The 144179-nt window shown below is 42.6% G+C and overlaps 1 protein-coding gene across 1 annotated transcript; it reads left to right on the forward strand.

The window, feature by feature from the left end:
* Positions 1-8626: 8626 nt before the first annotated feature.
* Positions 8627-100973, forward strand: ST8SIA4 (ST8 alpha-N-acetyl-neuraminide alpha-2,8-sialyltransferase 4). Its single transcript, XM_081212433.1, has 5 exons — positions 8627-9016; positions 20099-20230; positions 38073-38330; positions 50505-50798; positions 99531-100973. Exons 1-5 carry the CDS (start codon positions 8904-8906, stop codon positions 99808-99810), a joined length of 1077 nt encoding a protein of 358 aa, XP_081068559.1. The 5' UTR covers positions 8627-8903; the 3' UTR covers positions 99811-100973.
* The last annotated feature ends 43206 nt before the right edge of the window (positions 100974-144179 follow it).

Raw genomic sequence — 144179 nt, forward strand, 5'->3', positions numbered from 1 at the left:
TTTTCCAGTCATGGGATACGTTGGTGATTAATTCACTTTTGTTGGAAACTTCTGGCAGCCAAAAGATAATATTCAGTACAACTAACCCTGGTTGTGTGCATTAAAACTCTGAATGCAACCCTATGTGTTTGAGACCTAGAACTGGGTTTTTCACTCTTTGGGGATCTGGCTCATTAACTGCACATCTTCAAGGCCTAGTTCTAGTATAACCAACAAAAAAAAATAGCTGTATCTCTTTGTTGTTGTTATTATTTTGCTAAAGTTAAGCTGACACAATTCCTGCCATTGCTTCTCCTCATTTTTAGAAGCCACCAAATCCTTTCTTCTTCTTCTTCTTCTTCTTCTTCTTCTTCTTCTTCTTCTTCTTCTTCTTCTTCTTCTTCTTCTTCTTCTTCTATTCTTTAATCAGGATTGTCAGGGCTGCCGCCCAGTCCCAGCTCACATAGGACCAAGTCAGCCAGTGCTTAGTTTCAAAGAGTCTTTATTGGATTACAGGTTCCATTTCCAAACTGCAATGTGCAGCCCTACTTCTTCTAGGTCAGAACGACGAAGACCCGTCTGAGTCTCCGCCTCTCGCGCACCAGCTTAATACCCTAGCCTTGCTCCACCTCCTGCGCCTTTCCTTCCTTCTCTGGGTCCTTCTGCCCTCCAGGGTCTCTCCCTTCCTACTCTCTTCAGATGCGGACCCCCCTGACCCTTCCGCCTCCTTGCGGCGGGCTTTGGGACCCGGCTCACTCTCGGGGCTGCTGACTGCGCCAGTTTCCGCTACATTTGAACTTGGCGCGCGCGCCCAACTCTCCACTTTCCTCTGGATCGTTTCATCGCTCCCCGAGGTGGGCGTGACTACTCCTGACTCATGCCCTCCCTCTTTCTGAAAGTCTCCGGAACCCGATATCTGGTCCCCTTTCTCCCCGCTGCTCCCGGCTGGGCACGTGGGTCCCGATCTCCAACTGCTGCTTTCTGATCCCTCTCTGGACCCTTCTTCCTGGGGTGTCCCCCTGCTCTCCCCCCTTGCTCTGGCTGCTGGCGCTCCCTTCTGGGAATCCTCGGACTCACTTGACAGGCTCAGTGATCTTGGGTCGTCATCCCCGCTCATCCTTCCTTCGTATTCCTCCCCCTCGCTCTCTGTCTCCTCCCTTCTCTGCGTCTCTGCTCCTGAACCCCTGACAAGGATTGTGTGTTTTAAATGTGGCAATTCATAGCCTCCTACAGCACCTCTGTTGCTTCATCTTCCTCTCACCCCTTTTTCCCACCTTAAAGTATTATACTGAAGTATTGTACCTAGGGTGGGGAAACTCCAGCTCAGGCTCCAAATGCAACCCTCCATGTCTTTTTATCTTGTCCTGGGAACATATCTCAGACAACAGCTCTCCTCAGACTACACCTATCCATGTCCACAGCAAAACACTGAAAGGAGACAATAGTGTGTGAGAGAAATAAGAACATTGCCCTATATCTCAGGTTCCACAAGTGCTAGAAACCTGTCTCTTTTCAATGAAAGGTAGGAATCTGGGAATTTACCCCATGTGGATATCTATGGTCACCACCACCCTACTTCTCCTGTTCCATGTCCTCCTATAATACTGGTTGGAATATGTCCTTGAGCTGTGGTAATACCTTCTGCTTGCCTAGATGGATTGTGGATTATTATTTTGTGTAGGGAGCAGGAAGAAGGATGCAGAAACTTCTAACCTTTCTATGGCTGGTATGTGCCCTACTGTACATGGGCAAATTATGTATCTGCTGCTCATCTCAGTATTTGCCTCTGGCCATGTCCATGACGCACATGGCCACTGGAAGGCTGTTCATGAGGGAGTATGTCCCTCAGATTGAATAAGGCTCCCCACAGTTGTGCTGATGATCGTGTTGTGTTGCTGATCATGGAACCTCAGACCCTCCAAGTGTCCCTATTTTCCAGGGACAGTCCTGGATTTACAGAAGCCATCCCGGTTTCTGATTTGATCCCAGAATGTCCCGCTTTTCCTTAGGACGTCCCTATTTTTAATCAGAGAAATGTTGGAGGGTATGGAGTTATGCAACTCCCGAGCCAAGGAGGTAAGATACAACCTTTAGAAGAAATCTGAAGACAGCCCTGTGTAGGGAAGCTTTTTATGTTTAATGTTTTCTATGTGTTGGAAGCCACCAAAGTGGCTGAGGCAACTCAATCAGATGGGCAGGGTATATGTTATGTAGTGAAGTTCTCACCCTGGGCCAGCAGGGGGATACTGTAGATAGTTATGCAAATGAAGGATCGAAAGTGACGTTCAGTGATTGGATAGTTTTAGAAAGTTGCAACAGTTACAATTGTTCTGGAGCTCTATATAAGCAGGCTGACTGAGCTCCTCAGTTCAGTTCAGTTCCAGCTTACAAATAAAGAGCTGCTTTGGAAGAATCGCTGTGTCGTCTGATATGTTTGCCCACATCTTAACAGTGTAAATAATGTTATTATTTATAAATATATTGTTTGTTTGTTTGTTTTGGAATAGGACGTCCCTATTTTCATCGGAGAAATGTTGGAAGGTATGGGACATTCCTGATACCTTTACAAAAATTACTGTAAGTCCTCTGTCAGACATATGGGGCTGTTTTGCACTCTCCTGAGAAAACATACAAAAGGAAAGCCGAGCTTGCTCACAGCAGCACTTACTTGGGCATCTTGTGTGCAGCCAGCAAGCACTTGAAGCCTGGAGAGAGTATTATCCTGTCAGGATTATGGATGTTTCCACTGCCCCAGAGACCAAAGGAGACTGCCTGGCTGACCCACAAAAGACAGACTCAGTCCCTTTCCAATGCTTTATTATTACACACATAAGTATAGGTTTCCCTAGCACACAAATCTTAACACTAATAATCTAGCAGCCGATAATATATATTTACTCGATCAGTCTGAAAACACTCTGGCTGGTTGCTCAGACCAACCAGAGGGCAGACATCTTACCAAACACTGCAGTGAAATGGGTGCCAGGAGAAATCTGAAGAGCTGTTTCATTGTAAAACACAGGGGGCTTTTAAAGGGTTAGAGCTTGATGTCCCCAATAAGTTGGTCAGATGATGAAGTTCAGTATAAATTGTCTTGGGCTTAATGGAAAAGGAGATTCCTAAATTAATCTATTAATTATTATTAGTAGTAGTAGTAATAATAATAATTTAGTAGTAGCAGTTTAGTTGGAGTAGTAGTAATAAATGGCTGAGTTGCTCTTCAGTAAAGCCCTCTTTAAAATACTGGTATATATAACAGACAAAAGCCCAAACATGGACTGCTGTAACACAGAGGAGGTGTTTATTGTGCAACCTATAATCATTTGTCTGTTGCATCAGCAAAGACTGGTTCCAAGGGTGGCTGAATTATTTATTCAAGAGTCAGAAACTGCATTGTAAGCCACAGAGGGGGAGAAACGGTCTTGAACAGTAGCCACCTGGAGAAAGCACTGTTATTGCATGCATACTCAGGAGAGCTTCATTTGCAAATTGGGAGGGTTTACAAAAGCATCATGGGAGTTGAGTTCAGGTGCTGTAAGCTGCCTGTCTTAGAGTTAGCTGATGTTTTGGGAAATTAATTTGGAGGATGTTTGGAACGTGGCTCCGCTCCCCCCCCCCCTTTAAAAGGAGGAATCTGCCTAAGAAAGCACACAGGCTTTCTTAAAAAGCACAATAATGCTTCTTTACGAAACAAAAAGCCACTATTCCAAACCGAAAAAAGAGGGTGAGGTTGGGGGCTCTCTTATCTGACAACAATTGAAAATTGACTATGGTTGTCACAAATTCGAATGCAAAGCTTCCTTCTCTGAAACCTAATCCACGGTATCAAGTTGGGCTTCCCACAGAGGATTGCTAGCAAAATGACAAGAGAGAATCCATGCTTATTAAAAACGCAGAACAACCTTGCTAAGCTGTACACCTTATGATTCACCAGACGAAAGCGCTCTCTAATTCTTAGCAAATATTGTACTGTACAGCTAAAAAATCTAGAAAGGTGTTCCATTTCCAACATGCCCTCTTTATTGTGGTGTCCCTCTCTTTATTCAAAAGTTCAAACACTCTCAAACTTGGGGTGTTTTAACCCACTTGAGCATGTGACACTTGGCTTAAAGCTGTGAGAATCCAGAAGGAGCCACACCCGGTTTTTGGAAGATCACCCCTTCTACTGAGGTGGGCATGCCTCCCAGATTTATTACGTTCTTATTCCAGCTTGTCTCTAAGAAGCTCAGAGCAATGAGCCATGTTATCTTCACAATCATCCAGTAAAGTAGGGGAGGCTAAAATTCTTCTTTTTTGCTCTGGCAAGCCTACTCAGATGTGTACATCTGACATTTTAATATCTAATTTTATTTTATAGTGTATGCGTTTTTAAAACAGCTGATTTCATTAATATTTTGTCATTTTTTTAGATCAACTTGTGTTTAAAATCTTCTTTTATTTGTATTTTTAATGTATATTCTATGTAAACTGCTGAGGGGTTTTGATTATTAAGCGGTGTTTAAATCCTGTTAAATAAAATAAAGATACTGGAGTAGATAGGTAGCCGTGTTGGTCTGCCATAGTCAAAATAAAAAAATTTCTTCCAGTAGCACCTTAAAGACCAACTAAGTTAGTTCTTGGTATGAGCTTTCGTGTGCTGGAGTCACATTTGCACATTATGCTGAGCTATAGTGAAGACACAACAAGCTTTGTAAGCTAAACAAACCGTGGCTTATGTTAAGCTGCAGAGCTAGGCTTGGATGATCAAACAAACCATGTGTATTTACTATGTAAAATGTTAGTAAACATGGCTTAGTGTTATGTGCAAACCAGTCCAATGACTGTCCAAAGGTCACTCAGAATAAAAAAAATCCTTCCAGTAGCACCTTAGAGACCAACTACCGTAAGTTTGTTATTGGTAGGAGCTTTCGTGTGCATGCACACTTCTTCAAATACACTGAAATAGAAGTCACCAGGCCCTTATATATACCATAGTGAGAAGGTGGAGAGGGGTAATAGGTGTGGTAAACCTGTTGACGACTGTTAACGACTGCAATTGGTCTTACAGGAAAAAGCAAGGAGTGAGATGGCTAAAAATAGCTTTATCGTGTATAATGAGATAAGAATCCAATGTCTCTATTCAGACCAGGTCTCTCCATGGTTTTAAGTTTGGTAATAAGTTGCAATTCAGCAACTTCTCTTTCCAGTCTTTTTCTGAAATTCTTTTGTAATATGATAGCTACTTTGAGATCTTGCATAGAATGTCCTGGGAGATTGAAGTGTTCTCCTACTGGTTTCTCTGTCTTGTGATTCCTGATGTCAGATTTATGTCCATTTATCCTTTGACATAGGGTTTGACCTGTTTGTCCAATACAGAGAGTTGAAGGGCACTGTTGGCATTTGATAGCATGCACAATGTTAGAAGATGAGCAATTAAATAGTCCTGAGATGGTATGTTTGATGTTGTTGGGGCCAGTAATGGTGTTGTCTGGGAATATGTGGCAGCAAAGTTGGCATCTGGGTTTATTGCAGGCTCTGGTACCGGTGTCCATGTTAAGTCTGGTTGTTGTATTATTGTGGGTGAGGAGTTGTTTAAGATTGGGTGACTGTCTGTAGGCAATGAAAGGTCTTCCTCCCAGAGCTTGAGAAAGAGAACTGTCATTGTCTAGGAGAGGTTGTAGATCTCTGACAATGCGTTGAACTGTTTTAATTTGGGAGCTGTATGTGATTATTAGTGGTGTACCCCTCCCCACCCTCTCACTATATATAAGGGTCTGTTGACTTCTGTTTCAGTGTATCTGAAGAAGTCTGCGTGCACACGAAAGCTCATACCAATAAAAAACTTAGTTGGTCTCTAAGGCGCTACTGGAAGGAATTTTTTTATTTTGTTTCGATTACGGCAGACCAACACGGCTACCTACCTGTAACAAAGGTCACTCAGTGAGATTTATGATCAATGAGGATTTGAACCTGGCTCTCTCTACTCTTAGTCCAACACTCTAACCGTTATGCAATAACTGCCTCTATTTGTGTTCAATAAAATGTGGTAATAGAAGTGCAGTTAAGGCTTTTGCATGATAATGCTTTTTTTTAAACGAGATATGTAGTGCATTCCCTAAAACGCACACTGGCTGTGCTAATTAGCACATTGTAATTTGAATAGCTTAAATGTACAATTATTTCTATTATTCACATTTGCTCTTTCAGGACCACTTCATGAAGCAAACTGTGTCATCTTTAACGGCCATGAAACTGGATTTTTCTCAGCTGGTGTCTTCATTCCTTTAATTGAACTATTTAGCATTCATACATAGAAATGATTCGTTTGACACAAGCCACATAATTTATATTTCAATAGCTTTGCTATCAAATAACTGGCGTTGTTTGGAAACAGGGCTTCCATTTCTTGTCACTTTTGTACCTTCCCACCACTGGAACATAACTTAAAAATCAGAGTCACACATCTATTGGGATACTCCACTTCACAAGTAACACCCACCCACCCACGCAAGCAAACATATCTCACAGCTTTTGGAGAACTATTATTGATTTTATTATATGCTGAGTTTGGAGATGGCTTGTGCAGTAGATTATTCTGCCTGGATTTTTTTTCCTTCAGTAGATGTGTTTTGAATTGAAATAAACATTATCTTTGAAAATTAACCATATATCTTGTGTATGAATGCAATGGGACTCTTATAAGTGCATATACAAAATTGCTCCAGAAACATGTCACTGGTTAGATTAGCTATATAATTTGACATGGAATTTTATTTTGAATTAAAGTTGAAAATACAGGCAACAAATACTCAAAATACATGTGTTTACTACTCAACTATGCCATGGTTCAGAAGTAATGCTAAATTAGGGATAGCCAACATGGGGTTCTGAAGATGTATTGGGCTACAACTCCCATCATCCCCGACCAATGAATATGCTGACTGAAGCTGTGAGAGCTGGAATCAAAAAGGTCTGGAGGGTACCACATTGACCATCCCTGTGCTAAACCATAGTTTCGTGTTACCTGCAAGAGCATGGCCATGAGGAGGAGACGGGACACTTTTGCTTCTGTTTTCAGTTGACTGGTTTCTTACTGTTTAAATTGGGAACTATGGTTTATTGAAAGAAGCCGCAATTATCATTTATGGTTCAACGTTGGCTTATTTCAATCAATAGCTATTAATTATCTCAGTTTGTCCAGATTTGGATGGAACAAGAAACTGTGGTTAGTTGAAAATAGAATCAAAGTTTCCCATCTCCTCCCTCTTGCAGCTGCAGTAGAGAAGGGGAGAGGAGTGTGTGTCAGTCCAAGGCTAGTGTGTGCAATGCTAAACTCTGGTTGGGTTTTATGTTGAATCTAAGACACAGATGCACCCATCACAGACTCTACTAATTGTCCTCACAGTATAGGAGCCAATTTACAGGGGCTGTGGGGGCCCCTAGAAATAAAATATTTGAGCAGGGCAGGCCCCCGCAAAGTTGATGGGCATTCTCATTCAAACGGTGTATGTGCACTGTGTCATGTGATCAGTGCTTTTCTTCTGGAGGTACACAGGGGTACGCATACCCCTAAACATTTTGTGAAACTAGGTTTGGCCTCATTGAGGGGCAGCATTTCAATATGAGTAGGAAAATGAGAGTACCCCTAAACATTTTTTTATCAGAAAAAAGCACTGCATGTGATGAATTATGTGGGGTGGGGCTTACCTGGGTCCCCACAATATTTTATTCAAGTTGGCACCCCTGCCTCACGGTTGTCCAGTTAACATCCCCAGCTCTCTCATGCAAGAAGAATTGGGGTAGGTATTTCTAGAATGGCCCAGCCTTTGAGCCTGAACTATTTGCTCGCTTGTCTTTGAATGTTTTTCTATACCACTGAGTCCCAGCTATAAGTAGCCTGGAAGTTTGGAATGCAGCTTAATCCAACCTAAAATGCCCTTGAAACCCGTCCTGGGTTGTCTGTTGAAGCTTGACATTCAAAGTCCACGCACGGATACGTTTATTGAACACCGTTATATACAACTCCAAGGAAGGCTTTCTTCTAGTGGGATGGGAGAGAGAGAATTGAGGCTGGGCTGTACTTACAGTGCACCATTACTTACTGCACCTCAATATAACACAGACCCAGCCGTGAGTCTGCTCCAGGCTGCGTTGACAGCACAAGCTTTCGGCACGAGACACTTAACCTCAGGGTCGTGGGTTCGAATCCCACTTGGGGCGAAAGATTCTTGCATTACAGGAGTCGGATTTCAGATGCGTCCTCTCCAACCATCAGTTGTCGTTCACATCTTTCGGGTCTCTAGGAAGAAAACCGGGCAGCGGGCTGCAAAGTAAGGATCATTCCTCCCGAGTGCAAGGCAGCAATCCTGCGCACGCTCCCTAAGCCCCGTTGCATTGATTTAGAACTTATTTCCGAGCAAAACTGCGCCCCGGGACTGAATTGCAACCCCTTAGATGGAAGAGGTGCCGCTTGCGTTCTAGACATCCTTTTTCCTCTCCGCTTTGCCGAGCAGCTCTGAGCCGGGAGCTGTTTTAAAGTTCGGGCAGGCGCCGTCTCCGCCTCCTCTGGCCCCCTATTGGCCGGGCTCGGCTCATCATTTCACCGCCAGGAGGAGGGCGGCGCTAAGTGACGCCCCGGAGACTGGCGGCTGCCGCCTCTGCTGTTACCTAAACTGGAAGGCAGCGTGAGAGGAGCGCGGAGAGGCTGGAGCGAGGAGCTCGCGGGAGCGCGTGGGCAAGAGGACTTTGCCCAGGGGAAACAGCCGCCGCCGTCGCCTTTGATCCCTCCAGCATCCCGCCGGCTTTTGATTTTTTGCTGCTGGTCCTTAATTTGATCCCTTGCTCTTTTTCTCCTCTCCTTTTTCAAAACCCATCCTGCCAAACAAAGGAAACAGAAGGAACATACACACAAACGCGCGCACGCCTATTTGCCGGAGGAAGGAGACATGCGTTCGATTCGGAAGAGGTGGACTATCTGCACGATAAGTATCCTCCTGATTTTTTACAAGACAAAAGAGATTGCGAGAACGGAGGAGCACCAGGAGACACAAGCCAACGGGTAAATGCAAAGGGTCTGGATGTCTGTCTGTGCACACCTTTTATTTTATTTTTCTTGACCAAGGGGGAAAGGGCCAGTAAGATGCAAGCGCCGCGTTCGGCTTGCCCCCCTGGACCTCGCCGCTTCCCATTCATCAGACCTGCCTCCTTTTGATGATGTTCGCGTGCTTTGATCTGTAGCCTGAGAACACTCCCCACCCCCGCCTAATTAAGCGTTCCGATGCGATCCAGGAGGAGATGCCTTGCAAAGGCAGAAATAAAAAAACCAGGTCTCAAATGATTAATGCCGGTTGGGTTAATTTGCAATTGATGAGCTGAACAAAGCGAAGGGATGGGGTGCGGTTTTTTGCTTTTTAGAAAATAAATAAATTTCTAGCTTTTGGTACGAAAGTAGCGGGAGGTTTGCAATGCAGAAAGCGGTGTCACGCCGGCTCTGTTATGTTTCTGTGTTGATAAAGGGGGAGTGGCATTTCTCCGAAGTTTGGCTGGCACCGATCTTTTTCCCGGAACTCCTAGCCGGATCCTTGCCTGCTGTGCACTGGGAGTTACTCCCAAGTAAGTGCGCACAGGATGGTGGGCTTTGCCATCTCTCTCTGCTGTCCCAGAGCAGCGTTCCTCATAAGTCCCCCTTGTACCCCGTCCACAGTAGGGGAGTGAGCCTTCCAAGAGCTGTTGCGCAGCACGATCCTAAGCGTGCTAACTTCGAAGTAGTTACCCTTCGCTAGTTACCCTCAGAATGAAGTGAATGGGTCCACTAGGAGGATAATAAGGCCGGAAAGGCGATTTATCTCCAGGTCCCACTGACGGGACTTAGCAAGCGTGTTTGAGATTTCGGCTTCTCTTGATCCCCTTGAAGTTTTATTCTTAGCAAGTTCAATGGCACGTAGGGTAAGTTCCCTGGGACTCTAAATACTATTCCCTTTCCGTGTTTGTCAGCGACTCGCTATAGAAACACGCGCCTCCTCTCTGACAAAGATCCCCGTCTGTTTCTTTCTTGTCGCTCTTTTTTATTGCCCTAAAACAAAACAAAAAACCCAAAGTCTCGTGCGGCTTCCCACTTAGGGCTTTGTTGTCCTTTCTCGTCTGTCAAGCGTGGTGAGTTGTTTTGTTGGTTTTTTTGTTTCGTTTTTAAAAGCTTTAAAACCTCCTGTGGAAAGTTGCTTTGGAATCATAGAATCGTATCGTTGCAGAGTTGTCTGAGTCTTGGAACAAAACCCCCACTTTTTAAATTTATTATTTGATTTTCGCAGGCTTGCCGAACTAGCTACACCAAGGAGAGAGAGGGAGTGGTGGGGATGGTGGAATCTGGAGGTTGTTCTATTTATGTCGGCGGCGGCAGCAACAAACCGGAGAGCTTTGATAGCTCCGCGGAGGGTATTTGTTGCTGCATTATTTCATTGACGCCTGCAAGCATTTCCAAGCGTGGCAATAATGGCTAATGCTCAAGCAGGCTGGTTTGGCGTGGGGCGAGCTGGGATGTGTGTGCTTGTGTGCTTGCCTTGCACAGATGCTGTGGAGAGGGTATATGAGGCGCCTAGGAAATCCAGCATGGATCACTGTGCAGGAAAAGAAAAGCAAGCCTTTAGGAGTAACTGCAACCCTCTGCCCATCCAATGTGCGATTTTTTATCCTTCCTGCGCGTTGTCCATGCAGCCGGTCACTCTGCCTGTCTCTCCCTCCCTCTCCCTCGCCTTTCCATGCGTGGCTAGGCGAAGTGGTAGCGCCTCGTTCCGAGAAGGGAGGGATTGGAGGCTGCCTGAGGCAAGCGTGTGCAAGAGGGCATCGCCTTCTCTGTATGGGCAGCCTCATCCCCGCAGCATCTTTCCTCGAGTCTAATGGGACATGCTTCCAAGAAGGCTGCAACACCCCTCACTTACCCGGGAGTAAGTAAGCCCCGTGAGATTCAGTTGGATTTGCGCCTGTATAGGCGCCTTGAAGTTTATGCGCAGTGCGTTTAGGATCGCGCGCGGCGCTGCCCCTCCCACGCGGCATCATTGCGCACCTGAGCCCAGTTCCAAAATTTGCCGGCGAGCTACGGATCGTGTAGTCTGTGCTGGCGCTCTCTCTCTCTCTCTCTCTCTCTCTCTCTCTCTCTCTCTCTCTCTCGGCTTCACGGCTTTCTAGGCTTTCTTGGCAGGGGGTTGGACTCGATGGCCCTTGTGGTCTCTTCCAATTCTATGATTCTAGGCAGCCGTGCCAAAAAGGGGAGGCGCGTACGTTTGACTGCCCACCGCTGGGGTTCCTCCGCTGCCTCCATCTCTTCTGCCTGCCGCTTGCATCCCGGGGCTACGCCAGGCCAGATGCGTACAACTGGTTCCCAGCGGAGAGCACGCAAGCAGCAGAAGCCAGCCCTCGGCAGTGCTTTTCCGCGAGCAAAAAGAAGAAAAATAGGCGGGGGAGGGGGCCTTTGCACTTCCTCTGCCTAAAAATCCGCGCGGCGGTTTTGCGAGGTTTGCACAAACAGGAAAAGGCTCTCCGCTTGGCTTTAGTTCGGCGCTGGCTTCCCGTGTACGAAAGACAAAAGACGAGACTCTTTGTTCCACTGTCAGCTAGATAGGAAACCTCCTGCTCCTCGTCTCCCGCGAAGAGTTTGCGCAACCCATAGAGCACGAGGCCTCTTCCTCTATTAGTCCACTCATTACAACTCTGGAGGGGGTAACACATTGTGCAGAGAACCCTTCTTTCATTTTTCACCCATCCTTCCTGTTTTGAGTTCGTTTGCAAAATCAAAAACTCCCAGATAAGACTTCTGGAGGCTATTTACTCATTCCAACCCAGAAATGAGGAACTTGTGGTTCAATTACTTGAATTAGTTCCCATTATTTGTGGCCATTGATAATGCTGGCTGGGACTGATGAGAGTTGGGGTTCATGAGTATCACAAGTTCTCATCCCTGTTGGCTTTCCTGTCCAAACTTTGCTTGCTTCCAGGTGATCTGTTTATTTGGCATTCAACCTGGTGTTTCTGTCCAGCATTTGCAGGCGGTTTAGATGACCTATGTGATCTATTGATTCATTCCAATTTTGTTTGCAGGGAGGTTATATGACTGTGCAAAAAACCAAAAACATTATCCCACACTGCAGTACATTCCCCCCCCCCCTGTTGTTTCTGACTTTGCGGAGTGCCAAATTGGCTTTAGTTGTAACACCTGAATTTTCCACTATATGATTGAATCCCACCTGATAATAGCGACAGTTTGAAAGTGCCCTTGATGCATTAAAAGCATAGGTTGAGTGCATATCAGGGGTTGGGTTTTTTTTGGGGGGGAGGTCCGCCAAAGCTTTTAAAACGACCTTCTGTGCGCAAGATCTCTTTAACACCCTTTTACTATTAGACTCGTAAAGGCCATGTGCTTTCCCCATCCTTTGACTGCAAGGTTTCAGGAGAAGGGAAAATACAGGCAGAGATGTAGAATCAAAAGTTGGTTGCTCTTTGCTGGCTTCTTGCGATGCTACTTAACTTTACAAGACGTAATTGGCAGGGCAAGGACTTGCATAAGGTGATGGGACCTTTCAGTGGAGCTGCAGCTAATCTTGTTTCCATCTGTGACAAAAAAACCACAACCACATTGTGAAACACGTGTGCCCTAAATCACAGCAAAACCGGAGTCTGTATTCCCTGTCTCCTTGTTGCTTGTAAATGGAGCAATCAATACTCTTGTTTTTTTGGAAAGCCTTTTGCTCCCCTGCTAGCTTTCTCCTGGATCATGTATGCTGATGTCACTTTTCTGTGGGCAGAGGAAAACAACAATCCACCTGCCTCTTGTTTACTAACCAGAATAGTGGATCTTGTTACTAGCTCTCCAGTCTGAAGCCCTTGGCTTGAAAGTTCCATGAACACCAGGAAACTTCCTTCCAAGTCCTTTAAATATTTGTTTAAATGATTGGCTTATTAGAGAGCTGCAGCTAAATAATATTGCAAATAGGAGCATCGGCATATATTCATCCTTCGTTTACATTTTCTCATTTTATATCTGCTGCAGTAATTCTTTAAATGCTTATTTAGTATCTGCTTGAAAGATTTTTTGGAATTCATGGAAAATAAGCCTATTTTTATAACATGAAATAAAAACGCATTGAAGTAAAATAAATGTATTTCGTCTGTAGACAGCTTTAGCATCTTCTGAGTGAAATAACCACTATTTCCTCTTGCATAGTTTTAGTCATAGCTTGCCTCCAAACTTCTGTTTGCCTTTGATATATTTTGTAGTGCAACTTGGTGTAAGAAACTAAGACTTCCCTTTTTACTAAGATACCTAATCTCAGTAAAGGCTGTCTGCTAGATATAAAACCTACATTGGTTTTTTTTTGCATGTGGTGCAGATGTTGAACCTGATACTGTTTTTGGCATGATGACACCTGCCTATCTCAGGAGACAATGGAGGATGTGACTTTGGAGGTCAAGTCAAACTGTTGGACCTGCTATTTGAGAAGTAATGTTACATGGTATCCCTCACTCTAGACTTCTGGTTAAGTAATGTGCAAGAGCCTTTTGAAACAAACATCCATAGCAATTAGTTTTAACGGTGTGCTTCTATGATTTGTCTTTTAAAAGTTAATATCCTTTATGTTGTAGAATGTACATATGATGTTGTAGAAGCAATGGTCAGGGCATTGGTCCTAATCCTGCAGCCATAGCTTGTCAGCTTGCATTCCAGGGTTGTGTTCTGTTCATTTAGTTGTTGACCTCAGTGACACCTATTTCCGAGTAAACTCGCTTAGAATCAGGCTGTAAAAGTCAAGTTCAGGGATGAGTGGACCATAGGGTAGCTCGATGCAGACGAAGCAAGGACTCCTGCCCCTTTAATAGTTGTATAGGAGAGGGAATTTCAAGCAAGTGTAGATTGCGTGAGAATCTACATGGGTTAAAATCCCTTCTTTTATGCAGCTGTTATATATAGCCCTATGGACCATCGAAGTAGCACTTGAGTTACTTTTTGGACAACTTCCTTACAAATCTGGAAAGACATTCTTGTTCTGTGTATGCTCTGCCTACTTGCCACAAACAGCAAAGCATGCTTTCTTGTGTTAAGAGTGTTGTGTTATGCTGACTGCTGATAATATGGATGATGCGTCTAGATGAATTGTCTTACTAGATTTGCCTTGGGTTTAAAGCTAAGCCTGGCTTGCCCTTTTGTAGGATAAGAGAAGCTTGCTTTTAAACTAGGGTAAGGCTTTGCTGTGGTGAATAAAAGAAGAAGAAGAAGAAGAAGAAGAAGAAGAAGAAGAAGAAGAGAAGAAGAGTTTGGATTTGATATCCCGCTTTATCACTACCCGAAGGAGTCTCAAAGTGGCTAACATTCTCCTTTCCCTTCCTCCTCCACAACAAACACTCTGTGAGGTGAGTGGGGCTGAGAGACTTCAGAGAAGTGTGACTAGCCCAAAGTCACCCAGCAGCCGCATGTGGAGGAGCAGAGACGCGAACCCGGTTCCCCAGATTACGAGTCTACTGCTCTTAACCACTACACCACACTGGCTCTCTAAGCAATACATAAAGAGAGATTCTGCTTAAAAAACATTGGTGGGGTCATAAAAATTATGCTCAGTAGCTCAAGTAAGAGAGGCATGATCCAGCTAACATTAAGCACACTGAAGTTCCAGTGGGATTTAAAAGCAATCAGATATTGCTGAGATCCCAAGGACAGTGTCACAGTTTTGCTGGTTGAAATAATGTCTTTTAAATGACAAAGTGAAAGTAAACATGAACCAAATGCATCAAGAGCATCTCCTTGAGTGGGGATTTGGAGAAATGTCTTAATGATAAACAGTTGGGACCTGGAGTGCCCACAACAGATTTAAGGTTGCTTTAATGTACTTTAAATCTGTTGGTGGGCATGCCAAGTAAATTGTGAGCTCCTGGGTCTGCTGTATTTCAAGCATTAGCACTTTTAGGGACAAAAATGTTGCGAAAAGCCAACCTCTCTCTCTCTCTCTCTCTCTCTCTCTCTCTCTCTCTCTCTCTCTCTCTCTCTCACTGTATATTGCAATGCGGCAGAGGATAAAGAGGGAAAATCAGTGATGGTTGTTTTGCGAGGGCTTTTTGGAATATATTGCGCATTGAATTAGAAGACAGAAAAACATCTTGTAATGAATCTCGATGTTGCTCTTTCCCTCTGGATTCATATAAGTAGTGTTCAGTGAAGATCATATAATTATTCTTCATGGCATGACACTTTAAAGACCATGGTTTTTAATTTGAAAACCTTCCCCATCCCACAAAAATAATTGTGTCTGAAGTGAGGAGGAAAGCGCGTTTGGTTTTTCAGTAGGTGGCACTCTTAGCTGTAAATCAATACTGCATATCGGATGAGGTACAAATCCAGTATATATTAATGTATGATCATTGATCCTATAATTTCTTCACATAGTCAGGTTCCTGGATGCTTTTGAGCAAACTAAAGCCTCTATGCATACCAATGTATTGGGAAAGATTTCTACCTGTAGCGCACAGAATTCCACTGACTTTTAAAGTGACTTGCGATCTGCTGATGAGAGGCTGCTTGCGGATGTTCAGACCCGGGTTTGGTGTTCTCCTTCACTTGCCAGCACAGGAGCTGCTGGGCTAGTGGAAAGGCAATAAAAGTGGTTGAGCAGTATGAACTCCAGTGCCACAGCTGGACTAGCAGAAGCTGGTTGTGCAACAGGAAGTATTAGGGCTAAAGCAATCTGTTGAGCAACCAGCCACATGAACTGTGATGGCTTCTTGCACTTTCTTTTGCAGAAGTCATTCCACAAGCACAGCTGGTATACTGCTAAAGGACATTAACTCGAATCCCAGTGTGGTGTAGTGGTTAAGAACAGTGGACTCGTAATCTGGTGAACCAGGTTCACATCCCCACTCCTCCACATAAAGCTGCTGGGTGACCTTGGGCTAGTCACACTTCTCTGAAGTCTCTCAGCCCCACTCACCTCACAGAGTGTTTGTTGTGGGGGAAGAAGGGAAAGGAGATTGTTAGCCACTTTGAGACTCCTTAGGGTAGTGATAAAATGGGATATCAAATCCAAACTCCTCTTCTTCTTCTTCCCTCCCTAAGTACAGACACACACACACACACACACACACACACACACACACACACACAGTGAATGTTTGGAGAAGGCACCACAGTTCATGTTCCAGGTTGAATAACCAGTGTCTATAGTTAAAAGGATCAGGTTGTAGGTAACAGGGAAGACTCTTTTGGGAGCTGCTGGCAGTCACAGTGAACAATACTAGACTAGATGGACCATGTAGTTAGACCTGGCATATGCCTCCCTAGAAGTGGCTGGACTTTCTCAATTGGCAAAGAAATATTCTGCATATATATTTGATAAGAAAGAGGAGGTCTTTTTGGTAGGAAGAGCTTTCCATAGGTAGGAAGAGCTAGTCTTACCTGTTCTTGCTCATTCTACTAGTTTTAAACATTCTGAATTTAAGAACTGCTCAGGTTAGAATGCAGAGAAAGAGAGAGAGAGAGAGAGCGCTATGTTGCCTAATGCATGAGACTCTTGCCTCCTGTGGTTAATAAAGGAAAATAAGAAAATAAGAAGTTTGTACGTTGTTAGGAAGCAAGCCAAACAGGACTCCTACTCATACAGCCCAGCCCAATGATTTCATACAGAATAATTTCAGAAAGCGAGGCCATGTTAGTCTCTTGTGGCAAAAGACAGCCTGTTAGCATGCTATAGGCTTCTGCTGCAATACTATGCAGGCTTGGGAGTAAGTTCTACTATTGTCAGTTTGGCTGGTGAGGGCATGAATATAGAGTGGAGACTTAGCTAGCTTATTGTGACGTGAATTTCCAAGGGAAGAAGTCAGCCAGATTTCAAAAACAGTTTGGCATCAAGGTGGGAACTGGGAAGTTGCTGTTTGTGTTGTCAAAATGTAAGTTCAAGTTTGGGGCCATTGATTTAGAAATAGATAACAAGATTGCAGAATAGCTGTATGAATTTTTTGCATCTGTTTTCACTGTGGAAGTTGTGTCAGTTTCTCAACCAACTTCACATATGGAGTGTCTTGGTTCACACATAACACTAGCTACAAGTTGTTTCTTGGGTGATAAAACAAATCATGGCTTGTTTTCCCCTCAGAATTTTATTGTTTCCCAGCTGCCGTTGTCTCATGTCATTATAATTTGGCAAGCACCTATGATGTGATGGTGAAATAAACCATGGTTTGGGAAGAGTGCTGGGTTTACACGTAACACCAAGCCATAGATAAAACAAATCAAAGTTTGTCAGCCAGCAACATACTGGCTTCAGAACACATTTTGTTGGCAGGAAACAGACAATGGAGTCAGTCATGCTGCTGGGCAAGATTCACAATAAAATGCAAGCAGAAATGAATTTCTCTCCCATCCCTTAATAATGGTATTGTTGCTAGAATAGTGGTTGGCGGCTCTTTGTTTTTGTGGCAGATGAATGGGCTGGAGTATCCTTTTCCTTTGCTTCTGCATTCCCAAGAAAACTGACTGTTGGAGCCAAGGATTCTTCCTGGCAGTGAAAAGGAAAGCAAGTCTCTTGCATTGCAGCTGCTTCTTCTCTGGCTGATGGATGGAACCATGTTGGTTTCTCCTGTTCCATTCCATGATATTCTTCCTGGGAGTTCAATCATCCAGTGGTCTTTGGTCCCCTTGGCCAATGTCCGAAGTCAGAGTGTGCTTCCTTTCTGCTCTGCAATCCCAGAGCAACGTTGGCTGCATTCAGACGTCACATCATTCTGCTTTTCCTGATATTTCCTCACTTTGTGTGTTATGTAATCTTTCACACAATGTAGAAGCTACCTACAGAAATCTATCATAATCTAGAAGAACAGCCTTGTTCTTCTACCGCAGCAGGTAAACAGCCAACTTTCCTATAGCACTTGAAGAAAATAAAAGAAAACCAGTTTATTGTAGCAATAGCTTTTTGTGGGCAAAAAACTAATTTTTTTTTAGGATGCAGTGATGCTAGAGCGCTTGAGGGGCAACACCCTAGCAGGAAACTTATGTCTCATGGGAAGGTGGGGGCAAATGTTTCTGAGGGTTGTTTCAGCTAAATAGAAAACAGTTTGTTTCTTTGAAGGAAGAGAGAGGATTTTTGGTAAATTCTGTCTCTGCAGGACAAGGAGCATAGGAAGCTGCCTTATTCTGAATTCAGTACTGGCCACACTGACTGGTGGTGCCCTTTCAAAGTTTCACACAGGGTACATTCCCAGCCTTACCTGATGATTCTGGGGATTGAGTCTGGCAGAAGCTCTACCACTAACCTACAGCCCTTAGCCTGAGTAAATTTCACAATGAGTAGGGCTGGGCGATATCAGCTTTTCTGCATCGCAGTGTAACACCAGCCAAACATCACAATATAGTGATACATTACAATGTTGAAAAGTGGACGGAGGAACAAGCTGCATCATCCCCGGCCCCACGGGGTGAAACTGCCTCAGCTCCCCTCATGGGGCCAATGCAACTTGTTCTTCTCTCTGGGTGCTGGCGCTAGAAGGAGTCAGGCGCAGGCAAGCCCTACCTGTGATATACTGTGGAGTGAAGGTGGCATTGCACTCCGGCCCTCAAACTAGTCCTGGGCAATGTATCAATACGTTGCCCAGGCCCAACAATGAGTACAGAAGGATTTATTCATTGACTATATCCGCCACAAACATATTTATTCATTGTGTTTATATGCTGACTTTCTGCCAAGGCACCCAAGGTGGCTTACACATTTTCAAAGTCCTAAGATAACATACACCCGGACAACACCATTACTGGCCCCAACAACATCACACATACCATCTCGGGACTATTCAATTGCTCATTGTCTAACATTGTGTATGCCATCAAATGCCAACAGTGTCCTTCAGCTCTCTATATTGGACAAACAGGCCAAACCTTACACCAAAGAATAAACGGACATAAATCTGACATCAAGAATCACAAAACAGAGAAACCAGTAGGAGAACACTTCAATCTCCCAGGACATTCTATACAAGATCTCAAAGTAGTTGTTTTACTACAAAGGAATTTCAGAAATAGACTGGAAAGAGAAGCTGCTGAATTGCAACTCATTACCAAACTTAAAACCATGGAGAGACCTGGTTTGAACAAAGACATTGGATTCTTATCCCATTATACATGACTAAGCCATTTCTCACCTTCTCACCCCTTGCCTTTTCCTGTAAGACCTATTACAGTCATTAAGAGTCGTCAACAGGCTCATCTCAGCTATCTGCCAATCTCCCATTCCCACCACCCTTCTGAGTAATACCCCTCCCCACCTTCTCACTATATAGAAGGGTCTGGCAACTTCTGTTTCAGTGTATCTGAAGAAGTGTGCATGCACACGAAAGCTCATACCAAGAACTAACTTAGTTGGTCTTTAAGGTGCTACTGGAAGGAATTTTTTTATTTTGACTAAGATAACATGCAAACTTGGGAGGGGCCGGGGAAAGAAATAGACAGTTTGGCCAGAGCACAGCTTGATGTTGTCTGTGCCTGCCTCCCTGACATGTTTCTTCTTCATCACAGGGCAGGTGGTTACCGTTGGCCTTCAACATATAAATAGGTCTGGTATCAACAGTTAGCGTTCCAGACCTGGTGCTCTGGTTGGGACTACAGTGGTACCTCGGGTTACAGACGCTTCAGGTCGCAGGCTCTGGTAACCCAGAAATAGTACCTCGGGTTAAGAACTTTGCTTCAGGATGAGAACAGAAATGGTGCTCCAGCGGCGTGGAGACAGTGGGAGGCCCCATTAGCTAAAGTGGTGCTTCAGGTTAAGAACAGTTTCAGCTTAAGAACGGACCTCCAGAACAAATTAAGTTCTTAACCTGAGGTACCATTGTAGTTGTGATGTTGACACCTGCCCTGTTCTTCCCATGTGCTCTCCTCAATACCTTGAAATGACACCAGGTAAGGTGCCCCAGGGCATTGTGAGAAATGGAAAGGGTGGTTCTCAGTTACCCTTGGAGTCGGAAGTGATCCAGTGGGTGCTTGGTGCACAGCCATGATCCTACATGGATATAAATAAAACACCACTGTTGTTTGTGATGTAGATAGGGCAGGAAAAAATGGTTTCTGGATGGCTAGTGCCAAGCTAATTTTTAACGCTCTCTTTTTGTATTGTGTTTTCAGAGACGGTGAGCTAAGTTTAAGTAGATCAATGGTCAATAGCTCTGATAAAATAAACCAAAAGAGTGGCTCTTCAATGTTCCAGCATTCCGTAGAAAGATGGAAAATCAATTCTTCCTTGGTACTGGAAATAAGGTGAGTACCTTAAATAACGCACAGAACTCATTTATACATTGTGGTAGCTTGTAACTGGGTATATGCAAGTGAGGGCCGGCAAATCTGTCTTTCTTTACAGCTGTTGGTCTTTACCAATGTGGAAGACAAAAGTTTGGGGATTCCAGTGTAAAAGGTGTCTCTTTAATTTTGAACATTCCTTCAGTAAAAACTGAATCCTTTACTAAACTAAATTCTTCATGCAGAATAGGGTCTGTATAGTGGCATCCAGTAAGTTTGACTGGATTGGTCGCAGCATTTCAATGTGCTGTATAATAAAGCACAAAAAAAGATATTAATGGCATACAGCTAATTAATATGTGCAGAGTTGCATTAAAAGAAATCTGCAGGAGGCCTCTAGTTTGATAGCTCTTGGAAGGCTTCGCCTGTGAATGATCCCACTGTTTCATCACTGTAAAAGCAAATGGCCAACAGTGATTCTGACAACTTGTATTTCAGTACACTTGACTGACTGATCTTTTCTTTTATGATCTTACTAATATCATTGTACACACTTGGTTAAGAAAAAAGTATCAGCAAATCACTTCTGTTAAAATAAAGTGTAGTTGCTTGCTTTTGAAGAGTTTGTGTCTCTGAGTCATATCTGTTGTTTTCCGTTGCATCGGTCTAAAACCACAATGGCAGAACGGGGCTGGGGAGGGGGGTTTCCATTTTCTTCTGTGAGAAGGAAAAGGGACATCTTTTAAAGTGAGAAGTGTTGGGGCTCACATCTGGCTGCAAGTCTCTCCCTGGATACATCCACACAGCAGTTTATTCCTTTCTCCTAATTTAATTTCCATGCTATATGTGAGCTTTCGCATGGAAACCATTTCTGGAAATCTAATGAAATATAGTGGGAGTTTTGTTCTCATTTCCATGTTAATTTCTTCCAGAAAACAATTCCCTTGCAACCCCATTATTTGCAGGAAGAAAGTGACAAAATCTGGGGTGGTATATTGGCATATGCTTCTTTCCTGCTTAAAGCACTATCATAGCACTTTAAATGTATGGTGTGAAGGTGGCTTTGGTTACTCCTACAGTAAACATGATCAGTTCTTAGTGGTGCAGATTATACCCTGGACAGGACTCAGGCCACCAGGCATTGTGCAGTCTGATGTTTTACTATGATCTTTCCTATTACTGGTTATTTTTAAGGGCAGTTAAGGACTGTTTTCTGCTGTGCTGGGAGACTTCAATCCCTTTGCTCTGGGAAGGCTAGTGCGAGTATCTTTTAAAGGTGGTTCAGAGTCGGATTTCAAGCGTGTTTTGGTTATATCTTCATCTGGGATTGATAGTTCATGCAATACTAAAGACTAAGACTGTTGTTTTATTATGCTTTTGTATTTGTTGGAAGCCACCTAGAGTGGCTGGGGAACGCAGTCAGTTGAGGGGGTACGAGAAGAAGAAGAAGAAGAAGAAGAAGAAGAAGAAGAAGAAGAAGAAGAAGAAGAAGAAAGTTCAGTTTTCTGGATGTAGATCTTTGTGTAGGCAAGACTGGACCATCCCCACCCAAGAGGGAAGTACTGGCTGACTTGGAGAAACCTCAAAGTTTGCAAAAGTCCAAAAATACTTTACTCTTCCCTTACATTTCCTTATAGCATCCACCAAACAGATGAATAAGCAGAACTGAGCATGCTTATTGGTCATGGAATGTGGGGGCAGCAGGGTGGGATGGAGTGTCCTACAAGAGGACATAGCTGTGTGTATGGAACCCCAAACTGTATCACTGCACACAGCAACCTTTTGTTTGTGGGTCCCACTTATCATTTTAGTTTCAAAGCCAGTTTGAGTCAGTCATAGGATGGCTGTATCCCAGGAGGAGTTGCACATTTAAAGGCAGTAGGGGGCTGGCAATTCAAAGGACACAAGCCATGATTGCTGTCAGCAGATGTCTTTTAAATTCCTGCCATTATGGATTCATTTACCTCCTTTCAGCCTCCTTCATGCTCCTTCACACAAGAAGCAGTTTGCAAAAGTCAAAGTTCTGGAAAAGAAACCAGCCTGGGCTGAAAATGAAAATCCGTTATAACAATCTGTTCATTTGGCATAATTTAACTTAATTGTAGAATTGAGATTCGATCATTGCTGGGTATTGATAGGTGTGAAATATCTTGACTAAAGCTGCATGTCAGGCGTTCTCCTTTGTAGACATTGTGAACAGATGGCGTATCAGTAACCAGGCAGTCCAGATCAGTAGTGGCGGAAGAAACATTGCCTCACGTTGTTGCACGGCACCTATCACAGCATCTTGGACCTGGCAAGTGACAGTTCACCTGGATGTTACAGCATAGTCACTACTCCTGCCACACTTAACAGTGATGGTGTGAGCACATCACGGTAAACCAAACTTAATGGTTTACTATGCATGGCCTGATTGTGCCCGCTCCATTCCTCGCTGCTAGCGCTGGTTTAGGATTTTGTCTGAACAAGGGGTTGTGATCAACATGGTAAAGGTCCAGCCATTAGGTCCAGTCGTGGCCGACTCTGGGGTTGCGGCGCTCAACTCGCTTTATTGGCGAACCAGAGCAACACACGGAAACACCGTTTACCTTCCTGCCGGAGCAGTACCTATTTATCTACTTGCAGGTTGCAAGGAGCAGGGACCGAGCAACAGGAGCTCACCCCATCGCGGAGATTCGAACCGCCAACCTTCAGATTGGCAAATCCTAGGCTCTGTGGTTTGACCCACAGCGCCACCCACGTCCCTGGGTGATCAACCCGGGTTGTGATCAAAATGGTAGATGAGCCAAAATCAACTCCCAGCTTTTCATTATGCACCATAGTTTGAAAGTAATGATAAGCCATGTACTGTGCTTTGTTTCCTCAGTGTGATGTTGGGGAAGAGCAAGAGTCCAAATTCATTACCATTAAAAATAAAAAAAAAATTTTTCTTCCAGTAGCACCTTAAAGACCAACTAAGTTAGTTCTTGGTATGAGCTTTCGTGTGCATGGTCTTTAAGGTGCTACTGGAAGAAAAAAAAAATTTTTATTTTGACTATGGCAGACCAACACGGCTACCTATCTACTACTCATTACCATTAAGTATGCTTTACTGTGATGTGTGAACTGCATGGCTCTGCAGCACCGTGTAATGGCTTGGGGTATGTGCAGACAGTCTGTCGGCTGAGACTATGGGCTGATGCACTTTCCCCTAATGGGTGCTATTACAATGGGGGCTGATTTCCATTGATTGGGGTTATAGGATTATGCCACTATGAGTCTCTGTCATGTGTTGGGCTGGAGTGAAGTTTTGCCTTCCATCTATAGAAGGTTTATCATCCAGTGGAGGGATCTTACTGGCTGGGAATGGGTGACTTTTGTTTATCTTTATTCCCCTGTCCCCATTAAAGGTTTCATGGAGATGAGGGAATCAGAAGCATTAGCCATCACTGGGACTAAAGTCTTCATACAACCTAAATGTATATTGTAAGCAGTTCTGTGGAGTGAACTCATACAGACAAAAAATAAAATAAATAAAAAGTAAACCATTAAGACCAGCTAACTGCCCAGGCTGCAAAGGTTGGGTTCAAGTAAAAAAAAAAAGAAAATAATTCACACATTTATTATTTGGGACCTATTCGTTCAGAGGAGGTGATTTCAATTGTTAGAAAAATGATCAATGAAGTAAAGGCTTTGTTTACAAAGGTGCCTCATAGGATAGATAAAATAATGTGGAGTTAGTTATAATAGTGGCCATTTGTCTTTTGGTAATCAATAACTCCTAGGAGAATCTAAACATAAATCTTTCATTTTCAATCCTCACAATAAATTAACTGCAACTCCAAAATACGGGAGCTTTCCTAAATGCATCCTCCGTAAAGCAGTTGTTGGGTCGTTTGTCTTCTTGGCAGTGTTATAGGGGTACGTACTAAACTTCTGGTCTGCATAGCATACGCCTTTAAAAAAGGAAATAATATGTTAAAACAAAAAACCGATCAAGTTAAATGGTGCATTTTTCATTTAATGAAAAGCATTACCTTAAATTGTTAAAAGTCACAAATTTCTTTCATTTGGATGCTGAAGACAGGACAGTTGGAATGCATTTCCCCTTAAAGATTTTCTTAATGTAGCCTCTTCATATAAACAGTCAAACTGAAATTGTAAGATCAAGAGCAACAACAAAAGGTTACTTTCTGCACAACTTCCTTTTTCATTATAGTATGCAGGAGCTGTATCTCTCTGTGTTTCAGAACATAATGTTATCCCCCATTCATGTTTGCATAGCAATGTGCAATTAGAATCAAAGGTAATTTAGGCTGCAATGTTGTGCACACTTTTTCTTGAACTTAATGGGGCTTGCTTCTGAGTAGTTACGCATCAGATTGCATTGTTAAGATGTCTGCAGTTTTGAGAAACGAACGTTTAATGGACTACTTAGCTGTTTTACCCAAGACTGGCTGCACACAAACCGGTTAATCTGCAGCATTTCAGTACAGAATGAAGGTCTTGTGTATGCATGTTTGTTGTATCTGAAGTTGAACAACAGCATGGTTGTTCTTGTTGAAATACTTTTAGAGGCTTTAGAACCAGCTTGGAGCTTTCCCCCCAGGCAGAAACTTAGTGAGTTTCGGAGACTTCCGGTCGGTGCCAGCGCTTAATGGCGGTCCTAGCTCCGAGCTCCGGAGAAGGACTGCTTCGCAAGTTCGGGTCTTACCCGCTACGGCAAGCGGGGGACCCCTAAAATCCCAGGCGCTGAAGCCTGAGAACAAGGAGACTCGGTGGGCACCTTCGCGCCCCCCGGTACCGTGAAAGAGCCTTTTTAAAGGCTACGGATCGACATCGGGAGTGAGCGCGGTGCTGAGAGTCGCTACCCAGCCTGCGAAGTGAAGCCGCGTCGCCATAAGCGGAGAGCGCCGATTCCTTCCTGAAAAGAAAATTCGGACTGATTCCCCGTGAGTAAGAACTGAAAAATAACCGGGACTCTTTCAATTTTAAAAATTGGGCTAAAAACGGGGGAGATTTAAACAAAGGAAGTCTGCCTCCCCCCGACTGCATGAAAGCGAAAGCAACGGAGCTCTAAACCTGCATCCGTTTAAATCCGTCCTTTGATCAGCTAAACCGGACATTTAAACCTTTGATCTCCCCTCTAGCAAGCAGGGCAGAGGGGAGGTGAATCTGACCATTAACTGCATGATTTATTTGGAGGAAAAAAACCTCTGCTGTCTCATCTGTTTGAAAGTACGAAACGGTCTGCCTTCTTAGTACACTGAACTGACTTTTCCCTGTGAAGTGATACTTTGATACAAAGTTTCCACACTGCCTGACTATTGCATATTATAAGAAGAAACAGTATAAATTGGGCAATCTGTGGCAATTTGAAGTTATAAGTATTTAGTAACATTGACTTTGACTGTGTTAAGCTCCCTTTTTCTTACTTTTTGGACTGTCTCCTTTGTTTTGGTATTTGGAAATTTCGCTCTATGGCCATTTTGATTTGCTCCCTCTAGAGGATAAAGTAAAGTTCGGCACGGCTTAAGACAGTGGAATTTTCCAAGGGAGAACAAATCCCGTGGGAATTGACCTTGACATGAGTGGCCCACAAGAAGAGATAGTCACAAGAGCCAAGATCAAGCAACAACAACAACAACAACAACAGTTGCAGCTGCAACAGGCAAAGAAAAGAGGCTCAATCTCAGGCGCAACAGCCGGATCAGCAGGAACAACAGGTCAAGACAAAGGAGCAGCCGTTTCTATGGAAGCTGTGACAGAGGCCCTGCTCAAGATAAACCAAACCCTGGAGTCTTTGACAAAACAGACTTCAGAGAACACACAAAAATTAACAGAAATATCAGCAAGATTAAACCAGAATACAGAATCTATAAATAAATTGGTAGAGGAGAACGCCACCACGCGCCAAATTGCCGAGGAGGCCAAAGCCACTGCCGGAGAGACACAGGAGAAGTTAGAGCCGCTTGCCAAGAAGGTCTATGAGCATGATGCAACTTTGGCCTTGTGGGAGTTACAGAGGAAAGAGAGAAATTTAAAATTAAGACTGATTCCGGAGAATGAAAGAGACAGCCTTGTGGAATACTTGACATGGGAGTTTGCGGATTGCTGGGACCTTGAGGAAGACGAATTCAAAATTACGACTGCCTTCAGATTGGGTAAAAAGCAAGATAGAAAGACACCGAGAGACTGTCTGATTACACTCAGATCCAAGGAGGAAAGAGACAAAATATTAGGATTACACTTTGAAAAGGCCCTGCAAATTGGAAATTCAGCTGTACAGATCTTCAAAGACATCCCAAAATACATTTTGGATTTAAGAAACTTTTACAAGGACTTGGTTCTCTTGCTAAAGAAGAACACTATTCGCTTTAGGTGGGAGTTTCCACAAGGACTGTCATTTGACTACAAGGCAAAGAAAGTGAAAATAAAGACAATTCAAGATAAAGATAAATTTTTGGCAAGATACCAGGAGGATTTACAGAAGGGGACTGTGGACGTACTTGCAGAACAGAGGAGAGCACTGGACATCCTGAATCTCTCGTTTGGACAAAAACCACCACCATCAGAAGAAGAGCAACAACTTGGAGCTGTTGGAGGAGCCTTAAGAAAATAACAAGATGGTTCTGCAATTCCTTAGTTGGAATTGTAATGGGCTCAATGGGCCTTTGAAGAGAAGACAAGTATTTCATATATTGAATAAAGAACAATTGGACTTGATATGCTTACAAGAAACTCACATAACCAGAGCCCACAGGAGATTACTTTCAAATAAAAGGCTAGGACAAGAATTTATTTCATCAGACAAAGTTAAGAAGAGAGGAGTTGTAATATATGTGAAGGAGAAATGGGCTCCAAAAATGATATTCAAAGATGAACAAGGGAGATATCTGGCTGTGGAGATACAAGTACAAGGAGAAAAATTCTTAGTTGTTGGAATTTATGCACCAAATGAAGGCAAATCCGACTTCTTTAAGAGACTGCATGAAACTTTGATGGACTATTTGGATTACAATATGATAATTATGGGAGACATGAATGGCGTGGTCTCCACTAATATGGACAAGGCACAAAGACTTACAGTCACCAAAGAAGGGAGACTCCCTAAGACTTTCTTTGAAATGACTGAAAATATGGACTTGATAGATATTTGGAGAACAAGGAACCCTCTGGAGAGAGAGGGAACCTTTTTCTCCCAAGCAATGATGACCTGGACCAGAATTGACCAAATCTGGGTTACTAGTGGAATGGCCCCAAAGATTAAGAAAGTGGAAATCTGCCCAAAAACTTGCTCCGACCATAACGCCGTGAAGATGGAGATGAAACTCACAACAACTGGTCAATTTAGATGGAGAATGAATGACACCCTCTTTCGAGATAAGGAGATTCTCACGAAGGCCCAAAAGACTCTAAAAGACTATTTTGAAATAAATTTGAGGACCGACGTGGAGAAAAGAGTGATCTGGGACGCAAGTAAAGCGGTGATGAGAGGATTTTTGATTCAACAAAACTCAATAAAGAGGAGAAAACAAAATGAGAAAAAAGAGGAGATTCTGGAAATGATAAAAGAAGGAGAGAGGAAATTAAGAACAAAACCAAAGTCTCAGGACATCTTAAGAGAGATCAAATTATATCAAACACAATATATGGAATTGATGAACCAAGAGATTGAATGGAAGATAAGGCAAATGAAGCAAAAGACTTTTGAATCAGCAAATAAATGTGGCAAACTTTTGGCATGGCAACTGAAGAAAAGGCAGAAACTAAATACAGTTACAAGCCTGGAGGTGGATGGAAAGAATATATCTAAACCCAATGAAATTAGAAATTGCTTTTTAAGTTACTTTAAAAAACTCTACACTCAAGGCCCGCAAAATGAAGAAGATATAGACAAATTCCTTGGAAAATATGGACTACAAAATATCTCTCATCAAAGTAAGATGGACTTGAACCAGAGAATCTCAGAACAAGAGATAGAGGCTGCCATTCAGAATATGCAACTGGGCAAATCTCCGGGACCAGATGGACTGACTTCCAGATACTACAAATCGTTGAAGGAATGGTTGACTCAACCATTAAGAGAAGTTTGTAATGAGATCCTTGAAGGAAAAAGGGCACCTGAATCGTGGAAAGAGGCATATATTTCACTCATACCAAAGTCAGAGACTGAAAAGACCCAACTCAAGAACTACCGCCCAATATCATTGCTCAATGTGGATTACAAAATTTTTGCAGACATTTTGGCAAAAAGACTCAAAAGAGTTTTGATGGAGATGATTCATAAGGACCAAGCAGGCTTTCTCCCTAAAAGACACCTGGCAGACAATGTAAGGAATGTAATAGACATTCTGGAAAAGCTAGAGGTGAATATAAACACCAAAGCAGTATTGATCTTTGTGGACGCGGAGAAAGCCTTCGACAATATTTCTTGGAGTTTTATGAAGAAGAATCTTCATAGGATGGGGGTAGGCCGGGGTTTTGAGAATGGTATGGCTGCAATATACTCTGAACAAAAAGCCAAACTGATTGTAAATAATGTTGTGACTGAGGAGCTTAAGATAGAAAAAGGAACACGACAGGGGTGCCCGATTTCCCCATTACTTTTTATTTCAGTTCTGGAGGTGTTGCTGAATATGATAAGAAATGACCAGCAGGTTAAAGGTGTGCAGGTCGGAGCTAAACATTACAAGTTAAGAGCGTTCGCAGATGACCTAGTATTGACTCTGCAAGAGCCAAACACTAGTACGAAAAAGGTATTAGAAATAATACAACAGTTTGGCCAGGTAGCTGGATTTAAGTTGAACAAGCAAAAAACCAAAGTTTTAGGGAAAAACCTAACAGATATGGAAAAGGAGAAATTTCAAGAGGAAACAGGTTTGACTGTGGTCAAGAAGGTCAAATATCTAGGGGTTTATCTAACATCCAAGAATCAGAATTTGTATAAGGACAATTATGAAAAATGTTGGTCAGAAATTAAAAAAGATTTAGAAATATGGTCAAATTTGAAACTGTCAATGTTAGGCCGAATTGCAGTAATTAAAATGAATGTATTGCCTAGAATGTTATTTTTGTTTCAGACCTTGCAGATTATTGATAAGATGGAATGTTTTAAGAGGTGGCACAAAGATATCTCGAAATTTGTCTGGCAGGGCAAAAAGCCCCGAATTAAATTTAAAATATTGACAGATGCTAAAGAAAGAGGGGGTTTTGCCCTGCCGGACCTAAAATTGTATTATGAGGCAGCAGCTTTTTGCTGGCTCAAAGAATGGATGCTCCTCGAGAATACAGACATCTTGGATCTGGAAGGTTTCAATAACGCTTTTGGTTGGCATGCATATCTTTGGTATGATAAAGTTAACAGTGCCTTCAAAAATCACATTGTCAGAAAAGCATTGTTTAATGTTTGGATAAGATATAAAGATCTATTGGAAAACAAAACCCCTAGATGGGTGTCACCAGTGGAGGCTAAAGCAGTGAAAAAACTCAATATGGAGGTCGGATGGCCGAAGTATTGGGAAATTTTAGAACAGGATGGAGATAAGTTCAAATTACAAAGTCAGGAGAAATTGAAGCATAAAGTGGAAAATTGGTTCCAATATCGTCAAATAATGGAATTTTTTAAACAGGACAGGAAAGTCGGCTTCCAGGTGGAAAAATCAAAATTAGAAACCGAATTGTTAGAACCCAATACTAAGAACTTATCTAGAATGTACAACTTGTTGTTGAAATGGAACACACAGGATGAAACAGTTAAATCGGCTATGATTAAGTGGGCCCAGGATGTTGGACATAACATTATGTCAGCTGACTGGGAATGGTTATGGAACACCGGTATAAAATTTACGGCATGTAATGCCTTAAAGGAAAACATCATGAAAATGGTATACAGGTGGTACATGACCCCAGTCAAGCTGGCAAAAATCTATCATTTGCCCGATAACAAATGTTGGAAGTGTAAAGAGACTGAAGGTACCTTTTATCACCTTTGGTGGACATGCCCGAAGATTAAGGCCTTCTGGGAAATGATCTATAATGAAATGAAAAAGGTACTTAAATGTACTTTTTCTAAAAAACCAGAGGCCTTCCTCTTGGGCATTGTCGGCCAATTGGTGACAAAGAAAGATAGAGCTTTTTTCATGTATGCCACAACAGCAGCAAGAATACTCATCGCAAAGTATTGGAAGACACAAGACCTACCCACTTTGGAAGAATGGCAGATGAAAGTGATGGACTACATGACATTGGCCGAGATGACAGGCAGAATCCGTGACCAACGAAAAGAGACGGTAGAAGAAGAATGGAGAAAATTTAAAAGCTATCTTAAGGACTACTATAAACTTAATGAATGTTAAAATGTCGTAGTTTCCAGAAACAAAGGGGTACAGGGACATAAGGTCAGAGTGTAAGAGAGGACTAAGATGATAGAGATTGGAAAGTAATAATTGGGAGTTGCTAGTTGAACTATGGACATTGGGATGCAGAGAGGGGGGGTATGGGGAAGTCCTAGAAAGGAGGTTTATGAAAATATGTTTGAAACTATACGTGTATGTTCGTCATTTTTAATGTTTGTCTGTTTTTCTCAAAAATGTTGTAAAACCAATAAAAATTTTATAAAAAAAAAAAAAGAAACTTAGTGAGTTTCTTTTGACTTCTGGCTCTAGAAGCTACTTTTTAAAAAACCAGGTAGAGGCAAGACAGAAAACTTCTAAAATATCTGCATACAGTCCATTTAGAAACTTTGTCAGCCCAGTTGAGCTTTCTTTAGGCGGTAGGCGAAAACATTCCTCTTCAGCCAGGCCTTTGGCTGATTAATATTCTACAGCCTTTTAAACGTGTCTGTGGGAAGGGGTGGCTATTGTTTTGCTGTTTTGCTTTACTTATTTTCATGTTTTTACCCTGTATTTTACTCTGTGAATAGTCCTCAGTAGACCCGCTGCATGTTGTTCCCTTTTACAGTGCAGGCATTTGCAGAGAGGGGGCTTTTGCATGTCTCTGCGTAGCTGAATCCATAAAGGCTTCCATGTGATCTGGGACCATATGTGAGTGAGTGAGTGCAGATGCACGTGCAACCCCTCCCTTTCCCCACAGTTGTTTGCATTTCATTTGCAAATGCCAGGGGAAGGCCCTACAGTCGTACCTTGGAAGTCGAAAGGAATCCGTTCTGGAAGTCCGTTCAACTTCCAAAACATTTGGGCAGCTTCTGATTGGCTGCAGGAAGCTCCTGTAGCCAATCAGAAGCTGTGGAAGCCCCATCAGATGTTCGGCTTCCAAAAATAGTTTGCAAACCGTAACAGTCACTTCAGGGTTTGCAGCGTTTGGGAACCAAAACGTTCAAGAGCTAAGCTGTTTGAAAACCAAGGTACAAATGTACTTAGCAGTGTGGGGATACTCAGCACCTTCTGGTCATACCAGTATAACTTCTATATGGGTGTCAAGGCCCAAATGCTACCCAGACAAGGGAATTAAACTTTACATCCCACGAGAGGTCTGGGTTGCAAGTCAATCAGGGTGTAAGGCTGCCTGCACTGTGGGTCCGGCTGATTAGCTGCAGCCAGTGGTGTAGCGTGGGTTGTCAGCACTCGGGGCAAGGCAAGTAATTTGCGCCCCCTGACCCGTGGAGCCAGGTAGGGGCAGAGAGCTGCAAGTGTGAGCGCCCCCCCAAATGTTGCGCCCGGTGCGGCCGGCCCCCCCTGCACCCCCCACGCTACGCCACTGGCTGCAGCCACTTGGTACTTCTGTTGAACATTTCAAATGCATGACCTTGGAAATCTTTAAAGCATCCCCATAAGACAGGGCAGCATGCTTATCACCATCACCATCTTGCAGACGGTAGGCTGAAGGAACTGTGCCTTGCCCAAAACCACAAGCAAGCTTGAATCTGAGGTGAACTGTGGGGATTTCCTAGCTCCCACTCATATCCACCATGCTGCAGCAGCTCTCAAGATTAAAAGATCAAAAAGTCATTGCCTTCTGTGAGCCTTTTGAGAAGCTGTGCTGTGTGCTTCAGCTTGCAGAGCAAAAAGGCCTGTGCTCTGTTCATAACTTGATCTAGAGATAAGGTTTTCTCTGAAACTTATCTTTGATGCTGCGCAGGTGTTCTGCTGTATCAATAGGCCTCATTTCCTCCTTCAAAAAGCCACAGATCTAAGGCTTCTGTGTAACTATGAATCAGGGGTGTTCAACAGTGTTTCAGTGTCAGAAGAAGCCCGGGAGCTCCCTTAGAGTTGGGGAGAAGCCATGGATTGGTGTTAAAACTTGTGTGTTGTGGTCCTGGGTTCAGTCCTAGGCATCTCCAGATAGGGTTGTGAGATTGGTGGTCTTTACTTAGTTTAAAGCAGCTTCCTATGATCTTCTTCTCTAAGAAAATATGGGTTATTTTGTTAGATGAGATCAATGGTCCATCTTACTGATAGGACTGATATCTGATTTTCAACACTGTGATACATCACCAGCTAAGCATCGGGATATACCAGTAGATATATCACAATGTCTAAAATAAGGATGGAGCTATGTAGAGGCATTAGGGACATGGGTAGCGCTGTGGGTTAAACCACAGAGCCTAGGACTTGCCGATCAGAAGGTTGGCGGTTCGAATCCCCGCGACAGAGTGAGCTCCCACTGCTTGGTCCCTGCTTCTGCCAACCTAGCAGTTCGAAAGCACGAAGTGCAAGTAGATAAATAGGTACTGCCCCGGCAGGAAGGTAAACGGTGTTTCCGTGTGCTGCTCTGGTTCGCCAAAAGCGGCTTAGTCATGCTGGCCACATGACCCGGAAGCTGTACGCTGGCTCCCTTGGCCAATAAAGTGAGATGAGCGCCACAACGCCAGAGTTGTCCGTGACTGGACCTAATGGTCAGGGGTCCCTTTACCTTTATGTAGAGGCATTGGTGATTTTTGCCAGTGCCTGCTCTTGTGATTTGCTGCCCCTTGCATGAAGCAGGGGAGAATTCACCCGGCAGAGTTAACAGGAGCTGCAGAAATTGAAAGAAGCATTGACTGGCTTTGTAGTTTTTTGCATCACATGCACACACACACACCATGATTCGCGATATATTGCCAGATCAAAAATTATGAAACCAATGTCACGATATGGACTTCAAACCTCTTTGGGACAGTCTATCAATATATCACCCAGCCCTGCCAACTGGCAAGGCAGACTGTTGGCCCATCATTCCCACAAGGATTGCTTAGGGCAATACTGTGCTTGGCCTGACTCAGTTTAGAGCAACTCAGTTTAGTATGCCTGACCCTTTATAGCATGGACTCCTACTCTCATGCGCTCTGACTGGGGCTGACAGCAGTTGGAGTTGAACAGTATCTGGAGAGCCATAGGTTCCCAAGCCTTGCTTTATAAGGAAGTTTATAAGTCAGGAGTTGGCAATCCTACACAGTTCTCTTGCTATCTCATGTATTGTCCTATTTCAGGTCTTTAGTGCATTTAGATCAGTTCATTTCCTTCTTAATGTGTTTTCTCCAATATTTGATGTTCTTGGCATATTAGGCATGAGCAGCTTTTAAACCCATCTGTGTACAAGATTAAAAATATGATAAAAAAATATAGTCTTTAGGTTTCAGAAAAGCAAAAATCAAGGAAAGGGAACCTTTGCCTTGACTTATCATTTATCTGATGTTCTAGGCACTTTGCATCTTAATATATCCCATTCTGCTTCATTACTATGTTGTCACACAAGCTCAGTTGTGAGATATTCTCTTCTCCAGCACGGCTTCAAATCTACACCAATATCCTAAAGAATGTTTTTCCTCTTCTATTTTACTGAAATGTAAGTTCCAAAAATCATGGCTCAGTTCCCTTAGGCTTAAAAAGTAAGTGTAGCATCCTCATTGTTGTAAAACCAAGTATCAGAAATCTCTTTGTGACTTGAAGCTTTGACTGTGGCTTGTATGATATTACGATGCCATTTCCCTCTTTCCCAGAATGAACAAACACACTTAGGAAGTTTGTAGAGCCACTGGAATAGTTAGGAGAGTTGTTAGGAGACACCAATTGCCCTGACAGAACCACAGTTCCCAGAGTGGTTTAACAGTCAACCCCTCTTCCCAGGGAACTGTGGAAAGTGTAACTTTCTGAGGGGAATGGGGGTCTCCTAACAACTCTCAGCACTCTTAACAAGCAACAGCTCCTAGAATTCTTGGGGGGATCTGTTTAAAGTAGCATCACGGTGTGAATGTGGCCTGATTCTTCATGACAGCAAAGGAACTGTTACTATGGGAGGTGAACACTGCTGTCATGTTTCTAAAGACATCATTCACCAACCTATCTGCCTCTCTCAGCTTCTCCTATTCAGCTACCCTGACTTCAAGGGAACAAACTTGTTGTCTGAGAACCAGGCGCTCTTTATTAGGGTTGCCATATGTCTGGGTTCCCCCAGACATGTCCTGGTTTTGGGGGGGCCAGCATGCCCACCTGGGCAGATGTTTATTTTTTAAATGAAATGTCTGGGTTATTGGGGGGGGCAGACACATGCCACCGAAGGATGGGAGAGGGCAGGCACTCTTCAGAGCCAGCCACTCTCCACCGCCTTTCTGCACCACGGCTGTGCCCTGGAAGCAGAAGCACTGCAGCGGGATTTGGAGCTCCACCGCTGCCACCACCCCTTTCCAGTGCCCGCTCCTGGCTGCGCTGTTTGCCGGACCCTGTTTGTGCGAGGCTACCACTTACTGGTGCCAGGGGTAACTCTGGGCCGCTGAGTGGCTCCGCGGTGGAGCTGCCTCTTCCTTTCCGCTGTGGAGCTGCCTGGGGAAGGCCCAGGCAGGACTGGAGAGACCGTGGAGATGACACAGCTACCGCAGCCGCCATTGCAGCTGCCAGTGCAGCTGCTGGCCGTGACCCCTCTGACGTGGCTTGAGCAGCCTTTGGGGGCCGCCGGTGGGCCTACTCCTGGATACGACTTGCTGGCGGCTATTTGGAGGGAGGCCGGAGGCCTGAAAGGGAGAGGTGGAGCCCATAGTAGAGCCTGCTCAGCGAGGCACCAGCAAGCAGAAGCCTCTGCGCGAAGGATAAGTCTGTCAATATGGCAACCCTAAGAGAGGGGAAGGGAAGGAGGAGGAGAGCAGGTGGGTGAGGAAGGGGTAGTAGGGAGGGGGCGAGCAACAGAGATGCAGGATGGTGTGGGGGGGGTGTCCCGATGGTGGGAAATACCCACATCTTCTGTCCAGCTGGCAGAGAGGCTACATATAGCTAGTTCTGCAATACATTGGAAGCCACACACCCCTCCATGTCTACATAACTGTTTATTGGCCTCATTTATTTGGAAAGTTGAGCTATGAAAAACTCAATGTTACTTTCAGTGTCGTTCTGCGGGAAATGTCCCACTACTATGTCATATCATAGAAATGCTTCCATTTCAAAAACCTTTGTGAAAGTAAAATTCATTAGTAATAATTGATAATCTTTAGTCTCTTGTCATGAGTTCATAGGTCCCATCCTTTTTACCGAATGAGTGGTTTTTCACCCCCTTCATGGGATAAGCACCTCTTTTTCAAAAGGATGTTTTAGAGTGCGGAATTTTCTGTTCGGTCTGTAGGCCAATCTGGAGTTATGGGGACAAACTTAAAGGTAAAGGATAAGCCACTGCTGAAGTTAGCTGTGAAGCTGTCTTCTAAGTAGGATGTTAATTACTAAGGTGCCAAAGGAGAAGAAAGGAATAACAGTGCTAAGACATAGATGTTCCTTAAGTATCTCTACTTGATGGGACATTTATCAGGTGGGCAGGATGTGTACTTTGTTTGAAGAGATAATGTGTGTGAGAGACAGTCTCCTGGGGCACTCTGTCTGTTTCCTAAAAAGGGACTCACCAGCCCGTTCTCACAGAAATCTCAGGCTGGTCTTTAATTTATAGATGTCTGGAATATCAAAAGGTATTCAAAAAGGCATTTCTCTTTCAGAGACCCTGGTTGCTCTGAGCAGTGGCATACTGTGGGTTGCCACGTTCCGGGGCCGCACAGAAAGGGGGGAGGGAGGGAAACGGATGGAGCACACCTGCGCACACCTTCGCATTGTGTCTGCGTCACCCAGGAGATCTCAGCTGCAGAGATAAGAAGAGCCATTCCATTGTCTTGAGAGGTCACTTCCTGGTTCACATGGAGAAACCGTTTCTCAACGGAGCCCAGCAATGGAAGCACACAGCTGTATTACTGAGGCATCACTGGGTGTGTCTGACAATTTTGCACCGGGGGTAACCTCCCCTGTGCCCCCACCAATGCTGCACCACTGTTGTGGATAGTTTGTGTGTATTGTAGCAGAAGAAATTGTGCAGTTAGCTCGGGGCAGAAGGGAAGAATCTTTCTCATCTTCCCAGAGCGGCTGAATATTTAATACAATGGCTGTACCATCTCCTGTCTTCAACCCCAAATCCACAGAAATGTCACGGCCACCTCAGTGGGACTCAGGGACCTCTGGTGGTCCAGGGCCCACAGTTTGGGAACTGCTGGTTTAGGGGTCAGTGCTAATGTGCAGAATTAGCTTAAATGCGACCAGCATGTATCCATGCCTTGTGTCCATAAACAGTGCACTCGTTGCAAATTGCTATGCAATATGAACTAATCTGCACCTCTGGAACTAATGCACATATTGAGATTTCGTTTTCCCTGGGATTTTGTGTTTCTCAAAATGTTGCAATGTATCATAATATCAGACACATTTTGAGAGAGAACTTGAGAGAGCATGAACATTTTATATGTACTTTGAGAGGACTTTTTAAAAATTGCAGATTGATTAGGAAATGGGTAGAAATGTGGAAGTGGCCAGACCAGAATTAAATTCACCTATCTCTTTCTTTGCACAATTACTTAATAAGATGAGAATTTCATACGAGCCTATAATTTAGAATATTATAACCCTGCTAAAATCAATGACCATGTTGCTGCTGACTTTTTTATTGTGCCTTATGTGATTAGAAACCATAAACATGCTGGTTTTGAGCCTGGGTTCTACGAGTTACATTTATTTTCTCATCAATATTATTGAACCTGATTCTTGCTCTAGAACTGTTGATTGCTGTTTTGATTTTAAAAATAATAATAAATATTTTTTGTATAAAAAATCAGTAAAGATGGATCAATGGAAACTGAGCTTTGACATTTTAAAATCAAGTCGTGGCTTTTAAATCATAGGTTTACAAATGCAGTCTCATCACAGTTTAATGAAACCCACAGTTTTCATGCTTTGTTTTGTTTTTAAGATGTGCCAGGTGAAAAGGGAAAAGGGAAAGTGCTGTTGCACATTGAAGGCTAACTTTGAGGAGGCCAGAATTAGTGTGATCAGATGGATGAAGTGTACCTATGAAAGGGAGGTTGGAATGCCAAATCATGGATTGGTTTCATTTCATATGAATCAACAATCAAGGATTCTCATTGCTGCCCCTACCTCCTGATTTCCGTATGGTGATTCCTTCCTGGTTTTAGCAAAACATTTCATTTCTTTCAAATTGGAAATCTTCGATTGTGGCACTCGCCTTGGATATCAGTACCAAGCCATGGTTCAATGTTGCATGTAAACCTTTCTAAAAGTCCATGCAAGATTATGCTGCAATTTTGCTCCAAGCAACAGGCTACTCTTTTGGAATACAGTGGTACCTTGGTTTTCGAATGTAATCCATTCTGGAATACTGTTCGACTTCCAAAACGTTCGAAAACCAAGGCACAATGGGTGGTCTGCAATTTCAGTGGAGAAAATTGGGGGGGGGGAGGAACTCAGCAGAAGCTGTTTGACTTCTGAAAAGCGTTCAAAAACAGAACCAATTAGTTCCAGGTTTTTGGTGTTCAAAGCTGAAACATTGGCTTCCAAGATGCTCGGAAACTGAGGTACCACTGTATATTTTGCAGAGGTATCATAAATTTGCATTCTTCTTTTCAATACAGGAAGAACATTCTTCGTTTCTTGGATGCAGAAAGAGATGTCTCAGTAGTCAAAAGCAGCTTCAAGCCAGGAGATGTAATCCATTACGTGCTAGACAGACGCCGCACACTAAATATTTCTCAGGATTTACACAGTCTTCTTCCTGAAGTTTCACCGATGAAGAACCGCCGATTTAAGTCATGTGCTGTTGTAGGAAATTCTGGTATTCTCCTTGATAGTGGCTGTGGAAAAGAGATTGACAACCACGAGTTTGTTATAAGGTGAGCATTCATCTCTCACTTGACAGGTTGTCTTTTACTTCAGCAGTAATGAACACAAATGTTTTAACTTGGAACAATTATTTGGAATTGCTAAATGATAACTTTCACTGTGTGGTGCCCAGAGTTAAATATATTTCACAATAAAAAGAACAGGTCCGTCTTTTATATTGCAAATGAGAATTTGCACTGTTGGAGACCGCAGTGAGATTTGTAATATTGTTTTGTAGGTTCTGGTTTTGCTCTTTATGCAGGCAAAAATCACTATTCCAATAGCAAGCTGGCTCTGCAAAATGAAAATGTTTTCATTTTCTCCTTCCTGCCAATAGTCATAGCAGAAAATCACCACCTTTACTTATTATATATGCACTGTATGGGGTACAATTTATGTGAAATGCATTGAGGATTAGCCAGATAGCTCCCATTAAGGGAATTGGAAGTCACACATCTAAACCCTTGTATGCTGCACCGAAAATATATTCTGGCTGCATCTGCAAATGTATTCACATATTTTAGTTTAAATAATTAGTTTGTTTGTCCAAAACAAAGTGTTCTACTTTGTCAAAGGTCAGCGAGAAATTGAAAGGAGTTGTGGGCACTGTTTAATAGACTGTCACGTACGAATGTAAAACAAGTTTTAGTTGAAAATACGAGGCATTGGGTGCCATCCAGAACCATTAAAAATCAATCTGAGTCTTGCTGTTGGCTTGAGTGGAATATGGTTTATGCCCACTATGCTTTTAGCAAGTCACAGTTTTCCATGCCTAATAGAACGGACATGATCCTGCCACTTCCATCTGTCAGAATAACATTTTCTCAGCTCTTGTATTGAAATCAGTGGGCCTAAGTCTGCAGTCCTAAGCAAGTTCAGTATTGTGAAGGCTCGAGTTCAGTGGGACTTACTTCCGAGTTTGTATACCTAAGTCATAGCTGTCAACATTTCCCTTTTTTTAAGGGAAATTCCCTTATTCCAAATAGGATTTCTCACAGGAAAAGGGAAAAGTTGACAGCTATGACCTAAGTACTTACCATGTAAGTAAGTAAACACTATTGAAATCAGTGTGAATTATTGCTGTGCCTCATTTTTGTGAGGTTTGGTTTTTGATGTGAATGTTGTTGCTTTAGACTATAGAATGAAGATGTCTGTGAAAAATTCAAAACTTGCTCTTTGCACATTTTTGACACCTATTTACTGTTATTGTTGCCCTAATATACTGCTGGTTCATCGCCCTGTACATTCTGCCCCAGTTAGTCATCTACATGTGACTTGGCTGGGGCAAGGGGAGAACAGCCAGATTGCCTTGGCCATGGTGACACATGCCATATTGGATGTCTTGTCCCCTCTGCCCGGAACAGTACCCGTGCTTTCACAAAAGGCTGTATGTTTCATAGGAAGTAAACATTTTCTTGAAATATGCCCCATGCTATTTTAGCTTGGCGTTACTGAAATAATGCATAGGATTTCACTGTTGAAAGTGCTGATGGATTGAACCTCTGCCCCCTCTCATCACTGATAAGTACATCCAGGACTAAGTGCAGTGAGAGATGGAATGATATCTCAAAATATTACTGCATCTTTCTTTTCATAATTGCGGAATGCTGTCCTTGATTAAGGGACTTTAAAAAGATCAAGAATGCACACCCAGAACCCTACAAGACACTCCTTAGTCTACAATCATTTGTTAAGACGGGTGCACCTGATACCTTTTAAGAGTTTTAGACCTTAAAGCATGTAAGATAAAAAGAAGTTAAAAGGTACTTGCTTTTTCTGTGTATACATTAAAAGAAACAGTAAGTGAAACAAACATTAAATAACTCCAAGACATGTGCTATTCATCCATCAACTCCATCTAGGGTGTTTCACAAGCATATACAGTAGATTTTTTGAGCTTATATTAGAATAGCACAGGGGTCAGCAAACTTATTCAGTAGGGGGCCAGTCCACTGTCCCTTAGACCTTGTGGGGGCCAGACTATGGGGTTTTTTTTGGGGGGGATGAGCGAATTCGTATGCCCCACAAATAACCCAGAGATGCATTTTAAATAAAAGGACACATTCTACTCATGTAAAAACACGCTGATTCCCGGATCGTTCCATAGGCTGGATTTAGAAGGCGATTGGGCCAGATCCAGCCCCTGGGCCTTAGTTTGCCTATCCATGGAAAAGCATGTTTGAGGCCTGGGTCTTTTATTAGTGCCACCACCTGTTCTCCTAACTTAGGTTCTCATATTGCTCTATTTGGACACGGAATGCCCTGTGATTTACTCTTCTTTCATTTGTGACCAATGCAGACCCATTCCTGCTAGCCAGAATCTGGGAATGCTCTTCTTATTTGCATGTGTTCAGAAAGGGGACAGACTCACAGGAGTCATTGCTTGTCTGAAAAGTATAATGCAGGCAGCTGTCTTGGGATTCAATTTTGAAAATAATATCACATTCAATACACTGGATACAAGTCTCTCAGTGTGTTAGTCAAGTTAACTGCTATAGCTGGCATGTTGGAATCCAGGGATGTATAAACTTTTAATATCTGCAGAGTAATTCCAATTTATCCAGCAGTGAATCTGCTAAAGCAAGATGAATGCATAGTATAGGATATTCAAGGATGCTGTGTGCGAAGTATTTGAAATCAGCAATGTATGCATTCATTATATTCTATTAAATGAATCTGGATTTCTATTTTTAAAGGGGCTAGACTTGATAGATCTTGCTCTTCTGTAAGATAGCATAAAAATACTCCTGTACTGTTCCTAGGGCAATTCTCTGGAAGCAGTCTGTATTACAAAAGATAAGAAAATTTATTGCTAAGTCTCTGTGCATCTGTAAATGGCATGGTTCTAGTTCATGCTTTCCCTACATGCTCTATTGCAAGAGATTCAGTCAAGAACTGGCTAGATAGTTAAGCTGAAATACCTACCATTAAATTGATCAGATAGGTCACAACTGACTTTATTGATGAATTATATGAATAAAATGATAAGAATGTTGCACTCCCCCACCAGAAATGGCAATCAAACATTTGTTCAATTGATTAGAGCATCCTTGCTAGTGTGAGCAAAAATCAGCTACTGACTTTCTGTTGTTCTTCTGGCTCCAATGTAAGAATTGAATCAGGCATATGTGAAAAGCTGTAAGGGAGGACAAATAAACCTGTATGTAAGTAGACAGGAATGTAGAATAAGAATGTGAAATAACACAGAGATGAAGTCAGAGATGTAGATTCCGTTTGGATATACTTTCTTTCTCCCTCTCTTTCTCCACTCCATCAAATTTCCTGCCCACTATTACACAGGCAGAGTTTAATAAACCTGATTCCTTAAGTGGCCTGTGTACCTCAGAAGAAGCCATATTTTTTCATTCTCTAGAGTGATGTGTGGTCAGTGTTTTTTATTTTTTATGGAGTGGCATTGTTGTGCTAGCTAATGATGCCATTGCATTCTACATGGTGGGAGAAACTTGCTAGTATTATTCGAGATAGTCTTGGTGTCTGCTACATGGCCAAGTATAATGTCTAGATGGGCTTAAGCTTTCTTGACTCAGGAGGAAGGCCCATAAAATAGCCATACTTAGCCAAGATTCAGGAAGTAGCAGATAACTTCTGAATAAAGGAAATTGGTCTTCAGCATATTTGGTTGCAACCAACGCTGGTGCTCTGCCTGCACAACAGATTTTCACTCGTACAGAGGAATTTCCTTTTCCTCTTGATTGCAGACACCACCACACCTCAGATCCTCAATATCTGTGAGGGAGCAGATTAAGGGGGATGCAAGGAGAAGGAGGAAAGTTCTGTTGTGTGCTCACGCAGTGTTGAATATAGCCCATTATGTCCGTGTCTAAATATCACTCAAGAACAAGCATGCATGCAAAAAGATGGTAACTTGTTGGTTATGTAATTCCAAGCAAGTAGTTTATCCCTGCTTCACAAAATACTATTGAACTAGTAAAAGGTAAAGGTACCCCTGACCATTAGGTCCAGTCGTGGATGACTCAGAGTTGCGGTGCTCATCTCACTCTATAGGCCGAGGAAGCCAGCGTTTGTCCGCAGACAGCTTCCGGGTCATGTGGCCAGCATGACTAAGCCGCTTCTGGTGAACCAGAGCAGCACACGGAAACGCCGTTTACCTTCCCGCTGGAAGGTACTTGCACTTCGATGTGATTTCGAACTGCTAGGCGGGTAGGAGCTGGGACCGAGCAACGGGAGCTCACCCCATCGCGGGGATTTGAACCACCAATCTTCCAATTGGCAAGCCCTAGGCTCAATGGTTTAGACCACAGCGCCATCCATGTCCTGCCACTGTTGAACTAGGTCATATTTAATAAGTATGCTTACATTTTTACTTTCACTAAACATACCTAGAATTCAATGTAACACCAAGGAGACAAAGCGACAATCCCCTGTACTGATTGTAAGCGGCTGGTCAGAAATGTCATAGCAGCTGCTGCCCATGGTTCTGAAGTTTCATGGCTCTTCAATGGAGGAGAATGTACTATTGGGGGAGAATGGGGTGGCATGGCAGGCAGAATTTGGCCCGCAGGCCTTAAGTTCCCCTCTGCTGTACTAAATCATGCACTATTCTGATTCCCAGTACCTCTGCAATTTCCACAATACCTGTTGCAGATTATACCCCAACATCTTACATTTATATTTTGTGGGTGTATATTTTCCATGCAGCAGATCTTTAGCTCTCCAGCTGGTGGTCTCATGGGCATATAAGTGTTATCTGTATAATCTTTACATAGCAAAGCAGATCGAAAGATAATGTGTATGTAGATTTGAAGAACTGGATTGTAGAGTTAAAAAACAACAACCAGGAATAAAGTGTCTAGGCCACATCTGCTTGTTGAAGCAAACACTCCAGTCTCTCCTACAGAAAGCATTAGAGTAATTTCAGAAGGTAGATGTATAGATCAAGGATGACAATCATTATTTTATGCCGTGTTATTCTTGCTACCTGTTATTCACATGGAAAAACTGGCCTTTGAAGCTGTCACACGAAAGGCCATGCAGGTCCCCAAAGACTCTTTTATATCCAAAACTGAAAAAGTCACTATAAAAAATAAGAATGAGTGAACGTGTTTTTGGCCCTCCAAAAGCGATGAGATTTTGCAGATCAACAATGAGAGACTGAAACGAGTGACAACTATTTTAAAAATGTTCATTTTCGTTAAAAAAAGAAAACAGTCGTTCAGCCTGTTCTTCATATAGTCTGAAAATTTCTTGTTTACCAGGCAGGTTTTTAATCTTGCCTAAAGACCAGATGGCAGGACTGGAGAGGCTTTTACTCTCAAGAGACTTGGGTGAAACACGGGTGAAACTGGCTACCTTATATTCTCTTTCCCCCTGACATTTAAATATATCCCTTTTGCTTATTTTTTTCATGCCCTTACAAACTACTGGCTTCAACAGATGAAACAATCTGAGAACTATGTTTAGCATCCTTCATGCAACTCAAAACTGAGAATGTGAGTTCTTTCCCCCGCTTTGTTCTTTCTTCCTCAAACTAATCAATTGCAGCATGCTGAAACCACTGCCACTGTTTTTAGCAAAGCAACACACTGTCCATAAATAGGTACTGTAAAAAGATAAAATTCACTTTCCTAAATTTGTTTCTGCACAGAATGAGTGGCCTCATGCCTGTAGATTTACATACTGCATGCTTGCGAAAGTGGGGACTCTCAAGTGACATTAATGAAACCTCAAAATATAAATGCAAAATAAAATTTTGATGGATTTTAGTAGCTTACTTTTTATATTGCAGAAGACCCTACTGCAGTTGGCTCATGGTATCAGGGTCCCAGATACCACTGGCTATTGTGTGTCAGTGGGAAAGAAATATATTTCCTCTTTTTCAAAATCCAGATTAACAACAAGATATATACCAGGCTTCCTCAACCTTGGCCCTCCAGATGTTTTTGGCCTACAACTCCCATGATCCCTAGCTAGCAGGACCAGTGGTCAGGGATGCTGGGAATTGCCGTCTCAAAACATCTGGAGGGCCAAGGTTGAGGAAGCCTGATCTATACATTAGGCAAGCAGCATGCACTTAAAGTCCTAGTAAGGTTAGCTCAGAGATGTAGAACCTGTGGCCCTCCAGATGTTGTTGGAGCCCATCAGCCTCATATAGCATAGCTTAATAGTCAGCAGTCATGGGAGTTGTAGTCCAACAATGAATGGAGAGTCCTGGGTTCCTTATCTGTAGGGTAATAATAATAATTTGTTATTTATACCCCGCTCATCTGGCTGGGTTTCCCCAGCCACTCTGGGCAGCTTCCAACAGAACACTAAAATACAATAACCTATTAAACATTAAAAGCATCCCTAAAAACAGGGCTGCCTTCAGATGTCTTCTAAAAGTTTGGTAGTTATTTTTCTCTTTGACATCTGGTGGGAGGGCGTTCCACAGGGCAGTTGCCACTACCGAGAAGGCCCTCTGCCTGGTTCCCTGTAACTTGGCTTCTCGTAGCGAGGGAACCGCCAGAAGGCCCTTGGCGCTGGACCTCAGTGTCCGGGCAGAATGATGGAGGTGAAAACGCTCCTTCAGGTATACCGGACCAAGGCTGTTTAGGGCTTTAAAGGTCAGCAGCAACACTCTGAATTGTGCTTGGAAACGTACTGGGAGCCAGTGTAGGTCTTTCAAGACCGGTGTTATATGGTCTCGGCGGCCGCTCCCTGTCACCAGTCGAGCTGTCGCATTCTGGATTAGTTGTAGTTTCCGGGTTACCTTCAAAGGTAGCCCCACATAGAGCGCATTGCAGTAGTCCAAGCGGGAGATAACCAGAGCATGCACCACTATGGCGAGACAGTCTGTAGGGTCTCAGCCTGCATACCAGATGGAGCTGATAAACAACTGCCCTGGACACAGCTGAATTCATATCTTTTTTGCAGCCATTTCTTGATCTCTCATGATAACTGTTGTTTTTTTCATGGCCTGCTTCAAAACTTAAGAGATGACACATTTTATGATTTGCTGCATGCATGAACTGTGAAATAAAGTGTCCGTTTGTATCCTAAGGGTCAGTGCCTGGACACTTGAAACTTTGAAGTTTAAGTTCTGTATTGGTCTGGCCCATAAGTATTCCTTGGTAAGGCTAAGACCAGTAAAATAGCAAATGGGTTTAGTGTCTGTTTTTAGTTAACCTCATCACTTTTAACACAGCAATACGCGCATATATACCACAGGCTTTGTATGGAAGAACAAAACCCGGGAGGGTATGCTGGAAAAGTGTAACTCATGAAATAGCTGGACACAGAAAACCTTGAAAAGAGCTCTCTGCTTCTGAAGAATGGTATAGAGGCAAATTTGTGCAATTATATATATATATTCAGAATATTTTTTTCCTTGTTTTCCTCCTCCAAAAACCAGGTGCGTCTTATGGTCTGGTGCGTCTTTTAAGCCACAGCTCATAGAACCACTTTCCACCCTCCAACACTTTCCCTGCTTTTCTTCACACACACACACACACACACACACACACACACACACACACACACACACATATATATATATATATATATATATATATATATATATATATGAAGAAAAGCAGGGAAAGTGTTGGAGGGTGGAAAGTGGTTCTATGAGCTGTGGCTTAAAAGACGCACCAGACCATAAGACGCACCTGGTTTTTGGAGGAGGAAAACAAGGAAAAAAATATTCTGAATCTCAGAAGCCAGAACAACAAGAGGGATCGCTGCGCAGCAAAAGCAGCGATCCCCCTTGCTGTTCTGGCTTCTGGGATAGCTGTGCAGCCTGCATTCGCTCCATAAGACGCACGCACATTTCCCCATACTTTTTAGGAGGGAAAAAGTGAGTCTTATAGAGCAAAAAGTACAGTATGTTACATTGGCCAGACAGATGCTTCCAAAAAGCGCATCTCTGTATAATGTTCTCTGATACAGATCTATGCACAAGTTACAACATTGTACAAGTACTTATACTTTTTTTAGGGGAGAGGGCTCTATCATAATGGGAAAGTCTTCTTCTCTGACCGTGGGTAACTTATAAATACCCACTTACCTGATACCTACAAAGTAACTCGTGTGTTTTGCCTAACATTGGAGATAGGTCAAGAGAATGGTATATAAGTATACAGAGATGGGGAATCAGCCATTGTGTATTTCTCCCCCACCCCCTAAAGGCTGTGGTGCAACCTGCAATCTCCATAGCACCCACAGTTTATGTAGTTTGAATGTCTGCCACCTTCTTCATATTCCACCTTAACACTCTTTCAAGATGACTTCACATCATCCAGCTTTTCTTCTCCATCCCTTTGCTTTGCTTATTTCGCCTGATTAGGAGTTCTTGCAGAAGTGCACTTAAAATATATATATGCCTCCAACCCTCCAATATCTAAAATGTACTGAAATTTTCTGCTCTGGAGAGAAGCAGCAACATAGAACCCTTATCCTTTTTCTAACTACAGTGGTGCCTCGCAAGACGAAATTAATTCGTTCCGCAAGTCTCTTCGTCTTGCGATTTTTTCGTCTTGCGATGCACGGTTTCCCATAGGAATGCATTGAAAATCAATTAATGCGTTCCTAGGGAAACCGCCTTCAGACCAGGTCCGGGGACAGTCTGTCCCCGGACCTCTTCTGAAGGCTGGGGGGGGGACAAGGGCTTTTCTTCCCACCCCCAGCATTTTAAAAAACCCTGGGACAGCGGAGGACTTCTCCGCTGTCCGGTGCGATCTTAAAATGCTGTCGGGCGGCATTTTAAAATCGCCCCGGACAGCGGAGGACTTCTCCGCTGTCCGGGGCGATTTAAAAGCCCCTGGGAAGGCAGGCAGGGGGGACAAAGACTTTCGCCCCCTGCCCGCCTTCAGAAGGTGTTCCCGCCCCCCCCGCCCCACTTTGGAACAGCTTTCCGAAGTGAGGCGGCTGGGGCAGGTGTCCCCGCCCCCCCGCCCAACTTCGGAACAGCTTTCCGAAGTGGGGCGGCTGGGGCAGGTGTCCCCGCCCCCCCTTCGGAACAGCGTTTTAAAATGCTGGGGGTCGGGAGCGAAGCGCTGCCGACCCCCAGCATTTTAAAACCTTCCCGGGACACGGGGAGATTTTAAAATGCTGGGGTTCGGCAGCGCTTCGCTCCCGACCCCCAGCATTTTAAAACCTCCCCGGGACACGGGGAGATTTTAAAATGCTGGGGGTCGGCAGCTAACGCTTCGCTCCTGACCCCCAGCATTTTAAAACCTTCCCGGGACAGGGGGAGATTTTAAAATGCTGGGGGTCGGCAGCTAATGCTTCGCTCCCGACCCCCAGCATTTTAAAATCTCCCCGGGACAGAGACTTCTCTGCTGTCCCTTGGAGATTTTAAAATGCTGGGGGTCGGCAGCGAACGCTTCGCTCCCGCCCGCCAGCATTTTAAGATCGCCCGGGGCAGGCGGGGGGGGGGAAGGCAGGCGGGGGGAGCAAAGACTTTTGCCCCCCGCCGGCCTTCAGAAGAGGTCCTCTTCTGAAGGCCGGCTGTGGGCGAAAGTCTTTGCTCCCGACCTCCAGCATTTCCCTATGGGCTTTCGTCTTGCGATGCAAGCCCATAGGGAAATTCGTCTTGCGAAGCGCCTCCAAAACAGAAAACCCTTTCGTCTTGCGGGTTTTCCGTCTTGCGAGGCATTCGTCTTGCGGGGTACCACTGTATGTTTGATAGTAGCTACAGGAACTCCTAGTTTTTGTTTCTGTTTCATTTAGTTGCAATGCATTTTTTTTAAAAAAAGCATCACTAATTTCTCCATTGTTAAACACTGATGTTAGCTAAAATAGTGAAATCTTTCTAAAGTTCTTTTGCTGCCATTGTTTCCTGGTTGCTCACAGATTGCATTTTAAATCCTTCCATAAACATATTAATGGAAGGTTCTGCAACAAAGGTATCAGTAGCATTGCAGTCTTTCACAGGAAGTGATGAATCACTGATACTCTTGCTGTTCATATTTATAGTCATGCACCTGCTTCCTTGAGTCAATATGCAGTCTGAAGAATGGTACTTATTTCAGATATGTGCTCATAGTGGAATGGACCATGCTGCAAATGGCTGAAATATTTACAGGAGTGTTTTGTAAGATGAAGTGCTTTTTGAAATAGAAGGAGAGGTGGCTAGATTATCACAACAACTGAGATTTTAAATAACAAAGCTGCCCAGAGATTATTTTGAGCAGATGCAAAGGAAAGCTTTTCTTCCTTCTACCTTCTGAGTAAAAGAGACATTAATTTAGATGGGAAAAGTAAAGATTAGGGTGTAATCTTATTTACAGTAGGTGGTTGGGTGTGATGATCTAATGCTTCCAGTATTCTTCAGCTTATACTTGGCATTTAGGTAACTGCGGCCTGGTAGTCATTTATGACTGGTGGACATGTATTTTTTATTATAATTACTGAAAACCTATGAGGAGATTGGCGGGCTGTACTTTAGTTGTACTAAAGTAGCAATGGTGGGTCCAGGATGCCAGGGGGATTGCCTCCTCTTGTACCAACCTACCTACTACCCTAATATGAGATGGAGAGGCCCTTATCTGTGTCCCATCTAGGATGAAAGTGTGGTTGGTGGTGGCATGGGATAGAGCCCTTTTAGTGGCTCCCACCATCATTGTAGAACTGTCAGGGTTCAGCCCTTCCCAGGCCTCAAACCTGAGGTCTCCTCAGAAGAGGAGCAGAGGATACGGTGAACCAGGTAGGAACTTCAGAGCTGCATCAAGCATGGATGGACTAGCAGGATGCAAGGCTACTTGAGAAACTGAGGAAGCACCTGCTCAGATCAGGGCTGGCTGAGAGCTGGGAAGGGGCAGAGCTTCCATATCCTGTAGAAGCTCCCAGTCTGAGATGATTCATTGTGGAGGCAATAGTTCTTACTCAAACTCCATCCTGCCTGACATGGGGAATATGGGCAGGACACATTGCCCTGAGAAGACTAGATGTACCCCAGTTACCTATGGCTTTTTAAAATGGCAATGGTTTTTCTAAACCTGAATCCAATCCTTAGCAGGAGACTTGCAGGACAGACAGCCAAATCATATGGAGAGGCTATTGTCCCTACTTCCTATAGGAAGCAATAAGGTCAGTCCCTCAGTAGCCTTCTCCATTGATGTCAGCCTGCGTCCCCTGTTCCTATGTAGTGATGCCTAGAGTTATACAAGGTGACCAGTATAAGTTTGCTATGCCCTCACGCCTGCCTTTGCTTACAAATGGCAACACATTTGGGATTTTAAAATAGAAAGCTGCCTCTTATACAATGGTATTTGAGGTTTTATGGAACATTTGACAGCATTTTACAATGTTCAAATAATAAGCAGTCAGTTTATGTCAACTAAGTAGCATGGCAACCATTTTATAAAAATATACATGTTTTTACAGATAAATATGTGAGCAGGGCTGCATTACAGTTTGAAATACCAGCCGCAGAATGATTAATTTGATGGTTCTTATGACAGCATTCTTATCAGTGCATCCTGATGGCAACTGTCGAAAGGGTGTAAGTGTGAGTGAGTGAGTGAGTGAGTGAGAGTGTGTTAGGGATGAATCCTTCTATTCCAATCTGTGTCAGATCTGCCAGTGCTCATCCATAAACCCATTCTGTCCATTTCTGAATTAATATATGGAATCTGCAGGGGAATGTGGGTTTTAAACGCGTTTTGACACTTTTTGAAGCCGAGAACTGTGTTGCAAAACTCGGAGAAGTGCAAAACCCCTAGGATAATTGTGTGATGATTTACACATTAGACTGGGAGGTGTTGATCAGGTTAGTCTGCATTGGAATTCAGAGAAATCAAATTCCTCTAGTGTGGTACCTTTAGAGTAAATGAACACTCTGTTAATTTCAAGAGCACTGGCTAGTTCCTTACTATAAAACATTCTTCAGAAGTTCGTTGCATTCATTGAAATGGTGCTTATCTTCTAGGGAATGTACTTTAAATCAGTGGCCCATTCATTCAGCAGGTACGCTGTTCTTCATCTTGCTTAAGTGCATCATAAAGTAAGAGGTCCTTGTTGATTTCAGTGGGATTTAAGATGCTTCTGGATTTCACCCAATATTTTTTAGATGACTAGATGCCACACGGTGCTTTGTGAAAGCATGTGGGATGCCACAGCCTTGCACGTTCATTTTCAGCCTTTATTTCACACACACCTTTTTATCTGAGTTAATGTTTCATATTTATTATTTTATTTTTTTCCATTAATCTCTTCCTCTTCAGGTGCAATCTAGCTCCCGTGGTGGAGTATGCTGCCGATGTGGGGACTAAATCAGATTTTATTACCATGAACCCATCAGTTGTACAAAGAGCATTTGGAGGCTTTCGGAATGAGAGTGACAGAGAGAAATTTGTGCATAGGCTATCCATGCTGAATGACAGTGTCCTTTGGATCCCTGCTTTCATGGTCAAAGGCGGAGAGAAGCATGTGGAGTGGGTTAATGCATTAATCCTTAAGAATAAATTGAAAGTGCGAACTGCCTATCCATCACTGAGACTTATTCATGCTGTCAGAGGGTAAGTGTCTGGAAAAGACTGGCCTGTCCTTGGCACAATAGAACTCATAACTAAAATTTTCACTAGAGTGAAAGAATAGCACTGGAAAGGTTTATGATAATTCTGTTCTTACCACAATGGAGTATGCTTTCGATAAAGTCATGCTTGTTTGCCTGAAAACATTTCCCACTCATTTAGTCCAGGCAGAGGCAAACATTGGCAATGATTTGATTTGGTGACCTCCCTTTCCTCTTTTTATGGGCCAGAGCCACTTTATGAGGAATTATTTGAAATCTTCTAATTTATAACAGAACCAGCTAATCCCAGTATTAAACACTCTTATTTGAAAGTTGTGTTTCTGTCCTCCAGCTGTATGCGTTAAATTTCTTCATCTGAAACAGGCCTTTAGTAGCCATAATTCTCCTGTACAATCAAGAAAATGGATAGTCTTAACAGGCCAGACATGGAGTACCTCTTCGTGATTTGTTTTTCTCTCAATCCTTCTTGTACCTCTTTTTAAATTCTCCCCAAAAGTTTCTGTGTCAATTTAGAAAATATAGACAAAGTTGCTATTCTAATTTCAGCTTACTTGGTTGTGTAAAAATCATGTCTAGCTCCTATTGCCCTAGTTCCTCTGTTTATGCATTAAGAATTGCATTAGTCATTTTGTCACAAAAGTCGAATTCTTGTCTGTCGTGATGTATTAAGTCTTCCTTAGAGACACTTCTTTCTAGGATTTATTTCTTCATTGTTCTGCATTGCTGTGCTGTGTGTTTTCCTGTTTCGCTTTTTCCTCTTTTCTTTTTAAAAAAATGGTATCATAGCATATTTGTGGCTAGAATTAGTAGGTTTTTCAGTCCATTAAGCATTGCTTGCTTATTAAATGGGAGATACCCTGTGGATTGAAGATGCTTTATGAAATGATAGGATTTTCATACTGAACTTGCTGTCAGTATTTGTGCCCTGTGCAAATTTAACTGTCAAGTATGTAGTGGGTTGGATGCAGAGAAATGCATGCATAAGGAACTGGAAGAAGCAGACTTTAATACCACTGCTCCCTGGCAGAAAACCTCCCCCATGAGCTGTGGCACAGGGGTCTGAGAGAGCAGGGAATACCTGAAAACAGAGGTTGCCTTCAGCCATTTTTTTCATAGCCGCTCTTTTTCCTCTCAGCCCACTGCTTTATCCCATCCAGCAATGTCCCCCGATCCCCTGGGAAGCCGCCTCCAAGAGCTTCTGGTGGAGGAAGTCCTATTAAGCACACATTTCTCTGGATCCAACAGAATATTTTCTTCATTGATAGAACGTTTGAATGATATTAATCTAATACAGGTGGTGACCATATTGTTCAGGGGGTTCCATTTCCAGTCCCTGTGCATGTCGGGTGTGTTCATAAGCCTGCCCCATTCCACCCCGTTCTGCCCTCTTCCGAGTCCAAAATAACTCATGTGTCGGCAATCACATGTCAATTGGACGCACCTGAAATGTTCGGTGCTTGTATAAAAAGGTAAAGGGACCCCTGACCATTAGGTCCAGTCGTGACCGACTCTGGGGTTGCGGCACTCATCTCGCTTTATTGGCTGAGGGAGCCGGCGTACAGCTTCCGGGTCATGTGGCCAGCATGACTAAGCTGCTTCTGGCGAACCAGAGCAGCACACGGAAACGCTGTTTACCTTCCCGCCGGAGCGGTACCTATTTATCTACTTGTACTTTGACATGCTTTCGAACTGCTAGGTTGGCAGGAGCAGGTACGGAGCAACGGGAACGCACCCCGTCACGGGGATTCGAACCGCCAACCTTCTGATCGAACTGCTAGGTTGGCAGGAGAAGGGACTGAGCAACAGGAGCTCACCCCACTGCGGGGATTTAAACCGCCGACCTTCTGATCAGCAAGTCCTAGGCTCTGTAGTTCAACCCACAGCGCCACCCGCATCCCATCGCCGTTTGTATAGATCAGCTTTTAAATCTCATTCAAAACATTGCATCGATTTGGAGATTGACTTGGCTCTGCCACCACAGTTAGAAGCTTCCACATGCCCATTGCTGGAAACGGCAGGACAGGAGACTGTTCTTGGGCTGGAGTCTGGCTTGTAGGTTTCCCATAGGAATCTGGGTGGCTGCTATAAGAACAGGATGCTGGACTAGAATGGCCATTGGCGGGCTCTTCATTGACGGGCCCTTCTATGTACCCCATGAAAAACATTTTAAATATGTACCAGAAGGTTTTGTCCATTTTGCAAGTGTCCCTGATATTGTTATGATGGGGCTCTTTCTTATATCCGCATATGTTCACAAGTCATTTCAAAATTTTAAGTATATTACACAAGCACAGCTATCAATCAAATGAACAATCTTTTTTAAAAAAATAGCCCTAATGCAGTAAATGGCTTTTTTTAAAAAAAAAATGAAACAAATCAAGCATACATTAACTTCCATAGAGAACACTCCTTTCAGCTTTTCCGTCATCTCCCCCAGTCTATAGTTACCCACAAGCAAACAAACAAAACCCTTCATATTTTCCCTGTGAGAGTATCGATAGAAGTTCAACTTCTTTCCGCTCGGATAGGGATTGAGCGTGGGAGAAGGATTTGATTCAGTTTTCATTTAAAGGTAAACCTGCTTAATTTCCAAAACATTGCATGAACTGAAATACAGTCATCCTTTGAAATGGTTGTGCAGTGTGTACAAAAATGCCTATGTGAGGGTAAAGTGTGCAAAAAAACACATATAGTCATGAAAATGACATACAAGAATGCATTCTATCTGGAGAAGTAGCTTTGCAAAAATATGTGTATTTGGAGAAATTTGCACTAATTAATTTTCACGGCAGCTGACATGGAAATGGGGAGAACTGAACAAAAGATTAGAAAAATGAGCAACTTAGAGAAACCACAATTGACAGATTCTCTCACCCCTGTTCTTGATAACACATGCTGACAATATTTGCATTATACTTAACATCCAAGGAAAGACTGCTCTCAGAAGCAGAGAGTAGAGCCAAACATCTGAATGCCTTTTCCAGTTGTTCTCTGTGTGACTTTTCTCACAAGTAGTTGAAAGGATTCAAATGCAGGCCTTGTTTTAAAAGGCTGGGGTTTTTACTCAGCTGTAATGTTTAAGCCAGTCTTTTAAATCCAACTTTCCCCATCTTCAGATCTTCCCAAGAAGAAAAAGTGTGACATTCCTCGCAGCAACATGAATGATCTTTTCACTCTAGCATCTGAACATTTTTCAGCAGCACTTTTCTGGGGCCCTTGCTCCCCATAGCTTTGTTGATTACTCTGTTATATAAGCTCATATCACCTGTTAGTTACAGAGGTAGAGAGTTGCCACCATTATACCTGGTAGGACTCCTGTAGAGCTGCACAAAAATCAAGGAGACAAAAAAACCAGAAATGAAACAGTTGCAGGGTTTGGGGTTTTTAAAAGTCTGGTTCAAAGATGCAGTGATGGAAGAAAGCTATACATGAAATTCTCTATGTCATGCAGTTATTTTGTTTGCTGTTGGATTGTTTGGGGAGAATTTAAGACCATCAGAGCCATTTATGGGGGGAGGAATACATCAAACAACAAAGCAGACAGGCTTTCAGAATTAAAATTCAGGATTAAAAACTAAAAAGCAAAAATCTTTGCCTCCTTCTGAAAGGAAAGGAACTCTACAGTTCTATGATTCTATAATTCTTGGGAGAGTCATGGTGTTCCAATGGAACAGGTCCTGTACTTGCTTCAATTTCAGTTGTGAAGGGACCATAGGGGGCCATTTGAGGATGGTCTTAATCAGAGACGCTTGCAAAGTTTTCCTGAGCCAGGTTTAGGGAAGTCTTTTAGGAACTCATAAAAAGCATGCTCCAAAGGCAAGGCTGACATTATTCTGTTTGGATGAAAATCCATGGCAGAAAAGATGTGCCAGCTTCCCTGGCTGACGAAAGCTTTCCATGGCCAGAAGAGAATTGTCTCCTGGCTGAGCAAAGCTTTATCAGCCAGGCATAATGGCAGCAAAAGATCCAGTTGAAAATAGTTTGGGCATGCTGAATATTCGGCTGCCAGAACCTCTACCAGCCACTTACTTCATTACTGTTTAATGTGATGGAACAAGGCTGCTCCATCCCATTAAATATTACCAGAATCAAGAAGTACAGGGGCATTAGAGAGAGTAGGGAAGCCAAACCTTCATGAAGAAGCTGCATATGTTGGTGTTACTCTCCCATTTTTGGACTTGGGTCCCTGCCCCTCTTTTTCCCAGCCTTCTCTGAGTTCACTAATTAAGTGTTTATGCCACCAGATGAACCCACAAAGACCTATATTTTCCTAGCTAAGCAGAGGGAAAGTGTCTCTTTAACTTGCTTAAAAGCAGTGATGGGGCACACCAGCAGAGCTCATCTGGCAGGCCTCCTTGGGCATCTGTTAAACCCTGTCCTTGTCATCTCCCTGCCCCAGTTCTGTCCATGTAAGTTGTAGCAATGCCTGTGTGAGGAGTGCAGTCCCACATCTTTGCCCCATCACACCAGCTGCTACTGAAAAGTAGGCCTTTTCTGAGATGGTGCTATAGGAAAAGAATGCAGTGACTAGAAAAACTGGGAAAGCTGCTGCCTCTGATTGGGAACAATTCATGGAGTTGATACTAGAGTTGGGCATAAATGATGCTGGGTCAACATGGCTTTGGTTGAGGCAGTTCCCTTTTCCTAATTGGACATATTTAGTATTTTTAGTGTCATATTTAGCAGAGTGTACAACAGGACTTTTCAGAAATAATGTTGCCAAGAAGAAAATATATGAGTATTATGTGGTTGTTAAAATTTAGAAAAATGTAATATTTTAAATGAAATTGTACATTTTGTGTGTGTGTGTGTGTGTGTATCCTCTTCTCTTGTTACGGAAACCTTTAACAACAACAACAACCTTCATAATTGATCTGCACTCATCCGTAAGAGCTTAGAAGTGCAAAACATACCGGTATTAAGCTATGCTGACTTTAAAGAATATTTAAATCAAATGATATTATATGAGTCTTGGGTTCTTGGGTACCACACTTCCTTTCTGTGGGCAGAACAGTAAGAACAAACTGGAAAGTACTACATACATATTGCCCTGACCACAAAAATAATGGAACTTAAAAATTGCATGGCCTAGGGGAAACTGTTTCAGAAAATGTTGCACATCCCTATTCATTTGTTAAGCCTTTCCTCTCCCCATTGGAAGAAAGTAGGTATGTGTGTGAGAGAGAAAAAGAGGCAGAGGGTGTGTGTGTGTGCGCGCGGTTCATGCTGGGTTGAGAATTTCCTCTGGGATGCAATGCCTGAACAGGCACAGTGTTGTGTTGTATTCTATTACGAATCAAGCCTCGTATGCACTTAATATGATCTGTGCACGTCAAAGCAATCTTGCTCTTCCAACAAAAGGGAGTGATATTGTTGTCGGCTTCAGCTGCTATTGAGCACAGCAAGATCTTGAAAACATGAGCCATTAAGTTACTATCTAATAAGCAAATTATGGCAAATTAAGGAATGCAAATTTAGCAGAGGCATAAGAAAAGAGTACAATGGGGAACTGAAGATTGCTGCTAGGCAGGGTGTGTGTGTGTAAGAGTCAGGAAATAGCAACATACTCACTGAGGCCTTGCCTTTTAATTGAAGAAGGGAGGAAGCTGTGAAAAAGCTTCTTATGATGTTCCCATTAGATAATACCAGTTATCACTGGCTGCACGGCAACACCAAGAGGAGATAATGTGGGTGCTACTGTTGAAACACAGATGAATCTGTTTTGTGGGAAATACGAACCTATGGAAGTTAGTCTAATGTATATACTCTTAGACCACCCATCACCACTCCCAGTTAGTAGATGGCTCTGCGTACTATGGGAGGAAGGAGGTGCAGATAAGACTAGAAGAGCCACATCATTCCCAGACAGCATAGCCAGTAGTAAGAATTACTGCTGCTTTTCCAAAGCCATCACTTCACCATTGGAGGCAGTGTTAGAAACTGAGATATGAAAGCTAGGAGCTAAATGGCACCTTAAACCTAGGATGTGCATAAAGGCCACAATCCAGCCCACCCCCCCCCCCGTGAAATGAATACACATGATTTAAGTTTAAACATTAATGGGCAAAATTTGGCCACAACTTTATTGATTACAGAATGTGAGCGGTATTGGCTTAGGCACTGGCATCCAAACTATAACTGACTCCTGCCCGCCTTGCAGGGAGACTGGTAAGGGTAACCACCCAAAGAGGGAGCTTGGTCGATGGCAATCCATTCAAGCTCTACCCCGGGGCTCCCGGTGGGACATGGCATGGACCTCACCCCTCCGCGGGCTTCGGATGAAATCCAGACCCCCAGATTCCTTTAACGGAATACCCTTGTTTATGAAGGGGCAGGTGATGGCCGCACCTCCCCTCCCCCCCCCACATCACTAATCCAGTGCCTAACTGCCACATGAGTCGCTCGCCACCGATACCCTCACACCTGCTAGATATGAAAGCTAGGAGCTAAATGGCACCTTAAACCTAGGTTATGGGCGCAACAACAGAATGTCTAGACACGCTTTTTAAATAACAATAATACAAAGCTGAAAATGAATGAACTGCAGCCAAAATATTATGTTCATTTTTCACATGGTCTAATCCTTCCCTTGCCCACTCCCCTAATATTCTTAAGAGGGTCTCTCCTCCCGTCTTCAGAAAGTAGCTGGAAGTGGGCAAGGGAAGGATTAATCTTAGGTGCAGTACTGCGCCCAGAGCTCAGAAACTGCTCACGCTAATGAAATTTCCTGTTGCAAAATGCGCCTAGAACAATGGCAGTTTCGAAGACTGGTTGGAGGTGCTCAGTCCATAAACCATGGGAGCTGTCCCATAGCAAAGGTACTAGCATATTTATAGACAGTATTGCATATTTATAGACAGCATTGGGGAGAAGTTGTTGGTGATGCTGGAACACCTTGGGCCTGTTCTTCCTACAAATCAAAAACACTCTAGTCTTACCTCATCGATCACTGAAGGGATAACGTTAGCCCTTGGGAAAACAAATCCCCTCAAGTCCACACATGCCTGCCCTGGGCATGGACACAGCTGCCACTACCTCTTCCAGCCCAGGCTTTGTGGAAGAGGGTTCCCGAGTGAATGACTGGCAATGTCACTTGCCTGTTCAAGCTTAAGAAAACCCTGAGCTAGATAATAGTTGCAGTAGTGGTAGCAGTGCCTGCTGGATCTCTGTCTTTGTGGCACAGTGGAAAAGGAACACAGGGCTACTCTGGAAATGACTAAGTAGTAGAGCAAACAAAGGGAGCAAAAAGATTGGTGATTAACAAAGCAGAGAGTCTGTGCCAGCCGGAAAATGGGTGAAGCCCCTCGTTAAGCTCAGAGTTGGGTAAAAGAACAAAGGCCTGTGGTAGAGTTCCAGGACTGCAGTTTGTCCTTGGAAAATTTTTAAGACACCAGTCAGTTTGGAGTAAGCTCAGCAGTTTATAGTTTTATGGAGGGAAATAAAGATGTAAGATTGCTGCAGTTTGAACAGCAAGTGGCCAATGATGCAAGTGGCATCCCTCCGCACTCCAGCAGGGTCACTAGCTGGTCCCGGATGCTCTCCCACAACACCGCACCCCAGGGAAGGGGACATGTAAGATTGATTTGGTTAAACTAGAATATGTAGCCATAATCGAAGGAATCCATGGAAGGATGGATGGGAAGTCAATTAATTGTATTTCCCCCCTTCTTTTTGTACTTATTTCTTTCTTTGTTTTTTCTTTCTGTATTTACCAATCAATAAATTAACGTTATAGCATTAAAGAAAGCATTGCAGTTTTCCCTGGTGTGCTAGAGGAAGGGTTAGAAGTTAACCTATGAGCAGGAGAGCAGGGCAGTCTGCAAGGCAACAGACAGGACTGTGCCTATGGGAAAAGCGAGACCTTCTTGGAGTGTAAAGATGGCAGCCCTTCCATCCTAGGTTCAGGCTGTATACAGTGGTACCTCAGGTTAAGAACTTAATTTGTTCTGGAGGTCCGTTCTTAACCTGAAACTGTTCTTAACCTGAGGTACCACTTTAGCTAATGGGGCCTTGTGCCGCCGCCACCACACGATTTCTGTTCTCATCCTGAGGTAAAGTTTTTAACCCAAGGTAATATTTCTGGGTTAGTGGAGTCTGTAACCTGAAGCATCTGTAACCTGAAGCGTCTGTAACCCGAGGTACCACTGTATATGTGTAAATAAACCATATATCATAAAGATACCACATTTGTGTGCCATTTCCAAAGGAAACATGAACCCTTGGGCAAACGCCTGGAACTCTCTGGAATCTCACACTGCAGTGGAGATTGTGGGTGGCATGTAACAATATATAATAGACTGTGCAGTACTTAGATTAAAAAAAAATTAAGCAGTATATAAATGCTTTTGAATGCATACATATATACATCCACTCCTGGTGCTGTAGATCACATCACCAAGTGTAGGCAGGCTAGCAGTATTATCACCTACGGCCCAAAGATCAGGAAAGTCCTCAAATGTTGAAGGAACTTGTCTCCAATACCAGGTGGGTAATCATATCATCTCTAATGACATCCTGATGATACAGCAATTGCCACTTTAGTAGCAATGTTGTGCTAACATGTAAGACATACCCTCATAAATTAATATATTTTATCTGGAAAGTAAAGGAAAGCTTCCCTTTTTAACATTTGCAAACAGTTTATTTCATTCTGATCCATATTAGCAGCCAAGCACTGCCTTGTGTTTTATTTAAAACAGGAACATTTGCATAGAACATCCATTTACAAAGAGTGTTGTTGTTTTTTAATTAGATTTTAATGATGAGGCTGTTAGTCAGCAAAGTCACAGAGGCTGTTATGGCACTTTTTAATACATAGAAATGAATCCAGTGTCATATTTTTTTTTTTTTTTGAATAAATAAATACAGGAATCTTTCTTTTTAAGCTCTACCAGAGGCACATCATTAGGAACATCTCCTCAAGTAGCAACCTGAACTCAAATCGATATAATCTGAGTAGGGAACACATAAACAGGACAGTATTATATTTAATAGCCTAAGTGAGTCCATTAAACTGTTTTGGAGTAAAGGAATATTTATCTCCAATAGTAACATGTCCCTTTGTGCCTGTCTAACAGGCTCTGTTTTACCTTCTGAAAAACACAACTGCTCAGTAGATACTGTGGAAAAGAATAGAATTCTTTTTTCACCCGCTCTTTATATAACATTTTATTATGAGTTCTATCTCTAAAAACTGCCTGAACACACACAGTTGAGTTGTTTATTATTTATATCACAGTAATGTCAAAGTTTCCAGCTGAGCATATGGCCCCATTGTTCTACTTTTTGTAGAAAATACAGCTCAGGATATTAGTGGCATGCAGTCAAAGCCTGAAAATTTCAATGTCAGCAACCTTTTATATTCAGATTATTTTGCATCCGCTTCTATATCTAGAGCTCTTTGGTGTGACCTTGAGGTGACTTACTGTAGCTTGAAGTTTGGAGGCCTTTTTTGGCTGAAAAGTGATATACAAATAAATTAGAAAAATAATTTATTTGATTTGATTTGATTTGGTTTCATCAATTCTTGATACCAGCACATGCTGGAGCATACAGTATCATTAAAACAACCAGACAAATCTGTTCAAACAAATAACAAATCAGATAAAACATGTGAAATTGGTATAGATATATAACATTTAAAATTAAAAAATACATAATGAAACACCAATTTACAGCTTAAACATCAGGTGCCCTCCATAAAAGCTGTTACCAAAAGGCAAGTCGGGCTGACTCCAGCCTTTCTGCAATGAGGAGGGAATTCTGCAACCAAGGGGCCCCCATGGAAAAGAACCTGTTTTATGTTGCTGCACCATGATATACAGTGGTACCTCGGGTTACATACGCTTCAGGTTACATACGCTTCAGGTTACATACGCTTCAGGTTACAGACTCTGCTAACCCAGAAATAGTGCTTCAGGTTAAGAACTTTGCTTCAGGATGAGAACAGAAATCATGCTCCGGCGGCGCGGCAGCAGCAGGAGGCCCCATTAACTAAAGTGGTGTATCAGGTTAAGTACAGTTTCAGGTTAAGTACGGACCTCTGGAATGAATTAAGTACTTAACTCGAGGTACCACTGTATTTTAATAGTAAATGTTTATCTGAAACAATCTCTTTGTTTAACTTTAAGTTATGTACCTCTCTTGATTAGAAAGATCAATAGTTTATGTCCAGTAAACTATTTTGCAGACAAATAAACACAGTTTCTTGTAACTATTGTATTGCAATAAATGCTGTGTGTTTATTCCCTTTCTTTTTCTTTTTTTAGAGATCAGAGCTGTGCTCTGGATAACTGCGCAACGTATTTGTGCATTGTTTCTAAATAGTTTTTGCAAAATTTTGTTACATAATTGTGGGTACATTGTTGAAAACATAATTGGGATAATCAGTGCACTGCAGTGTTCATTAACAGTTGAAAGCAGTTGCTGAAAGGTGACATTAAAATTATTACTTTCTGCATCTAGACTTCAGTGTCAGGTTAATTGCAAAGTCATTCCAGTTTCCAGGATAGAAATGTAACAGTGAAACATAAGAGGAATTTGATGGATGTTTTTAGGGACATGAAATGCTTTGCAGCCAGTCTTCCTTGAATGTAGATCTCCTAGCTGAATTCAATGGAAAGAACATAGCATATATGTATAGTAGTATCCCTTAATACTCCACAGCTTTCCATAATGAGACTGCTTGCCTTGAGCCAGGGATCTCAGACACAGTGGTGTAGTATGGATTGCTGGCAGCCGGAGCAGGGCAAGTGTTGCTCCCCTTGGTGGACTGGGCAGCTGTGCATGCCGGGGTGGTGGTGTGTGGAGCCCGCGCAGAGGGTGAATGGAGCTCACCTCCAACAGGCTCCTCACCCGCTGCCTCCACCCACCCACCCACTAGACCAACCTGTCTCCCACTGCGCTTCAGCTGCCAGGGCTCTGTGCCTGTTGTGGGAGCACTCAATTTTGCCCCCTCAAAAATGTGTGCCCAGGGCCTTGGCTTGCCCATTCCACACCTCTGTTCACACAGCCACAGGTCACCGAGGCTTCAGAGTCTCAGTACCACTAATGTGCCCTGTATAGTCCTGCTATTTGGCAAGACACAAGATAATTCTGTAAGGGCAAACATGTATCCTTTTGTTACATGAGAATATTTTGTGTCCTTTTGTCTGCCACCTATGCTTTTCCAGGGGTGAGGGACTTCCTTGCATGCCTTATTTTAAATGGAGGAACCCATGATGTTTGTTTGTTTTTATAATTTTGCCTTCAGCAATCTAGGAGGACCCTTTGGCACTTTCCTACTCATTCCTTTATACAAGGAACTGCACAAAGAGTATCCTGTTCTCTCCCCCCCCCCTACATTTCCAACTCTAGTTTGTGAAAAACAATAGCATTATGCCTCTGTACTTCCTACCAAATGCTGGCAATAATTTAATTGAGTATGTGCTCAGGAAGACGATGGCTATTTATGATTACTTTTCCAGGGAAATTTCTTTTTTTGGCAAAACGTCAGTTAACAGTTGTGCTACAAATCATCCATCGGAGGAAGTTTAGCTGCCCCGTTTTTACATAGGTCTTTGTAAGTTCTAACTAAAAAAGAATCCCGTTCTTTGACTGTGTATAAGAGGTACGTCATTGCCATCAACTCTCTGTTTTGCTTTATTTGTTTATTTGGTTGGTTCATTTATGTCCCATCTTTTCCAGAAGGAGCTCAAGGTGGTGTAGATGGTTCTCCCCCTCCTCATTTAATCCTTCATTTAATCCACAGCAACGCTGTGAGGTTGGCTAGGCTGAGAGGCAGTGAATGGTCCAAAGTGGCCCAGTGAGCTTCATGGTTGACCAGGGATTTGAACCGTGGGCTCCCAGATCCTACCCTGACACTCTAACCACTGTACCACACTGGCTCCCAGTCCATTCCATTGTGTTTTTTCTTCCAAGGCAGAGGGTGTCTTTAGGAATATGGCTGTGGGGAGATATTTAAAGACTGGTCTCTAATCCACCCTCTTATTTTTTGTGTGCTGGGCTTTCCAGTCTCCTGGTACCCACTCTTAGCCAGATCTGTGTGCTGGTCCCAGGGGGTTACTGTGCGGAGTGGTCCGAGTCCAGTTCGAGGTCGAGGGTATGGTATGGAGACTGTCCGTCAAGGCTGAAGTGGGGTCCAAGGCAAGGAGTCCGGTGTGGTCAGGAACTCTGGCAGAAGAGCAGGACAGGGTGTGGGCAGGAACAGGTTACCAACAATGTTGCTCCCACAACCTAGGACTGGGCTGGCTGGCTTTTATCTGCCCCGAGGCATAGGGTGGTCCCGGTCCACAGGTGACCCGCCTCTCCTGGCCTGGAGGTGAGCACTCCTCCTGCGAGAACTTAGTTCCCTCCGCCTCTCTGCCCTGAGCCTCTGCAGCTCAGGAGAGGCTGGAGGGTTACTGGACCCAGAGGCAACCTCACCTTCCCCTGATGGGGCTGAGAGTGGAGCACCTGCAGGCAATGGGTCCCCGATCACCTCCGGAGCCAGAGCAGATTCAGCTGGTGTCTGCTCCTGAGGATCCGGCACAGGTGAGGGTCCTTCAGGTTCAAGCCCCAGCCCCAGCTCAGCTGGTCCTGGAGGCGGGGACTCCCATGCAGGCTGGGATTCCTCAAGTTCAGCCTCTGAATCCAATTCCCAGGCCATCACAATCTGTCACTTTGCAGACATCTGGGAACACAGGATTATTCTTGTGCTGCAGTTTAACGCCAGACTTAGAGCAGTTAAACCACCCTTCTTCTCCTTTCCCCCCTTCAGTAATGTACATATTTGGAGGCATCAAGCAAAATAGACAATTCAGAAAGGAAGAGGTACAATTCCTTTTCTCTTATCTAACTGCCTTGGTGGAAAGGTGGGATACATACATATATGCATACATGCCTATCTATCTGATAGTTCCTTGAGAAGCTGGTCCTAAGATTAAATTGAAAGTTAAGATGCAGACACATATTGGTGAAGGACCACCTTCTCGAGCTGTTTCCACACCATCCTCAGAAGCGAAACCCTCTCTTTTTCCGAAAGACAATCTCCTGTGGCCATGTAGCCCACAAAACAAGTCAGGTATGAGGTTGATGACTGAGCATCATGTAAATTTTGGCCAGCTGTTTTTTGAAGTTGTGGTCTGGAGAGTGTGTGTTAATTGCTGTAGGATAATGAGATCAGGAAAGGACACCCAATAGAGGCTGCTACAGAATTTCTGATACATATTGAGCTTTTAAGCTGTTTATCACTTAGGGGGGAAATACACAGGAGATGGAGGTAGAATAGGGGTGAGACCTTGAGACAACTCTGCTATTTCCTGGAATATGAGGTCAGTGTGAGCAGATGAAAGATGACTTAACAGCTGTTTCTTTGTTAGTCCTACGCACATGTAGAATACATATGAAGGGAGGAGTGGGACCACACTCTTTGGCTCTGAATTTGGCTCCAGCACATTCAGTGGAATCAGTTACAGATAGGTAGCCGTGTTGGTCTGCCATAGTCAAAATAAAAAATTCCTTCCAGTAGCACCTTAAAGACCAACTAAGTTAGTTCTTGGTATGAGCTTTCGTGTGCATGCACACTTCTTCAGATACACTGAAACAGAAGTTGCCAGACCCTTCTATATAGTGAGAAGGTGGGGAGGGGTATTACTCAGAAGGGTGGTGGGAATGGGAGATTGGCAGATAGCTGAGATGAGCCTGTTGACGACTCTTAACAACTGTAATAGGTCTTACAGGAAAAGCTCATACCAAGAACTAACTTAGTTGGTCTTTAAGGTGCTACTGGAAGGAATTTTTTATTCAGTGGAATGTTAGACATGAGAGCCTAGCCTGTGTGCATAAGGTCTCCTTTCTGGCATTCTTCTTGCAGACATCAGCAGTAAGAAGACTGCACACGAATGCACAAGTGGAAACAACATCCTGTCCCTCCTCCTTATAGAACTTAAAACATGGCTGCCATCTCTTTCACACTGAGCTCCATAGAACAGCATTTCACCCAGTCCAGGCACAAGATTAGGCACATGGTCAGTTCTCTCACTGAAATATTTCAATTGAATATATTGATTAAAAAACCAGGTTTCAAAAGCAAAAACTATCAATGACAAACCACCCCCATCTCCAAGCAGTGAGACATTTCAGGGATTTCGGTTTCCATGGAATGAAGGCCACTGGAGAGTGTGGTGTCTTTTCGATATGCGATTTTTATTTACACTGATATACAACCAGAGCATAAAATGGAAGAGCTTACAGCATTATCACTTTAACATATCTTGCTCATTGGGTCTCTAGGAAGGCCCCTTCCCCTGAAAGCTATAGCAAGTTAGACATTGTGTATTCCCAGCTCCTGTCGTTCTCCTGGTAGACAGATGTGGCATCCAGCCAGGTCAGTGCTGTGGGGAGGTCTACCTGCTCCTTCTGAAGGTCTCTCTAGCTAGTTGTTTCTATGGCAACACATCTGCACCTGACCAACTGTTTAAAAGGCTATCAGCAAATAGAATGGTTTGACTACTTGAGGAGTTCCTTCTACTATAACCTATGATATTGCAGATGCAAAACTTATTGTCATGTTCTTATGTAGAAGAAAACAACTTCTTTCCATTGTACCTTTCTATCTGCATTAGAACAAAGATACATTAATTAAAAGAAGAATTAAGACTTTCCAAAGGGTAAGACAAATTAGTGTATACTGGTAAATGTATTAATAGCTACCTTAAGCATTATGTGCTCACTTACCAAAATAGAAATGGATAACCAAGTACTGCCTTCTGCTTTGAGTTTTGGGTTAAGATGCTTTCATTCCTCCTCCTTGAATTTTCAGCAAGCCGTAAAATAATTTTTGTTCTGCTTGTGCAGAGTTGTTGTGCTCATGTGTAAGTTGAAGATGGCATAGCATGTAAGGTAGAGATTCACACCAACAAAGCTTGTGGGCATACAGATGATGCTGGACCATAACTGCTACCACCTCAGGTCTTGCAAACTGGGGCTGATTGGGAGCAGGAGCCCACAACATCTAGAGGAAACCAACTTGGCAATAGTTGGAATACAGCATCAATTGCGGTGGCTATGAGGGACAAGAATTGCGGGGGGGGGGGCAGGGAGGATAGAGGCAGGACATACTTTTTGATGACAGCTGCAGAAAACTGATAATCCAGCTTCTTACATTTTCCTTTCACCTTTGAAAATTTCATATCGGGCTCCGAAAGTGTAGTGTTGGTTACTAAATAAATATCCTTCAATATTTCCTCTCTGTCTCCTGTTGTGCAGTGTTTCGCCATTGATTTTGTTGAAGATCAGGCTGTGAGTCTGATTAAGTAGAAGGGTAGTGCTTGACATCCTGTAGTGAATTTGGCACCTTACTATTAGTTTTCTTTTTTTTAAAAAAAAATATGACCTCAAAGTTTGCTTTCTAAATACTTGAGAGAAGTTCAGTAACAAAGCTCTCTTCTTCCAGGCAGTTGCTAAGAGGAGCATGTGACACACCTCAGGTGACGGCCCATCCTGTATTTAGCCGTTTAAGAGAGAAACGAAGTGTGCAAGCCGAAAGCCATTTTGGTGCTCCTTAGTGAACTGTAGGGTTCTGAGTGATACCTTGGCGCCTGATGGGGAAAAACACCAGTTCCTCCTGGCCTTGCAAGCATGCTTGACTTCCTGACTGAGATAGTAACCAGGTAACCAAGGCCTTAGCTCAGAATATGGGGTGGGCGGGGGACAGAGAGAAAAGGTTTTAAGGTCTCAGACTAGAAGAGGAAACATATATGTGTACTCTGTCTGCCTGCAATCTAGTTGTCAGATTTTATCAGAAAACGGAAATTAATTATATTTGCAGGGAGGATGACAATGAGCCACATTGAGAATAAAAATGGTACAGGGCTTAGTACGCTGAAAAGCATAATGGAAAAATGGATAACAATACCATATACAGTGCCATCCAGATTCAGCTAGGGGTCGTAAATGTACACACCTGTAAGGCAAAGGACCCCTGGACGGTTAAGTCCAGTCAAAGGTGACTATGGGGTGCGGCGCTCATCTTGCTTCAGGCTGAGGGAGCTTGTGTTTGTCCACAGACAGCTTTCCGGGTCATGTGGCCAGCAGGACTAAACTGCTTCTTGCGCGACAGGGCAATGGGGCAATGGGACACAGTGACGGAAACCAGAACGCATGGTAATGCCATTTACCTTCCCACCGGAGTGGTACCTATTTATCTACTTGCACTGGTGTGCTTTTGAACTGCTACTTTGGCAGGAGCTGGGACAGAGCAACGGCAGCTCACCCCATCGTGTGGATTTGAACCACCATTCTTCCGACTGACCATCCCAAGAGGCTCAGTGGTTTACACACCTGTATCCCAAGCTGGATAGGAGATCAAGCGCTACTTCCACAATTGCCCACCTTTATCCTCAGCTGGAACAGAATTTTTGTGACCGTGTAAAAGTTGGAATCACCCAAAGAATTTTTCATCACTGCTTGGATACATTGTTTATTGTGTAGTATATAAGCCTTTAAAATAAATAAATGTAGAAATAAATAAATAAATTGCCAGAAATAAATTGCCGTTGACACTGGACTATACACATACTATCCTGGCAGCGTTGCCTGTGACGGATTCCCAAGTTTAAGTTCTATGCTTTCATGATAATTGATACTTCCTTTGTTTGCTTAAAGGGTTATCTTTTATATTAATGCACTGTGGTTCTTCTGGCTGGCAATTGTGCCCAGGCACCAGTGGGATACACAACGGTAAAATCAATAGCTTTTATATCTGATTAATCTAACCTGTTTAAAACCTAAGCATCTGTAAATGGATATTTGATACGATAGGGCTTTGTAAAGGATGTTTTGCATTACATTGATTGAAGGGGAAAGAGGTCAGAGTTTAGCGGCATGATAAATTAATATTAAATATGTGATTTTATCAGGAATACAAACCACAGTTGATTCATAGCAGTGTGCCTGAAGAAGAGAATCCTGGGTAGAATTTAAGCCCCAGAGTTCTATCATTGCATTGCAATTATATTGAAGCAGTGTGCATTTCTCAGGTCTCATGTTGTCTATAATTCAGAACCCTAAATGTTTACAGGCCTCCCATTGCTGACAGAGATTATGACTACCCTTTCCTGCAATGAAAAGTCTGACTTGCAGATGCAGGACTAAATTGGTGGGTTGCAATTTCTGTCATTGGTGTGCCCAGTGTGTTTTTTTCATACAGTCATACCTCATGTTACATTTGCTTCATGTTACGTCTTTTCGGGTTGCGTCCCGCGGTGACCCGGAAGTACCGGAAAGGGTTACTTGTGGGTTTTGCCGCTCGCGCATGCGCAGACACGCAAAATGACATCACGTGCCTGTGCAGAAGCGGTGAATTGTAACCTGCGTGTGCACAGATGCGCCGCTGCGGGTTGCATTCCTTTCACGAGGTACCACTATATATATGTTGTTATTTAGTGGTTTAGTTGTGTCCGACTCTTCGTGACCCCATGGACCAGAGCACGCCAGGCACTCCTATCTTCCACTGCCTCCCGCAGTTTGGTCAAACTCATGCTGGTAGCTTCAAGAACACTGTCCAGCCATCTCGTCCTCTGCCGTCCCCTTCTCCTTGTGCCCTCCATCTTTCCCAACATCAGGGTCTTTTCCAGGGAGTCTTCTCTTCTCATGAGGTGGCCAAAGTACTGGAGCCTCAGCTTCACGATCTGTCCTTCCAGTGAGCACTCAGGGCTGATTTCCTTAAGAGTGGATAGGCTTGATCTTCTTGCAGTCCATGGGACTCTCAAGAGTCTCCTGCAGCACCATAATTCAAAAGCATCAATTCTTTGGTGATCAGCCTTCTTTATGGTCCAGCTCTTTCTTCCATACATCACTACTGGGAAAACCATAGCTTTAACTATACAGACCTTTGTTGGCAAGGTGATGTCTCTGCTTTTTAATGACAAACCTAGTCAGCATGTGTGTGTGTGTGTTTAGAGGTACTCTCATTTTTCTACTCATATTGAAATACTGCCCCTCAATGAGGCCAAACTTAGATTCACCCCTGCATCCCCTCAGAAAAAAGCACTGGGTGTGCCTGTATTCTATGTTTGCCTTAACTGATGAAGCTGGTGGAAAATAGAATGGGGACCAACCTCAGAAAAGAAAGACTTGATTTAGTGCTTTTGTGCCTGTTCACTTCAGGAGGCAGGTGGGAAATTGCACATTAGAGTGTTTCTTTCGTGTCAAAACCTTCCGGGCTGAATCGTTGGCACGCCTGGAAGAAGAGCATTAGCTTAACTTTTCCTCTGAAATGCTAGTTTTCTAAACAGCGGTTCATTCATTGGTAACCTCAAGCATTGATTACTTTAACACATTTTATGCGGAGCGGCCCTTGTATCCGATCCGGAAGCTGCAACTGGTACAAAATGCAGCAACCAGGTTGCTCACAGGAGCAGATGGCCAGCACAATGTTATTCCACTGCTGGGAGAGCAGCACTGGACCAGGATCAAGGCACATGTGTGAATTCACAAAGCCCTAAACAACTCAGGCCCAAAAATACTTTAAAGAACAAGGAACACCTGATCCCTTATGTTCCACCTTGATTACGGAGATCCTCTGATGGGACACTTCTGGTGGTTCCCCATACCCCTGAGGTTTGGTTGGTCTCTGTTAAGGACCATACCATTAGGTTCCCCATTAGGCTGGCCCTGCCCTATGAAACTCCCAAACCCTAAACATTTTTCCGATGAAAATAAAGCAGTCCTATTCAATAATAATAATAATACCCCACCCATCTGACTGACCCACTCTGGGCAGCTTTCAACATATATAAAAACATAATACATCATTAAACATTAAAAAAGAAACACTTTCATTTACAGGGCTGCTTTCAGATGTTTTCTAAAGGCTGTACAGTGGACGCTCGTGTTGCGAACGTGATCAGTGTGGGATGCACATTCACAACCCGCAGCAGCACGTCTGCGCATGCGCAGGTTGCAATTTGGTGCTTCTGCACATGCTCAAAGCGTGATTTAGCACTTCTGCGCATGTGCGACCGCCGAAACCCAGAAGTAGCCCGTTCCAGTACTTCTGGGTTTCGGCAGTCTGTACCCGAAAAAATGCAACCTGAAGCATCTGTAACCCAAGGTATGACTGTATAGTTACTTACCTCCTTAACTCAGGGTTCGCATAACTCCATACCCTCCAAAAGTTATCCGATCAAAATAGGGATGTTCTAAGGAAAAGCTGAAAATATGAAAGGAACATTTCGTACAAAGATTACCATAATAAAGGACAAAAGTGGTAAAGACCTAACTGAAGCAGAAGACATCAAGAAGAGGTGGCAAGAATACACAGAGGAATTATACCAGAAAGATATGGATGTCTCGTACACCCCAGGTAGTGTGGTTGCTGACCTTGAGCCAGACATCCTGGAGAGTGAAGTCAAATGGGCCTTAGAAAGCACTGCAAATAACAAGGCCAGTGGAAGTGATGGTATTCCAGCTGAACTGTTTAAAATTTTAAAAGATGATGCTGTTAAGGTGCTACACTCAATATGCCAGCAAGTTTGGAAAACTCAGCAGTGGCCAGAGGATTGGAGAAGATCAGTCTACATCCTAATCCCAAAGAAAGGCAGTGCCAAAGAATGCTCCAACTACCGCACAATTGCACTCATTTCACACGCTAGCAAGGTTATGCTTAAAATTCTACAAGGAAGGCTCAAGCAGTATGTGGACCGAGAACTCCCAGAAGTGCAAGCTGGATTTAGAAGAGGCAGAGGAACCAGAGACCAAATTGCAAACATGCGCTGGATTATGGAGAAAGCTAGAGAGTTCCAGAAAGACATCTACTTCTGCTTCATTGACTATGCAAAAGCCTTTGACTGTGTTGACCACAGCAAACTATGGCAAGTTCTTAAAGAAATGGGAGTGCCTGATCACCTCATCTGTCTCCTGAGAAATCTCTATGTGGGACAAGAAGCTACAGTTAGAACTGGATATGGAACAACTGATTGGTTCCAAATTGGGAAAGGAGTACGGCAAGGCTGTATATTGTCTCCCTGCTTATTTAACTTATATGCAGAATTCATCATGCGAAAGGCTGGGCTGGATGAATCCCAAGCCGGAATTAAGATTGCCGGAAGAAATATCAACAACCTCAGATATGCAGATGACACAACCTTGATGGCAGAAAGTGAAGAGGAATTAAAGAACCTTTTAATGAGGGTGAAAGAGGAGAGCGCAAAATATGGTCTGAAGCTCAACATCAAAAAAACGAAGATCATGGCCACTGGGCCCATCACCTCCTGGCAAATAGAAGGGGAAGAAATGGAGGCAGTGAGAGATTTTACCTTCTTGGGCTCCATGATCAGTGCAGATGGTGACAGCAGTCACGAAATTAAAAGACGCCTGCTCCTTGGGAGAAAGGCGATGGCAAACCTAGACAACATCTTAAAAAGCAGAGACATCACCTTGCCAACAAAGGTCAGTATAGTAAAAGCCATGGTTTTCCCAGTAGTGATGTATGGAAGTGAAAGCTGGACCATAAAGAAGGCTGATCGCCGAAGAATTGATGCTTTTGAATTATGGTGCTGGAGGAGACTCTTGAGAGTCCCATGGACTGCAAGAAGATCAAACCTCTCCATTCTGAAGGAAATCAGCCCTGAGCGCTCACTGGAAGGACAGATCGTGAAGCTGAGGCTCCAATACTTTGGCCACCTCATGAGAAGAGAAGACTCCCTGGAAAAGACCCTGATGTTGGGAAAGATGGAGGGCACAAGGAGAAGGGGACGACAGAGAATGAGATGGTTGGATGGTGTTCTTGAAGCTACCAGCATGAGTCTGATCAAACTGCAGGAGGCAGTGGAGGACAGAAATGCCTGGCGTGCTCTGGTCCATGGGGTCACGAAGAGTCGGATACAACTAAACGACTAAACAACAACAACAAGGAAAAGCTGGACATTCCAGGATCAAATCAGAAACTGGAACAGCTTCTGTAAATCTGGGACTATTCCTGAAAATAGGGACACTTGGAGGGTCTGAACTCCCTACCTGTAAAAGTTCTTCGGGAACTGTCCCTGCCTTCTTTTGAAAACTCTATTGTGTAGATAGACAGGTATTTGGAATATTTCTTTTTCTTTTTAATTGACCATTATTTACTGATGTTTTATCGATGCTTGTATGTATGTTTTTACTCTTGCTTTTACTGGTTTTATTACCTGCATCTTGCGTACTGCCTTCTTGTACTGGTAATGAAAGCGCAGATTATCAATACTTCAATGAACAAGTCAATTCAGGGAACTTTTCATGAGGGGAAGTATTCAGAAATGTGATTCCCGTATATGCATATCCCCCTCAAATAACATAACCCCAAGAAAGTTCTTTTGCACTTTATATATGTGTAGGTTATACCATTTATAGAGCAACACTGGTAGTTGTGTGTGAGACCTACACTTTTTTAAAAATTTGGATAAGTTCCTTTATTGTTTTTAAGGCCCTTAACATCTTGGGTCCAGAACACCACTCCAAACCTGTTTTTTTTCCTTTCCAGAGGGAGTGCAGCCCCATCCAGAACATCTTTTTATTATTTTTATTTTTATATTTTTATTAGTTTTTATATATATTTTCTAAACAAAACATAACATCTCTCATCTTATACAACATTTTGGCTATAAGCCTAGGACTTCCATCAACCACGTCTAATGATTTTCAGTCTTTATCACTTAGACTTACATTTCATTATTTTCACTATTACTTTTAATAATCCATGTCAGGGAACTGCCATCGGAGCTAGAGGCGGAGGGAAGGCTCCAGAGGGATGCCGGAGAGGGTCCCAGTAGGGAGAGAGGCAGCCCATCTGCTGGGGAAGGAAATCAGTGTAACACCAGTGGAGAAGGGGGGCAGATGGGGGAATCGGAGAGGAGGCTCCAAGACTCCTCGCCGGAGACCAGCGGAGAGAGTACGGGTACTCCGCTGCCCACACCCTCCCTGCGCAGAAGACTTCCGTGCAGGGAGAGTAGGAGGAGACTTGGCGTCAAAGAACTTCTTTGCTGGAAGAAGTTCAAGAAACGCCCACTGACGGATTCTGCCAGCGACTGAGACAGCCACGAAGCTAGAGGCTGTCCAGACAGAAAGGGTTCAACCAGGTAACCTAGCCAGGAGTGGCGGCAACTTACGCACGAGCAACCCCTAGAACCATTACAGTCCATAACTTAAAATCCATTCTCCTAATTTCCCCCCTGCAAGATTTCATATAGTTCTCCTTACAAAACTTCTTGTAATCCTACAAGCGTAGTCAATTAATTACAATTGTTTTTCAAATAGTTCACATATTTGCTCCAATCTTTCAAGAATTTCTGGTCCTGCCGGTTTCGAATTCTCCCTGTCATCTTATCCAGTTCTGCATAGTCCTTTAATTTCACCTGCCACTCCTCTTTCATCGGTAGTTCTTCTTGCTTCCATTTCTGTGCCAATAATACTCTTGCTGCCATTGTCGCATATAAAAACAGTTTGTTATCGTGTCTATTAATATCCTTGCCTACAAGTAGAAATGCTTCTGGGTTTTTTTTTTAAATTAATAAATGTCTATTTCAACATCTTTTTCATCGCATTATATATCATTTCCCAGAAGCTTTTCACCTTCTTACATTCCCACCACAAATGATAGAAACTACCTTCTTTTTCCAACATTTATTTCCAATATTTATTACTTGTTTTGTACATTTTAGCTAATTTCACTGGTGTGATACACCATCTGTACATCATTTTCATCACATTTTCTTTCAAAGCATTGCATGCTGTAAATTTGATTCCTTCTTTTCACAATTTCTCCCAGTCTTTTAACTGTATATTATAACCAAAATCTTTGGCCCAATGTATCATGACCGACTTTACCTCTTCATCTTTCAAGTTCCATCTTTTCAAATGCCATTTGTATTAGGCAGCAAATATTTAGGGGCTACTTTTTCCTCTTTTCTGTCATCGTTCCAGTGCACAATGTGAACGTTCCTGTAACGTGTTTGTGCATGCCTGTGTGTGTAAAACATTCTTTGATGGAGAACTGAATGAGACAAGCTTTGTGTTTCTTAGGAACATTGGATACCCACATCGTACTTGTGAGTGCCTCGTGTTTTCAGAGCGAATGCTCAGTTGAAATAGGCTTGAGAGATATTTGTGTAATACTTGCCTTTCATTTAGCGTTTATGCTTCCAAAAAGATTGGCCTCATGCTTGTTAGTTCCACAACTCTTAACTCAGCTGAATTACAGCACTGACACCCTGAAATCGAGACAGAGCCCTAGTCTTTTAACATCTGGCAATTGTGATTTAGATTGGTAGTTCAAACAAGCCTGGAGGCCCCTGATGTGTGTTTATCTACTTCAAAATCACAAGTCTGTGCCGTTTACAGGCTCTGACCTCAGATCTGCAACCTAGCAGTATGGATTGATTGAGGTGTTGCAGTCGAGCAAAGGTGTGTGGTTCTGTTCTGTTATACTTTGCAATAATGTGTTCAGTCAGCAGGGTACATATATATGCAAGAATCTTAAACTCCCACCGTACATATGGCATGGTGTCACTCTGCAGCTTTTCCTTTCCTCGAAAGGCAAATTTGTCCACAGCAGTTCCAGCATTCATTTAATCCTTTGGGTAATTGTACCCAGCAATTGTACCCAATTGTTGTATTCTTAGCAACAGAGGGTGTCCATGTTAGCAAATCACTCTTCCGTTGCTAACATTGTGGCTAACATGTCTGTGTTCCCTGAGCTGGGAAAGTTCTGAGGATGGAAGTTACATCTTATCTCTTCTGTCATGTTGTGCTGTTGCACTCTTTCTTTCTCTCGCTCTCTCTGTTGCTGAAGAAGAGAACAGACGCCATTATGATTTGTCCTGTAAATACCGTAGAATAAATCCTTAGGATGCTCACATTCACACTTCTGGTCATTACTGCTATCTCTGCTGATGAATAGCGTGCACAGGATCAGCCGATCTGTGTTGCTGGGTGCACCGGGGATGAAGATTGATGGCCATCCTGGGGGAGCGCAACACCGGAGGACACCCGGAGAGGTTTGTCTCATACCGGGGGCTGCAGGTGCCCCCCAGCTCCTCCAGACAGTCCATGAGGGGCAAGTGGGAGTGGTCCCTATGGAATTTCCTCCCACAAAAGGCAGTGATGGTCACCTACTTAAGATGGCGCAGGAGGGTTTTGACACCCCGCTTTCCCAGAACCGCACCATTCCACAATTGCCACCGCTACCAAGAATGGCAAGCAGTCCCCCCCCCCCATTTTGAAAAACCAGGCTGTTGATAGAGCAATTATCATCTATTTCATAAGAAATCTGCCAGTATATGTTGCCAAAGGGATGTTTCTGTATTCAAGTATGCGATGATGATTTATTTATCTATATAAAATTGTCTGGAAATAGGATGAAAGGTTAATTTATGACATCGACCTTTGCAGAAACAAGTTTCTGAATAGTTGATCAACCCACCTCCTTTCCTAATGCTTTGGTGATAGAATGGCACCACTTTATTTAAGCTGTACTTAAGTAATTTAAATTTCATTTTAACACTCCTGCCAGCTGTACTACAAGAATCTAGAGAGCATACAGTATATATGCTGTTTGGCATTGGTACACATTGGCAAATCATATGGCAGGAGGCTGATTGAACTATCTCTTGCCTGCAGATGTTCTTAAAGGAGCCGATATGCTTTAAAGAAATATGAAACTCCCCCCCCCAAAAAAAAAAATTCTTAGAAGGCAGCTTTGTTCTGAAATACTTCAAAGGGCCTCCTTAAAACCCACTGTGATGGTCTCACAAACTAATGGAAGTTCTTTATGAAAGTAAAGTTTTACCTTCTTTGTTTTGTTTTGTTACACAAGCATCAGTTCTTGGCAAGAGCAGAGTATATTTTGGTATAGAGAGCGAGTCCATTGTGCATAAAGAAATGCATACAGTGTACTGGTAAGAACTGTGCTCTCATTTTTTATTATTTTTGTATGGAGAACTGCAAAGCAAAGATAAGTGGGTTTGGCACTCATGCCACCCAGAAGTCGCAATACATTTAGCCTAACAACAATGGTACTGACTTGCTATGCATGAAGTTATACTAAATTGATGGGTAGCTTAATTTTTGTGTGTGCGCACACATACAGTTGTGTGTTTGTGTTATATTCTCCAATATAATATTGGCATGAACCAGTTTCTAGCCTACTCTCAAAATTTATTCCCGTGCCTACTGTCATCAAAGTCTCTTCCCTAACTTAACAATAATCCTAGTATTCTCAGAGGGACCGTCACAATACATTTATCAAAGCAGGAGAACTTCAGAAAAGCAGTGACTACTGAAGGCTTGGGCGAGTGTGCAGATAATGAGGAGTGACAAAATTCCAGGCACAGAGAGCATTCTGGTATGGCTTGAGGCACTGAGCCACGCTTGAAGCTCCAAAGGCATTTCTGAAAAGCTGTGTTCTGCAAACATAACTGCTCTGAGAGAGCAACAAGGACTCAGAGTGGCCTTGGACATTAATGATATTATCTATTGAAAGCATGTTATAAACTTCTGAAGTGGGGACCCACATCTGTAGCCGCCTCCTAAGCACTTGCCTCCCTTTAAATGTTAATATTTGAAAATACACAAAGTGTGGCTTGGTCATTAATGTCTGAAGCCACTGAAACCAGATGAGTTTCACAGCGTTTTCAGGGGAATTCACTTGTTGAAGCACTTGCAAAGATAGGCAGTACAGCTTCAAAGGAATCCATCGTTCTCAAGGCATTCAAAGGCCTATTTGAGTACTAGCACTTCACACAGTTACCGTTGTGTGAAGGAGAGAGCAGGGCTTCGCTTGCTGCCTCCTCCCTTGTCATAAAAGTCCTCACCAATATGCCCACCACATTCCACATGTTGCGGGGGAATCTACATTTTTGGGCTTTCAAACCTTTTGGGAAACCTACATACAGAGAACACGCTCCCCTATTCAGGCCTAGCCCAACCCAAGTGGGTCGGGAGAGTGATGTAGTTATGGCTTGGAAAAGGCAGTCTTGCTCTCTGCATGACGTAATAGTGTTTGCATATTGCTTTACACGTGAACATGAGACTTCACACAAGTCCAAGTGAATTTTGCAAATGACTGTACCCATGTTGTTGTTTTAAATCAACACTGCTACTTGAGCCCTCAAACTGAGGGCACTTCTGTACTCACATTGTATGTGCTTGGATTTGGTCATCTGCAATGTTTGTGTGTGAAGCAATAATGTCTGAAATCGAAAGTATGACTGTTATTAAAATGCTTTATTAGTTCTAGTAAGAAGAATGTGCAGTGCATGGGATGAAGCTTGAGAGTAATGAAATATTATGTGTAATCACATTCAAAGCAGTGTCATTGTAACCACACACTGATCCATCTCCCATAAGATGGAAACAAATATGTATATGTGTAATAATATTCTCTACCATTGGCTCCCCCTTTTGGGATAACTTGGCTGCCATACTTGCCCAAAGCAAACCTGTTTCTCTTCCAGTCATCTCAATTTAAAACCAAAAAATGTAGGAAACAAAAAAGTGTCGGGAAAATCTGCAAAATATTTATTGAAATTGGGCTGAGGGCCACATGCCCTCAGTATTGTGTATTTGTTAAGAGTGTCAGACCAGAGTTAAAATCCTTACCCAGCCCTGAAGGTCACTGAGTGACCTTGATCCAGTCATAATATCTTAGGCTGACCTATCTCAGAGAGGTAGGACCATGTATGCTACCTGGAGTTCCCTGCAGGAAAGGTGGGATATAAATTTAATAATGAGGATGCTGTTGTTGCTGAGAGTGCCCTATAAAAATGCTTGATAATGTGCTTCTTTCTGAAATATATGATGAAAAATAATTCTGTTGCAGCATTGTAATTAATGCATTCTGTAGGGAAAGGGGAGGGAAACAAATTCTGTTGCTAAGGCACCATAGTTACAGATGAACAGCCAATGTAAGGAGTTCCACTTTTGTTGGGGGGGGGGAGTGTTTCCACACTCTTATTATTTACAATGCTATTCCTGAGTCCTTAATCCTAATTGCCATATTCTCCAAAGAAAAATGTTTGTGTGTGCGTGTGGAGAAATAATTTTAGAGCTGCTCCTTGCTAATTATTTTCAGCTTGTGTCATTTAATTTCATAGGTCTTTACAAGGCTTGAAATATTTATTTTTAATAGGAATAGGCAGGTTTCAGGTAAATACGGAAAGCAAAGGTGTTGGAGGAATTAATAACAACCAGGTTTTTGGTTTTTTTAATCGAGAAAAAAATACTACTTTTTTAAGGCTGCCAAATTCTATGCCCCCATCTTGACAGAAGGTTATCTTTTTAAAGAGGGCACATGCCTTTGCAATGACGGATGTTGCAAAGGCACTGATAGCAAGTGAAAGCAATGAAATTTCCATGGAGAGAGTAGCTCTCTGCCAAATGAAAGGCATTAGGTTTCCCCAAAGGTCTGATCTTTCTCTACCTCTCAGCTTCCAAATGGTATCTCTGCTGCCCATTCTGTCAAAAGGGTTCAGGGGCAAAGGGTGGACAGATGTCTCCTCTGTGAGTCAGTCTCTCCACCACCTTCTTCTGAGATGTGCTTACATGAACCAGTATTTTGAGTGATGAGACTGAGATACAGTGTAATTACATTGTTGAAGTCATCCATTTATTTTTAGGGAATTATATCCCTTGCTGTCCATCCATTTGTGGACAGCTCATTGATCCAGTTGAGAATTCCCAAAATTGGAAGGGGGAGGGATACAATTTTTGCTGATTCCCTTACACACACCCCCATAAAAACCCTGGTCTAGAGAGTTGGGGTGCCCTCTAGAATGTCATGAGAGGTGGCATAGAGGACTGCAGGAGAAAGGTGAAATGTGGAAAAGTCCTTATGAGGATGACAGGACAGTGTTGGATGCAACCCATTGTTGTTGTTTTTAAAATGTCCGAATAAATGAAACCATCCTTGTACCAGGGATTTATTTAGGGAACAGTCCATTGCAAAGCAGCTAAAATAATGAGAGATGTGCAAAAATGCAGTTGTGCTCTTATGCATATCCCATTTATTTCACATTTCAACCTCTTTCTTTCTTGAAAAATAAGAACACTTTATTTTTGTCCTGGGGTTGCAAGTCAGAGTGATTTATCGTGGCCTTGAGGTCTGTCGGATGTTGCTCATTCAGTCAGATGCTTCAGTAGTGCTGCTGACACAACTAAGGAGAGGGAAATACCTACGACAGTGGGGGAAAACATTCGTCTGCCTCCCCCCCCCATATAGATCAGAAAAGTGGTCATATGAATTTAAAATTTTACCTATTAAAATGTATTTAATTTTGGCCTGCTACCATGCTGAAGCAAACATTTATGTAGAAACATCTTTCTCAGACACGTGGAACCCACCAGTTAATAACTTTGTCGTAATGATCGCGAATGTATTTATTGTCTCTCGGTTTTATGTGTCCAGATATTTAGTTCCTTTTGGGTGCTCACAATGTAAGATTTTTAAATTTATTTTTAAATAGTTGTTGTTGTTTAGTCGTTTAGTCGTGTCCGACTCTTCGTGACCCCATGGACCAGAGCACGCCAGGCACTTCTGTCTTCCACTGCCTCCCGCAGTTTAGTCAAACTCATAGTACATTGTAACATAAAGGTTGTAATCCAACAGCCAAGTAACACAGATGCCTCTGGTACTTCCCTGTCATCAGCTATGAAACAACTTGTAGCAGTGTCTCCATTGCTATTGACGCTTTTGGTCTCACACATCCTGAAGTGTACAAAGTGTACATAAATGCTTTGTCTTGCCATATGACAGTTACTTGACATGACACATGAACTTACACACTTTGTCATGCAGTTTTCATACCGTGTTTGGGGAAACCCTGAGGTTCCTTGGAATAAGCATTGGCTGAGTTCTTGAGAACATTTTTGGTCTTTGCAAGCTGGGAAAGAAGCTCTTGTCTGTGCATTCCATGAGCTCACTGTATGCCTTAGAATGTGCTCATGCAACTTGACAATCTGTATTTCCATGGGCTGCTAAGCAGACAAGTTTATGTAGAACTGGATCCCTGAACATACTGTTGCAATGTTCTTTTTGCAAGCAAATTCTCACACTCTCAAGTATTTCGTGCAGAATTAACAATAAAGTACAGCTGTGCTAATACAAATCAAATCACTTGAGAGAAGGGACTTTATAGAAGCGTAAGGTAGAGGTAAAGGTAAAGGTACCCCTGCCCGTACGGGCCAGTCGTGTCCGACTCTAGGGTTGTGTGCCCATTTCACTTAAGAGGCCGGGGGCCAGCGCTGTCCAGAGACACTTCCGGGTCACATGGCCAGCGTGACGAAGCTGCTCTGGTGAGCCAGCACCAGAGCACCACACAGAAACGCCATTTACCTTCCCACTATAAAGCGGTACCTATTTATCTACTTGCACTTTGACGTGTTTTCAAACTGCTAGGTGGGCAGGAGCTGGGACCGAACGACGGGAGCTCACCCCGCCGCGGGGATTCGAACCGCCGACCATGCGATCAACAAGCCCTAGGCGCTGAGGTTTTACCCACAGCGCCACTTGCATCCCAAAGCGTAGTTTGCTTTAAAAAATTGGACCATATTTACAGGGTAACAAGATATGAAATGAGAGCATAGAACATATATTTAAAAAAATGCATTAGTGGTAGGTGTAATAGCGGAAACACATTTCAACAGCTTTTTAAGCATTCTTAAAGAGTAAGGTAAAGGTAAAGGTACCCCTGACCATTAGGTCCAGTCGTGAACGACTCTGGGGTTGCGGCGCTCATCTCACTCTGTAGGCCGAGGGAGCCAGCGTTTGTCCGCAGACAGTTTTTCCGGGTCATGTGGCCAGCATGACTAAGCCGCTCCTGGTGAACCAGAGCAGCGCACGGAAACGCCGTTGACCTTCCCGCCGGAGTGGTAACTATTTATCTACTTGCACTTTAACATGCTTTCGAACTGCTAGGTGGGCAGGAGCAGGGACCGAGCAACGGGAGCTCACCCCACCGCAGGGATTCGCACTGCCAACCTTCTGATCAGCGAGCCCTAGGCTCTGTGGTTTAGACCACAGCACCACCCACGTCCCATTCTTAAAGAGTAAGCCTTTCTTTAAAAAGTCTTTCCCAGATTACCTCAGAGATTGCCCCAAAGGAAGGGAAGAGAAGAAGCCAAGGTAGTATGAGGGGGCAAGGTGTCAAAACCATCCTGATATATATTGTATTAACTGGCTCGAATATGAGCTTTGCTCGTTTTATGTCTGACCCAAAAGGGTCTCCTGTAAGCATTCTTTAACACTAGATTATTTAAGTTACAGGATATGACCTATAGTCCTATAACCTAATATTTCCTGATTATATTATTAAGCAATGTGAACCCTCCTGATGATCCACAACAATTCACCTGCCAGGAAGGTAGCACTGCAGCTCTACTCCACCTGAGAGCCAGTGTGGTGTAGTGGTTAAGAGGGATGGACTCTTAATCTGGTGAACCGAGTTCGCTTCCCCGCTCCTCCACATGCAGCTGCTGGGTGACCTTGGGCCAGTCACACTTCTCTTAAGTCCCTCAGCCTCACTTACCTCACATAGTGTTTGTTGTGGGGGAGGAAGGGAAAGGAGATTGTTAGCCGCTTTGAGACTCCTTAGGGCAGTGATAAAATGGGATAAAAAATCCAAACTCTTCTTCTTCTTCTTCTGGTAAGCTTCTGCTTACATTTCAGCCTTTTGGAAACAAAGAGCTTCCACAAACAGAACATTTAACCAGCAATATCAACATTACCAGCTTAACCAAGCTCCTTCTGCTTGAAGCCTTTCTTGAGTTTTTCTGGAAATAAGACTAGAGCAGACAACATTCAGATGAATAGAAATCTAATCATATTTTAAACTGTTGGGCTGAGAGTTCAGCAGTAAAAAGTACAGTAGGTTTCTAGGTCAGAGGTTGCAGCCTGAGTCGACCAGAGTGAATGAGTCAGCTTGAATCAAAATTATTTCAACTCCTATTCTCACTTTCCCCTCTTAATATCTCTGCAAGATCTTTGACAACACTCCAGTCAATAATAATAATAATAATAATAATAATAATAATAATAATAATAATAATAATAATAATTTATTTATTTATACCCCACCCATCTGGCTGAGTTTCCCCAACTGAGTGTTAAAAACAATACAGCATTGTTTTGTTTGTTGAAGCAAAGATTACCAGGCAAGCTCCTAAGTCAGCAAGAGTTTACAAAAGTAGTTTTAAACTAAGTGAAACAATATGCTGGAGAAGAAATTTCTGGGATAGGAATAAGTCTATTTTTGTCTCCTGTCCATTACGCTAGAAAGTGTGAAAATGATTGGTGTAGATCATTGCTGAACTGTTTCACAACTCATCTCTTAATTGCTATTAGATTGCTGTCTAAAAGGCATAACTGATGACTCTTAGTGCTTGGCAGAGAAATAGAGGCACATCTAATCTAACCATTGTGAAAGGACATGTTCATGCATACTAGAAGGCAACCTTAAGGTACATGTATCTAAAAATAATTTCAGAAGGAACCATGAAAATTGAAATCTTGTCCTAACAGTGAATTAAGTGGAGTTAGTATTGTGCTATGTCACTAGAATAAAAAGGAACATTCACGTGCTAGTGGAGAACTTAGAATTGTCCATACATATGATTGTCTTACAACACAGCTTATTTATTTTGGTATTTATTTATTTTGAATTATTGCTAACATGCTCTTCCTCACAAAGAACCCAGTAAACAAAACTAAAATCCAGTATATGACAGCACAGCAGTATAAATAAATACAGAGCAGAAAGTATCTAGCTGACTTTATGCGACTTGCTTACATTACACCACCACAAGGAGGAATAAGGGTGAAATTCAAATCAGTGTGCATTTATAGATAAATCTGCCTAATTTACATTTTCTGAAGCACAGCCTTCTTTTGAAATGTACTCTTCTCTGAATATTGCAATGCGGTATTCTTCAGCTATGTAATGTGTACAAAAATGCATATATTAAAGTGTGCACATGAATGCATATATTAGTTAAAATGACCTATATAAAATTTGTGGGTTTTTTAAAAAAACGGAAATAACATATAAAATGCAATATATAAGGGGAAATTATTTTGCACATATGTGCATATTAGCCAAAACTGCATACAAAAATGAGTATATTAGGAGAAATCTGCATTAAATGCTGCCACGTTTTCATTAGGACTTCGGGGGGGGGGGGAATCCCTCCAAAAAAGATTGCAAACTGAAGTGGAAATGTGGAAATCTGAATTTAAGAGTGGGAAACTGAGAAACTGAAATTGATTGGCCCATACCTAACCGCCAATGTTCAGTTAAGTTTCAGATGCCAGTCCAGTTGCCTTAGTCATGTGGAACAGAGGGGGCTGCCATATTGACTTGCAGCAAAATACCTTGGCCCAGCTCTGCTTAGGCCACAGTTCTGATGAGCACGCTTATTCAAAAATAAACCCATTGATTCCAAAGGGGTTTACTTTCTAGTAAGCATTGCCTAATAGGCAGTAAGCCTCATGAAAACAGTGGACAGACTGACTTCCTGCTAAGCAGACATAGGATTGTGCTACGTGTTCTAATTGGCTGTAAAGCTGTAGTAGCTGAAGCTTCTTGTTCTGTAGGAGAACAGGGGACATAAAATTAAAGGCCATACTAATGGCCTTTTCATTCAATATCTGCTTTACAAACAGGAATCTTGTTGTTCCTGCAATATTTAGCAGAAACACTTAGCATTGACTGAGGTCAAAGTGGGAAGGAGGAGGAGGAGGTAGTATTGATTCACTGAGTGGAACTTGTCATTAAAGGAAGATTGAATGTTTGACTCTTATCTCCCTTTATTACAGTGTGTTTTTACCTTGCATAAAACAGCTGTTTGTCTTATTTTATGTTACCTACTTGAGAATGCTCTTTAGCTAATGCTCATATGTTGACATTATACTGACACATTTATATGGTGCAGTTTGGTACACAACGGCTGCTGAAACCGTCACTTGGGTGACACGTTATCTGGACCTGAACCAAAGACCCTGATAGTGAGCTGCATATATGGAGTGTGTGGTGGTGGGCTTTTTGGAACTGGGTCCACCAGGCCAGTAACTCCAGATACAGTGGTACCTCAGGTTAAGAACCTAATTCGTTCCAGAGGTCCGTTCTTAACCTGAAACAGTTCTTAATCTGAGGTACCACTTTAGCTAATGGGGCCTCCTGCTGCCGCTGCGCCGCCAGAGTTCTCATCATGAAGCAAAGTTCTTAACCCGAGGTACTATTTCTGGGTTAGCGGAGTCTGTAACCTGAAGCGTCTGTAACCCGAGGTACCACTGTACTGAGAAGCTGGTTAAAAAAAAAAGGGGGGAGCAAATTCCAGGCACACAGAGCTCTTCCGCATGTCTAAATGCAATCAAATTGCAGATGTATAGACAGTTTCATTGTGTGGATAGTTATTTGTATATCTAGCTAAACTGCTTCTGCTACTCACAAATTGCTACTTTCAACAAAAAATCACTTTGGGGTCATTTTGTAAACAGCAAGTATGGTTATGTTGATTATTCTCCTTCCTTTTTATTTGTGTTTATCAAACTTGGGTTTCCAGCTGCTTCTGGACTACACTTCCCATCATCCCTGGCCACTGGTCTTGCTAGCTAGGGCTGATGGGAGTTGTAGTCCAAAAACAGCTGGAGACCCGTGTTTAGGAAACACTGCTTTATATTGTACCATGACTGTGCATTGTTGTTTTGCAAGAATGGAACCTAACAATCTTGAAACCAGGGGGACCCCAGGCCCGTGGCCAGATCTAAACCTTCAGGCATCTCTGTCTGGCCACACTCCCTCCCTGAACACACTGTCTTTCTCCTGGCCACACCTTTCACTTTGCTTCACGTCTTCCTTGAGCATCATTGGCTGGCTGGAATGTTTCCTTGAACTCTGACCATTATCCTTGCTTGCTTAGATAAAGGGTGGGGAGGGGTCTGTGTTTGTGTGCAAAAACCTGTCTACTGTACAAAGGTAAAAGTTATATTCATGGCTCTGCACACTGTTGCCTCTGGCACCACTGACAAGTGCCCAGAAAGTTGCCTGGGGGGCGGGGGAATGTGGCTCATGTGCTGAAAAGGGTTTCCCGCCCCTGCTATAATTTAAGAAAGAGAAAACAAAAGAAGCAGGAATAAACAAGAAAGGGAGGCACGGATAAACAGCAGAAAGCAGATGTGTTTATTTCAACTGCATGTGCTTAGGCTTAGTTATAGTAGGGCATGGGAACTGGGGAGGGAGGGGTTATGCCAACGGATTCACAACAAAAGTGGGATTTGGGGAAGGATTTGAGGAAAGGATGAATCAGCTTTTAAGGAATGCACTGGTTTATAAAACCTGCAATATTTGAAATATACTTAGGCTGGGATCCAAAAGCTGCTTTAGGCATTGATTTTTTTTCCTGTTGAAGAAGAGATCTGCATGGCACATCACAAATAACTTTTTAAAGTCACCTTTGGCTCAAAAGTGGTTCGCCATGTGACATAAGTGCTGCTGTTAAGAGAAATGCAAGCCCATAGTGCCATTGATCACACAGGACTAGTATCACAGTTCTTTGGACCCCATATTGATTGATTGATTGATTGATTGATTGATTGATCAACATTTCTCATCAAACATAATCCTCTGAAGAGGACCAGGGTGACATGGGTTGGGGATTGCTAGAAAGTCCATGGTAGACCTTCTACATTTTGACACTCCTTAAATACGGTTTTGCTGAGCTGATTTCTTATGACTGTGAATATTTGCTTTTACAAGCATCTCCCCCACAGTTCCTTAAATTTATTTACCCTTCTAATACACAGCTGACCAATCTACATGTTCCTCATCTACAACTGCCAATAACATCTAATCTGTCTCTTACATGTCAGTTGTTAAATAGGAAGTAATAATGCAAGCATGGTACTTCAGTGTAATAGGGTGAAAAGTTATGTTTCAGGAATGTCTACTTCTTGAAATCAGAAATGGTGTGGCATGATGCATTGTCTCTCTGGATTATGTTGCATAAATGTACATTCTGGGCATTTAATATTTAACCAGCATTTCTCTAAAATTGGCTGCTTCCCCAAACCTGCTCATAGATGCCTGTTATGTGTAGATGGTGACGATTTTGGCTACACAAATGACTGTACTTACTCTTAAATTTCAGGATTCCTTACCTCCTGTTTTAAACTTAAACAAATATATTTGCATTGCTACCAAAGGAAGCTTTTCCACTTGTCCACAGATCCTCTTGTTAGGATTGCGTTCCAGAAAGTATGAGCTTCTGGTGCGTCTGCAGAGCCAGATATAACACACACACACACACACACACACACACACACACACAAACACACACAAATTCACCCATCTCGCCCAACTTAAAACATTAAAAAAGGTAAATGCAATTTGAAGAATTTGTAACAAATTTATATTCCCCTCTTTTTAGCGTGATGTATGTTTAGGACTTCCCCATGCAAATTGCTAGGAGGAAAAAATCGGTCAAAATCTCAGCACAGTTCAAAATTTTATTTTGTCTCATGTGCCATGCCAGAATTTGCAGTATCTGAATAGTCCTTAAGGTGAATCATATTGCAAAGCATTGCTCTAGATTAGTCAGAACAAATCTAGTCAATAATGGCAGTGTGAGCAATATCTATTTTACTTCACCAGCACCCATCTAACATAATTCAAATTCACATCAGTCATTCGGTGTTTTGCATATGAAATCTCACCAACAGAGCTTGGACTCAGGATATTTTTTCTTTAAGGGGAAGAAAAGTGTCTAAACTTTCTCCTTAGTATTTGTTTGCATTTTCCTTGCTTCCCTGTTAACTGCTGCAGGCTGTATTGATAATGCATTCTTTCCCATTAATCTTTTCTGTCCAGAGGAATATTATGGGTTCATTTGTCATTTTAGGGAGGAACTAGGCATTACGCTTGAAACATGAGTGCTCAAACTGAGTTATCTGCCTTCCTCTTCAAAATATTTAGGCACTCTGTGGTGTGATTTTAGGTGCTTTTCCATACCCCCAGGCAAAAGCAGGCAGTGAAGTAGAACAAGTGGTAATGTCACAGCATGCATTACAAAGAGAGGTAAAAGGTAAAGGTACCCCTGACTGTTAGGTCAAGTCGCGGACGACTCTGGGGTTGCGGCGCTCATCTCGCTTTACTGGCAGAGGGAGCCGGCGTTTGTCCACAGATAGCTTCCGGGTCATATGGCCAGCATGACTAAGCCGCTTCTGGCAAACCAGAGTAGCACACGGAAATGCCATTTTCCTTCCCGCTGGAGCAGTACTTATTTATCTACTTGTACTTTGACACGCTTTCGAACTGCTAGGTTGGCAGGAGCAGGTACGGAGCAACGGGAGCGCACCCCGTCACGGAGATTCGAACCGCCAACCTTCTGATCGGCAAGCCCTAGGCTTAGTGGTTTAGACCACAGTGCCACCGCATCAACCAGGTTCAGTTCTTCCCTTAGATAATGAATGATCGGCTTGCTTATATTTCTGAAGATTTGATGAAGACCGATACAAAATTCTAGAGTCAACCATAGTCAAGTCTGAGATGGAGTACCTAATTTTTTTCATAAAACAAACTGTTTGCATATAAAATGGGGCATCTATTACACATCAGTTCTAGGTTGTGGCTGGTGGGTGGCATGTGGTCTAAACCACAGAGCCTAGGGCTTGCCGATCAGAAGGTCAGCAGTTTGAATCCCCGCAACGGGGTGAGCTCCCGTTGCTCGGTCCTAGCTCCTGCCCACCTAACAGTTCGAAAGCATGTCAAACTACAAGTAGATAAATAGGTACTGCTCCAGCAGGAAGGTAAAAGGCGTTTCCATGCGCTGCTCTGGTTTGCCAGAAGCAGCTTAGTCATGCTGGCCACGTGACCTGGAAGCTGTCTGCAGACAAACACGGGCTCCCTCGGCCTATAGAGTGAGATGAGAGCAACAGCCCCTTTACTAAGTTGTATATAATTATTACTTGATCATATACGGATTATATGGTTGTATACAAAGATTTGTATATATTGAAGGCACAGCATCAGTTCAATTTACATGAATTTGGCATCCTTTTGAGATGCTGGAACTAGACAGTTTTGAAAACTAGTAGAGGACTGTTGGTATCTTTCTCATCTTCTTTTAAATATCATATGGCAGTTGTTTGACACACGGAGACATTTGTGTATCCCAGAAATAACATCAACATTTGGCGCATTCAGCCACCCTGTGGCATTCGAGCCTGATATTTTCAATCTTCTGTGCTCTGGATAAATCGGTGCTATCAGTTCCTAAGAATAAGACTTCAGATGATAAATAGTCCAGGCTGCATATTTAACCTTGTCTTCCTTACAGTCCTATTCTGGGAAATAGATCCCACTCCGTTTGGTGGGGCTGCTCCAGAGTCATTATAAGTTAGGTTTTTACCTTATTCTTGCATATAGTGTTGGGCACATCAGTGGTGGATCACAGCTTATTCATTCCCTTCTTCTGATTGCGGATATTCTGTATGGCACAGTGGAGCCTGTTTCTTTGTATTGTTCACGTGTTATTTATATGCAAAAATACACAAGTTGCATTCAGTGAAGGCTTGTGCAACATTGAGAAGTTTCCTTAATTGGGATCTCAAGCCAGCATTTTGGGACAATTAAAGCCAGATGAGACTTTCTGCACTTACCATAAGTGCTCAGAGGACGGAGTAGAGGCAGGTACTTAGCATCCCTGGAAGAAGTCCTTTACTTTCCTTGACATCAGCAAGGACACCTACCAAGTGAGCATCTATGCACCTGCATGGTGCTGAGTGATTTGCTTCCCAGTGCTTAAACACAGGGCAGAGAATCTTTCTGGCCACCCACCCTTGGCCCTGCGGTGGTGTGTAGCAGTTTGGCAAACTATCTCACCTTTCAAAGAATCACCTTAGACTCATGTCAGTATATAAGTGAAGTTGACAATGGGAATGTGAATTCCTCCTGGAAGAGAAGTACGTATTTTCATTGTGTATTGTTGGTTTGTGTCAGTTATTTTCATAAACTTCTGATTGCTCAAACAGGCTTTAAAATTGGAGGCACATAAGGAAGCCTTAAGGCCTCAAAAGTGTTATTAAAAGGAGGCAGGCTCAGAGTAGTGACTCAAATAGTGCTGCAACAGGCATCTTCAGAGGTGAGATAATTCTGCCGTGTCTTTGGATCAGCAGCAGGAACCCCAACTTTCCCAGTGTTTATTGTTGGCGGGGGGATAAGGTGATGCAAATCTCCACTAGGCCTGAGCAGCAGTAAGCTGTGGTTGGCAGTCCTCCATTGTTAGCCAGCAGAATAGTCCTGACGTGGAAGGAATGGCTGCTTTGACATGCCTGCAACACTACAAATTCCTTCAGTGCAATCCTGAGCACACTTACTTGAAGTTAAGGGGACAAGGGGTTGTATTCAACTAAAGCCAGTGCTTCTTCAACTTGGGTCTCCAGTTGTTGTTGGACTACAACTCCCATCAACCATGACCACTGGTACTGCTAAAGATGGATAATGAGAGTTTTAGTTCAACAGCTGATGACCCGAGTTTGAGAAACACTGAACTAAACTTTACCTAGAATTGTTATTGTTTAGTCGTTTAGTCGTGTCTGACTCTTGGTGACCCCATGGACCAGAGCACACCAGGCACTCCTGTCTTCCACTGCCTCCCGCACTTTCAAACCCATGTTAGTAGCTTACCTAGAATACACCCACTGAAATAAATGAACATGACTAAGTTAGGTCCATTAATTTCAGTGGGTCTGCTCTGAGTAAAACTTTGTTGGATATCACTCTTAATCTTGAGTAAGCAAGCTTTGGATAACATAAAGAAAACTCTTCCAAAAATGTCTTCTCTCCCTGAGGAAAATGACATCAAAGACAAAATGAGGCTTGTACAGTGACAGATGTCAATTATATTACTTAATGCACTACTTGAGGTCCATTGAATAGATTAACAAATTATGACAAAATGACAAGTACATTCTGTGGTGATTGATGAATTGATGTGTTATCAGGGTCTTCAAACTGCCAGACCCAGAAAAACAGTAATGGTGTGACATCAGTGTGAAATCATTGTTGAGCAAATGCTGTTACTTATTTTGTATGAATAGGCTGGATTGTTTTATCTTTTCCTGATGGTTTTCTTTTTTATTTACTATGTTTATATTCTTCCTTTTGTTCCTTGATGGTCTTGTGTTTAGGGCAGGGACCAGACCCAGTGCCTTCCAATAATGCCCTGACATTCCCCAGCTTGTACAGTAATCCAAGGATGTATGAGGTGGGCTATGTTTGTGGTGGTTGACAACCAACATGGAAAGCTCTTTGTGTACAAGTGGCTATGTTTCCCCTAAATTTCGCAGATAGAAGACAGCTCACAGTGGCTTCAGCCACACCAACCTGATCTTTCATCATATCAGCCATATGGGCAGTAACAACTGGCAAAAAATGGCAGGCCTAAAGTAGATCTGATTGAGGTGGGCCTGCAAGTTCTTGCAAGTGAGGTGGCCCCACTTCCTTCTTCACACCACTGCATTTACACAGATGGATTCAATGTGGTGTCCATGTTTAAGACTTGGAAAACTTAGTTTTGTTACTAATCATAGTTTTCACAGATGACACCATTTCCATCATTTTTCTCAAAGGATCTGCTCCAAAAATACTGCTTTCATTATGAGACAATAACACATGTGTAATGAACAGCTGTGGAGCCATTTAAAGGCATGCATAATGTGCGCCCTTTACTTCCCTCCCCAACACAATCCAGATTGTTCTCATCCAGATATACGCTCATGGATCTTGTTAACAGATGGTGAGCAAGGATTGGGAACTGCATGGTGGACAGCCTCTTGTGTGTGTGCATGTCAGTAGCTAATGTTCAGATAAAACAATTGCTGGATCACATGCACAGGAGATTTTAAATGGGACATTTTATCAGATAATTCTGAAGTGCTTGCTCCATGCCTGTTAAAATTTATGTCCACTGAGACCTCAAACTGCTTCTTTCCCCCTCCCAACCCCCAATTCCTGTTGGGTCATTGTCTTGGTAATTGTGGGGGAAAGGAATTCTGTAAGTAGAATCTGTGTCTTCAAAGAAACACTGCCATGTCAGGATTTCTTAATGGCCAATAATTACCTGAATTTACTCACCCATAGGACAGAAACAGTGCAAGCAGACTATTAATCAAACAATTACTTTTCTGGTTAAGCAATTTTCCAATAATCAGATTTGACTGATCTCTTAGGCAGCAATACTGTTCACTAACCGGTTCAGTTGCATAATCTAGGAACAAATCATAGAAGCCAAATAAACCCACAGGTCAGTTTTAAAATCATTTAAGCAGAAACTGGAAGACAGGGATTTACTGGGATGAGATGTGTTATTGACTGATTAATTACAAATTCAGCCTCTGGAAAGGGATTTAAGTTCTAAAATGCAGGTTAAATGCCTCAAGTCATTTTTGTTACTTGGATGCACTTGGATTCTCTCTGAGATGGTTAGAAGCTGCAAAATTTCACTGTGAATTTCAAGGTGTCCTAGATTTATAGAAATTGAGATTGAGCTTGAGCTCCTTTCTCATTTATAAAGTAAGGTAAAGGTAAAGGTACCCCTGCCCGAACGGGCCAGTCTTGACAGACTCTGGGGTTTGTGCGCCCATCTCACATCTATTGGCCGGGGGCCAGCGCTGTCCGGAGACACTTCCGGGTCACGTGGCCAGCGTGACAAAGCTGCATCTGGCGAGCCAGCGCAGCACACGGAACACCGTTTACCTTCCCGCTAGTAAGCGGTACCTATTTATCTACTTGCACCCGGGGGTGCTTTCGAACTGCTAGGTTGGCAGGCGCTGGGACCGAGCAGCGGGAGCGCACCCCGCCGCGGGGATTCGAACCGCCGACCTTTCGATCGGCAAGCCCTAGGCGCTGAGGCTTTAGCCCACAGCGCCACCCGCGTCCCTCCATTTATAAAGTACCCAGCCGTTATTTTTGGTTCTGCCTTTTGGCTTAATATCACCACATCAAGACTTGTGCAGAATGTGGGAAATGTGTCTTTTGTTTGTTCATTTCCCCTCTTATTTTCTAAGGGTCAACCAAAACTACTGAATTTCTTCACGCAGTTGTGTATACAGTGGTACCTCACAAGACAAATGCCTCGCAAGACAAAAGAGTTTTTCATTTTTTGAGTTGCTTCGCAAGACGAATTTCCCTATGGGCTTGCTTCGCAAGACGAAAACGAAAACATTAATTGATTTTCAATGCATTCCTATGGGAAACCGTGCTTCGCAAGATGAAAAATTCGCAAGATGAAAAAACTCGCAGAATGAATTAATTTCGTCTTGCGAGGCACCACTGTACAGGTACATAACCAAGTGGAGAAAAGGGTAGCGTGAACCAAGCAGGCAGCAGATGCGATGAGCCAGCATGCACCTGCATTCATTTCAAGAAAATGCAAATTTCGTTCATCATGTGTGCCACCCACTCATATATTTTAATGAGTGGGTGTGATTACATTAGACCCATCAATTTCAGTGGGTCTGTTCTAAGTCTGTTTTAGTTGAATACCATTCCATTTGTGGAACACATTTCCATTCTCTCCTTCCCATGCAGCCACAAATCTGCCCTGGAGGGTTGGGGCACCTTCCAGAGCACCTTTGAGGAGGCATGAAGGACTACAAAGAGTAGGAGAAGAAAGGAAGGTCCCCTTGCACAAGCCCTAAAAGTCTCACTCCCTTTTTATAAGGAAATTGTGTTCATGGAAGCTCACAATATACAAGATAAATGATCAGTTACACCAGTAAATAAACATGAACAATGCACATTTCAATGGCAACACATTTCTGATCTCATAAGGGCATTTCAAGGATGTCCCAAATAACAATTCATAATTTTTTTATTTAAAAAATAATCAAACCGATATTTCTTCAGTTATTAAAAATCACCCACAATCAGGAGTTGTAGAAAAGAGTGAAAACAGAGGGGGGAAGTCTCCCCTCTGGTCCGCTTCCCAGGCCACACCCCCTTGGCCCACCCACAATTGGCTCAAGCCATGGGTGGGCTCTGACAGCCCCCGCAGCCAAGGAGGAAATGACATCATCTGCCAGCTGTGCAGGGCCCAGAAGGCTGCTTCGGCCCAGGGGCAGGCTGCCCTGAGCCGCAACCCCCACTCCCTGGCAAGAACAAGGTGACTGGTGTTTTTAGAAGCAGCTGCCTCTTGGAAAATCCTGAAGCTGAGCCAAAAGGCTGATAGTAGCCAAAGATAGAGACTTTCTCTGCCTCACTTTCTTCCACTCTATACTTTCTCCAGTTAGGTCTTTGTGTCTCCCCATGTGGACTCCATGAGCCAGGATTTATTGCTAGGTTATTGGTTTGGTGTTGGTTGGCACTTGGCAGTCCTATAACTTTCTACTTTTTTAAGCAAGCGAGAAAACATTTTGTCCATTCTCAAAGGCATTGTCTTGTTTTTGGAAGCTCTGCGGGCAAAATGTTGACTAGGAGGGCCTACTGACAAGGATTTTCTTTCGCAAGCACCCAATAAAAGCTGGAACTGGCTGTGCTAAGCATATGCCAGCATAGCAAATCTGAATTTGCAGTAGGCACTAGAAATCTAGTCCAGAATAAAAAACTCAGCAGATGTTCACTCTAGGCATGGGTCCAAGCAAAGAAAACTGGGCATTGGCACCAGCCTAACCAAGGAAGCTAGCCCAAGGCAGAGCAGTGCATCTGGCAAATCCCAGATGCTCTATGAGATTCATGTAGAAGGAAGCTGATACCAACTTCCAGCTGATAAACCCAAACTTCTGTATATGGGACAGTGCGTGTGAGTGTGCCATCTTCACCTTTCATTTTAAAGTTGCTTCAGCTCCATGGGACCAACTCCACTTTTGTAAATTGTTTGACTACGATGCAAAATGAGGTTGGGTTATTTCTTCTTTCCCTGTGAAATAAATGCCAGGGTTATTTGAGCCATAGAAACATATTCTACTGCATTCCTGGAAAGCTGAGACTGTTCATGTTACAAAAAAACCTACAGCCATCACTAAACAAGATTCCAGTTTCTGCTGGCTAAAGATGATCTTTCCCAAAGCAACTTCTGCTTGAGAAGTGCATGCTTTGCTTGGGATCCAGAGTTGCATTTCCTTGCTGCTCTTTATTTCCTTGCTCAGGGTTGAATGCAGGTTCAGTACAGTGGGCAGCCAGTGCTGGCATGAGGTTTTCCTGCCCCACACAATGCCTGTTGAAAGAGGGACCATTGTTCCATCCACAACAGCCAAAGAAGGATCTCTGTACTATAGGCACATGATGATCAGAACTTCTGTCCAAGCAGAACATTTATAGAAACCTGCAATCTATTTCTCTAACACCTGTTGTGTTTCTGCACACAGTGGCGAAGTGACAATGTCTCACATATATGCAGCTGTGCCTTATTCATTATTTCTGCTGCTGTGCTTTTATTCATCTCTTTTAGTAGGACCAAGGAACAATTGCCAACAGAGTTTTCTCCCAGTGTTGGAGGAGCGCTTCCTGACATGAGCTTTATATAGCAAATGGGTTGTTCAGATCTATTCCCCCCCCCCGTGTGTACAACTGGTGTGTTTGCATCCACACAGTCCATTCTTCTCATTCCTTGGTGTTCACTGCTATTTTGCTGTTTGCCATCCGCACCAGTAGGGGGAGCTTGACTGTTTGTCTTTACTCTGTTACTTTGTTGCTCCTCCACCTTCTCCCATTCTGGACATGTATACAGTTCTCGAACTCAATCCGTTCTGAAAGTCCATTCGACTTCCAAAACCTTTGAAAACCAAGGTGCAGCTTCTGATTGGCTGATTGGCCCCAGAAATAATGCCGACAGCAGTTCGGCCTGCAAAAAACTTTCACAAACTGGAACACTTACTTCTAGGTTTGTGGCATTTGGGAGCCGATTTGTTAGTCAACTAAGCCATTTGGGAACCAAGATATCACTGTACATGTTATTTCTGTACCTGTGCATGTGTACTTAAAAAAAACAAAACCCACCAGAACCAGGCAACTATTACCACCTCATAGGTATCATTTTTCACAATGGACAAAGCAGAGGCTTGAAGTTTTGGCCCTTCAAGACCCATTTCTATGGAGGTCTTGTACAAGCTTGATATCTGGCTATATTTATCTGCTGTTTAATTTTGGGGGAGCAGAGAGGCAGTATAAAAGTCCGCAAGAATACCTTGAAGGACCCCGTAACAGTTGACAGACACAGATAGGTAGCCGTGTTGGTCTGCCATAGTCAAAATAAAAAAAAAATCCTTCCAGTAGCACCTTAAAGACCAACTAAGTTAGTTCTTGGTATGAGCTTTCGTGTGCATGCACACTTCTTCAGATACACTGAAACAGAAGTTGCCAGATCCTTCTATATAGTGAGAAGGTGGGGAGGGGTATTACTCAGAAGGGTGGTGGGAATGGGTGATTGGCAGCTATCTATCCATTCCCACCACCCTTCTGAGTAATACCCCTCCCCACCTTCTCACTATATAGAAGGATCTGGCAACTTCTGTTTCAGTGTATCTGAAGAAGTGTGCGTGCACACGAAAGCTCATACCAAGAACTAACTTAGTTGGTCTTTAAGGTGCTACTGGAAGGATTTTTTTTAAGTTGACAGACAATCACACATTTTCCCCACAAAAACGGGGGGGGGGAGAGAGAGACAAAATTAGTCTTCCAGAAAACCCCCATATAATAACTTTTTTAAGGCCAGTGTATGTCCTGTTATTACAGACCTTGAGGCAACCATCAGTTACCCACATTTACTGTGTGGAAATCTTCCTTTGAACTGGGTTGTTGAAATTCAGAGGTGCCATTACATTGCAGCAATCGGTGGAAGTAGGTGTCAAATACACAATTCGGAGTAACACTCACATCATTTAGTATTGGGGGCTAACTAAACCAAATGGATAGGCTGTGATTTGATGGTGAACAAATGGGAGTAGGGGACAGTTCTAGAGAACACCCCTCAAAACATCGCCACACACATACCCTGCCCCCAAAATGAGGTTGGGGCTCCCCCCCCCAGTAATGAGTTCCCACACCAGCAGTGACTATGGCAACATAATAGATTTTTCCTTTTTTTACAAATTGGATTTTTCACAGTAAGGGAAAATCCAGATTAAAAAAAGAGTTGTGCCTGGCATTTTGATGACGATGATGCCACAAAACTTGTATACATGAGCTGCTGAGATTGCAGAATAAATTCCTGGCTGGAAGCGTCCAGAGCCTAGTCTGGAACCAAAATATGTATAGCTTTATGTGTCTCATATTCTGCTTCTAACAACAACAAAAGAGCTCCTGGCTGAACTTGTGAAATGGTAAGAAGCTTGAATAAAAATCAAACTTCGGTAAGACAAGTGTTTTGGCTCAGTGTCTGTTTTCAGACTACATTTCTTTTAGGTTTATTCATAGCATACCAGAAAAGTGGCCCTTAATTATCTACTGAAGGATTTGCTGCGAGTCAGGATTCTCCCTCCCTCCTCCCCCTCTTAACAGACAAGAAAATAACTCTAAAATTAGCAAATGCTTCACATACTCCATCCCCTCCCCAGGTCTGCTACTGTTGCTTCAACATTTGCTTTTTAGAGGTTTCAAGTCACAACTAATGTAGGCTTTGGAAGAGGGGGAAAAACCTGCCCAACATGTGACTGATGACAGCCAAAGCTAAGCCTGGCAAAACAGATTAAAAAATAAAATAAAAAAATGTTGCTATATTCAGCTATATTCAGAAGGAGATTTTGCTGAAAACCAGAGAAGGGCTGAGGCACAGCATTAACAAAAGAGATAATCCTGTTTGATCGTTTCTATTTTGCACAAATACATTTCCATGTCCTTAAACCTTCATAGAGTGGGAATGGCATGAGCAAAAGGCTGGTTCTGAGTTCTGGACTGATCATTCTAAACTAAGCAAGGAATTACAGATTTGTGAACTGATCACCCTTCCCTTAAGAGTTGTTGTTTTTCTAAGTAGCATGGTGGAGGGTAATGATGGACTGCACTGCAGCACAAAAGGATGGGTGGGTAAATCCAATCTCCTTGCCACCTTTATGCTCCTCTTCCCCCAAGCTGCTATTTGCCTTATTGGGGAACCCATATTGCATCCACATACAGTGGTACCTCTGGTTGCGAACAGGATTCGTTCCGGAGGCCCATTCGCAACATGAGCAGAACGCAACTCACAGCGGCGCATCTGCGCACACGCGGGTTGTGACTCGCCGCTTCTGCACATGCGCGTGACATCATTTTGCGCATCTGCTCATGCGCGAGTGGTGAAACCCAGAAGTAACCCTTTCCAGTACTTCCAGGTCACCATGGGACGCAACCTGAAAAAACATATCATGAAGCAAACATAACATGAGGTATGACTGTACATTTCTCCAAAATGAGTAGGAGGAGAAATTATTTGCACATGAAAACAGTAGGGGAAGGGTTAACACCCTTCTTCACCCAGTTGGCTTTGGTCTGTCTTGGGAGACAATGGAGGGGTACACCTTTGGGGTGAAGTCAAACTGTTGGAGGTTACAGTGTTTTGTGTTGTGTATGAACCTATTAGGTCCGTAAATTGCCATATAGCATACGTTCAACACACACAAAAACGACAATTTGTTGTTGACAAAGGACAGCTGGACATATAAAGGACTCCATTACCTTCAGTAGCTTAGGGCCTCATCAAACCTAAATCTGGCCCTGTGGAAGAGACATGTTTTGTTGCAGTTGAGGCAGATGAAGACATCCAGTTGTGCTGTTGCAGATGCACCCTGGTGTTTCTAGCCATCATTCCTCCTCTGGTCACTGCTGTGGATAGACAGCCTGACTGTTGTTGTACTGTGGTCATCTGCAAGGAATTCCCACAAGGTGGTTCTGATTCAATTTGGGGCTGGAGGCATGGTTGCTATAAAGAGATGCTAGAGCCAGTCACATATCTCAAAAGTCGCAACTGGTTCATCGCATACATACACAGCACCTGATTGACAGTTGCCACTGTCAGCTGGTCACTTGAGCTGGAAGGAGGCTCACTCCAGATTCTTTCTGCCCCTCCACTTTTCCTCCGCTGAGCAACAGAAGGCTCAAATTCAATCTCTGTGTTTACTCACTGCTTTGAAAATACCATTCACCCAAATAATGATGATGCACAAGGCATATATTGTAATATATATACAATATATATTATATTATATTATATTATATTATATTATATTATATTATATTATATTATATTATATTATATTATATTATATTATATTATATTATATTATATATATATCATATAATATTATGCAGGTTTTGGTGTTTTCGGGTGTCTTCCCGTGTAAGAGTTGGGGTGTCTAGGCGACGTTTCGACGAGGTCTCACTCGTCATCTTCAAAACGAGACCTCGTCGAAACGTCGCCTAGACACCCCAACTCTTACACGGGAAGACACCCGAAGACACCAAAACCTGCATATATATATATATATATATATATATATATATATATATATATATGATATATATTGCATATATTGTGATAATGATGATGCACAAGGCATATATTGTATCACAAGTGCCCGCTTTACTGGTGCAACATTTCTGCACCTGATTATGCGCAATTCCCCCTTCACACTGCAGCCCTCTGCCACATAGCTTGTTCAGGAAGGTCCTGCAGCCCTGGGAAGAATGTTTTCAGGGCCACACAGGACTGCAAGGGACAAAACGACAAGGTATCTTCAGCTCATGCAACCGTTGGGTATGAACTGTTGCTGATCTTGTAAGTTAGCCCAGTTGATCCGTTGATCTCATATCCATACTTAGCAAGATGTACAGTGGTACCACAGGTTAAGAACTTAATTAGTTCTGGAGGTCCGTTCTTAACCTGAGGTACCACTTTAGCTAATGGGGCTTCCTGCTGCCGCCGCGCCGCTGGAGCACGATTTTTGTTCTCATCCTGAAGCAAAGTTCTTAACCCGAGGTACTATTTCTGGGTTACCGGAGACTGTAACCTGAAGCGTCTGTAACCCGAGGTACCACTGTATAGTCATAATTGATTCTGATGGTTTGTTGGGTTGTGCGTGTGGGAGAAAAATATGGAGGTGTTATGCCTCACCCCCAGGAAAAGAAATAGAATGCCAATCATTGAAGAAGCTAAAATAGTAATATGCTTGGGAGGTAAGTGGCCTTTATACTTGAACTGTGTACCTGCAAAGGGTATACTCCTCCTGGACTTCTCCACTAGTGATGTGTGAGTAATTCAGTCTTTCTAGATTTCAATATGAATTGACCTGTTCTGCACCTCCTCAGCTACTATTTGGATTGAACTTTTGTTATCTACCAGCTTTCTCACTTCTCAAATGTTCCAATGCAGTTCTAAGCTCAAAAACTGTATCAAAATGCTCCTTTTTAAAAAACAAACAAGCACAAAGTTTACTCTAATAGAAAACACATTTGCAAGTTTCCTAAAAGGAACTATGTTTAACAATACATCATTAATAGGTTTAATTATTTAAAAAAATTAAAAATCAGATTAATGCAGAAATGGGATGCGATGGGCCACAGAAATAGGATGGAACTTTCATCTCCATGGTGATTATAACATTTGTAATTATCAAAATGCATTCAATGTTGTTATAATTTTATTTTATTTTGAAGAGAGAGAGAAAGAAATAGTTGTGCATGCTGAAGTGCAAACAAGATATCCAAATAATCAAATGTGCATCTCTTGTTTTTCACTTCCCTTACAGTTATTGGCTGACCAACAAAGTTTTCATCAAGCGACCTAGCACAGGACTCCTCATGTACACACTTGCTACGAGGTTCTGCGATGAAATTCATCTCTATGGATTCTGGCCCTTCCCGAAGGATATAAATGGAAAGCCAGTCAAATATCACTATTATGATGACTTAAAGTATCGATTTTTTTCTAATGCCAGCCCACATAGGATGCCATTAGAGTTTAAAACTTTAAGTATGTTACATAACAGAGGAGCACTTAAATTGACGACGGGGCGGTGTGCGCAGTAATAAAGCACAAGTCGAGGACTAGGAGAAGTGCCGGATATGGGCTTCGCCATGCAGATTTTATGGAAGAGCAGTGGGATCAAAACAGTGGATTTATCCCTGTGCGCTGTACCAAGCCATTGGAGAACAAGGAAGTGCACCGGAACTCCCATACCAGCGAACATTTTTACCTGTTGAAGTGCTAAATCTTGAGTGCAATGGTTCGAGTAAGTGCCACTTTCTCTAAGAGCAAAGCTTGAATGTATAAAATCAGTAGTGTTTACAAGATCCAACGATGCATTCATCACCTGTTAAAGAAGCAAATAGTCCATTTCCTGCTCATTTGCCAACACAAAGTCTGGCAGCTGTGTAACGAAATACCCAAGAGGTGGGGTCTGCCCTGAAGGAAATACTTTGCATTTGGCAGCAACAATCAAGGCGGAATTGGCAGAGCAGTGGATAACATCACAAACATCAAGCAAAATACCTTCAGCTGGGGCCATCCCTGGCTTTGTATTATAACCTTTCTCTTTTTCCTCCCTGTTTTTAAAATTGTCATTCATTTTCTATGGTGTTTGGGTATTGGAGCCCCTTAAGGGATTTTGACAAGATAATACTATGAACATTTTAAGTAATCTTCAAGAAGTGGTCTTAGAAGATCTTATTTTTTAAACAAAATCTTCATTGCATCTTATTGCTCAGCTTACTCATTGCAGCTGAAGCTGCCTCCACGTGACAACTTGCTGCTGCAGTAACACATAGAGCCAGTCATCAGGTTTTGCCCCCGCAGCCCTATATCTCAGCACCAGCCACTGCTAGGAACATGTTCTGCTGGGGAAGGTGATGTTGGGACGTGTATGGGAAATGGGAGCGGGGAGGGTCATCTCACTAGGTTGTTCTGGATGGTATAACTTGTTGAAAAAAGCTTAGGATCTCCCAACTGCTTTTAGGTGCTTCTTTTAGGGTGAACTGCATGTTACAATAAACACACAACAAAAGTGTGCTCAAACTTCTGAACAAAAAGCAGCTGTGTAGTCACAATCTGGACTGGTGACACATTCCACATCGGGGCTCCAAACTACCGTATTTTTCGCTCTATAAGATGCACCGGACCACAAGACGCACCTAGTTTTTGGAGGAGGAAAACAAGAAAAAAAATCTTCTGAATCTCAGAAGCCAGAACAGCAAGAGGGATCACTGCGCAGTGAAAGCAGCAATCCCTCTTGCTGTTATGGCTTCTGTGATAGCTGCAGAGTCTGCATTCGCTCCATAAGACGCACACACATTTCCCCTTACTTTTTAGGAGGGGAAAAGTGAGTCTTATAGAGCAAAAAATACGGTAATTCTATCTAGCTGATGATGGCTCCTGAATGTATTTAGGAAAACACCATACGAAATACACGGTGTGTACAAACTTGTATAGAGTGTACATTGTTATCTTTAGGAGACAAATCGCAGCAAGGGCAAGGAATTTTCCACAGGATACTATCCTGATCTAGGTGTGTGTTCCAGATCCCAAAGTTGCTTTTTCTTCAAAGCAGAAGTAGTTTAAACATACCTTTTTTCCTGAAAGTGTGTTTATCGTAACATTTAGTCTGGCCTAAAGTACAAACTTTAAAGAAGCTAAATTGCAAGTTAGCACTTTTAAACAATCTGATGTTTTGAGCTGTCTTTAAGGCAAGATTTTTGTTATGAAGATGATATTGTTAACAAGCAGGTGCCCTTACATTTGGTACCAAAGATTATGCTGATTTTGTAATCGATGTAGATTTGTTTTCCTTCAAATGATGAAAACGTGTAAAATTTAGTACTTGTTGCTGTGCTGCTTTAGAAACTGTTTTCAGTCATTTTTTTGTTTATTTGTTTACTGCTAACTTGGTGTCTAGATTTTGTTTGAAGGACAAATTCCTTAACTTGACTTTGCTTTTTATATATGCCTTGAAAATCTGAAACAGATGCTTTCCCTTAAAAAAATAATAATCAGACTATGACCAGAATATTCTTGAATCAAGATATTTAATCAGAATTAATGTAAGTTATAAATATCATTGAAATGTCAAAGTCTGTATAGTTTAGTTGGCATAGTGGATTTTGTTTTTAGTTTACAAAACCACTTTTAAAATGCAGATTCTTCATAGTGCTGGACAATATGTGCATTATTCTTGTTCTATAGCATCCTGATGAGCAATATGTGAAAATACCACTGACAAGTTCCCTTGCCTTTTCACTTCTTTGAAGCTCCACTTTCTCTATGGGGCTGTGTTTTTTGTTCTGAGACAGCAGACAATGAGAATTATTAATGGTTTTGTATGAACAAAAAGGGTTGTAAACAGAATGGCTGTAAATCTAGAGTATCAAAGCACAATTGATGGAGTGACTTCAGAAATGCATGCTGGGGAAACAACCAGTGGTTCTCTCATGTGGTTTCACCTGCAGATTTCTGCCATATAGAAGCAGAAGAAGAAGAAAAACAAATTCAGAATAAATCGTCATTTTAGCCCTTTTCAGATATTCGAGGCCTTTTCACACACACTCGTATGACCTTCGCACATTTAGTGTGTTTAAAGGAACAGACAGGACCTGCACAGGTTTTAGTGCTCAGTGCATAATAGTCTGTGAGGGACCTCAAGACAAAGGGAGTGTAGCCTATGTGCATGCCTGCATCTCACTACTCTTTTAACCCTTATGTGTTCAGACCAGTGCCTGAAGAGAGTGATACAATGCTGTGTAGAAGGAAGGGTGGGCTGATTATGCCATTCCCAAATGCATGGAATAATCTTGCTCCTGCAGGAGCCCACCAGGCCAACAAGTCTTACCTAGTCCAGCATCCTTTTTGCTGCAGTGGCCAACCAGATGTCCACAAGCAAGACCTGAAGGCAAAAGCCTTCTCTTTTCCTTTTCCTAGAGTGCATAGTCAGTGGCATTCTGCCTCTTTTCTCATCAGGATATTCATGCATTTGATGAAACGGATAAACCCATAAAGGAATGTGATTTCCCCTGCCCACCAGGAAACTATGAATAGTAAAATACTGCTTGTTGATTTTTGCAGCATAGGCAGTGAGCTTCGCCATTGTTATCATTAATTTTTACTATTCTTTTCCTTACAAAAGGAAGCCCATAGCAGAGAGAAAGAACATTTTTTGAGGAAAGCGTAGGCTTAAGGATTGGTTTTGTAAACTCCGAAGATATTACTGGAAAACGTATGGTGTTTAGGATGACACACACACAAAAATAGTCCAAAATAAAAGTTCCTTAGGCTGTTTAATGACCATAATAGTAATGTTGGCATGTTTCCTTTTGAAATATAGTAATGTTAGAGCAGTCTAGCTAGACTGATTTTCCATAAAAGGTGTTAGATTTCACACAATCACCTTAAAGAAGTTGAGACTAGTGCCTTTTTCATCCTCAGGCATAACTTCAATCCTGTTACTTAATTCTTTTGTGTCATGTTTTCCTCCCCTTATCTAGACTATTTCCACATGTCTATAAAGGGCTAATAAACTGGTTAACAAAACCACTTTTATGTTTTGCATCTCAGGGAAATATCCGTTTTTCAATATAAACACAACAGGAAAAGATAGAATTGAAAGTGGATGAAAGCCTATCATATTACATAAAAAAGAAGCAGCAAGGTTTTCATGTAATGGAATGAGGCTGCAGTCCTATGCACCTTGGAAGAATTCAAGGGGACATGTATGGGATTTGCACCATGAGGCTGCAATCCTATGCAAGTTTAGTTGAGAGTAAACACCGCTGAGCACAATTGGACTTACTTCTCAGTAGAAGTGCAAAGACTTGGGAGTGTGAAAAAAAGCCACTTAGATGAAGAATAAGGATGATTTAAAAGATGCTAGGAAAGATGTAAATGATGGAATGGTCTGCTTAAAATACAATGTTGCAGTGTTTGGCTCAGCATTTCATTTAGGTGTTGTTTCATTGAAAATCTAAAATGACAGTAATTTTAAATCCGGATGTCACAACTGTCTTTTTTTATGCGCGATGCCATTTTGGGTCCTCCAGCCCCCTCATTGTTTGCATATTATGCAAAGACCATGAGCTTCTTTTTTCTTTGTCAGAACTCTGCTCTTAGTTACATGAGCACAGATTCTGGAATTTTCCCTGAATGGCAGGAACCCTGCATTTCACCAATGGGATGTTGGCAAAAACTTCTCACATCCTGCCCTGAGCTTTTACTATATATCTCTTCTCTTGAGTAGTAAAAACTATCACCATTTAAGATCTACATTCCCCGTTGAGATCAAGCCCTAGAGTAGCCATCCACAACCCAACACCCTCCCAATGTTTTGGACGACAACCCCCATCAGCCTCAACCAGCATGACCTTGTTGCTTGGGTCTGATGGGAATTGTAGTCCAAAAAACTTGGAGAGCACCAGAATGGGAAAGGCTGTCCCAGAACTTAAAGAGTCAAAAAGGTAGCCTACAGAAACTTGGGCAAGGTTACAGTTAGTGGGATTTACATTTGCTCATCACATTGCAAAAAATTAAAGGTGTTCAAATACAGGTAAGGAATAAATGGCTTCTTTGTTTTCATAATTTTTCCATAACATATATTTGTTGCTTGTTTCCTACCACAAATAGCTACTGTGATAGAGAATCATAATTGACCAGCACTATCTCCAACACATACCCAGTAGTTAAAATCTGATCCCTTAATGCAAAACTGTAGGAACAGTCTCTTTAGAAATGCACAGTAAGAAAGGGAATTTGTTTTCATTCAGATAATTTTACTTGTGAAGACTTGTAATTCATAAAGCGGTGTTTTATAATTTGTGTTTTTCCTTTTGTTTGGAGCTCTGGAGCTCCTCAGATTAATGAAGATAAATGTATAATATATTCATGTTTATCCTTTGAGGAGATTCTCCTTCTTACTCCCTTTCTAAAATGTGAAGACTATTCAACGTTTCAATTGAGTTTGGAGTCTCTCTCTTCAACAATGCCAGAATAACATCCCACAAAAAAGAAATACAATGTAATGGAGCTAAACGAAAATGAATGCAATTGCCAGTTAGTATTCTGTTTGCATGTGCACATTTGATACCTTGAAAGATCATAAAAGCGAGGATTCAGATTAGTCTGCTTTGTGGCAACTTTCAATACTGGTCACCCACTGCCTTCAGCAAGTGTGGAAGTTATGCAGCTTCTTAGATCCTACAATGCTTAGATAGGTTGTTATCCAATGAGATAACACCTATTCAGACAAGCAATAGTGGTGTGTGCACTGACGACAAGTTTCCGTTCAGACCCCAGTTTTGCCCTTCAGAAAACAGTTCAGGGACCATCAGGTCAAGGACCACCCAAATACCTGGTGCTCCAGTCCACCATCTCCACCCCACCATCTGAATTCACTATTGGGAAATTTAAAAACAGCTATAACTCATTTTGACAGTGGATGAAAGTCCCTCCAGAGTGGATAGACCCTTCAAAATTACCAGCACATTGGTTTTCGAGCTTTTGTGCTGGACACAATTCCTTTTGTAAAGGAGATATCTATATTATTTCATTTGGAGGGCAGAATTGGAAGAAATTTACAGACGCTATTGCCCCTTCTCAATGTATTACTCCTGCCAAATTTCAGAAGAATGTCTCTTAAAGTTTTAGGATAGGTAAAAAAGGAATCCCTTAATCTCCCAGGCTAGTGTCTTGAGGGCAATAGTTCTGAAATTTGTAGATATGAAAGCTGCCTTTGGGTAAAAAAACCGACCAAATTCCAGGTGAATAGGTCTGGGGCTTTTGTGTTAAGCACCTGTGACATTTATTTTGGGGGGCAGATGAACAAAACGGTTTTCACTTTTGGGATAAAATCATTCCCTCTGATTATAATCTTGATTTGACATTCATAGCAGAGCTCTTCCTCTGCCCCCATCCCACCATGGTGTCTGCTGCCCATTTCCCCATCACTTAGAGATATTACTTTTGCTTTTCTCAGGTGCTTGTCTGCAGCATTTTTTGACATTTGGATTGCTGAGGCGCCGTGAAATGCTTCAGGGGTGCCTATTTTTATTCATGACACCTTGAACAGAGCCTGCTTTGTTTATGAAAAGCTCAAAATCTCTCCAAGGCATCCTTCTTCAACTTGGGGTTCTGGTTCTGAGGCACACCCCTAATATATTTCACAATTAGCCTTTCCGTATATATTCCAGTATCTCAACTGCTAAAGCTCCAGTCCTTTTTCTTTTTTTGTAAATGACATGTGTTGGGGGTGAAGAATGGGGCAATTGACTTTTAAAAAGACTGAAAAGTTTCATTATAGTTTAAAAATATGTGCTCCAATCCAATGGGAGGGGACAGTTACAAACAAGTATTTGCATGTGTGTTTCCTGGGCGAAAAAGTTCCAGTGTCTGGATCAGACACTGAGCTCTATGAAACAGGCACTCATTATCTGTTTCTCCTATTAGATTGAGATGGTGGACACATATCACTGGATCTTGGTGCAATTTCATTTTTTTCCCCTTTCCCCTTTCTTTTTTCTTTTTAAGAGCACTGTTAACCTTGATAGGCAAAAGCACAACTGTTTTAACTGTATATACTAAAGGAAGCAAGTTTGCCCAAACCAGCCTTCCTGGACAGTACTACTGCTATTGAGCATACCCAGCTCCCATTTGTGTGCACTGTTGAGATGTATTCTGTCAGGATCATCTTGTCTGATGCTTTTTATTATTATTATTTTGTGTACAGGAGTTGTTGTTAATTCTTTGTTACTTGTACAACCTGTAAAATAAATTAAAACTTTTTTTCCAGTACTTCTTTTGTTGAAGTTTTTGTACACCATAATTTCATTTCACCAAAAGCCATAAATAGAAAATTAACACATATCAGGATCACCTCTCTCCGTATGAACCTTCCCATCCTCTGAGACCCTTTTTCATGTGCCTCCTCCAAGAGAGGTCCGGAGGGTGGAAACACAAGAACTGGCCTTTTTTGCAGTGGCTCCCCATTTGTGGAATGCTCTCCCCAGGAAGTTTTGGCTGGCACCTTGACTATACACCTTTAGGCACCAGGCAAAGACATTCATTTTTAACAAGGCCTTTTGGGCTGATTGACACTTAATGCCTTTTAAATGTGTTGCGTGCTGAGGTCCCCCAAAACACCCCTACCCCAATAACTCACACATCACACATAATTTTTGTTTAAGGTTTTTGGCATAATTTTGGCCACAACTTTATTAAACATACAAGATGTGAGTGGTTGCATAGGCATTGGTTATGACTATCTGTCCCCCCGCCCCCCCGCCTGGGGACAGAACTGACTCCCGGATTCCAGCGAAAGCCAGTGAGGGGAAACAAGATCGGGGATAACTGGAGCTGCAACACAGACCCTCAGCTTCTCCCCGCATGCTCCCAGGGGCTTACACGGCCCAAACCCAATTCCAGGGGTTTGGATGAAAGGATGGTAAGCCCCTGAATTCCTTTAACGGAATTCCCTTGCAGCAGCAGCATTGGAGGGGCAGGCACAGCCAATCCATACCCCTCCTCCAACCAATTTAAACCAATGCCTAACCGCAAACCTTACAAGTTGTGACGATTTGCTACGCAGTAGGCAAAAAACCAAATGGCACTCACTAATCAGCCAGATGGCAAAATTCCTACCGGGTCCCTGCCCCAAAGCAGACGACCCCATGACAGGCATAGCAAGGTCAAAGCACAAGCCCAAAACAAGGGAGGGAGGGCGGGTGATCCAGTGCCCATAGCGAAAGAGAAAGCAGATCACTGTGAGCACTGTTTAAATAATCTCTGTTCCCACCCCCAAATTGGCAACATCAATTTTACCCCAGCAACACAAACAACCAATCCTTGCCAGGCCCCTCAATCCTAACCTGCCTGGCAACTACAGGGTGTCTTGCTTGGCCCCATCTGCAAAACGCGCTCTCTTTTAATGAGAACACGCTTTAGGGGAAGTGGCATTATGGATTCATTTTTGCTTTTATTTCCATAATGTATATTGTGTTTTTCATATTGTGATTTAATGTTGTGAACTGGCCTGAGATTTACGGCTAGAGGGCAATATACAAATTTAATAGATAATAATCCTGTTAGATTTTGTAACACTTCTGTAGAATTCTAAGGCCTAATATACAATGAAATTAACATATTTATCCAGTATTCATTGGCTTTGGCACCACTTACTACTGACTTCTCTGCCTTTCACCCTACTGATCTCAGTGGACACCAGCCACCATTGCATAATGGTGATTTGCTATTGGGGAAAAATGGGCAAGCAATTGCATAGTTTGGGTTTTCTGCTTGAAGCCATTCAGTACAATGGCATAGGTGTCACTGAGCACACTGAGCACCAAATAATTTCCATCATTGCAATCAAATGGTCCACATGACTTGACATTCACTGTGCTAGTCTTCACACTGAAGGCAAAAGTGTGAGAAGCATTACTTGCAAGGAGACAAGTGACACTGTGAATACACACACACACACACAAACACACAAACACACACACTTACCACCATGATCCGTCCATGCTTTCCAATATAAACAAGCAGGGTATCTATACTAGCTTAAGATTGTAAAACCAAAAGTGTCTTCTAAATGACTCCTTCAATAAGACCTTCATATTGCTTCTTAGAAAGCACCCTTCCACATGCTTAGAACAACTCCTCTTTGTCCTTTTCTTGTCTGATACCTCCGTTTATGTGAAGGATCAGAAAAACAACTGGAATACTGAATCATCTTCCTGCCCTTCAATTTTCCCTTTTGCTTCTATTCTCAGCATTTTATTTGTTTGTTATTTATTTATTTATTGCCTCCTTCACTTTCTTGCTGTTAAGCACTTAGGAGACCAGAACACATGGCTGGTAGGTATCCTTGAAGATTTTTGCCTGGTTGGTCCAAGGTGAGCCCTTGAGAATCTGAAATCATCACATGCAAAAGTGTTGGTTGAGTCCATCACCAAGTTTTTTTGTGGATCACTTTACCACCTGACCTTATTCTGGATATCATCTTGCTTTCAATGCTTGCTAGAAAGAAAACAGCAGATGGACCACTTAAATTACTAGCAATGGTATATCAGAAAGATTTTTGTTTTTTTTTGTTTTTGAAGATTACTCTTATTTTTATGGGACTACCAAGGGATCCACAACATAGAGAAAACAGTGATTTTGCTCTCCTTGGTTAATGCACCACACCATTATGTTAATTTATACCAGGCTTCCTCAACCTTGGCCCTCCAGATGTTTTGAGACTACAATTCCCATCATCCCTGACCACTGGTCCTGCTAGCTAGGGATTGTGGGAGTTGTAGGCCAAAAACATCTGGAGGGCCGAGGTTGAGGAAGCCTGATTTATATCTTAAAGCAGGGGAAGAGACGTTTTATCTGGGTTCATCATTGTATGGATAGATACTGCTTACAGGTGAGTTCATTCTGCCAAAAACAAGGATTATAGAATCACCCTGAAAAAATATATGTTTCTCTGATATTCCAAATCTTTATCCAGAATCAACAGTTGATTCAGCCTGTGCAAGGTCCCTTTCATAACTCCAAAACATTTGTTTACACCAAAGCTTTATATAGCAATAGAGGGAAATGTTTAACTATCCATTAGGCTGACAAATGCATGAACACCATAAAAAGACAGCTTGCCTCAGCTACCTCTTAATTTGACAAAATTAGAGAATTAATGTAGCCTTTCCCGTCTAAAATACATGATTCAATCAGAGGCCCCCACCACCTACAGCTTCTCCGGTGCATAATGCTTTTTCAAAGAAATTATCTCATTGTAGCTGGCTAGTTTGGAGGGGAAAAATTACAAAGCCATCCATCACTGTCCATGAATGAGATAAGAGTATTAATGTGGAACCTGTTTATCTCCATTCAGGTATAAAATTACAATTATTTTAACATTAATTCTTACCATTCTGTGTTTTTCTTTGCTCTCAAGGGTTATCAGTTCACAAATTTGCTCCTAATGCATAGCTAATAGCAAATCTTTTTTCCTCATTAAAATAGGCCCATGATATTCTCTCTCAGGAGCTCCTGTAGGTCTGGGCTATTACGCAGAGTGCACAGCATGCTAAACCGCCATCTTAAGTTCACGTTGTTGGTGACAGCAGAGCTTGACAAAAGGAATACTGCCAAAAAGTAATAAAATAATGCCCAAGAGAAAATATGCAGTCAAGAAAATATACTGCAACGCCACAAAGTTACAACAAACCACCATCAAATAATGCAAATCATATTTTTGTGGCTGCTTTGTAAATCTCAGGCAAGACTAGGCCCACCATCAGACACAGTGAGGAGCTAATTTGGGGTGTCGTGAAAGGCTAGCTATTTTTTTATATTAAAAAACTCTATCTTTTATAGATATTATGCAGAACAAGAAGATTCAATAAGCTCCTCTCTGCCCCACATGGAAGAACAGATTCATACAAGAGATACAGAAAAGATATCATTTGAAAGTCATCCTACTAAGAGATGTTAAATAAAAATATCTGTCCACAATTTGCTGTGAGTTGCAGGTGGTTGACAGTCATGCTCTTTGTATAAGCATATGCAAAAAAATTAAAAAAAATAAATAAAATCATGTGTTCTGGAACATGTCTCTTTTGTCTTTTCTTTGTTCACCTAGTTTCCAGTCAATTTATCCATTAGTGCTGTGTCCCCAATTTGATTCAGCCACATTTTATATAAGTCAACATTTAGAGTTCTTCAGTTCCCGGCAATGGCCAAGTGAGCAGCTATTATCAATTGTAATATAAGCTTTTTAGATGAGAATTATTCAGCATCTCCTTCAAACATAAATAATAAAGGAATTTTGGGACTGAGATCTACCTGTTGTTTACTTACAGTACTTATTTCACAAAAACCATTTTTTCCAAAATAAGCAGACAAATTCACCACATGTAGACAAACAAAGCTACATTTTTAGAGTTTCTCCATCTAGTTTTTGGGACAACGTCATTGATTTTATTGAGTAGTACAGGATGCATAAACCATCTATGAGTGAGTTTTAGTGTGTTTTACCTCACTTTATCTGAAGAAGAGCTAAGAGAAAACTTCTCCCAGATTCTATTCCAGGAAGCCTCATTTATAGTATCGTTCAAATGTCTCTCCCAGTGGAGTTTGAGAGCATTTAAAGGTTTGGAAGAAAAATTGGCCAATGAGCTGTGGTATATATTATATTTCCAGGGGAGTTAATGACTAGGCTGCCTGGGGTGTGAATTTTTTTCCTACAAGCACATTTTAAATTTAAAGTCTTTAATAATAGGTTTAAACTTTTCAAGTAAAAAGTAATTTTCTTGGAATCAGTGTACCCAGATATTTTGTATATGTTTTCTCAGTGCTAAGTCCAGTAATGTTGTGTAATTTAGCTCTTAATTCCTGTCAGGTGTGAATACCTAGTGGATCAGACTTAGATACATTTACGATAAAGCCAAAAACAGAGCCATACAGTTTTAGTTCCTGCATCACTGCCAAAAGTGAGGTTTCATATTTAGTAATAATCAATGCTACATCATTGGCAAACAGGTTGATGAGAAAGGCTAGCTAATTAGTTCTTTCATGTATTGTCTTGCAGGGAGAGGAATAAGCACTTGTGTAACATTTTCTTCTCCTGCCTCAGCTGTCATAATATCTTGATTGGCTTGGGCACTATATATCTTGACTTGGAAACAATGAGTTCATTTGCTGCAGTAAATCTCTTCAGCAGCAAAATGTCTTGAGCCAACCTTGCAGTCAGGGCAAAAATACAAGAAATGACCTTACTGCTACTGGCTGAGAGAAGCACATTCCTGTTAGTTGTACTAAGGATGATCAAATGTGTCAATCTTGGTTTCTCTCAGTTTTCCATTTTCCCAATTTTTAAGCTCAGTTCTCCACACTTCCATATCATCTTGTAGCCTGAGAACGAGGAGCAATGCCAACAATGAAAGAGAAGAAAAATGAAAATAACTGGATTCATGTGCAGGGACGCGGACTTATAAAAAATATTGGGGGGGGCCCGGGAAAGCTCATGAATAATAAATAAGCTCATGAATATGCAAATAAAGTGGCGCCGCCTCCTCGTGAGCGAATAGGGGAGAGCGTGCTGCGCCTATTAATCAGCTCCGAAGGAAATTGGGTGGAGCTTTTGCTCGGGAGGGAGGGCAGGAGGCATGCAGCCCGACCCTGTGCATTTTGGGCTGGGGGAGGGGCGGCGATGGCGCTCTGCTGGAGGGGCGCCGGAGATTATTGGGGGGGCGGAGCCCCCCCAAACGAATTTTTGAGGGGGCTTGGGCCCCCTCAAGCCCCATGGAGTCGGCGCCTATGTTCATGTGGAAAGTTTTGTGGGTTTTTTATTTTATATATATAAAATTAGTTTTCCGATATAGCCCCAATAATAGCCAAATTATAACAATAACAATTAATTCCCAAATTATACAATTATCAAAATGCCAGTCAACTTCCAATTAGCACATTTTAGTTAAAGTCGCCCCCCACATGGTAGTTTGGGTGCATTTCCGATCTTATATCACTGCGTTCCATAATCTCAATTAATGTCAGTTACATTTCTGTTATAATAATAATCCCTTAGTCAACAGCTACATAATTAATGATTTCCATTCATGATGTTACATGAATGTTTTTAGAATTTTAGATTTTTAGAATGTTGGATTATTTTGATTGTTGTTAGCTGCCCTGAGCCCAGCTTCGGCTGGGGAGGGCGGGATATAAATAAAAATTTATTATTACAGTGTATATATATATTTAAAGCTTCAAGTGAGGAACTCAAACTGTTACAGTGGTGCCTCGCAAGACGAAAATAATTCGTTCCGCGAGCCTTTTCGTCTTGCGATGTTTTTCGTCTTGCAATGTTTTTCGTCTTGCGAAGCACGGTCCGTCGCAACTGTGCCTCTTCAAGCGGCTTTTAAAAAAAAAACGCAAGACGTTTTCGTCTTGCGAAGCAAGCCCATAGGGAAATTCGTCTAGCGAAGCAACGCAAAACTGAAAAACCCTTTCGTCTAGCGAGTTTTTCATCTTGCGAGGCATTCGTCTTGTGGGGCACCACTGTATCTTTCTTCTGCCCTGTGTGTGAAAACTGTTATGTCCGTGGAGATTCCTTCTGTCCATATATGGTGTTGTACTTTTCACTTCCCAGCTGTTTTCTTCCATCGTGGTTTGGGATAGAGCTGAATCTCGAAGTTTCTCAGAGGTCTTATCTCTCCGTCCCTTGCTTCAATGTCTCAGAACAGGCAACAGTCTGCTAGAAACCATTCTGTCTCACTAGTAGACAGAATGGCAGATCTTTACCATTTTCCCCTCAGCCTAGGAAAAGGTGGGCAGTTTTCGAACACACTGAAGATTTAATACTTCTTTCCAACCCCCAGAATTTCTGCAGCACTCTCATGATAGCCCCCAATCTTTTTTTTCTTTCCAGCAAGAAATTTTTGGCCCAATTAAAATTTATCTTCGATTACATTCCATCAGTAGCACACACAAATCTCAATCTCTTTTTCCTTGTCTACAACAAGGTGAGGGAAGTTACTCTGTCTTTCCAACATAGTCATACTTGAGCTTCCCCTCCCCCAGCTTTCTTCATTTCAGATCACACGCAGTTTCCACTTTTGCTTGTTAATATCAATATTACTCCAACGTCCCTTCCTCACTTGTAAAGATATTTATTCCAGAGAGGGTTGTTGAATCATAAATATATAAAGAAGCTTAGAATAAACAAACCATGGGCGGCTTCCCACTCCCCAACTGACTCTCATGCCGAAGAAAATCTTATCTCAATTCAAACGTTTGATCCATGTAGCTGGTATATTCCGCAGTACAGTGGTACATCGGGTTAAGTGCTTAATTCATTCCGGAGGTCTGTTCTTAACCTGAAACTGTTCTTAACCTGAAGCACCACTTTAGCTAATGGGGCCTCCTGCTGCTGCCACGCTGCTGGAGCACAATTTCTGTTCTTATCCTGAAGCAAAGTTCTTAACCCAAGGTACTATTTCTGGGTTAGCGGAGCCTGTAACCTGAAGCGTATGTAACCCAAGGTACCACTGTATGTTGTTGCAACCTTTTCCCATCATGCACTGGCACTTTACAGCCAATTAAAGATCCAATTAAATGGAGAACTTCTGTTTCTTAATGGCGGTGTAGGAGGGTTTTCACCAGATGAAGTGCTTTTGCACTCAACACCTCCCTGCCTCCCACATTCCATGCCAGAGTGAGAGCCAGATAACGAAATGAACTGTGAGTAAAGTCCATTCCCCCCGTCCCGGGGGAAGGGGTGGTTTCAAGGATTATTTACTCTCTGTCATCCTTGTTTTGCATTCGCCAACGATCCCCTGTTGTCGTGGGTGTCAGGGAGAGGCAAATGGGGAAAGATCTAAGGGGAGATACCAGCACTTATAGAGAGCCGAAAGAGATCATTAGTAGTCTGTCGTCTGACAGCGAAGAGGAGGCAGGGAGGGGGGAGGATGAGCCCGGAACTAGTCATTCTGTAAACAGAGGAAATCAGAGGCGTGGTTTCCGCAGACTTGCATGTTGGGCAAGAAAAAGTAAAAAGAAACCAGACATCTTTGCCGACAGGGTCGGACATGATTTGAAGCACTGGAGATGTTCTTTTGAACTTTGTCAATAAATCAAAGAGATTGTAACTGGCAGTGAGCCTGGAGTTTTTATCTAGGCTGGCTTGGCAGCACAAAGCCTCTAACAGTGGGGGCTGCCTCCATTAAGGTAGGCAGGACCGGAAGACCATGGGGAAAATTTTGTAGCCATATGAAATGTATGACATCAGCAGGAGATCCAGAGGAATATGTTGACGAGACACAAACATGGTACTGAATAGATAAATCAGAGCTAGAAATGTAGATCTGAAATCCATTAGCATGGCGTTCATAGCAGAACAAATAAGATCACAGAAAGAGAAAAAGAAAGCTTGGAGAGGAAGAAAAATAGTAGATTGAAGACTGAATCTAGGGGGGTCACTCCTGGGTGATGGTAAGAAAGAAAAGTCATCAAAAGAAACGGAGCAAATTGAGAGAGAGAAAAGGGAATAAGAAAAGCATACCTCCATAGAAGCCTATTAAAGAGAAGGAGTGAAAATGATGCCACACACATTGCCAAAGTATTGCTATAACATACTTTGTGGCAAATGCATGAGTGTTAAACTGTGGAGTAACAATATTGTTTATTTTACTCTTGCATGCAGATTTCACGAGACACAGCCAAGTCTTCCAAGAAATCCTGAAATGTGGGAATATTTCAAATCTCATCTCTCAATCAAAAATATCTTAAGTCAAAGCAGCTTCCTTCTCAAAGCTGTTGTCATCTCTCCACAGGAGGTTGCCAGCCATGTGCATTTTCCCTTGTCCCTGACAGGAACCTGGATAGATATTCTCCAGTAGTTTGCTTGAAAGAATGAAAAAGCTCCATATAAAAACCACTGCTACTGTTTCAACCAATGCATTTGTGGCCTTAGTGTGAAATGGGCCATAAATAAGAAATTAAACTCCTTTCCAGAATGCCACTTTCCTCACCTCAGAACATTTCTTGTTTTGAAAGGTTAAAATATAAATGTAAATACCTGAAAATACCACTATTGTGATTTTTGAAACAATTACTGTAATGCCAGTTATCTGCTAGGTACTAGGGGTGTGCATCAATGACAAGATTCAGTTCAGAACCTTCTTTCATACCCTCCAGCATTTCTCAAATGAAAATAGGGACATTTTATTTTTTTTATTTATTATTATTATTATTATTATTATTATTATTATTATTATTATTATTATTATTATCATCATCATCATCATCATCATCATCATCATCATTATCATTTATGTTTGATGAGGCCCTAAGCTACTGAAGGTAATGGGGCCCTTTATATGTCCAGCTTTCCTTTGTCAACAACACATTGTCACTGTTTTTGTGTGTCAAATATATGCTATATGGTAATTTATGGACCTAATAGGTATCTATTGCAACCAGTCCATGCAGAATGTAGGCACCCTATATATAGAAATGAGCAAACCAGTGATATTTTAGGGAGCAGGCTAGCAGGCGGGGCACATGACTTACATCATAGGAAGCTACACAACAATAAACACTGTTGCTGTATGTAAGTTTTATTTTATTTGTTTTTAACCTTTTATTTTGGAAATGTACATCCAGGTTTTTTTCTTTACATTTTTTTTTGGGGGGGGGCAAGAGTGTGGGGCCCTAAGCTTTAGCTTGCTTAGCATATACGTAAATCCGGCACTGTACCTGCCCATCTGACTGGGTTGCCCCAGCTACTTTGAGTGGCTTCCAACATAGTTTATAACATGCATGCCATGGAGAAACTGGATAGAATTTTTTTTTTCCTCCTTCTCTCATAACAATGGAACTCATCCAATGAAACTGAATGTCAGAAGATTTAGGACGGATAAAATAAAGGATTTCTTCAATGCAGCACATCGTTGAACTATGTTTCTCATTCCTCCAGGAGGCAGTGATGACCACTAACTTGGATGGATTTAAAAGGGGACTGGCTATTCGACACGATGATTATGCTGGAGGCAACAAGTTGATGGAATCACAGAAGGGGAGAGTGTGTCCGTGTTTGAAAAAGAAAAGGTTCTGACCTCCTTTTTACTCCTTTGCCTAATCCTCAGACCTTAGTTGGCACAAAAGAGTCTTTGAGAAAGAGTATTGTGCTTTGAGCCCCAAAACCTATCCCAAATGGAAATAAAGACACAGTGGAGACAGAATTTAGTTTAAATGCTAATGGGCAAATTTTGGCCACAACTTTATTAAAATACACAAATGTGACTGGTATTGGCTTAGGCATTGGTATCAAACTATATCTGGCTGCTGCCCCACCCTGCAGGAAGTCTGGAAGGGTAAACAACCAGCAGGGGGATCTCTGTCAGTGTATATTGACTGGTGCTCAGCCCTGGGGTTCCCGGGGGTCCTGGCATGGCTCTAGCCCTTCTCTGGGCTTCGGATGAGATCCAGACCCCCAGATTCCTTTAACGGAATACCCTATTCATTAGAGGGGCAGGTGACGGCCTCCCCTCCCCACATTCCCCTAAACCAGTGTCTAACCGCCAAACCTTACAAAGTTGTGACGATTGCTAAGAGGTAGGCAAAAACCAAGTGGCCACAGCCAATCTGCCACATTGGGGAAAAAATCCTACCCTACCCCCATTCCAAAACAGGTGACCAACCGAAGTCCAAAGCAAGGCCAAACACGACCTAAGTAATGGGCGGGCGGGCAGGTGTTCGGCAGCACGAAGCAAAAGCAGGTCCCTATGTCGCACTGCCAAATAGATACCCCCGACCTTGCCATGCTGCTGATTGGCCAAAGGCCAGTGGCATAACTGTGGCAGCACCGGCTTGGAGCGGGGCAAGTCCCACCCACAAGCTGGTTAGGGAAGAGTTTCAGGGCCGAGCACAACATGAACCCTCTGTTAGGAGGATCCAACTTCTTGCAGAGTATTGCTGCTTTTATTCTTAAAAAGTCTTCTTCTCCAACCACGACCGACAACTTTTACACACACCAAACACAACCAACTTTCTACCATCCAACCAACCCACAACCAACACTAACATTGACCACTCTATATATATAGGTACAATTTGGTGAAAGATTGCATGAGTCGTTGTAGGCTGACACATGCTGACTTAGTTCTTTTAGCATTAAAGAAACAGTGGCCCATTTTTAGCCCTGACAGAGTGCTTGAGTGCAGCTCCCTAGTTTCCCATCGACATCTGGTTGGCCACTGTAAGAACAGGATCCTGGACCAGATGGGTCATTGGCCTGATCCAGCCAGCTATTCTTTTGTTAACACAATTTTTTAATATCTATATATGAAAAAGCTATGCTTTCATTACTCCTACAGCTCTCTTGAGAGGCTGGACACAATGTGAAAGTAAATAAATAGGAGACACAACTTGTGGTATAATTGGCTCTTAAAACAACAACAGACTACACTTGTGATACTATTAAAGTTTAAAGCCTGACATAAAAAAAAACTTTCGATGGAAATCTGGAATAACTGGTGTCTAGTTAGGGTTAGCACTATAAAAAAATATATGTGCTAACCCTAATTAGAAAGTATAGCATTAGGTCTCTACTTCAGGCAGCAAAATGTCTCAGCCTACCACTGTGATGATAAAAAGACAGAATGAAATATGCTCACCAGCAATCCCAGAATCAGAGACCTATGAAAGAAGTGAGTAGCCTTTTTTTTCATCTTCACTAGGATCTACACTATTTCAACAAGATGCTTGGGGAAGTTTCATGCAACATTAAAACATGTGTTAATAAGACCTTAACATAACGTGGCCTTGAAATGAGAGTGCTTTGATTGTATTTTCATTTACTTTTACTGCCCCATCGTTTATGTTGCTGTCTGTAGGACCCCATCAGCAATAAATCTGTTCTGCCTCAGTTCCTTAGTTAGTATTCCAGAAAGATATCTGCGTTTAACTGAATCAGACCCTTTCAAAGGCAAGCAGCCATATCCCGTCTGAAGCTCTGCAGCTGATGCCTTCCTAACAAAACAATATCCACTTTTTAATCAGCGGCTCGAACATATGATTGCATTTCTGGCTCTCAGTCTATAATTGCACTGTCGGCTGTGAGTTGTATCATAGGGGACTGTGAGAAAGACATGGCATCTTGGGGAGACATATGTGTGCTCCAGCTGAAGCAACAATAAGACTGCTGATTACAATCTTAGCTTACTATGGAGTGATCCTGAAATGTAGTTTGATATAAAAATAGCTTTTTCAGCCGTTGTCACATAATAGCACGCCAAAGTTGCAGGGCTTGGACAACCAGGGCGAGTGTGAGCTTCTGGCCTGCCATTCTATCTGCCGCAATTCATAGCACAATGTGTGGGAAGACAACTGAAGTCTGAAGATGTCTCTCTTTTTTATTCAGTGACCTGCTGAATAAAAGGAATGCACTTTGGGGAAAGAGATTACAGCTTGGCAGTACAAAATATGGCTCCAAAGGCAGTAGGTTTATTTTGGTTGACGTATTATTACTTTTCTAAGGGACGCGGGTGGCGCTGTGGGTAAATCCTCAGCGCCTAGGGCTTGCCGATCACATGGTCGGCGGTTCGAATCCCCGCGGCGGGGTTAGCTCCTGTCTTTCGGTCCCAGCTCCTGCCCACCTAGCAGTTTGAAAGCACCCCTAAGTGCAAGTAGATAAATAGGTACCGCTTTCTAGCGGGAAGGTAAACGGCGTTTCCGTGTGCTGCGCTGGTGCTGGCTCGCCAGAGCAGCTTCGTCTCGCTGGCCACGTGACCCGGAAGTGTCTCCGGACAGCGCTGGCTCCCGGCCTCTAGAGTGAGATGGGCGCACAACCCTAAAGTCTGTCAAGACTGGCCCGTATGGGCAGGGGTACCTTTACCTTTACCTATTATTACTTTTTACAGGAAACTATGTGTGCATATGCATGTGTGTGTGTTTTAGTGGCATTTGGAAGTGGGCTATGTTATAAGCAGGGAACCTCTTGGTCAACAAAAGAGGTTTAAAGACTGTCTCAAGGCAAATCTTTAAAAATGTAGTATAAACACCAACAATTGGGAAACACTTGCCTGCCAGCACTCCCATTGGAGAACAGCCTTTACCAAAGGTGTCATGGGCTTTGAAGACACTCGAACTCAGGATGCAAGGGAGAAACGTGCTAAGAGGAAGGCACGCTTGGCAAATCCACACTGTGATCAACTCCTGCCCAGAAACCAAAGTCCCCACTGTGGAAGGATGTGTGGATCCGGAATTGGCCTCCACAATCCCTTACGGACTCATTATTAAAACCGTGTTTATGGAAAACAATCTTACTCAGCTGCGGGTGATCAAAGAAGAAGATGAAGATGAAGATGAAAAAGAAGAAGAGGAGGAGGAGGAGGAAGAAGAAGCAGGGAAGCACTACGGGGAAAGAAACAAGGACCACAAGTTGGCAGCTCTTGTGTACATCTGCATCTACGCATACATAGATGCTCCCCTGGTTTCTTCTAGGAACAGGGAAGGTTCCTCACATGCAATACAAACTCAGAGTTGTTTGTAGAGTGCTTGTTTTTATAGAAGACACAGGGGAGCTCCAGCATATGAGTTTTGGGGCACATCAACAGCATTTTAAAAGAAGAGATGCACAAATGTTCAAGCATCTACTTGGACCTGAGTGTCTGTGTTGACGGAGATGATAGTGTAACACCTCATTTTGTGACGGCTGACATAGCAAATGGTATCCGATCCTCTACATTTACCAGGTGGCCCTAAGAAAAACCTCTTTGTGTTGCATCCTTATCCCGCATCTGGTAACTGATTATAGAAATCATCTATGTGAAAGATTTTAAAGATTTGAAATGCACTGTAAAGATGTATGAAGTACTTTCACAATATTGCAGGGGTAGCCAATGGGGTGGCTTCCAGATGTTTAGGACTACAACCCCATCATCCCCAGCCATTGGCCATGCTATCAGGAGATGATGAGAATTCTAGTCCACACTGGGGATCTAGAGTATTGTGTGAATGGAACTTCTTGAGTTACTTCATGATGCACCAATACAACAAGTTGTGATATTGGACCAGAAATGGGGGACATAACAATTTGTTCTGACTGCTGCTTGGCTCAGGTAGTGGCTTCAAGGTTCAGATTACAGTGGTACCTCGGGTTACATACGCTTCAGGTTACATATGCTTCAGGTTACAGACTCCGCTAACCTAGATGAGAACAGGATGAGAACAGAAATCATGCTCTGGCAGTCCGGCAGCAGTGGGAGACCCCATAGGCTAAAGTGGTGCTTCAGGTTAAGAACAGTTTCAGGTTAAGTACGGACCTCTGGAACGAATTAAGTACTTAACCTGAGGTACCACTGTACTGACTTTCTGGCATGAAATGAGAGATCCCAGCACCCATTATCTTGCATCATTCTTATGAAAATGTGTTTATCTGTGTATTTACTGTTTGTTTAGTACAGTTATGTACCACCTTTTCAATTAATTGTGCAGGACTGTTTACAGCAAAAATATAAATCCCTAAAACAAATCACAAAATGCCATGTAACAAAAGCAGTCATAAAACCACCGGCAGTAACATAAAACAGAGTATCAGCTTCAACAGAGAAAACAAGGGGAAAGAAAATAGGCTTTACATGGGGACTGAAAGAGAGCAAAGTAGACATCTTGGAGGAGGGATTTTTAAAAAGCACTTAATTCTTTGCAATGATTTTCCACTGTAATTTTTTGCCATGGGTTTTACAGCATAGCATTGGATAGAAAGATCTAAAAACTCATTTATTAATCAGGTATGATAGTTTTGGGGTTGTTGTTTTGTTTTGTTTTGTTTTGGTAGTGGCGCTCACCCTCTAGAACAGTGTTTCCCAACCACTGTTCCGCGGCACACTAGTGTGCCGCGAGATGTTGCCTGGTGTGCCGCGAGATGTTGCCTGGAGGGAGGCGGGCGAGTCGGGCGGCGAGAGGCGGGGCGGCGAGAGGCGGGGCGGCGGCGGCGAGGAGAGGCCGCCCAGCGCGGGGCTCTCGCCGTCTGCCTGCCTGCCTGCCTGCCTGGCTGCCTGCGAGCTCGGCGGGCAGCGCCTCCGTCCGCAGCGCCCGCCTCGCGGCTCTCATTCCCTGCCCCTGCCAAAGCTCACCCAGCCAAGCCGCGCTCTCCTTCCTGCCTCGCTTTGCTGCCTCCTCCCCCCCACCCCCAAAGCTTGGAGGTTCCCCGGTAAGGGGGAGGGAAAAAAATTGAAACTTACACTTTCGTGCGTCCCTCCCGGCGTGACGCTGCGCGCTGACGTCACGGGGCTGTAATGGTGGTGTGCCTCGAGATTTTTTTCATCAAACAAGTGTGCCTTTGCCCAAAAAAGGTTGGGAAACACTGCTCTAGAACACCCTCCCACCAGATTTCAAGGAAATAAACAACTATCTGACTTTTAGGAGACATCTGAATGCAGCCCTGTTTAGGGAAGTTTTTAATGTTTTTAATGTTTGATGTTTTATTGTGTTTTTAATATTCTGTTGAAAGCCGGCCAGAGTGGTTGGGGAGGCCTGGCCAGATGGGCGGGGTATAAGTGATAAAGTGTTGTTGTTGTTGTTGCTTAAAGGTATAATAATGTAGACAGGAGGCCATATCTGGATCAGGAACCTGGTGGGCTGGCAGCAGTAAAAGGGCTTTAACCATTTTCTCCACACCATAGCCCCAGTTCAAATCAGGGTCCCACCCTGCCTATTAGGAGCAAACATATCACTGGAACCCTTTACAAATTGTGTGAACAACCCCATGTATACTTTGCCCCCAACAAAGTAAGTCTGAGGATCACAATGCATGTGCTTTAATGATTATTTCCCATTTTAAATCTACTCAATGATCAGAATGTTTTTCAATTATCTAAAGAGTTGGATATAAAAGAATATATGTTGCCATATTAAAGACCTCATGGCGTCCCATTTTTGAGTATAGAACAGGACTTTTATATTCAAATGCCATTTCAAGTCTAGACAAACTGATATTGTGTTTACAATTTACTACCCTCCAGTTTTTATATTCCTCTTCTATAAAACAAAAATGCTAATGACCTACAATCTCAAGCGATTGTAGGGATACAGAATACAAACCACTTCTTACACCAAGGAAATGCTACATAAAATATTCATAATACAACAAACATTAGGACTTGTTTATGCATTTTGAAAGCATGGTATTTTCATTCCTGACTTTGTGTTACAACTCGGCTGTCATTTTGAAAATATCTAAGTGTTAAAACATCAAGAAATGTCAACAGGGACAATTAATCTTTGTGAAATGCTCCCGAAAGTCACATAGGTGAAACATTGCCATGGCGTATCCAACCTGGGCTGTATCGCAATGGATTAATATTGAACTACTACTAAAACTGTGTGAATTTGATGTTTGACAAGAGACTGGAAGCTGAATGAAGAAAATAAAATGCAGAAACAAATAAAATATAATATCATTAAATGGCACCACCACCCACATTCTAATCTTGAATTTGACATCTATGGAATTCAAATATACATGCTTTACTTTGCTGCATATTTTGTGATTTTAAATCTCTGCTGGGGTACTTGCGCCAAACTGGATCTTGGCATCCAGGAATTCTCCTTTTATATACCTCCTCAGGATCTTCCTCCCTGAGTGGCTCCTTGGTTTCCCCAAAGACTGGATAAGGATTGATGATGGGCGCTTCCTTCTTCCCATCGTCTTCATCTGGCAAACAGCCCCTGTCCTTCACAATGTCTCCTTAGAACCTACGACACTTATTGACTTTGCTACTGGGCCACCTCTTTGAGTGTCTTTGCCTGGCTGGAATGTGTCCTTGATTTAGGTGAATGCCTCCAGACTGTCAGGATGAAGAGATGTAGGCCTGGAAACCTCTGACCTACCCACAGCCCCGCCTGCAGCTTCCTTAAACATATCTTGCCCTTGTCTCAATTGCGCCACACGTTGAGAAGTTTCCTCAAATATAGCAGATTTCTCCTCAAGTTCCTTCACTTTTTATCCATCCTTTCTATCTGCTGTGGAAAGTTGGGCTGTGCTATCTTCTATTTTAACGCTCGTTTTTTGGAACAGCTCCACCATCTTTAATTCAAAATCTTTCCTTTGTTGAGCAAATTGCTCCATTGCAATCTCTGTCAAATCTGGTTTGGGGTCGGTTTTTTCAGTGGTCTCTTCCTGTGCAGAGCCTCTTCTGTCTGCTTTCTCCCTAGGCCTGGAAACCTCTGATCTGGAGAGATTTGTGGGTGTGGGTGCAGCAATATCTGGCTTTGGTGTGCTTGGAATGTAGTCGGCTGTACAAGGGAAGAATAACACCTGTGGGTGCACTAGCTATTGCATCTGACCCCACCAATCACCAGCATGTGGGCTACAGAAGGCTTCCCATGGGAGAATGGAGCCAGACTCTGCTACACAGACTCAAGAAGATTGTTCTTCCCTCTGTTCCATCCTCTTGTGCTTGGACTGGTTCCAAACTCCATCTTATCCAAAGCATTATCAAATACCGAATGTCAAATAGAGAACATCCAAAATTAGATACCAGGTGCAATGTTAAATTGGGCAGAATGCAGCAAGCTTGCTTTGGCAATCGTTGCCGATCAATGACTAGCTACCCTCTTCTGCCGTGGCATTGTGGTGCGATGGATGTTATTCTTTTCTCGGTATAGTAGGCTATATTGAAAAGTCAGAGGTAGCAATAAGTCACGGTTCAAAGAAACATTCCACTCAGGCAAAAGTACCTGAAGAGGATACAGTTTAAGTATGGTGAGGGTTGTGGCCTGGAGATAATCCAGAAAGTGAGAAAGGCCTGGTCTTGGGCTGCATTATTTGGCTGCAAATTATGATTTGCTGCAATGGAATCCTTGATCTGGACCTTGTGCAGAGTAGAAATGAATGCTCTCCACCACAAGAATAAGTATGCAGCCCTATCTTCTGTTTAGTCCTGAAGGCAATTCAATAAACTTACTTCTCTCTTGTTCCAGAGAGAAATCCTAAGTAGCTTGCCTGTTTTATAATTGCAGAGCATAGCTTCTGCTGCTACGTGCTGCAAGCTCCTTCTCCCAGCACGCTGAACTGGGTCCCTTCCGTGCTTGATCCCGCAGACTACAGGGAGACACTGAGCTCTCTTGTTTCAGTAGACACTGTTTTGGTTTCCAGTGATCAATTAGCCTAAATGCTCAAACAGGAAATATCCAACCTTTTCCTTACTGTATTTGCTTTAGTTAAAACTCCTGTCAAGCGTAAACCTCTCTTTATAGTGGTTCACATACAATGCATGCAAACACAACATTTTATGCTTATTAAACTTGTATCTTTAATATGAGATGCCCATCCCCTGATCTGGGTCTGAGGGAGAGGTCTATTCTCATGGAACTTTGGAGTGTCAGGCATAGCCCTACTGGCTTTAGCCCATACGTAGCAGAGTTTTCCTGCACAGCGAGGAAGCTAGTTGCGGCGATGATGACTAGTCAGCTAGACTCAGAAGAACTATTTACAGGATTTATTAAAAGGAAAAATAAAACCAGCAGAGTTTCTGCATACAAATAAAAGCAAATAAATCCTATCTTTCTTTCTCTCTCTCTCTCTCTCTCTCTCATAACCATACACAGCACTTCTAACTCCTAACACACCTCACATCAAACTGTGCTAGCAATCCCTAGATAACAGAGTTGAGTGCTGCTCGTTAACCAATCAGAGTGAGTAGTTTCTAGGTCAAGCAGACCTGGGCTTTCTGCCAAGAGTAAATTGACACCAGCTTGAGTTAATTGGTGAAGCTAGAATCTGCAAGTTTCCCACGAGAACCAATTAACAGAAACTGAAACCGAAACTGAACACCCCCTCACAGATTCTGCTGAACAATTAACACCAAATACACCTATGTAGGAGATTATTTTTCCAGCAAACCTAAACCCTTGCACATTCGCTTGTTCTTTATCTTTGCCAATGGTTTAGTTAACACATCTGCTACATTTTCTTCACTTGACACATAAGTACAGGTGATTACATTGTCTTGTACACAGCAACGTACATTTTGGTATTTTACAGAGATATGTTTGGAACGCGATTTGAAACCCTCTGTTTTACTTAAGGTTATACAAGCTTGATTATCAATGTAAACTTGTACCGGTTCTCCACAATTTACATTTAAATCTGCTAACAAATGCTTGAAATAAATCACCTCGTTGCACAATTCACTCAATGCGGCGTACTCTGATTCCGTTGATGACACACTTACAACGTCTTGCTTGCGTGACCGCCAGCTGATTAAAGCTCCACCGACCATTATAACTAGTCCTGTGACAGATTTTCTATCTGGCAAATTTCCCCAGTCACTATCACAGTAGCAACTCAACATTTCATCCTCTGAAGAATTTAATTGTAACATATAGCCAATTGTCTGTTTGAGATACCTCAGAACTTGTTTTACCCCTTTCCAGGCATTTAGTGTGGGTTTTGAGACCAATCTACTTAATATGCCTACTGCGTAGCTAATATCAGGTCTGGACCACTGTGCTATATACAATAAACTTCCAATTACAGAGTGATATACATCAGGATGTTCAAATTCAGGACTCTCATCTATGTGAAGTGTTTTTATGAAACCTGGATCCATAGGCACCGCTGCCCCTTTGCAATCCTGCATCCTGTATGTAGTCAGTAGTTGTTTAACTTTGTTCTGCTGACTAATTAGGCAGCTGCCATCTTGGGCCCAGCACACTTCCAACCCTAAATATGTCCTAACCGGGCCTAAGTCCTTCACTTTGAACTTACTGGACAATTGCTTGGCAAACCTTTTAGTTTGTTTATCTGTTTTGCAGGCATACAATACATCATCTACATAAATCAGACAAAATTCTTGATCACTGCCTGTACCACGTACATAAACACAATTGTCAGCTGTACTCTGCTTGAAACCAAATGACACTAAGGCTTCATGGAAACATTTGTTCCAAGATCTTGCAGCCTGTTTGAGACCGTATAGAGCTTTGTTTAATTTCAACACTCTATTGGAACCTGTCTCATAACCAGGCGGTTCGGCTAGATACAGGTCTTCTGATATTGGTGCATGTAAATATGCAGTCTGAATGTCAAAATGGTTTAACAGGAGTTTTCTCTTTGCTCCAAGCGTTAGAATCAGCCTTACACTGTCCCCCTTAGCAGTAGGGGAAAAAGTTTCGTCATAATCTTTTCCAGGCCTCTGAGAGTATCCTTGAGCCACTAAACGAGCTTTGTATTTGTACTCTCCTGTCACCAGAGGTTTAAGTTTGTACACCCACCTGCAGCCTACAATCTTTGCCCCCTCAGGCGCTGCTACTGGTGTAAAAACCTTGTGCTCATTCAGAGAGGACATCTCTTCCTCCATTGCCTGTTTCCAGCGCTCTGCCTCCTCTTTTGGTAACTTTAACACCTCCTGAAAACACTTGGGTTCTGCACTTACACTAAACACATTTGCAGTATCTGGAGAAAAACGCACTGGAGGCACTCCTTTGTTTTGTCTTTTAGATCTTCTGGGAGAAAATTTTTCTTCTGACCCACTTTCTTCCTCAGAACTACGACCTCTCTTTTGTTGCTTAGCAACTGGTCTTTGGCTAACTCCACTTTCTTGAGAGCTCTTATCTGAACTTTCCTCCCCCTCAGACTCTGATTCTCTGTGTCTACTTTCAGAGTCATGAAGCTCCTGGGAAGGTTCAAACCAAACCTCAGTATTGGCATGTAGTCTCTCCCAGCCACTATGTTCACAAAAACTGGCATTCCTGGAGATCACAATGCCGTTTGTCCCTTCAGCAAAACGGAAACCTTTTCCCAGCTCCTGGTAACCCACAAACACTAACTGTTTGGTCTTAGGATCTCCCTTCTTCCTCATTTGTTTCGGAATTAATACCCAGGCTTTTGATCCAAACACATGCAAATGGTCAATTTTAGGTTTTTTCTGAAACAATTTAAAGTACGGGGTTGTACCTATTGTTTGATGAAAGAGCCTATTTTGGAGATAACACGCGGTGAGCATGCTCTCCCCCCAATAAGACATGGGCAAATCAGCATCTTCAAGCATGGCAAACATCATATCTTGTAAAGATCTGTTTTTTCGCTCTGCAACACCATTCTCCTCTGGGGAAAAAACGTTCGTTTTTCTATGCCCAATGCCACGCTTTTGTAACCAATCTCTAAAGGCATTTGACATAAATTCGCCACCTCTGTCCGTCTGAATCCTTTTGAGTTTAACAGACAGAAATCTTTCCACAGATGCCACCCAGCCTTTAAACTTAGTGAACACGTCACCCTTATTTTTCATGGGAAAAACCCAGGAGTAACGCGTGGCGTCATCCACAATTGTTAGTGAAAAGCGCGATCCACCCCTGCTTACAGCAAATGGACCAATTACGTCCATGTGAACCAGCTGTAGCGGTGACTCACTGACTCTGTCACTTCTGGGGTAAGAGACTCTGTGGGTTTTAACCTTTTTACACACATTACAATCAAGGTACTTGTTACAACTCTTTAAATTACCCCCATCAGCCAATTCAGACATTTTTAGTACACTTTTCCAGCAAGCATGTCCCATTTTCCTATGCAATAAGTGCACACAGTTGTCATGTATAGCTTTGTTATTCACTGCAGGCTGAGATTTACTGACTACTGCTGCAACTTGAGATCCTGCTTTAAGCCAAAACAAGCCTCCCTCTGACTTAGCAGTGCCTAAAATCTCACCAGCCTTCTTAATAATGCAACTGTCTCCTTCAAAATGCACTTTAAACCCAGCTTTTAGCAAACAATCTACAGACATCAGATTGCTCCTTAATGATGGCACACAAAGTACATTTTGCAGGCATTCACGAAGACAAGGAACAAAAACTGCACCCCCCGAAATCACTTCGGATGTACTTCCGTCTGCTAGAGCCACCTGGCTGCGCTGTGCTGAGTTCTTGGAAACAAACAATTCATCTGAATTCACGATGTGGCGAGACGCTCCCGAATCGACCACCCAGACCGCTTGTTTCTCATCAGCACTCTTGACCTCGCCGGTCACCAGCTGAGCCGACTGTTTTCGTTTGAAGAATTTCCTTTTACGCTGCTGCTGCTGCTGATCTCGTCTCTGCTCTTGCACCGGCAACTGAGACTTGACCAACTCCGGACATTGTCGTTTTAGATGCGCTGAAGACCCACATCGGAAACAACGCCTAACAGCAAACGCTGACTCCTCACCAGTACGCTGCTTTTGCTCCACCTCTGGCACGGCATGAGAACTCTTTCCAAACCGCCCACCAGTAGAAGCCTCTGCAGCCAACGACCTTTCTTGCCTCTTCTGCCATTCTTCAATCAAACGCCCAGTAACGTAACTGACTGATAAATCATGCTCCGGTATGCCTTCTAGAGACAAAACTAAATTATCCCAGCTTTCCGGGAGAGAACTCAAAATAATAGCCACCTTCTCCTGCTGGTCTAATGCACAGTCTCTTTCCTGTAGCGCAGCAAACTTTAACTGTAAACTGTGTAGGTGTTCCTGCATTGTAACCCCAGGCTGTAACATTGCCTTGTACAATGCCTTGCGAATGAACAGCTTGGAAACCGCTGTCTCACGCACATGGAGTTCTTTAAGTGCTTGCCACACACCTCTAGCTGTCTTGATTCCCCTCACATACGGCAACTGGGAATCTTCCAGCCCCAAGACAATTGTGGCCCTTGCTCTTTGGTCTTTATCGAGGTCTTCATCATCAGGCTTCGCAGGAAACTTACTCACCACTTGCCAGAGACGATCCCTCTGCAGCACTGCCTGCATGCGTTCCGACCACAGCAAGTAATTGGAGTCATTCAGACGCTCAAAAGCCATCTGAACTGGTTGTGAGGTCATCTTGAGAGCGATGTCCCTGGAACCCGGAACCAGCTACTCACGACCACCGAGAGAGAAAACAGGAACCACAGCACCCAGCACTCACACGCTGCAGCTGTTGTCCTTGTGTCCGCTGCGTCACCAGCTCACCACGGTCAGGAACCAGCCAGAAACAACAACCTCTGGAACTACTGGAACCAACGCCGTTGATGCTGACACCACCGCAACTCAGGCTGGCAGCACAATGCCCATAACCTCATGGAACTTTGGAGTGTCAGGCATAGCCCTACTGGCTTTAGCCCATACGTAGCAGAGTTTTCCTGCACAGCGAGGAAGCTAGTTGCGGCGATGATGACTAGTCAGCTAGACTCAGAAGAACTATTTACAGGATTTATTAAAAGGAAAAATAAAACCAGCAGAGTTTCTGCATACAAATAAAAGCAAATAAATCCTATCTTTCTTTCTTTCTCTCTCTCTCTCTCTCATAACCATACACAGCACTTCTAACTCCTAACACACCTCACATCAAACTGTGCTAGCAATCCCTAGATAACAGAGTTGAGTGCTGCTCGTTAACCAATCAGAGTGAGTAGTTTCTAGGTCAAGCAGACCTGGGCTTTCTGCCAAGAGTAAATTGACACCAGCTTGAGTTAATTGGTGAAGCTAGAATCTGCAAGTTTCCCACGAGAACCAATTAACAGAAACTGAAACCGAAACTGAACATATTCAGCCACTTACTACCTGTTGCCAGGGATTTGAATCAGAGCTTCTCTACATGTAAGAACATAAGCAGGACCTGAGCACAAGATCATTTCCCCCTCTGAAGGAAACAGCCTCTTACCACAGAGCCAGAGCATAGCCAGTCATGGATGTAAGTACAGTCATACCTTGGGTTACAGACGCTTCAGGTTGCGTTTTTGGGGGGTTATGGACCCGCTGAAACCCAGAAGTACCAGAACGGGTTACTTCCGGGTTTTGACAGTCGCTCATGCACAGACGTGGTGCTGCAGGTTGTGAACGCTGCGGGTTGCGAATGTGCCTCCCGCACAGATCACGTTTACAACCCAAGGGTCCACTGTATAAGTGGCCCCTTGTTGAGCGGCCATTTTAAAGATTTATGATGCTGTTGGACTTTTACCTGAAATTAGCTTTATAGGAAACCTCAGAAAACTTCAGTTGTTCTCTGCAGCGGCGTAGTGTGGGTTGTCAGCACCCGGGGCAAGGCAAGTAATTTGCGCCCCCTAACCCGGGGCAAGGCAAGTAATTAGCGCCCCCTAACCCTTAACCTGCCGCCGCTGCCAGCTTTTTCTTGCTGCTGCCTGGGCTGGGGTATTTACGGTAAGGTAGCCACGGCAGCGGCGGCGGGCCCGTGTCAGGTGATCTGAGGCGAGTTGCCGCTGGCGCTGCCGCCCAAACGACACCGCTTGCCCGGAGGAGGAGGAGGGCAGAGAGGCGAGGAAAATGCAACATGGCCCAGCAGCTGCAGCAGCAGCGGCGGCAGTGGCGGGGCTGTGAGGAGGGGCTGCCTGGCACGCCCTCCGCGGCCCTGACGCGCGGGGACCGCGGCAAGCGCTGAGAGCCGCTGCCAGCTCGTCGGTTCCGCGAGACATGGGGCTGTGCTACAGCCTGCGCCCGAGGCTTTTCGGCGACTCCAGAGGCGGCGAGCGCGCCCCCCCCAGATGTTGCGCCCGGTGCGGCCGGCCCCCCCTGCACCCCCCACGCTACGCCACTGATTCTCTGTGTTTAGGCAGTACTTGTGCTAAAAAATATTGCTTTAATTGAATTTGATCACCGAAATCTTAAATTTGCTTATAGTTTGCTGCAAAATGTAGGCGCTTTTGACAGATGGTGTTGTTGTTTTTTTAAAAAAATAATTTTCACAAGCAATTCAGTGGAAATGCTCGTGGAGCCAAGGCAAACCCATTCACCTGTCAAAATGAAGTTATTCCAACTGGTAGTGGAAATAAAGTGGGGGGAAAGAATGGATAAAAGACATCTAATTCACCTAAAATTGCTTTTGTTCTTCTTGGATTTAAAGTAAACTGTGTATATCAAGTAATCAGTTTTGGTACAGCGCATTTCATTGTTGGAAATAATGGATTTTTCTTTCTGATGAATAATTGGAGGCCAGACTATTTTTGAATAAAATATATATTTATTATTTTTCTGAAGAAACCCTAGAATGACAGCTCTTAAAATCTTGTCGTATATAATGAAAGCTGAAATTGCTTCTATTGTATTATCCTGGCTGTACTATGAATTAAGAACATATACCGTGTCAGAATAAATAGAAAAATTACTTTCCTGTCCACTGCCTTTTGTTTAAATGATGACCAATTCACTAAAACCATAATTGGCTCTTGTTTTGCTAGGCATAAAGAAGATGTCATTCATTGATAAAGGCTATAATTAAGAATTCTGCTTTATTAATTTTATTTCCAGGTCCCTTGTAGTATTTCCTTGGTTTGTGCTTTCTCTAAAAATTAGACAGGAATGAAATGGAAAAAAGAAAGAAAGAAAGATACATTTCCACTGGAATGAAGCCATGATTTGTATGAAAACCATCCGAAAAATAATTTCTCACCAACAAGGGTCCATCTATCTCCAAGTCCCGCCCCTATCTTGTTCAAATGTTTTTACCAGGGCATTTCAGGTTTATTCTGTGTGATATGCATCCCGCTTGCAGGCCTATCAGCAAGGTCAGTTGAGTTGGTACATTCAAGACACAAGGCCTCCTCAGTGTTGGTCCCATATCTATGTAATTTTCTCCACAAGAAGGTACAAATGACTCCTTTCCAAAACTTGTAATGCTATACTAGTCTTCTATTGGTCTGCGCTGGGAATTGCTTCATGCTGCTGTTTTAATTCAAAAATTGATATCCCGTTTTTAAAACTTTTATGATACTGATTGTATAAACTTTGGGTTTTCAATGGTAGCATAGAATCCTTATACATTTTATGAGGTTTGTTTGTTTGTTTATATTTTTTCATACAACCTTTTAAACAAACCTGCCACCTGAAGTAAACTGTGATTTAAACACAAATATATTCCCTTAATGGAAAATGCTCAAAAGTCATGTACTGTAATGTCAATATTCATAGCTCTGATACTATACTTTCTGCCAATTATTAAGTCCATTGAAATTCTCAGAGCCATTTTTTAAAAACATCTTTTTACTAGCCAGCAAACTTGGGGATATATGGAGGCAGGCATGTATACATGTGGGCTGCTACTTCAGACTTTTGGTTCTTTTCCCATCACTTCAAATTCTATCACTGTGTAATTCCAAAAAAATGATTTCTCCATTATCTCGTTGCGTGCTCAGACACAAATTGGCACAGATGGGACAGGGTGGAAAATGGATGCATCAGTTGGCGGCAATTTTATATTTCCTTTCATATCTTTCGTTGGTATCAAACAACTGTATGTGGTTTGTATTTTTGCTTGAGTATATTTTCTTTATCTGTTGGCTGCAGCTGCTGGAACTCAACCAAATCTAACCTTGTTTTCTTAGGGCAACTTTGGAGATGTGTTGCTCTAGCTCTAGCCTGCAATTCCAGGTGTAGAGGAAAGATGAGTCTCAACGGTGTATTGCTTTCAGTATGTTATTAGAAATAAGAGCTTGTTCAAAGCATTGGACATTTCAGCGTGGCATGAAGAACCACGCTTACACAGAAATATGCAGCTAGGTCAGACTGTATGCAGAGAATCCATACAGGAGTCTGGGCCAAGAAATAGCCATAGGGTAGGTCTGGTTTCATAAACTGAATCTCAAGCCAAAAGGAGCTGGAGGGCATGGCAGGATACCCACAGTGTAGTATCCAGTTGTGACATTCAACATACAGTAAACAGCTGAATGAGGAGAGAAGCCATTTTCAGCAATCCAGCTTCCCCATAGGTTAAAAAAAGAAAAAGAAAAGGTAAAGGACCCATGAATGGTTAAGTCCAATGAAAGGTGACTATGGGGTTGTGCCACTCATCTTGCTTTCAGGCCGAGGGAGCCGGCGTTTGTCCTCAGACAGTTTTCCGGGTCATGTGGCCAGCATGACTAAACAGCTACTGGCACACAGAGGACCATGACGAGTGCCAGAGCGCACGGAAATGCCGTTTACCTTCCTGCCGCACTGGTACCTATTTATCTACTTGCACTGGCATGCTTTCAAACTTCTAGGTTGGCAGGAGCTGGGACAGAGCAACGGGAGCTCACCCTGTTGCGCGGATTCAAACAGCCGACCTTCCAATCAGCAAGCCCAAGAGGCTCAGTGGTTTAGACCACACAGCACCTGTGACCTCCCTAAACCTGTTCTGCACAGTCCTACAACCCTCTGAGGCTAATCTGGGGTATGGGAGTTCTAAGGGGCAGAAGGAATCACCCCAAAAATGTTTTCCTTTCCATTCTGCTGATAGAACCTTTGTCATCAGCCGAACAACACTACTGGGGTATAAAAGGCAGGAAGCAGATGAGAGATAATTTGGGAATCTTCCTGAAAGTTGGTGGGAATGATTTAACCATTGAGGGTAACATCTGGGAGAGTTCTTGTGTCAGGAAGAAGCAACAGAGATTAGTAAATCATTTCCTTCCTTCTTTTGACCAAAATCAGCAAAAGGATAAGGGGAAGTGAAGAGATTGTCCCTAGTGAAGTACCATCTCTAAGGTAGTACCAACACAGTATATTCAGAAACGGTGGCTTTTCCAGATCTAATAAGCCTCCCAAATAGTTGTCCTTTTCTACAAAATAATGCTTTCAGTACATATTATTTGCATCATTGGGGGGGCTGGGGGGGCTTGTTTATTTTATTTTAGTGTGAAGACTCACTCTTCAGTGGGTATTGCTGTATTGGTGCCCCTTCCATAACCCACTCAATCAATAATTGTCTGTATATGAATGGTATATAAAGCCATATAATCTTACTTTCCCCCATCATTCTTAATCATGTAGATAACCTTTTATTCCCTTGCCTACACAATAGAGATCTCAAAGGCACTTATTGTGTGCCTACAATAGGTTCACTGGATGGCTTTGAAAGAAGATTAGACAAATTCATGGAGAATGAGACTATTTATGGCTGCTAGCCATGATGGCTGTTTACCATCTCCAATATAAATTATATGTTCATAAGTCACACTTATGTCCAGCAAATCTTGCTGTTTGTTGCTACCCCTTTGAGTCATTTAAAAAAAAATGTGAATAGCTATAATTTGTGGTGAGGGAGAGAAACAAGAAACAAGTATTGCGGCATATAATATCATTTTAAAATGGTCTCTCTCTCTCTCTCTCTCTCTCTCTCTCTCTCTCTCTCTCTCTCTTTAATTGACTAAATTCTACAGTTCTGTCATTTTAAACATTTCTAGCTGCTCTGAAGAAAATGGAATTGAAAGGGGGAATAAAACTCTTGCTGTTGAGCTGACTCATTTGGGCTGTCGCCTTCATGGACTGGCTCAAAATGCTGAATGTGTGAAAAACTTGAGTGTGAGCCAGGGGGTGGTGTGTAAACCTTATTACTACTGCATCAGATTAGATCTGAGAGCTTAATTCAGTTTTGAGAAACACACTTTCCCATGACTACTCCTTTTTGTGTCCCCGGTCGACTAGGGTTTACTAAATTATTTTCCTTAGCTTTTGTAGGCGTCTCAGGACAAATGCATTCTAGAAGTGGAGAGCAGATGGTTTAGAATAACATATTAACTAGTTTATAGCAAGGATTGATTGCTTCAGACCAAGAAAACAGGTTGATTAGTAGAAGGGTGTTTGTTTTCCAAAGACTCAAAATGTAAAATATTTCATATCCATGGGATTATTTTAGCTAGAAGGTAGGCCATGGGAATCTAAACAGAAGCTTTTGCTTTATACTTGGGCAGAAAATGAGTGCTCTATTGCCTCCCACTATTTGACTTTATTTTCATTTCCATCCTACTAAGTAGAATACTAATGTTTATTCATGAAACCAAACAAAGGACAATCTGCCCATCATTTGGACATCAAACGATATTTCCCTGCAATGAAGAAAAAAATGTTTGAATCAATGGAATCATGAAGCTGCTTTGCTAAGAGTTTTACCTTGGTATTATTTTCTCTCTCTTTTTAACCATTTCATGATGTATTTCAGTGCGTAACAGAAACAAACATACAATCTAGGGTTAAGCGCCATTCAAGGGAGCAGCTTCTCATCTGACCACCAGCTTTGTAACCAGATACGGTACTTTCTCCAAAGGTAGGAGCAAGAATAACCCCTCTGCAGCACAGCTGTACCACACAGGAATATTTGGGGAGACTGGCTCACCAACAGTTCCTTAAATCGGTGCAATGGGCAATGTGGTGCTTACTACAAAGTGCAATGACTTATTAGGGACAATAACTTGTTTGCAGAATCCATTGTCAATGGGTTGACGTTTGCTTATGCAATTAGACTTGTGCTTCCTCTCACCTGCAGCTCCCCAAAAATGCTCCAGAAGATTGGCGCCTACAATGGGAAGAAAGGAAGAAGCAGACCTGTTGTGCAATTAGAAATCCTTTGTGCAATCATGGGGACATCATTGGCTATCATTCATTGAGTTTTAGCAGTTTACTGTTTGCATTTCATTTTCATGTCTCCATTGTGGCACCTGTCATATAGCCTTATCTTCTCACTGAGTTGGGTATTTTCATTGTCAATTGCCTACATACCTCTTCACCCAGACTTTTTCTCATCCTTAATATTATTAATACTTCTTCCTGATGTCCATGGTCATTGTGATGATTTTAGTAATTGCATTGACCAATACTGATTTTTTTGAGATGTTATTATGCTTTATTATAGGATGAAGTGATTTGATGTTTCTTTTTGTAAATGGAAAGTGCCATAGAAATCCTTTAATTAATTAATAAATGTCTGGTATTCAGTGACTGTAGACTCAAATACATACCCTTGATTTTGAAAATAGCCGCATTAACAATGTGTACGAAAAGGATGAAGTGTGTTTTCAGTGCAATTTGTGCAAATAGGTAGAGTGCTGTAAATTTTCCACTCTTACGAAGGAGAAAATTTCAATTCACCTGTGGTGGAACAACAAACCAGCAACCACTGGTTTTATCTTTCAAATGCTGAAATTCTGACAGCAGGCTGAAGATGGAGAAGGAATGAAGAGGTGCAGGCGTTGCTTATCATCTAATCTTAGCATGAATGGAGTCCATATGATCTGCAGTGGGAACATTAATTGCACAAAGGCTGACAGCATCTGAAGATTACTTGGGCAACTGCCTGCAACAAAGGAAAAGGTGGCACTGTGCAAAATATTGATTAGGTCTATAAAATAATATTGGTCTTTGTTGAAATAGCCACACAGAGGCCACACAGAAGCTAATATGTTACCTAGAAATTGCTGTTACTCTCACACACAACCACACTGGTATTCTAAAGATAAGACATTGAAATGTCATTTTCAAAGCAGCAGTTCTATAATTTACTTTCACTCACAACATTCCTTTTATTTCCACCCCTGCCCCATATTTCATCCCATGTACCTTTCGTGACTTTTCCAAATACAAGTATAGTAGTTATAAAAATGTGATTTCCTCACTAAAATTGGAATGACGTACATAGCACCAGTTAATTAATGTATTGCCAGCTACAAAAACAAGATTAGAAGATGGCTGTATGATGTTAGCAATGGTATGGAACAGAGCAGACACAGTCCTTAAATTGGGGAAATGTTGTAACTCAACAGATGAACAGTTCTGTTTTTCTGTTCCTGCTGGGTTTCACATTTTTCAAGTTAAATACAATTTCATTTTAAAAATGTGGATTGTTAAGAATTCTCCACGTACATGTTTGCTAAATTGTGGATAATATATTTTTTTTTATTAAAGAGTGCAAAGAAATATTAATTCAGGGAAGCAGAGAGAATTTAATCCCCAGTGCGAACTATTTCCGCCATTTACTGTGGGTTACTTTCCTTACAGAAGAGGGGAGGGTTTCGTTTGAAGATAATCTAGAACTATTACAAGAGTTTATTAAACACAAACACAAAAGAACTAGCGGAGCTTTCTAAGTGGTTAATTAGGAATAGCTGGTGTGTGTCTAATGCCTTTCTGCACAATCTTTTGAGCAGCAAATCATGATAATATATGTTTAACTTTTCTTCCAGAGGCACAGAAATGCATATCTCATAGGTTTGTCACAGATAGCTACGTCAGGATTACACTACAGATATTGTAGGTTCTTTTAAAGAATGCAGCTATTATGTATGTTTTAATATCTCACTCAGTTTAAGAGGAAATGTACATAGCACAATTAACCGTAGATATCTTCTCTGGACGGTATGCTTTTAAGATCACCAAAATTAAAATGAGATCTCACTCATGTAAGTGGGAATCATAAGTTTTCTCTTCCTACATATTACTCCATAACACTTCACTGATACTTATGAATGGCCCATCAATGTCAAGCTTTTCTTGGCACTAATGGATCAACATCATGACTGATAAGTTAGAAATTTGATTTCTCTCTTAAGTTCTCATTCACATCCCAAGAACTTCACACAGACAGCAATGAGCAATGTTAAAATTAATTTTACTCAAAATAAAATTGCAGATCTGAATGTAATAGATGGGTAATAAGTTGCATGGAACTCATTCATGAACGAGATATAATTAAAATGATGGATAGAGTTAATAAAGTATAACAATGAAAGAGCCCTGAAAGATCTTTCAGTATAAGAAGTGAAGTGTTATTCAAATGAGTTCTGGGTTTTTTGTATTATGTTTTACTAAGTTTTACTCACAGTAAACCCACTGAAATCAATAGACCCAAGTTAGTTTATTCCAATGGATCTGTTTAATGAGCAACGGGGAATACATTCCTAGAGGAGTCTATCTGATTGCCTAGCGTAGGATTGTCTAATCTTTAATATGGTGTTTTATATTGTTGCAGCCCACCCTGAGACCTTATGGTGAAGGGCAACTAATACCTAAAATTAATAATGTTAATAAAATAATACTAGTGGTAGCAGTAGTAAAAGCAAGAACATGAATCTGTCTGGCAACAGCTCTCCAAGATATCTAGCAGAGGAAGGTGTTTCTCTTCATTAAGGCTCCCTGATTTGTCTAACTGTAGATGCCAGGGACCGAACCTGTGAACTTATACATACAAAGTGAATGCTTTACTGCAGTGTTTAATGAGGTTGGCTCCTAGCTTCGTGAGTATAGTCTCACAACCCAAACCAGACACAACAGCCCAGCAAAAAGGGAGGAGAATATTTGCAAGCAGCCTCTCAGAAAAGAGAAATGACTTCTCAATAATGCTACTAGGTACACAGTCTGAGAGAAAGAGGTTAAAAAAGAAAAAAGAAAGGTAAAGGACCCCGGACAGTTAAGTCCAGTCAAAGGTGACTATGTTGTTGCCGCCCTCATCTCGCATTCAGGCCAAGGGAGCTGTCCTTTGTTCACAGACAGCTTTCCGGGTCATGTGGCCAGCAGGACTAAACTGCTTCTGGTGCAACGGAACACCGTGATGGAAACCAGAGCACACAAAAACACTGTTTACCTTCCTACCACAGCGGTACCTATTTATCTACTTGCAATGGCATGCTTTCGAACTGCTGGGTCGTCAGGAGCTGGGACAGAGCCACAGGAGCTCACCCGGTTGCGGGGATTCGAACCGCCAACCTTCCGATCGGCAAGCCCAAGAGGCTCAGTGGTTTAGACCACAGCTCCACCCGCATCTATAAAGGAAAGAGGAACTACCCTTCAAGCCACTGGGAGTATAAGCAAGAACATAACATACAATCAGAGTGTGACACTCTGCCTGTCTTAAAGAACCCTACCATTGTGTGATATCATTGCCCATAAGCTGAAGCTGTTTTTCCTCGTAAGAGTCCAGGAGCGATTGAGAGGCTTGTACCTTCACTGATGATCCCTTCCCTTCTTGATCACCTGCTAAGTCATTGTTCACAGCTGAATTGTCTCTGATTCTTCCATGAAGACCTGGTGATAAAGCTTCCTGGCGCATATTTTTCTGACAAAAGTTTTCTCCAGCTGCTTTTGTAACTCTTAGCTTCCTGCTAAGTCTACAGCTCCTTTTGAAGTTGGATAAGGAGTTTACATATGATTTGTGATGGGGAGACAGGCAAGATGTCCAAGTCACTAGGAGTATGATGGGCTTTTCCAGGGCACCAGGTGTGCTGAGCTTCTCTATGGAATTCCACACCTCTTCCTTGAGGAGGTCTCTCTGGTGTCTTCATTGGTTGGGCTCCTGATGACTACATGAGCCTCACCAGCAATTTTTGGCAGTGAGTACACGCGGGTGGCTCTGTGGGTTAAACCACAGAGCCTAGGGCTTGCTGATCAGAAAGTCGGCGGTTCGAATCCCCGCGACAGGGTGAGCTCCCATTGCTCGGTCCCTGCTCCTGCCAACCTAGCAGTTCGAAAGCACATCAAAGTGCAAGTAGATAAATAGGTACTGCTCCAGCGGGAAGGTAAACGCCATTTCCATGCGCTGCTCTGGTTTGCCAGAAGCGGCTTAGTCATGCTGGCCACATGACCCGGAAGCTGTATGCCGGCTCCCTTGGCTAATAAAGGGAGATGAGTGCTGCAACCCCAGAGTCATCCGTGACTGGACCTAATGGTCAGGGGTCCCTTTACCTTTACCTTTTTACTATCCATTGCAACAGCATTTACTTCCAGAACATGCTTAAAATCAGGATGTACATGTAGAACCACCAGAATAAGCCAAAGGGTTTAATTTTGCCATTCTGAAGCATTTCACTGAAATACCATTTTAAAAATCCTTTGCATTTTCTTATATGTAGGTCATAGGAACGAAGATGTTGGGACTTATCTTTTTTGCCATCATTAAGAAACCTTGCATTAGCAATTAATCTTAAACAAAGTTGTAAACATGGATTTGAAAAGGCAGAGGTTGCTCTTACCTTTCTGGGTTTTCAGATTGGTGGTGAAAGGTGGATGAGAAATGGCGGGGACATAGTATCAGGAAAACATGATGGAGTTTTATCAAAACATTTCATTCTTCATTTGAGAGTATGAAATCACAATGTTATGGGCATTCTATGGCGAAAGATGAAATCCACTCTATTTCTCTCCCTTCCAGTTGCCCCTCTCTTCTGGGAAATACAAACTATCTCCTGTTTTTATTATTATTATTCATATATTTTCAAGCCTTGTGTGATTTCATTTAGACATTTGATATTCACAAATGCCAATTTATTCACTCTGTCTTCCACATTATTCACTTCTTCAGTTCCACTGACCCATGATATCACTTTCCTAATCTTCTTGTTAGCTCCATCAACTATTTCTACAGCATTCATCAACTGGCTTAGTAATTTCTTATAGCCCCATCCCAAATTGCTTTTTAAATGCCATGTAATGTCAAATTGTAATCTCTCTCCACAAAAGTTATTATTTACTGCAACATCCTCATGATTGATTTTGGTAGGAGAGGAAAAGACATTGTCGGGTACACATATTTTTCTGACAAAAGTTTTCTCCAGCTGCTTTTGTGACTCTTGAAACCATCATTTTGATCTCAGTCACAAGAATGTGATTAATAATGTTCCTTCTCCTTGATAAGTAAAGCCAGCTTCATATTCTGTCTGCATTTTAAATGAAATCTTTAATAGAAATGCAGCCAGGAAATAGTGAATATCAGTTTCTCCCACATCAGGAACAATGACCTAGATTATTTTAGTTTTTGGCTGTTGCAAATTTTAAAACCCTCTTTATCATATTCTCTTTGCATTGTTTTTAGTACTTAACATGCAAAATATAAACACAGAAACTTCTGCCTTATACAGAGTTAGACCAATGGCGCATCTAACTGAGTATTATCTACATTGACTGGCAGCAGCTCTCCAAGGTTTAGACGGAGGACATTTCCAACGTACCGGGAGATGCTGAGGACTGAACCAGGGACATCCTTCCCCTATGCTGTTTTGGAATGTGGGAATTAGATAGACTCACCTTTGAATGCAAACCAAATCAAATTTCTCCTGCATCCCTTCCGAAAGTTAACCCCTGTGCACTTTCCCATTCTTTTAGGAAATCACTGACACAGGCAACCCCCAATTTGCACGGAGATTGTTTTCCAGATCATTGCGTGCATAAATTCGCCCATCCCCGTTCCACCTCCATTCTGCCCACGCCTTGTCTCCACCATCACCACCCCAGTCCTCTTCCAGGTCCAAAAATGGTGCAAGTGTGCACAGTCATGCATGCTTTGAACGCAAAATGCTCGTTCCCTGTACTCGAGTTATGCTCTGAGTTTAGCTGAAACAATATGTTGTCCCTTCTGTATCCAATTATCAGTCATGAGTGTTATTGCTTATGTAGCCAAAATGGCAACAATCGTGAAAAATGGGACATGCAAGCAGGCCTGGGGGAAAGCCAAGGTTTGCCGAAGTAGGGAAAAAAACTCTAAAGAGGAGAACCTCTAATACAGCCTGTTGAGGACTGAGCAATCTTTGTGGGCGTGAAATGCTGGCTGGCTGCTGAGAGAAGAAAAGGAAAATAAGGGGCAGAAAAGAAAGGAGCAGCTGTATTCCTGAAGAATATCACTCCCCTTGATCACATTTTGTTGCAGGTCCCCCTTGCACAATTGAAGATCTGGTGCTGGGCTTGTATAACCGGGTTAGGGCTGCCATGTCCTACTTAATTTCATGGAAACATCTGCTTGGCTACAACTGCAATCTGAGTGCTAGGCTAGGTAGTCTGATTGAGCAGCGTGCTTCTTATGGGCTTACAATTTTATGTGTATTTAATAGAGTTCCTACCGATGCATGAGATTTGTCCTATTAAAGATGATTTGATGTGCTGCAAACAGGATTTGAAAATACTACAAGGAAACAGTTATTGCAAAAAAAAAATCAGATGAAAACTGCAGCAGGGTGAAAAAGTAATGAAGCACTAGGGTTTGAGACCAAAACACATGGTGGATTGCAGTCAGTCTCTCACAGTCTTCAGAATAAAATCTGGAATCATCAGCACCTTTGTATGCCATCCAAACTCTGCTCTTTAGTCAATGCGAATTGCAAAGGAACCGGGTTCAATTTGTTTTGGTGCCTCTACTAACATAAGATGCATTGTTGCTAAAGTAGAAACAATCACACTTTAGTTTGGGTGAGTTCAACAAGTGAAAGATTCCTGCCTCTTAATTGCTTCCAAGGATGTTTTAAGGTTAATTGCATTGGGCATGTCAGAGAAGTGAAGAAGTCTAGGAAATACAGTAGACCGGTGGTAGCAAGAGGGCAAAAATGACAGTACAGTATTTAGTTTTCTGGTATGCTAGGAAGAAAAGAGAAAGTTGGCCTTATTAGCCAAAGGGGCAGAAGGGAATGACAACGCGCTCTGTTCCAACAAACAAGGGCAAGTCAGCCTAGCCACAACTGAAGACAAAATAGGAATGTGGTAGAAAGTCGGTTCAGATTGCAATTTAACGTGAACCAAGCTAATCTTCACTTCCTGAAGCAACACACCAACAGAAACTGAGCTTTCCTTTGAAACTCACACTTGTCCTCATGGGCATAGCCATGAAAAATATTGAAAAGCATTGAAAGTACTCAATTAACTGAGGTTCTGCTTCCCTCCCCAGCAGAAGCCTGCCCCCCCCAAAACCTGCCCCCTGTAATGTCCTCCTCTTGGGGTGACCTCAACAATTTTGGCTGTCCCCCAAAAGAAAAATCCTGGCTATGTCAATGCTTGTACAGATATTAGGGAAGACTGCATATTAGGGAGGAGTGCACATCAAAATACATTCTGTTAGGGAAATTGCTGCAAAAATGTGTATTTTAGAAGACACTAAAATGCTGGGGAATTATCATGAGGACTTTTAAAAACAGCATTTGCTAATGGGTGTGGTAAACTGAGTTTAAGATTAAAAAAATGAGAAACTGAAATTCACCGGTTGTTCATTCCTGTAGCTCACCACTTAATTTGGGCCTTGAAGTACTAATCTCCTACCTCTACTGTTTCTTTCCATTCCCCATCTGTCCTTTTTCCCCCCCTATTGATGTGAGTAGCTTTACGAGACCAGGTGTTTTTTGCTCAGATGTCCATCAACCTGGGATCAAGGAGTGGCACAGTGGGTAGCTCTGACCCAAAATCTCATTCTCCTCCCCAACATCCATTCATACAGCATGAACATCTCCATGTTTATTGTTCTAATTTGGATTGCTTTTCCATGAACCACTTCAACTGATGCGACTTTCTTGCTTTCTAGGAAGGCCTCGTTGTTTCTTTGAAAAACTCTGTTGCTTGCACAATTGTGGCTGAAATATACTCAGAGTCGCAAAGTGATTTCATGCTCTTTATTCAGCTCATAGTGGTGAGGAGGAATGAATGAAAGTCGCCTCACAGTATCTGCTTTATATACATTATTTACACAATGGGCTGCACATGATTGGCTAATTCCGGAATTCTACTGTAAGCCAATCAGGTTGTGGATTCACTTCTATCTGGAGCAGGATTGGGTGGTTCCTGCCAACCAATCATTCTGCTGCATTGTTCTAGGACCAATCAGACTGCTGCATTCTGAATCCTATTGTTCTAGGACCAATCAGACTGCTGCAGTTTGGATCCTATTCAACTCAGTACATAACACCCCTCCCCTGTTCCAGTCCTGCCCAGGAGGTCGCATTCATAGTCCTCAAGGTATGCCGGCGGCCTACGTGTGCATTGCGGCCTGGGGTGTTCCCTGGTCCGGGCTCCAGGTTCTGGCTCGTGTTCCAAGGATGCTGGCTGTGATGGGGCTGTTTGGTCTGGTGCAACCGGCTCGCTCAGTCGTGCTTCTGGTTCCGGTGTCCTTTCGGCCTCACGGGTCCTCTCTGTATTTTCTGATTCTGCCTCTCCTGCTGGCCCCTCCTGCTCTATGGGCCTCACTGCCCCGCTGTTCCCTTGGGACTCCTCTGGCCTGTCCTCCTCCTGGTTTTCTCCCAGGAATCATCGCCGTATCTGGTCGCAGTGGCGGCGCCAGCATTGCCCCCCATCCGTTAGCACCTCATACGACACGAGGCCAGTGACCCTGGTGACTGTGGCGGGTACTCATGCTGGGCCTGCCCCAAAATTCTTTGTGTACACTGGGTCCTGGGCCTCGAAGGTCCGGGGGTTCCTGC

Source organism: Podarcis bocagei, assembly GCF_964188305.1.
Source record: "Podarcis bocagei genome assembly, chromosome: 11".
Lineage (NCBI taxonomy): Eukaryota > Metazoa > Chordata > Lepidosauria > Squamata > Lacertidae > Podarcis > Podarcis bocagei.

Excerpts from the sequence above, each read along its gene's own strand:
- ST8SIA4 (XM_081212433.1), top strand. The coding sequence starts at position 8,904 with ATGCGTTCGATTCGGAAGAGGTGGACTATCTGCACGATAAGTATCCTC. Across the intron at positions 9,017-20,098 it reads CAGGAGACACAAGCCAACGG|AGACGGTGAGCTAAGTTTAA; the intron begins GTAAATGCAAAG and ends TTGTGTTTTCAG. Across the intron at positions 20,231-38,072 it reads TCCTTGGTACTGGAAATAAG|GAAGAACATTCTTCGTTTCT; the intron begins GTGAGTACCTTA and ends TTTTCAATACAG.